This window comes from Chionomys nivalis, chromosome 25 (assembly GCF_950005125.1).
Source record: "Chionomys nivalis chromosome 25, mChiNiv1.1, whole genome shotgun sequence".
Lineage (NCBI taxonomy): Eukaryota > Metazoa > Chordata > Mammalia > Rodentia > Cricetidae > Chionomys > Chionomys nivalis.
In genome coordinates, this window is record NC_080110.1 from 4,781,971 (window position 1) to 4,926,149 (window position 144,179).

General features: G+C 44.1%; 2 protein-coding genes across 6 annotated transcripts; both read right to left on the reverse strand.

Annotated features, from left to right (window-relative positions):
- Window positions 1–2,281: 2,281 nt before the first annotated feature.
- Mybpc1 (myosin binding protein C1) lies at window positions 2,282–80,568 on the reverse strand. 5 transcript variants are annotated; one of them, XM_057757572.1, is made up of 32 exons: window positions 80,451–80,568; window positions 63,076–63,111; window positions 59,880–59,921; window positions 52,960–52,998; window positions 52,423–52,458; window positions 50,775–50,888; window positions 48,872–49,020; window positions 47,998–48,115; window positions 46,175–46,226; window positions 44,261–44,317; window positions 38,092–38,258; window positions 36,966–37,098; window positions 34,928–35,052; window positions 33,982–34,087; window positions 32,454–32,620; window positions 30,251–30,413; window positions 28,128–28,234; window positions 27,605–27,738; window positions 24,984–25,143; window positions 23,175–23,279; window positions 21,861–22,049; window positions 20,813–20,947; window positions 16,612–16,779; window positions 14,904–14,992; window positions 13,353–13,548; window positions 11,419–11,558; window positions 9,629–9,788; window positions 8,882–9,018; window positions 6,596–6,782; window positions 4,929–4,987; window positions 3,541–3,583; window positions 2,282–2,473 (listed from the first exon to the last, which is right to left on the reverse strand). In XM_057757572.1, the coding sequence occupies exons 1-31, from the start codon at window positions 80,473–80,475 to the stop codon at window positions 3,578–3,580; spliced, it is 3,501 nt and encodes a 1,166-aa protein (XP_057613555.1). In that variant the 5' UTR covers window positions 80,476–80,568; the 3' UTR covers window positions 2,282–2,473; window positions 3,541–3,577. The 5 variants fall into 5 exon arrangements, with proteins under 5 accessions (XP_057613555.1, XP_057613556.1, XP_057613557.1 ...); XM_057757573.1 differs by lacking the exon at window positions 59,880–59,921; XM_057757574.1 differs by lacking the exon at window positions 4,929–4,987.
- A 44,841-nt stretch (window positions 80,569–125,409) lies between these two features.
- On the reverse strand, window positions 125,410–135,237 carry Spic (Spi-C transcription factor). Its single transcript, XM_057757411.1, has 6 exons — window positions 135,212–135,237; window positions 135,086–135,110; window positions 130,976–131,099; window positions 129,342–129,454; window positions 127,341–127,449; window positions 125,410–125,816 (listed from the first exon to the last, which is right to left on the reverse strand). The coding sequence occupies exons 1-6, from the start codon at window positions 135,235–135,237 to the stop codon at window positions 125,410–125,412; spliced, it is 804 nt and encodes a 267-aa protein (XP_057613394.1).
- Window positions 135,238–144,179: the final 8,942 nt, after the last annotated feature.

Genomic DNA, 144,179 nt, shown 5'->3' on the forward strand with positions numbered 1-144,179 from the left:
TTCCAATCAATCTGTCTGTGTGTCTACCTATACCTATGTCTATACAGTTCTCTGGATAGAGGAAAGAGTGTTAATGCTTTTAATCCAGAATCATTTTTTGAGCCCCCACTCTTTCACTATGACTCAAAGGCGCTGGTCTACTGCTTTTCAACAATTTGGATTTCTGTAATCTTACTAATAGTGGTAATGCTATAATATCTAAAGCGCTTATCTCTTTTTGTAAATTTTAAGCTCAAACGTAAGCTTCAGGGAATTGCGATGTGGTCGGATGGACTCCAGAGAAGCTCCTCTGTCAGTCAACAGCCTGAGCTGCCCCACCTACTCCTTATTCTAAATGTAAGGTTTTCCTAAACTTTAATTTCTGTCCCCAGTCTATATCTGTCCCAGGATAGTTCCACCTGACAGACACCATCCAGAGATCAGTGAAATTGGACTTCCAAATGTTGAGGGATGCTAAGGGTTAATTTTTGTGATCGTTTGGTCTCGTACAACTTTAACAAAACCCTTTCTGCTTATGTGAGCAAAAATGTGCTTTGCACAAGATGATTTGCTTGTGCATAGACAGAATGTCACTGTGTTCTTTGCTCTTAAAAGCCCCTGACTGAGCAGGCGGGGTGCTGCAGTTGGGAGTCCTGGGTGTAGACCTGTATAGGAGTAAAAGCCTCTCCTCTGTTAAAATGTATCCATGGTCAGACTGGTGAATCTCTGAAAGAGCCCAGATGCTTAACACTAATGAGCCCAGATGTTTGCATAAGAACTGTACATTATGACAGTCAGCTCTTCATATCCGTGATTCAGCTGCTAGCATAGTGAAATTATTCAAAGGAAAATTATGTTTGTGTTGAACATTTGGGGGTGGTGACTTCTGCCCCGCCTTGTCATAATTCCCTGAACAATAGTGTAACAACTATTTACTTGGCGCTTGCATAATCTTTTTGGCTTATTTTGTACTGTAGAAGTCCAGAGGTGATTTGAAGTACACAGGAAGAATCGTGTAGATTAACATGAATACCATGATTTTGAATATAGAGAACTTGAACACCTGAAAGTTTTGGTACCCACAAGGAGTCCAGAGACACCCCCTGGAGCCTAAGAGAATGAGAGACAACTATTATTTTGGAGTGACTGGAGGTATAAGAGCAAGGCTAGTAACAAATATTAATACCCAGGAAGGCAACATCACCAAGTAGCCAGGACAGAAAAAGAGGGAAGCCATCATAGTTTGACCATAAAACAGTTTTCTCTTGACATGTCCAGATGTACTACAGCCGCCCAGACATCCATTCGTCCCTCCCTTGCTGAGCCTAGAGGACGGCTCTCACACTCACCGTCATCTGGAAGGGAGAGGAGGAAGTGTCTGAAAACATCCTTACAAGATGCTGTGGGGGCATCTGCAAACAACAATCTACTCAGCTTTGGGGAAACGTGTGTGTGTGTGTATTGGCAGGGGGCATGTTAAGAGAACAAACAATAAAGATGGGGTACCGCACACTTCTACCCCCTTCACCAAAACTCAGTAAGAGTGAGGAAGTTGCTAACAGGACTATGGAATCATTATATAAAAGTTTATAAACAGGTAGATTTTTAAAAATGGTTGACTATCACTAGGACTGGCTGCTTGGGCAAATAGAGTGGACGTTATGGGAAAGTTTGGTATCCTCGCCCCGAGACTTCTGCCTCAGCTCTGTCCGAGAACCCGACTCCAAACTTATCAGCGAATACTGTGCTATTTCAGCACACCTACTGCAGATTCATTGGGCCACTTATTAGGTACAGTTTCCTTCTCCTTCTTCTTCTTCTTTTTTTTTTTTTTTAACTGAAAAAAGGAAAGCCTGGAATGTAAAGTGAAGACACCTTTTATCAACTTTAAATGGGGAAAGAGGATCTAGGTTCTCGTGTCAAGTCGGCCTGTATGAAACAAGTTTGATTTAGAAAAATTTATTAAAGCCATTTTATTGTTTCCCACCTGTGTCTCCTGCACTCAGGGGGCTGTGGCAGGAGGCTAGCCGCGAGTTTGAGGCTAACCTGGAGCACACAGTGAAAAGTCAATTAAGAAAGATGGGTTTTCAGGATTCCATTAATGGTGTGTTACGTGGTGATTTTTTCTCACTCTGGGAAAGAAGGGCATTTAGAGGCGCTGTTATCAACTGAGATGACGGCCTTCCCTTATTCTACAGTAAATGGCGACGAACTGAGCAGGACTCTAGTGAGCAAAGTGTGACAGCAAAAGGGATTTTGTTCGCTATTTTTAATCAGGCAATCTGGGCAAACGATCAATGACCACACTTGGGGGCCTACGAGAAAACCAGAAAATGCTTTCCTTCTCAACCAAATTTCAAAGCAGTGGTGTGTACAGAGGCCGTGCCCAGCCCTCAGCACTCCTCAGGATTGCTTGATTGCAAGTCCCGCAGGTAGGAATCGACTATGTTTGGAGGCACGCCTTGCAGGAGGAGCCTGCAGAAGGACAGCCCGCCTAGAGAAGACAGAACAGAGAAAGGAGAAGTTAAAGACGTCCACGCGGAAGATGACCGAGAGAACTCTCCTGGACTAGCTGCCTGCTGATGGGGCCAATTTTGCTCTTACTCCAGTCACTCAGTCCCTACTGGAAACCTTCTCCTGGCTTCGGCACATTTAGATTTAAAGTGCTGGCATCTCAACAACAGGAACAAACCAAGTCCCTGGCGGACCCATAGCAATTTATCCCCTCTACTGTTGTGCAGCCTTGGCTTAAATTCTAATGGTTTGAGAGCGCATTGCTCTTGGAGAGGGTTTATGAGTCCCCCACAAAGGATGCGCAGCTTCTGACTGAATGGCTGCAGGTCATCCGGAGAGCCACTTCCCAATTCATTAATGCTCAGTTTGTTAAGCACAGAACATTCTGATTCAAGCACATTGGAGAAGAAAAACGTTTGCTTTAACTTTGGCCGTCAATACACTGTGCCAAAACTAGAGCCCATACCTTCTGAAAGCGAGAGAAATGCCAACTAGTTTCTTTTACCTACCTTTTGAACTCCTGTTATATATTTTTAAAAACCGAAGTATCACTTAAGAGAAAACCCACGAAACCAGAAGCCTGTACTACCCTTTAAATGGATGCTTCACTCCTTGACCAAACAAAAGCAGCATGCTGTTGGAACAATCTTAAAACTTCTTTAATGCAAATTTGAGAAACTCATTCTCCTCAATAAAAAAGAAAACAACCAACCACATCACATAGTGGCAGCAATGATGCCACTTATAGACACGTCCATTCCTTGATGCAAAGCAGTCAGAATGCATGGGTACCACTCATCCCATCGGCACCACACCCTGGGGTCATGCTTTACCACACTCCACAGCTTGCTGCATGTCGAGGAGAAACGGGGCGAGGGATCAGTGTTAGACGTTAATTCCATGACCCAGGCATACAAATTAAAACTACCAAATTAGTAGGTCCTGATTTCATTGGATTATGAAATGAAAATCATGCCATACTCCACAGGCCTGGTATGGCTTATGACATTCATAAGCTTCATATGCTAAGACCATATGAAAGCTTACCTTAGGTGACAACAGACATTCAAAAATCCTTACTGTGCTACAACTAAGGAAGAGAGAGAAAGAGAAAGAGAAGACGTGAGCATTAATACAGGGCTAACAACAAAGGTGAGCGTGGTGGAGGTGGAATTATGGCCACGATTATGATCAGGTGATCTCATTAATCCTTAGTTGGGTAAATGACAAAGGAAAAACCGAGGGGAGGGTGTCACTTCAAGAGGATCATTAATACATATAAAATTAATAATACGCATAACCACTTGGCTAGAATAGGTGGCAAAGCTAATCTGACTTGTGAATATTTATGGTAAGAGCTTCCAAACTGTTAGCTTAAAAATGCCCTACAACATATATATATCGTGTTTTTCAACAAAAGAAAAACATAGACCATATTTAAAAATGTTAGTGTTCATATATATATGTTGAAATTCCAAAAGGCAATTATCAGGTATAAATATGAAGCTAGTGTATTTTATAATACTCTGTTTGGGACCGGTTGTATGGAACTGGTCTAAGCAAGTCTTCACCTCAAGCTCCAGTGACTTCGCTATAACCTACAACAGTTCAAAGGCAGAATGCTGGTATTTTATTTTCTCTTTAGTGCTGATAGTAATCTAAATTCAGAAAGCAAATACTATACATTCAGCATAGGCCTACATCGGAGTTTAGTTCAGGTTGTGTGCCAGAGAACTCTTAATTAGCTCTTCCAAGTGAGAGTGGGAAATACAATAGGACTTTTATATGTGATGCATTTTTCATAAGATCCTAGACTTTTCCTTCCTTTTAAGTTCATACGCATATGGAATAATTTGGCTACCACAAGATATCCAAACTGTCCAGTATATGAATAGGTTAGATACTCTACCAGTGAATTTGCAATAGGAAAGTCTTACATAGGAGAGTCTCCGGTTATGCCCGTCTTTGTATCCTCCATCAAAAATATACAGAGCTTGCTCCCTTCACAACTTAGCAGGTGGGAGGAGCTCAGTTTCTGAATTCCATCATGAATATAAGTTCCCTAGGCTGAAAATTATCTTCAAGGACCAACCTATCATTATACACTTGAAAAACAAAGTCATTAAGTAAATGTCCTTATTTCCAAAGAGCTTTTGGATAGCCATATATAAAATGAAGGTTTCCTCAAGTGCTGCTTTCTGATGCTGTGTTTGGGGCCAGCTGGTCTGTCTGCTGATCAAAGGTATTGGCTCTGCATTAGTTAATATCCTCGGATAATTTGCCTTCCTCGCTCATGGCATAAACACGGTATGCCATGAGCGTCTAAGAGTCACAAAAGCGAACGAGAAGCTCAGGCTTTACATGCAAAGTGCGTTTTCATGTAAGAGGAATGGAACGGAAAATCAAAATATCCAGGGGGTGGGGACGTCGTGAACCTGTTGCTGCCCCTCCAGGGAGACTGGCTGTCCAGGGGTATTTACTCCTTGATATATCACTGCAGAATTAGAATATTTGGACCGTGTTTATTTATGCTTAGTTGACATTCTTACCCTTTAATACGCAGCTTAACTCACTTTAAGTAACCCCTTAGCAGATAACAATCTGACGACAAATAGTCTCAGCTATGCTTTTAGGACCAAAAGCTTTTATCAAGCGAGAAATCACAGTTGATAGATACCTCATCGTGATTTGTTTACAAGAGAATACATTTTCCTCATTGTTAAGTTTAGTCCACTCAATTGACTATAAAACTACTAAAAACTGTAACATTCACATGCATGATATCACGTACTTGTGTGGAAGGCTCCAAATATTGAACCACGTAACAACATTATCGTTTTATGCCCTTATCATTGTCACTTTCAGGGCATGACTGTATGACAATTCTTTATTTTGCTTTTTGGATGATGTTAGAAATTTACCAATAATACCTTGAAACATTAAAACTAGAGGTTTAGAAACCTGACGAGTTGTACGTGTGACCTAAATCATCACTTAAAGCTAAGTGTGGCGGTTAAATTTGTAAGGGCGGTCTTGATAGTAAGCGGTGGAGGTTTTTTAATGAATATCATTGGCCCCATGTTTAACATAGAAGTATTTCTCTGATCACTCAATTCTGGATTGCCGTATAACTGAGGGCTGGCTTTTTTTTTTCGTAAGAGAAAGAGAAGTTAAGAGCAGGTTCTTGATCAAGACGTGTCTTATGTGCTATTAAACTAAACAGGAGGAAAAGGGTCTTTTAAAAATACCTTAGACATTTATCATGACTATAAAATACATATTTTACAAAGCCAACATTTCTACTTTTAGGTTCTAACTGCTTCATCATAGACAGACAGGAAAAATAAAGCGCTTTGGTTATCAGAGGATAGAAATAAAATAACGAGAGGAAACACATCAGGGTCATATCTGGTAGCTCATATCCCAAGGTAGGTTTTGGTTGTTAAGAAAAACTTTAAAATAAACTACTGTCAGTTCGTAAGAAATGTCATTAAAATGACAATCTATGCTAAGATTTTTTTTCTCCTAAATAAATCCTTATGTGTCTTTCTTGGTTTGCATTCGTTGTGACATTTCTTAAATGGAATATAAGCCTATAGAGGAAACCTCTTTAGTAAAGGTATACTGTAGGTAAGCTGTATCCGACACATGCCAACACTAAAGAAACAGTACTGCTATATATGCGTATGCGTGTATATATGTATACACATGTGTGAAGTTTCACAGATGACTACAACAGTGTGACCTGCTTAGCTGCAGTTTCAGTACAGAAGCGCTTACATGAGGCTTCCGTTTACAGGACTCTGTCACCAAAGCAACAACGCCTTCACTTCCCTCATTCCCACAGCACCGCCCACCTCCATTTCACTGAAATCCATGTCCCTTTCATTAACAAGAATTTTTAAAAATGCCAGAACAAGTTAGCCCAAATAGTCACGTATCCTAACAAAGGGCACAAGTGAGCAAGTAGACGGGTCCCTTCCCCGTCGATCCTGCCCAGCTACAGCATCCTGCCAAGTGCTGAGATTTGCGGTCAGAGTTTCTGCAAGCTGCACCCGCGCCCTTTACCGCAAGCCTACAGAAGAGATCTTAGGTGTTGTACCTTTCACCTCCAGTTTGCACTCGATCTCCACGGTCCCCAGGTCGTTGACTGCTTTGCAGCAGTAAGTGCCTCCGTCATAGGGGCTAGGCTTGCGGATCTCCAGGGTACACACTCCTTGGTTGCTGAACATCCTGTATCTTGGGTCATCCACGATAGCCACTTTGTTTTTCATCCAGGTGATTTTGGGCTGAAGGCCAGATTGAAGAAACTCAAGTCAAAACCTGTTTGTATGTGGCATAGGAAGAGCCCCTCCGACCCAGTGTTTATATTAGCAAATTAAGAGCCCCTCTGACCCAGCGTTTGTATTAGCAAATTAAGAGCCCCTCTGACCCAGCATTTGTATTAGCAAATTAAGAGCCCCTCTGACCCAGTAATGGGATTTGAAGTATGGATTAGAAAGAAAGGACTTCTAAGAAGTGTAGTGGGTCCTGTTTGCCTCAACTTCTATTCCATTAGCAAGAAAGCAATGTGCACATCAAATCATATTGTGTGCCTCGACTATACACGTTCTTTATTCCGTTATTTCTGGATATTAAAAATTGATCTATAGGTTTGTGATATGAGTCCCTAGCAGAGTGTATATACTGGGTATTTTTCAGAGAATTCCCAACTGGTGCCGTGATCATCTGATTGTCTCCTCTTTCCCCAAAGAGTCTCCAGTTCTTTGCAGGTTGCATGGGCCTTCTCAACACGTCCCCTCCCCTCTGACTTCAGTAGTCCTCATCCAGGGGTAGGAGCGCTGCTCCAACCGAGTAACACAAGATCAGCAAAGACCTAGCCACCCAGGACGGTGGTTCCATGCTCCTTGACCCTTGACCTACATTTGCAGTCCCTGGCCTCCGCCACTTTCCTGCCTACTCCTCCCCTCTGGAGACATACTCACCCTGGACATGCTCTCTCCTTCTCTGCAGTTATTGCTTTGTCTCCCTCAGAGCGGGAGTCTGAGCACCTGCTGTCTGCTTTGCCCAGGTCTCTCCCTCCCTCTTTCCACCTTTCAAACGAGACCACCCCGAGGCTCACATTGCTACCATCCTTCCCCAATGCTATTGATTTCCAGAACATGAGCTCTAAAGGGCGGGGTAGCACCTCTGTGCTGAGACTCCCCGGCTGAAAGCGGCAGCCTGGGTCTTCCTTCTAAACTCGGGGTTGACATTTCCTCATGCCCATGTGGAAGTGCCCACATCACATCTAGTTACTCGTGAATTCGGTATCTTCCCCCATGCCCCTGCTGGATCGTCCCTTTGACTTCCCCGTCCTGCCCAGGACATGTGCCACTGTTACTGCATTTCATCCTATCAGAGTTCCCATAATTTGAGAGGGCTTTCTCTCCGTGCCACCTAGGGACGGAGGCCACCATGGACCACATTTGTTACTGTTGTGTTTAAACACCAGCAACGTGAAACCTGAGAACCTTTCCAATTGTCCTGAGTTGACTGGGATCACCTGGTTCTAGCACCCTGCGCCCTTAGCAGAGCACATTTGATATTCTGCCCTGAGTGTCGCAGGATTTGGTCACACCGTGAACCCCCAAAAAACCGGTTTCTAGTTGTGGTGTGGCTCAGTCCTGGCACACACCTGTAATCTAAGAGCTTGCTGCTGGAATATTGTAAACAGGAGTAGATGCAGTCAACCATAAATCAAGAGGCGGAGCAAGCAACCACTTGACAGGAAGAGAACATGGGATTATTAAGAAAAAGAGTAAGAGGAGTCAGAAGGACAGATAGACAGACAGGAAGTGGGAAAGAGGGGCAGGAGTTTGAAGAGAGTTATTTGAAAAGGCAGTGGAAGAAGGGGGTTTCTGGGACATTGATTGGCTGAGGAGAAGCGTCAGCTGGGTGCTTTCTCGGCCTCTCTGAACTAGCAGGTTTTTACCCTGGTATCTGGCTCCTAAGTCTTTTTGGGATTTTGTTAAAAAGAACACCCAAAGTATTCTGTGACTATTAGGCATGTTAGAGACCTCTTGATGAGTCAATATTACCACCTCATTTTTCCAGGTAAAACAACATCCCATCTTCTTACCTCTTTTTTTCCCCCTGTGGTTTTGTTTCTTTAGCGGTTATCCTTTAGTTAATAAAGACACATACCATGTTCGCTTCTGCTAATTTAAATATTGTAATTATTACCCACAATCCCCACCTTTCTTCATTCCTCCCACCCTTGGAAGACACAAGTAGAAGTTGGAAGGCCGCTTTATCTTTTTACTTTCCATTATAACATGGCAAATATAAAAGAGAAGTTTTGAAATCAATTCTTAAATTTAGGTAATTTGATAGTAAAACACAGTACCTTAGGGTTTCCTCGGACGCTGCAGTTCAGGGTGGCATTGTAACCAGCAATGGCATAGGTGTTGACCAGAGGCTGAGTAAACATGGGGGCCTCTGTGAAGTCAAAGTCTTCATATACGGGATTTTTGTAAATTTTACCTTAAAAATGAACATTGAAAGATGTTTAAAAATAGAAGTTGGCTTGAGATCTATTATTCATGAGTAAAACTTCCCTCAACTCCGAAGATTACAAGCAAATGCCACATGGCATTTAGTCTCAGGGAACACATGAGACAGTCCCATGAGGTGCAAGGCCAAAGTGGTCAGGGGATACTAAACCTAGTCCCGAATGGATGTAGTTGTCATTCTGAGTGTCTTGATCAGACGTGTGTCCTACTGTGAAAACGGCAGTGAAGAACTTGAGAGAAAGTAACTGAAGGAAAAGGTAGGATTTAGCTCCCCGTTTCTTTAGAGCAAGACTCGGGTAATGCTACATTGAAGGTGTCAACAATAAAAGAGACCCAAGAAACATTCCCTCTCAGTGTGACATCCTCCATGTGTAGACCCAGTGACCAGAAACTGGGATGAATTGAATTTGTAAAATCTATACTAGTGTAATTCCCCTAGGAAACACCTACAGAATTGAAACTTCACTCGACTGCCATTGCCATGACTTTCCGGGGATGCTCACTGTCACCTCCTTCCTCCACATCTCTCATCCTTTTCCATTGGGCCAAGGTGTCCAGGCATCGGCCCACCCCCAACTCACCGTCCTTGGCGATCACGGCACTCTCCTTTGTCATCGTGGCGTCCTCGCTGAGGCCACACATGTTTTCGGCGAAGACCCGGAAGTAGTATTCATTCCCTATGACCAGCTCGGTGATGGTGGCATTGGTACAGTGGTAATGCTCGATGACTGTGAACCACTCCTGAGGGGGGAAAGTGATGATTATTCGATGAAAATTGCCTATCGATCGGAATAAAGAGAATGTGTCATTAATGAAAAACAGCACTAATTTCTAGGCTGAAGGCAATGACAATATACATTTGATATTATATGACTTATCTACGGTTATCTGCAATTTAGTCTTCATTTACACTTTAGATTCATATCACCTACTACTGCCATCTTGATATTTTTCATAACGGCATCATGTCTGGTATCTATTTATCTGCCCATTGATCTATCAGTCTTTTGTGGGACAAAATATAATTGATATAATTGTTAAATGTAAGCTTTAATTAATTAAGAGTAATAGTTGAAGGTAGATCACTAGAGAACAATTAATAGTATCCAATAAATTTGCCTTGCTTATTAATTTAGGTTATTCTAGCTATCACTTTATCCCTGCCTGCTTCTCTTGCTATACTTTCTGCACCATTCTGAACAGTTTATGACTTTAACAGGAATGCCTTTCCCTCATACCCCTTGTTAAACCACACACACACACACACACACACACACACACACACACACACACACACTTTACTTGTTTGCTCTCCCAACTGCAGTGAATATACCCTTGACATAAAGCCTGCTTTCTCTTCCCCCCTGCACAGAGCCTATGGCAGTCCCTGGCACCTAGTAGGTTCAATACACAAAGCAAATACTAAATATTTAAAAGACAAGTAAATGAATAAGTTAAGACACTTTTAAAATTTCTGAATTCACCATGCTACAAACTAGAATTTCAAAGCTTCCTTGTTTCAAAAGGAAAAGCATTTCCCTTGGAATTTTAAGGCTATTATTATCTATAAACTTTGAATAATTTAATACAAAAACATAGTTGTGTGTTCATTTATTCCCCAAAACTCTTTATGTAAATCTTTATCCTAACTTTTTTATATTGGCTTATCATTTGTTTTTTATGTCTTTTATTTTGCCTTGACTGTGAGTGCCCTCAACATGGGAATTATCCTTTCTTTCCTCCTTCCTTCTTTCCTTCCTTCCTTCCTTCCTTCCTTCCTTCCTTCCTTCCTTCCTTCCTTCTTTCCTTCCTTTTATTCAGCTGCTACAACAGTGCTTAACACACAGTAAGAGAACAAAAAAGTGAGTGTTTGGGCCCACAGACTAGAAACAACACAGATGGGAGGCCATGGGGACTTGGTGAAGACTGGCATCTCTAGGCATGAGGAGACAAGAGTGACCTTGTCCCCTTGAGGAAGCATTGGTAGAATTAACACCTTCTTGTCCCTGGTTCTGTTGTTGCTGAAACTGAAGAGAAACACAGGGGTGTGTCAGAGGTCACCAGGCAGACTTGGTTACGTGGATCGGCAGGAAAGTCCTGGCCCAGCTGGACTTGACTCTTGACTATCTTTTTTTTGTGGGGGGGGGTTCAAGATAAGGTTTTTCTGGCTTTGGAGCCTGTACTGGAACTGCGTAAGAGGCAGTTCTGGGGGTTAATTCAGCTCTGTGGCTTGCAAGGCCCCACCTTGCTGGCTCAGCTGCATGGCTCCTCCACACACCCCACAGGCTCCTCCAGAGAGACCTCATGGCATCCCCATTACCTCTGATGGGTGTGACTTGGCTCCTGATGTTGAATCCGAAGCCAGACTCACCATGCTCTTCTTGTCGGCCTTCTGGATGGTGTAGCCTGTGATGGCGGCATTGCCGTCGTCCTTGGGTGGGGTCCACGTGAGAGCGACATTCTCTCCCCACACATCTTCAATAGTCACAGCTTGGGGTGGCCCTGGGCGGTCTGTAGGATGGATTCATGCCGTGACTGTAAGCTCTACGGCGGTTACAAGAGGATATCTTAACATGTCCCTTTCCTCTTACAGTCTCGGTCACAGGGTCCGCACAGGGCCTGTGCTTCCTTCATCCCAGACAGGAAAACAGTGCTTGGTTTAGAGAGCTCCAGGTTTCCCAGAGGAAGGGTTGCCTTTAGTTCCATGGTTCTCAACCTGTGGGTCATGACCCCTTTGTGGGTGGAATGACCTTTTGACAGGGGTCACATATCAGATATTTACATCCCAATTCATTACAGTAGCAAAGTTACAGTTATGAAGTAGCAATAAAATTTTATGGTTTGTGAGGGGTCACCTCAACATGAGGAACTGTATCAAAGGTCACAGCATTTGGAAGGTTGAGACGTCACTGCTTTAATTACAGAACCTCAAGTCCCAGCAAAAAAATGACTGGGAACAAGGCTTCTCTTAGCACTGAAAATTAACTCATTTTTATTGTTTGGTGTTTTAATTAGACCTTAAACTCAGAATTCTCCTGCCTTAGACTTCTGCAGACTGGAATCACAGGCATGTATCACTCTGATGGACTCTTAAATTCTTTCCGTGTACGTGTGTGAGTGGCACATGTGTGTATGTACATGTCAGGGGTGGGAGATATACACAGTGGTGAGGAGGGTGTCACGTGTTCTCTCTCATTCTCCACCTTACCTCTTCGAGGTAGAGACTAACCCTGAACTTGGAGCTACCGGTTTTCAGCTAGCCAGGCAGGTAGTAGTCACAGCACATAGCAATCCTGGGATCGCCTTTAGACAGGCAGGTAGTAGCCATAGCACATAGTAATCCCGGGATCGCCTTTAAACCCAGTGCTGGGGTATAGGCATGTGCGGGACCACACTTGGCTTGCGGTGTGGGTGCTGGAATCCGGCGTCAGGTCCCCATGCCCGTAAGCAAACGCTCTTGCCCTCTGAGCCATCTCTTCAGTCTCCTAACTTTATTTACTGACAAGACAAACATTACACAAAGTTTACGTTGGCAGGCAGAGAGCTGTGCATAAGGATGCCCACTCTGTCACCTAATTCTGAACAAAAACTAGAACTAACCTACTGATTACTTTTCTGTGGGCACTGACTCGCACAAGTGATCGCCTCCTGTGTTTAACCGTTTGCTGATGTTTCTTTACCTTATGAAGACATCGTCTCCATTTAGACTGTATAGCTGGTAAATTTTGGGTGTGGTGAGGAGCATTTTATACGGTCTAGAAGCTGCTATGGCTTTTCAGCATAAACCATACTTTATCATCAGGAAATCAGAGAGTGGAAGCAGAGAGAAGTGGATATAAAGCGATGTAGACGGAGCTCACCAAAAAGTGTGCCGTTAATTCTCTGGCCCACACGTCCCTAGTTCTCCCAAGGTTAGTACACTTGTCAGCGAGAGTTATTTCGAAATACTAACAAATCGTACTGTTCTTACTGCTTATTTCTTTTTTTCAAATTGTTTATTTGCTTATTTATTTTTGGTTGGTTGGTTTTTGAGACAGGGTCTCTCGATGTAGCCCTGGCTGTCCCGGAACTTGTTCTGTAGTGGGTGACAGGCTGGCCGCGAACGCACAGAGATCCTCCTGCCTTTGCCGGCTGAGTCCTGGGATTAAAGGCGTGTACCACCACTGCCTGGCATCTCTGTTTTAATCTTAAGAACATGTTTGAGTAGAACAAGCCTCGCACATTCCTATCTCTTCCTTAATGACAAAGACCAGTAGTCTCCACCCTCCTTTGACAGAATGTTCTAGTTCCTTCCCCAAAACCTACCTACGATCTGGATGTCGATGGAGGCGTTTTCCTCGTACTTGTCCACTTTGACCTGCAGGTCGTACTTGCCCGAGTGGCTCCTCTCTGCTTTCCTAATGAAGATGATGGTATCAGTCTCGGAGTTGCGAATGTTTATTTGATTCTTATCGATTTCCTGACCATCCTTCTTCCAGGTCAGTTCTGGTCTTGGTTTGCCCTAAAATGAAAGACAGAAAGGTTGAAGGGGAGAAATGACATGGTCTTGAGGTTGGTTTTTTTTTTTTTTCCCCATAACATCAAGAGAATGACGATGACCTAACTTATCCTAGGCAATGATGGGAAATGCCACACCCTGACCTGGTGGTGGGTGAACCTAGGCAAGCAAGACCACTTCCAACTGCTTGCCTTCTGTGTGCCGGCTATATGACCTTCATTATCCCCGCAATCTACACATGGGTAAGTATCATTACCCCCACTGATTTGGAAAGAGAGGTTCATCTATTTGCCCAAAACCTTGCTTGAAGTTAAGAAATCTCTAGAACAAGTTCTCAAAGACAGATCTGTCAGATGCCAGCAGGGCAGCGCTCAAGAGCATGTGCTCCGGGACCCTGAAACCTGTGCTGCACTAAGGTGTGACCTTGGGAAAGTTGTCAAGATCTCCACGCCCCAGTTTCTCAATCTGTAAGACAGGGACAATAGTAGTGTCCACTTCACAGAGCGGTTATAAAGACTAAAGTCTTCTGCCGTCAGCATGCGTGTTTAGCAGTATCAGCTGAAAGGTAATGATTTTCTTCTGCACTGTGGCCCCCTCTCAGTCAAGTCTAGAGTCTCTCTAGCTGCTTACACAATAAATTATAACATTATAATCTTATCCATAGGCGTAAGTTTCAGGGTTTTTAACTTTTGAGACAGGGTCTCATGTAGCCCAAGTTAGCTTCAAGCTCCCTGAGTAGCCTAGGATAGCCTTGGACTCCTGAACATTTCCCTCCTAAGTACGAAGATCACAGGCATGCATCTCCATGCCTGACACAGCTGCTCATTTGACATAGGTCTTGTGATGTGGACCAGCTGTCTTGTTATTTGCCTTAAACTCATAGCAGTTCCCCTGCCTCAGCCTCCTGAGTGCTGGAAATACAGGCATGAGCAAGGTGTGTAGGGGCCAGGGGGGAAGAGGGAAAGGGAGAGAGAGAGGGAGGAGAGACCAAAGGTGATTATTGCTTCTTTTTTTTTTTTTTTAAAGCAAGAATAATCTCATAGACAGTAGACTCTTGCTGGAATGATTATTTTACAATGGACTTGTAAATCAGTTAGTGACATCATGATTTCAAAGTAGAATTCTGTTTGGGAGCCATTGTGGAAACAAAGAAAACACTGTTTGGATATAGGAACCTGACTGCAGACACTCAGTGTCACAGATTCTTCCAGCATTCCTTTGTCTCCTCTCTCAGAAACTCCTGCCCCACCTCACCCAGTCTCTGTCCTGCAGAATTTAAATCCGACAGGTTTATGGCATTCTCTGTGGTTGAACACGCCAGCCCCGGGAAGACACGGTGAGAGGTTTCTGCCCGTTACCTGGAAAGGGATAACCAGATTGACAGCTTCTCCCACCCTGCGGATGTACGTCTGCTTCAGGTGCCTTGGGATGCGGATCTTCGGCGGCTCTGGGGAAGGGTGGAGAAGCGTGGGTGAGCAACCAGTCTCTGAAAATGCCCTTGCCCCAGTGGAATGGCACGGGCTCACACCACTTTCACACAATTCTGATGTTTCTCTAACAGTGTATTTAGCAAATTTGGTCCAAACTATTTACTTTAAGTACAGATATCTTTTATTTATTTTCATTTATTTGTGAGTTTTTTTCTATGCAGGATTTCTCCATGTAGTTCTTTATTTTTAAGATGTATATTTAGGGAGATATCCAGTTACAGGAGATCCAATGCCCTCTTCTGGCCTCTTCGGATACCAGGCACAAGCATGGCATCCTGGCATACATGCAGGCAAAACCCTCATAAGCATTGGATAAAGTTATAGAAAAGAAAGCACTTAAGTGTTCAGAGAATTAGAAGGCAAGCAATACCCCTGCCTCAGCCTTTCAAGCAGCTGAGATTAAGGGCATAGAAAAGGATGATCACCTTCCATACATGTTTTTTTTTTAATATGCATTGATCATAGGGAAACAATTACTATATAGAATTGTGAGATCTTCTAGATGCTGATGTTTTATTGTATAATATTTTATATTTATTTCTTTGTTGATAGGACCACGATATCGATCAATATTTGTAAGTATTCAGAAGCTGTTGACACAAGGAGGCAAGCCTGATGACCTCAGTTCAACCCCTGAAACCCACGTGATGGAAAGAGAAAAACCAAGCTTTAAAAGTTGTCCTCCAGTCTAGAAAAAAAAAAAGCTATGAACTCAAAGACCAAGATTAATACAGTTAACATTTTTTATGTTAGATCAACAACACTATACGGCAAAACTGAGCCTTCTCGTTAACTATGAGCACACGGCAGGGTAGCTGTTATAGCTCTGTGGATATGACTTGATTCACGTAAACACACTGATGCCTTCATTTACACTATCAGGGCAGACATTAGTGTATTGAAAAGGCCCAAATGTATCTATGTCACCATGAAAATGGTTGGGACCTTGCAGATCCACTTGAGCTAGAGGGCAGTCCTACTAGAGTTGGTCAAGAGAATCTGACCAAGTCATTTAGCTGGTCTTCTGAGTGCCAAATTATAAAACCCAAAGCTGACCCCCTAAACTGCCTAGAAATCAATCAAAGGAATGGCAGCAAAATAAATTTTAAGTCGGAGATGTGTGTATGTGTGTGTATGTGTATGTATGTGTGTGTGTGTGTATGTGTGTGTGTATGTGTGTATGTGTGTGTGTGCCATGCAGAGGTCACCCTTGGGTGTCATTCTTCAGGACAATCACCTTGACCTTTTGTTGTTTCCTTGTTTTTTGAGGTGGGAATCTCACTGGCCTGGAGCTGGCTGATTGGCTACACTGGCTGGCCAGCGTGCCCCTAGGATCTTCCTGTGTCTGTCTCCCCAGCATTGGGAGTACAACATATCACTTTGCCTGGCTTTCTTACATTGGTTCTGATGATCAAACTCAAATTCTCATACCTACAGGAGGGCTTTATGGTCTGAGCCATCTCCCCCGCTCTCGAAAGAGATTTTAAAAGGTAAAAGCAAACAGAGGAAAAGGCAGACTGGACGTGAGAGCCGTCCCACCCACCGGCAGACTGGACGTAAGAGCCGTCCCACCCACCTATGACTTCCTTCACGAGGATGGGCTGAGAGTAGTACTTGGGCTCACTCGCCCCAGCCGCGTTAATGGCCTTCACACGCACGAAGATCTTCGCATCCGTGGGCAGACCATTGATGGTGAACTTCGTCTTGTCGATCAGGTCCGTGTTTGCGACAATCCAGTCCTCGGCTAAAACCAGTTAAAGAAAAAGAAAAGGAGCAGGAACAGTGTTTAGCGAGAGAAGCCATCCCAGGCTATCACCACCAACTCCAGCTTAGCATTTTATTTGTACTTAAATCCTTCAGAAGGAAGTGATTTGGACTAGACTCAGGTTATGACTATTTAAATACCTAAAAAAAATGCCCCCAGATGACTAACATAAACAACAGGAAGAATTAAATTAGCCTCTGTTGTTTCTGAAAAAATAAAATAAAAACCTCTTGCTCAGGAACAAAGTGCCTCGAGTAAGAGAAAGCGTTCCCAATAATCTTGTAGTAGCCTTATTCCAAACTTGGCTCCATACTGTTTGATTTAATCCTGATAGTTAATCCTTGATAAACTTTAGAGTTTAGAAAGACAGGACACTGCCCTTCTCATGAAGGAAAGGCAGTATTCTTGCCACGTGGCCTCTGTTTTATTTCAGCTGGCTTATTATCATGGAACCTTGGTGTGAGCATAAAGACTCCGAACACTTGCATTCATGAAGAAAAGCCAATTCCGTTTACACAGAGGAAAGGAGGCTCATGACCTGATATCGCATGAGTTGGCACAACCCTTTCCTTCAACCAAAAATTGGGTTTTCTTTTCCAGCAGTTGGCATCTTTGTCTACGCTCTTATAAATCAAAAGACTTTAAACCCAGCATCTAGGATATACAAGTATTTCAGCTTCTAAAAGTCTGAAACGACCACTGGGAAAAGAGAAGCCTGGGACCCCCAATGAGAAAGTCACCCCTTCCCCCACAACCCTATGGACTTCTGTGTGGAGGTGGTGGGGGAGGTCCTTCGTGTAAATGTCAGGTCATGGAACATTCCCAGATACGGGTCAGAGAGTTAGAAAGTCCAAGAGCGCCACAGATACTTTACCTGGTAGATCAATCGCAGCCTCCCCATTCTCATTAGACTGTTTGGCTGATGTACCTTTGAGAGTCCGTCAATACATTAATTAAAGACACCCACTTACACACCAGGAGACTATCGTTATCGGTAATCAGCATTCTCTGTTAGTAAAGTATGCAGAGACAAAGAGACCTGTCTTCAGGGTAGTGACGCAAGAGACCAAACGTGTTAAGGGGAGGCACAGCTTCCTCTCTAGAGCCTGTGGGTTTTGTCTACAGGCACCTGCCCCAGAGAAGAAAGGGGTGAAGAGAAGAAGAGGAGAAAGGCTGGGATACCTCCACAGGCGGGAAGAAGAGCTAGAGAGCGAAACGAGACCTTGAAGGAAAAGGAAGAGTCAGTTCTGGAATCCAGGAGGAGCAGCCTGTTCCTCTCCAGTTCCCCAGGAAATGAGATGCTCCCATGGTGGGGCTCCCTCCCCAGACCTAGGAGGACCCTTTATCACTGTCTTACCAGGACTCAGCTGTGCCTTAACACAGTAGAAATGGAGTCAGCCCCGGCAGCTCAGGGAGCAGCCCTGGTTATCATGGCAATGAACGCTGCATCAAGAAAACAAACTGGACATTCCTATGTCCCTATATTCCATGTGAGGGGCTCACAGGATGGTTTGGGGCTTGTTCCAGTGGTTTGAAACAATGTACCTATTTTTTGGTACCAAGGAGATGAGCTGGGGTAAAGGGTCCAGAATGGTTGCCTCTGGGAGCCTTGGCCTCCCTCTCTCTTTTTCCAACCCTATCCGGACTTGTAGGAAAGTTTGATATCTTGACGGCTGAGGGGGCATATGGATGATAAAAATTACTCATGACTTTGAAAACAGATACGTCCTTCAGCGAATAGTCTGCTTGCTACTTATTGTGCTGGCTGCATGGGCAAGACTCAGTGGATGGGAAAGTGAAAGCGAGAGATGAGGAAAAAAAAATAAAAACAAAAAACAGATAAGAGAGAAAACAAGATAAAAAAGACGAGAGAGGACCAAAAATCGCCCATCTCTTCACATCTGAGCTGCTTGAACTGAGGGGCACAGAAAGAAAACAATGCATGAGGGGCAGGGGAGGGCGTGGGTAAGTTGTTTAATCATGAGGTCTATATTCTAAGAAAAGGGTGAACTTGAATGAAGACAACAAGAATAAAATGCTTCAGGCATTAAAAATAAAATAGAAGATGCAGAGTAATAAAAATAAACATACACAATCTTATAGAAGAAAGACTTTTACAGACTAAACCTGGCATATCCAAAAGCATCAAACACTTCAGAAATTAGTCTAGAAGAAGCAGCCATTAAAAGAGAATGAAGAATCAGGCAACCACACTAAGAAAACCAGAAAAGACTGCGAAGGGAGAGATACGCGTTACGAAAGAGTTTCCATAGAAAGCTAACCCCGACATGTTATATGGCAAAATATATACATAATGACCATGTACACGTGGACACATACATATGTATATCCTCATATACATATATATCTACACAGATCACACACAAAACTATGTAAAATACACTTCGTTGTATTTTATCTAAGGCGGGTAACATCAAAATGACAGCCATCTATCATTTTGCTGTATCTTCTCACGTTTTAAACCTATCAGAAAGAAAAAGAGTAAAGGATTGGCTCCGTTTCATACACATACAGAAGAGTCTTGCTCAGAAGTCACATCACCCATAAGTTAGGGAAGTCTGCTGGCCGGGCCATATGAAAAGCAGAACGGAGGGCTCGGGGCAACCGAACGGAAAGAAACCATACTCGGAAATGCTGGCGGATGCTCTCGTTGAATTGGCCACAGTACCCGCTTCCCTCCCTCTGTTAACCCTGGGCCTTTTTTCTTTTAAGATCCCCCACACTGGTTTTGGATCAAGGACCTTCAAAGGCTTGAAGAAAGCATATCAGTTGGACTGAGGGCTGGGTAAGAAAAAAATCAGTGGCCCTGGGTGCTTCAGCCCCATCTCCTTTTCTTCCTGAGTGGCAGCTGTCACTTCTGCCAGGGCCCCAGTGCAGGCTGGGACGTCAACAGTGGCTCTTCGTTAAGCGTCTTCTCCGCAGTGACTTTCCTCCAGGGACACGTATCAGTGTTTACATTCTTGATACCCAAATGCATTGCTGCTTCTCGTCCTTCACGGGGAGCTCCAGTGTTAAAGTTTGGGGTCCAGAAGGTGATTTTAGAGGTTGACTCTTGGTCTTGCTTGGTGAGATCTCTGTAAACTTCTTGGGGGGACTGTTTGCCTGCTGCCAACCAGAGAGAAGCCCAACTCCAGAGCCAGGGCTGTTCCTGTCTCATTCACCTATTGCCTGGTCTTCTCTCTCTCTTCCTTTCTTCCTTCCGTCTTCCTTCTTTCTTCCTTCCCCCTTTCTCTCTTTTTTTCCCTTTCTTTTTCCTATTTGGGATCAAACCCAGGGCTTACCACACTCCAGGAAAATCTTTATCACTAAGCTACACCCCATTCCATTTTCAAATGCCATTTTCTTCTGGCCATGACAAGCAGGAAGAAACACCAGGCAATGAGTGAATATCACACCCTTTCGGCTTTGGTTTCCTGGGACATTTTATTTCCCCTCTCTTTGACTTTAATCAGCAGAGTTCTTTGGACTCTTTCCTTTTCCCTCCAAAATTTAATTTTCACATACAGACGATAAGTTATTGCCATATGTTGAATGCATCGCTCACGTTCTCTGGGATTAAATCCTAGCTTCTTAAAATTAAGAGTTGCTTTCAAATCTTCCTCTCTTTAAGAAGGAGAGGCATGCTTACTGGATTGCCAGATGCATAGTCTATCCCCCTGTGCTTGCCCGTAAGTAGACGTTCAGTGCTTAGTGGACACTGCAGCTGCAAGCGTAGGAATGGCTGTCCCCAAAGCTTCGCCGAAAGACCATCCTCCTATGCCAGCCCAGTGGTGACACCCACCTCACAGCCCAATGCAGATGTTTTTAGCCTCTCTCTATATAGCATTAAATATCAGAGGATGTCTACATTCACCTCCATCTTAGAAAGATGACCTTTGGCTTGGTATCGTTTTCAGGAAGAAAGCGATGGTTCCCCAAGAAAGGCAAAAGAAAGCAAGGCATAGCTCACCTAGCGCTGAAGGTATTCACCGTAACTGCTAGGAGTACTTACTTCCTTCCATGCAATACTCTAGCACATAGCCATCTAAACCTGCTGCACCAATCTGGTCCGGGGGCCTCCACTTCATGGTCACCGACGAGTCGGTAACAGAGTCAACAGCCAGAAGAGTAGGAGGGCTGGTCACAGCTGAAGAGATGAAAGTGGGAAAAGAAGAAACCGTGAAAATGGAGCCAGGGCGGAGCATCCGCAATAAAGTAAGCCGGGATGCAACTAGAAATACATGCAGAAGCTCCAGGCATTGCTAGCATTCAGTGAGGGCTCCCAGAGCCTGGCTATGGGTGAGCCAACCAGAGCGTGGCCATGTGTGAGCCAACCAGAGCATGGTCTGTTCTTAATCGCTGAACCATTTCTCCAGCTCTGAGATTTGTCATTTTAAACAAATTGAATCTTCCATTTCTTAAGGAATACTTAAATACAATAAAATTGTGGAGACAGCCTATCTTTCATTTGCCTTTACTGGACTTTCTGTTGTTGCTTCATAGATAAATTTAAGACGCAGTTGTAAACTGAGGTAGAATTACGAGGCAAAGAGGTTCACTAGCAAGTGTAGCTATGGTCTATGGCACTTTAAGAAGACAATGGAGAGGAGTCACATGGTCTCAGTTTCATGCTTACAGTCAGGAATGGCAATGGGAACCACCCACAGCTCTCACTGGAGTCCTGGAAATGAATTCCAAAACCTATCTTCTGAAGACAGTCAACGTCTCCCAAGTCTGTATTGATTTGTTTTGTTTTAGTTTTGGTTTTGGTTTTTCAAGACAGGGTTTCTCTTGTGTTGCTTTGGAGCCTGTCCTGGAATGAGCTCATGTAGACCAGCCTGGCCTCAAACTCACAGAGATCCACCTGCCTCTGCCTCCCGAGTGCTGATATTAAAGGCATGTGCCACCATTGCCAGGCTGTATTGAATTTCTTTCAGTATTGCCCTTAGCCCTGTCTGGCTGGTCCAGGTCATCCCAGTTTAGAAGTGAGAGGGAAAGCAGTAGTAATAACGGGGTGGGGGGCAGTGATTTCCACAACAGAGCCGCTTCCCTGGACTCACCCAAAGGAACAAAGGGCTTGGACGGCATACTGGGCTTGGAGATACCAATGGCATTGACCGCAAAGATGCGGACCTCGTAGGCCACGCCTTCAATCATCTTCTTGGGCTCGAAAGTTGTTTCTTTGCAGAGATCAAAGTTCAGTCGCATCCACCGAGAGCTCTGCTTCTTTTTCCTCTCAATGAAGTAGCCTGTAGTGTACGAAGTAGAGACTCCAATTGTTTATCTTGCCCCCAAAATTAAACTTTAGTAAACAACAGTTCTTAAAATTTTGCACATTGTGAACAGACGGAGCGAAGCAGACAAATATATTTCTGTATCAATACGCCTTATTCCAGATCAGATAACAGAAATGTGAACTCTGTAAGGGACAGGCGAAAGGAAATAGCAGGACTAGAAAAAAATAAAGCTGTACTAGAAAAGAAGAAATGAATCAGAGATGTATAATTCCCAGCAACTTAGTCCCTGTGGCTGAGCAGCCCAAAGCCAAGAATCCAGAAGGTGGCAGCAATGGAATAAGGTGGGGGTGGGGGCAGGAAAGATCAGTTTTGTAAACTTTATTACTACCAATAGAAAAAATTACTTCTCTGTTGAGCAGGCAAATTCTCCTAAGAATTTTATGCTGAGAAATTCCTTCATGGCACAACCTGTGGCGGTTCGAATGAGACTGACCCCCATTCAGAAGCTCCCATCAGGCCCAACTCCCTGCCTGGTGGTTGCAGATCAGGATATAATGTTCTGAGCTACTGTTCTAGTGCCACGTCTGTCTGCTTCCCACCACGATGATCGAGGACTGCCCCCCTAAGGCTGTAAGCAAGGCCTGACTAAATGTGTTCTTGTCTAAGAGTTGCCTTGGCCAGGGTGTCTCTTCAGAGGATGAGACCAGTGGCTAAGACACAACCCTATGGTACTCACTGGCCGGAGCAATGGGAATTAGACTTGGAGCTGTCTTGGAATTAGTTGTTGAGTGAAAAGAGCAAACAAGTGAGAGAGAGAGAGAAAGAGAGAGAGAAAGAGAGAGAGAGAGAGAGCGCAGGTGGTCAGAGGGCGTGCATCAGAACCACTCAAATCCCAAGGAGCCGTAGAACATCACAATAGAAACTTCAATTTCAACAGATACTTGAAGTCATAGCATATATCACAACAAGCCACTGTCTCCTCCTTTCCCTGAACAGTCAGGGAGACTAGGCCAGGACTCTGCCTACTCAACAGGCTTCTTTTCTAGACTCATTTTCCAGAACATATTCTATTCTAATATGTATTGAGAGAATGCCAACCACACAGGCTATCACATGGATGGATCCGTCTGTGATTACCCAAGATTGGTGACCCTCCATCATAGGCAGGGGGCTCCCAGTTCATGATGCACCAGTCATCTCCCACTTCTGTCACGTTGGGTGCCACGGGAGGGTCCGGGATGTCTGCGGTAGACAAGACCGAAAACTGTTAATGATAAAGTATGGGTTCTCTGGTGGCAGAACCTGGTACCGTGGTGATTTGTTGTTGTTGTTGTTGTTTTTCCTTTTCTGAAATTCATCTAAAAATTAACTTGGACAAAATGTCAACACAGGGTAAGGGGAAAGAACTCAGTGGAAATAAACACAGCGATGTCTAAAATCCTTGAGAACTGCCACGTTAGAAGGCATGTTCCTCGTGGAGACCAAGATGCTTGTTCTTTACTCTGAAAATGGCAACAAGAAGTTATTACCTAAATGATGGATATAGTTTTCTTTTTTAACTACAAAATGAACTTTCAGTGACGTGGAACCAAGGGCTAATTATTGTCAATTTTACATCAAATAGAAGATTCGAGATATTAATTGGAGGAATTCACTTCAGCATTGTCAAGATACCAAGTCTTATAGTTTAGCTTCTGATAAAGTGACTAATTTAAAGTCTATTTGAAATTTGGTTCCTCAAGGAAATCCGAAGTGGGAAGAGGCGCTCCAGAGCATCTGGGACGCTAGAGTCATGTTCCTGGGTTTCAGCTTAGGAAAAGTGGATTTAGAAAGCTAAGAACCAAAGTCACCATTCCTCAAAATGTTTGATGTGGGAAGTTAGCAACTGTGGGTCAGTGACCTTTAGTGGGTGCCCAAAAGCTACTACCCAGAGCTAGTGAGGTCACGGATCTCAGAGGAGAACCTATGACTGGTGTGTTACTAAACTACCATGATTCCTAACTGCATTCTAAATACTTACCTTTCACCCACAAATAAGTGTTCACCCCTCATCAAAGAAAGCTTCTCTTTGCAACAGACTATTACAGAATACCACAACCGTTCATAATGCATATGCCAACAGTCACGGGGTGCCCACACCAGCTGATATGTCTACAACACAAGCTCAAAATCCTAGACTTGGGGAACACTGCAGAAGAGGGGATGGGAAGATGGTAAGAGCCAGAGGAGCGAGACGTCTGCGACTGCCTGTCCTAGACAACGGGTGGCTTCACCCATGACTGACCAGTATGCTGTCTAAACAAGACCCTAACAAGGACAGCATCAACGGATGTGCTAATGTGGAAGGGGAGATCTCATAGGGCTCCCCCGTACATAAAGAACTGCACAGGCAACGAAGGAATGCTGGAGCTGGGAGGAGCCATGGGTGAGCCCCTAGTTGGTTACCCAATACCAAAGAGTCAGTCCTGAAAACACACACGTGCAAGTAACACTGACTGGACTGGGCAGGTTGTGTTTCTACATGTGCATTTGGTATGTGCGTGTGTACATGCATATGTGCATGTGCGTGTGTGTGTGTGTGTGTGTGTGTGTGTGAATAAGAATTGAAAGTGGCCATGGATTTGTGAGAGAATTGGGGAGTATGAGAGGAGTTGGATGGAGAAAAAGGAAAAGGTAAAATAATGTAATTATCTCCTCATTGTAAAAACAACTTAAAAAACTTTAAAGGTTATCCAAAGGGATGACAACCTTGAAAATCTAAGAAGCAGTAGCCCCAAATGCCCCTGACTATTCAGCTATTCAGTCCCTCCAGTTAAAATTCCTCTAGGCAAGAAAACAGGAGACAAAGAAGAGGAAGGAAGAAAAGTAACAGAGACAGACATGGAGAGAGACGCCGGCTTCCTCCTGTCAGCTCTGGGATGGAGGCTGGCTCCGTGGAGGACTTACCCACAACTTTGATCTTGATGCTCGCATGTGCTTCCCCGGCTTCATTTTTCAGGTTGATGTTGTACACGCCGGAGTCATCTCTCTCCGCCACGTCAATGACCAGCGTGCTGCTGTCAGGGTACGACTCTGCCCTGATCCGGCCACTGCCCTCCATGATAGCCTGACGAGGAAGAGGCAGACTTGGTATGACGGACTGCCAGGAGCTTCTGCAGAGCCCCCGAGGACCCCGGGCAGGCAGGCCCGAGAGCCTAACAGACATATCGTCGGGTCGGTCCGTGTCCTACTCCAGTCTACACATGGGAAACCCGGACTTCATGTGCTCAAAGCCCACACAGCTGAAAGAGATCTGGGTCTCTAACAAAAGCTTGTTAACTACAAGTTTTACCAAGAGAAAGTCGGGGGACAGAAGAATTCAAGGGTGGGGTGTCCTTTTAGGACGTAAGCCTTCTGACGTATAAAATCAGGAATATCCGAACTCATATTAGGGTTCTCGTGATTTTCATTTGCATGGGTGTCCTGAGAGTCTGAAAACATTGAGAAGGCCCAGAGTGTGGCACATTTAGTCCCAGAGCTCTGGAAGTGGATCTCTGTGAGTTCGAGGTCGGCCTGGTCTACTTAGCAAGTCCCAAGCCAGCCATATCTACATAACGAGATCTTACCTCAACAAGCAAACAACCCACAAAGAACTACCGGAAACCAGTCAGGGGCGTGCAGTGTTGAAGAATATGGTGCGAGAATCATTCTCTACTCCAGTTACTACTGTTTGCATTTCGTTTCTCTTAAGAGTTATTTTTATTTTACGTGTATGACTGTTTTTTCCTGTACCATGTGCCCCTAGTGGTCAGAAGAGGGCGTCAGATCTCCTGGAGCTGGAGTTACAGGTGGTTGTGAGCTGCCATGTGGGTGCTGGGAACTGATCCCTGGGTCCTCTGCAAGAGCAACCAATGCTCTTAACCACTGAGCCATCTTCCCAGCCCTCAGTTTCCACTTCAGATGAGGACCAATTTCCAGCTGGCCGAGGACAGCTGAGCCTATTGTACTCTTCTACTTCTTCTGGTTTAAAACCGCAAACCATTGAGCTACACTCCAGCTTCTGATTTACTGAACCAGAGCGTCACTACATGCCCTGACTGGCCTGGAACTTGCTGTAGTAGACCAGGCTGACCTTGAATTCACAAAAATCCTCCTGCCTCTGCCTCCAACATGCTGGGGTTAAAGGCCACCACACTGGTCGGAGAGCCCCAGGGCTGGATTTGTGCAGCTTTCTACTCTGGCACATGCCCGATGGTTTCTGCCATCTTGAACTTCTTGAATGAAAATTCCTAAAGAGTCTGTAGGCTCCGACTGGGTGTCTCCTCCTGTACATTCCCTGAAACTGAAATATGTCCTCTCCCCGTCCCCTCCTCTGCTAGGAATCAAATCCAGGGCCTTGCACATGCCAGGGCAAAGGCTCAACCCCTAAGCACATCCCCCACCAGGGGAGAACTCGCTCAGCAAGGCAGTTGTAGGCCTCCCTCACTCTCTGGTCATATTTGGAGTTGTTCCGTTTCAGAATTCAATGCCAATGTCGAGAAAATAACTGTTCACACAATTTTGTCAATTTGGGGATTACCTATGTGAGAATATAAATCAGTTCCTGCTGTTCTATTTTGGCAGGAAGTCTCCTGTTCTGCTTTTCAAATGTAATTTTTTTTTGGTGGCAGGAAGCCAGGAGTAGTTTAAACCGAGATTCTTTCCCCACCCATTTCTTGTGTTTTTCTCTTCCTGGCCATGGTGCCCCAGCAGACTTTCTAGGCCTCCCCCACAGTGAACTCTTTCTCTGTCCTTGACCATGGCATGTGCCGGGCCTTCACTGGGCATCTTTTCCCTTCGGAGTTCCAGGCTGCAGTGACTATACAACTGCTTTCTGTCACAATAGGCTCTTGAGTTTTTGTTGTTGTTATATTTATTTATTAATATATTATTATTATACTAATGATTATTAGGGATTTTAAAGACAGGGTCTTTTTTAGGTGGCCTTTGCTGTCCTCGAACGCTCTTGTCTTACCCTACCCAGTCTAGCACGTTCTCCGTTATTATTTCCACAGCACTGCCTCCTATGCACAGTGATTTTATTCCTTAATTTCTTCACTTATTCACTACTTTTCCACTTTTCTTCCTGCCTGCCCCATGACATCCATGGGGTATAAGGTGGACCCTGCCCATAACTCGTAAAATCATGCTTGGCAGAAAAAGTGGGTGGCTAGAAATGGGAAAATAAATATATGATTAATAGGCTTATCTGAAAACCAGCCCCCATTCTCTTTTCAAAGGAATTATACCCATAACGTGCTCCATGCGTGTGTGTGTGTGTGTGTGTGTAGGTTTGAGTTCAGGTCTCATTTTGTAGCTATCCTGGAACTCATTATGTAGACCAGTCTAGCTTCAAACTCACAGAAATCTGCCCGCGTCTGTCTCCAGTGTTGGGATTAAAGGCATGCACCACACCAGCACACCCGGCTTTAGCATACAAGCTAAAGCTTTGATTTGTACCTTTTTCCTTCACCTGAATCATGCGGGAAAGGGCCAAGGAGTAGGTTGGGCCAGGTGCGTGTATGCGTGCACGCATGTCGGAGACAAACCTTGTCTGCTCGGCTCCAGATGGCCTTGGGAGGTGGCTCCCCTGTGACTGGGATCTCCAGACGAAGCTTGCTTCCAGCAATGACTGTAACTGTGTTGTCAGCATCAAGGCCGTCCAGGATGATCTTGGGTGGATCTGGAATTTATTCAGCACAGCGTTTGTCACCACACAGCATTTCCATGTGTTTTGGCTAGTGACCGGCTACTGATAAACATCAGTAACCATCAATTTTTAACCCGGCTAAAAGCATGTATGTATGTATTATATGTGTATATACTTATATACATATATACTCATATATACATACAGACATACACACATGCATATATACATAAATATATGAGTCATCACAACAGTTGGTGCTTGGCACCCTTAACTGCTTCTTGTTAGACTTATAAATCAGCTACTTATATGGATGAGTAATATCGAGTTGATGGACTTTTGAATCATATAGCTTTCGATGCATTAAGTCCAAGGTGAGCAAGCAAGTGGAAGCTGTACGATACTGTCTTTGAGCGACTCACCAATGACATGAACTTTGGCAGACATAGGAATGTTGTATGCATCTGGAGTAAACACATATTCCCCTTCATCTTCTGTGAGAGCGTTGGCGATGACTAACTTGTGGATTCTAAAGAAATAGGAGAAGCAGATTCTGACACTGTGCAAGGCTGGAGCGTACCCATGACCCACGCCAAAGAGACCTGTCCTTCACTTAATGTACTTACTTCATATAGGAGAGGGAGAAAGAGGAGGAGAAAGAGAGGGACACGGAGAGATGGGGGGCATTTATTCTATTTACTGACCAAGTCAGCTCTGGTTTGGAGTATATGAAAGTATCTCTGCACATGCAATCTGCTTATTACGTATGTGTCTATTATTCTTTTTTTCATAACTTCAAAAAGAACAAAACACAGTATCTTAATAACGCTACACTTAAACATACAAGAAATGACAAAGGGTAACACTGACTTTGGCTACATGTATCAAAGAATAATAGCTCCTAAATTCACGGGTCACGAATCGGCGAGGACTGGATGGAACGTATGGATGTTCCACTGTAAAATGTGTGTAGCTCGGGACAGAGGCCCTGGACTCAATCCTCAGCACCGCACGCATGTAACACTGATGTAGACAGATGCAGTGACATATGAAGGACAATCTGTGATGTTATGGATGTGTGTATTCTCGTACACATAAAACTTTAAAGACTATTTTTAAGCTCCATAAAGCCACTTGTGATTGGGTGAGAGTTTGTGAATCAAGGTTCAATTTCTTGCCTTAAATCTTTGCTAGAGCCGGGCGGTGGTGGCGCACGCCTTTAATCCTAGCACTCGGGAGGCAGAGGCAGGTGGATCTCTGTGAGTTCGAGGCCAGCTTGGTCTACAAGAGCTAGTTCCAGGACAGGAACCAAAAAGCTACGGAGAAACCCTGTCTCGAAAATAAAAAAAAAAAAAAAAAAATCTTTGCTAGATTCTAGGCAATTATGCTTCCTCCAAGAAAATGAAAATAGAAGGAAGGTCATATGATAGCTATTATTATTTAATATGACTTAATTAAATGACTGATATAATTATTGTGTAAAGTTTTTTTTTTTAAGATTAGCCTGGTGGTGGTGGTGGCACACACCTTTAATCCCACTCAGGAGGCAGAATCAGAAAGATTTCTGTGAATCAAAGGCCAGCTTGGTCTACTTAGAGAGTTCCAGAATACCCAGGACTACACAGAGAAATCCTGTCTCAAAAAAAAAAAAAAAAAAAAAGCCAAACAAACAAGAAAAGATTTATTTTTATTTTATGTGTATGGGTGTTTTGCTTGCAAGTATATATATGTACTGAGTGCATGCAGGGCCTGTGAAGGTCAGAAGAGATCTTGAAACTAGAATTAAGACGTTGTGAGCTACCATGTAGGTGCTGGGAATTGAACTCTGGTCCTCTAAAAGAGCAGCCAGTGCTCTTAACCATGGAAGCATCTCTCCAGTCCCATGGTATAAGGATCTTAATTGACATTTATTTGCATTTTGGAATTAGGCAATAAACTCCATAAAGCAGAATGAGTGCTCCAAGAAACTGAAGAGAGGAAGCTGATATTATAGACAAAGGGTGGGGGAGCAGCATCAGATAGCACAGCACAGGTTCTTCCCAAGCAGAGGGAACTCCCTCCTCATGCCAACTCCACGAGTCCAGTTCTAGGGTTTGGTATCAGTCCTCGTTATCTCAATTTCTGCAAACTCAGATAAACAAGTTGGTTTGGGCAAGGCAGGGTGGAACTTCCGCATGGGTACCTCCATGCTTATTTGGTCTGCCGGGCCCGGGGCAGAAATTCAACCCAAACCAGTGGTCTCCTATCTGTCTTAAGGAACATTAGAGCCAGCTGATAATTGGTCAGGTCCTCAGTCATTCCTCTAGCCACACGTTCAGATGGTGCCGTTGGCAGGTTTGGGATGGTATGCCATAGCATGAGGTACAGGCAGAGGATCTCAAGCAGGATGGGGTGGGTATACAGCAAAGCAGTCGCCGGTTCTTACCAGACCATGAATAAGTCGTCTCCCTACTCCCCAAAGAAAGAGCCCACGAATATGGAACTTGGGGAGTAGGAAAAGTGAATGTGGCCAACTCCTGACGGACGGCCCAACCGGCTTGCTCACCTTCCTTTGTGCATGACCTTCACACGGTCGCTCTCCTGGACAGGCAGCCCATTTTTCGTCCATTTTCCCGGCACGTTTTCGGAGATTTCACACTTCAAGCACACCTCTTTCCCAAGTTTGACAGTCTGATCGGTCAGCGGCGTTGTGATTTTGAGGGGCCTCACTGCAGAAATAGAGAGCGTGATGGACCCACAACCGGGCTCCAGACCAGCCCGCGTGGCGGTATTTCACAGGGTCTTGTCAGATCTGGCTGCCACCCACGCTCTGGAGAGGACACGTTTTCCCAGTGTCGTTGATGGAACTGGACAGAACCGAGCGTAGCACAAGTCCATCACCTCAGATAGCCATCATGATGGTTGTTCGCCCATAAGATAGGAGCCACATCCATTCACACCTAAGTTTACAACTGTTTACTTGATTTCAGATAATCCTCATGCTACTTCGCGAGGCATTCCAGGGCCACACCCACAAGGAAATCTCTGGTCCCTTTCAAGGTTAAGGCTAAGTACTGTATTGACCAACAACTTAATGGGAGAAAAACTGTGACACTTTTTTTTCCTTTGGAATGAGATCTTTATCTTTTATTGTTTGAGACAGTGTTTCTGTGTGCAGCTTTGGGGCCTATCCTGGCACTCGCTCTTTAGACCAGGCTGGCCTCGAACTCACAGATCTACCTGCCTCTGCCTCCCAAGGCGTGTACCACCACCGCCCAGCTTATCTTTTTATTTTCTAAAGACTTGTTTGCCTTTATTTTATGAGTGTTCACTTGAATGTATGTATATACACACTTTGTATGCATGCCTGGTGCTCAAGTAGACCAGAGAGGGCACTGAATCCCTTGGAACTGGAGCTACACACATAGTGAGGAGCCATGTAGGCTCTGAGAACTGAACTTGGAGCCTCTGCAAGAGCAGCGCATGCTTCTAACCACAGAACTGTCTCTCTGCCCTTCACTGTATTTAACAGGTCACTAGTGGAATGCCTCAAATCTTACTTATTCCATAAACCTCGTGGTTATTATCACATGAATTTGCATAGTGTAATGATTTTTAAAAATAATACACAAAGGCAGAACTGACTATAATTACTTTGAGTGGATACAAAGGTCAGGTCAAAGTCTGCCCGTGGTCAACACACATTGTGATATTAACCTAAAATGGCCACAATTCCATGAATCATATGGAGATGTTGAGATTGTTTCTTCTGGACCAGCAGAGGAGTAAGGAAGAAAGATGTCTGCTCTTTGCGTGCGATTGACCATCGGGACATTCGGCTATTTTAATTTTTGTGGAGCTGGAACTAGATTGCTATTGAGAAATGGCTACTTTAAAAGAGTCTTTGGGCATGATCAAGAGAGCTCTCTGATGCTGTGCGAGCCCAGCAGGAGCACATGACGCTCCTCAGCTGAGAGCCCTCAATGGCTCCCTTGGTTTAAGCAACTTTCTTCTCACACCAAGTGCAATTACAAGTTGTGTGCTAAGTGTTGAATATTTAATGACCAGATAGCAAGAAATAGTAATGCCAACGGCATCAGCATTGGGCATATTTACTGTCTGCCTTTATAGTCTGGCACTGAAGACTTTCTAGGTAAGTTTTCTGGTAGGTGATTTTATTCTTTCTTCCCAGAATTGGTACACTACTATTAAATCAAGTAGTTGATCCCTTTCTAAGAGACTTGATAGGACACGCAACAAGAGTCCAATTCTGCGTATCTTAAAATGCCATGAGTAAAAGGTCAAATAGTGTAGCAGCATTCCATCCGTAGTTTAATAAATAAAGCTTGCTGAAGATCAGAGAGTAAAACAGCCGCCCTGATCAGCTGTACAGACCAGGCAGTGGTGACGCACACCTTTAATCCCAGTAGCCACGCTAGTTTGCCATAGAAACCGTGTAGTGTAGGCCTTTAAACCCAGTGGTGCACACCTTTAATCCCAGCCCTAGAGAGGATTATAAATGGGAGGAGACAGCCCTCAGACACAGTCTCATTCTAAAATGCCTGGAGGCAGGATCGCCATTTTGGACTGAGGTAGAGGTAAGAGCCAGTGACTGGCTGTTTTACTTTTCTGACCTTCAGGGTGAACCCCAATATCTGCCTCTGGGTTTTCATTAAACGTGCTACAGAGCAGATTGAAACTTTCCTAAAGCTGAGTTAATAAACACAATCTCGCATTGATTTAGGAGACATCCGAGAAGTCTTACTTACAGTCAACACTTAGTTTGGCAGATGATTGTCCCCCGGTCGTCATGGCTGAGTACTCTGCGGTGTCCACCTTTGTCGCACCTTCTATGATCAAAGTGTGTTTCTTGCCCTCAACTTTAACTTTGTATCTTGACTTTGGACCCGGGAAGATTTCTTCACCATTCTTAAACCTGAGTGTGCATGGAGGTAAAGGGAGGAAGAGAGGTTCAGTGGGAAGAAGAAGGGAATAAGGGAGGGTAATGGGAGATATGATCAAACTAATTATACATATGTATATTATATATATGTAAAAAATGAAAAAAATAAATTTCTGGAAATGTTTGCTTATTGTTTTATCCCACTGTCTTCCGAGGTTCCTAACCTATCCCAGACACACAGGAAGGATTCACTAAAGAACAAAAATTAGGTCCACTAGTCAAGTATTTTGTACAAAATCACATTAAAAGAACATGCGCACTGGGTGGTGGTGCTGCACACCCTTAATTCCAGCACTCAGGGAGGCAGAGGCAGGCAGATCCCTGTGAATTCAAGGCCAGCCTGGTTTACAGAGTGAGTTTCAGGACAGGACAGGATCCAAAGCTACACAGAGAAACACTGCCTCCAAAAAAACCAAAAACAACGAGTAGACAAACAAAAGAGCATGGAGCATCTCTTCTCATTCAGTCAGAGGTGGGTGCTGAGAATAAATTCAGCCTCACTTTCGGACTCACAACACATTTTTAAGTTATCCATATTCCAGATCAGTACTAACAATCTTTTCCACGCTCGTGACTGCTGATTCCTGTGCTGTAATTTACTGTATTCCTCTCAACATCACATTTCATCCTACAATCTTCAATCTTCTAGTTTTTAATTTTGCGCTAATAACTCTCGGGGAACATACACTAAAAGACCCTTCCTTCCCCGTCACCTCACATTTTTGTTTTTATTTGTTTGTTCATGTATGTGTTGCAAATGGTCAAACTGAGGACCTGGAACCAGGTTAACTATGCATCACCATTAAAACCACATCCCCTGGCTCTTTTAAATTATCGAAAGGAGTTGGTGATTTTCATCCTACCGTATTTTTCTAAGGAAGAGAAAACATAAAGTGGTGAAAAATGAATTCTTGGGCGATAGGGCTGGGGTCTGGGGCCTTGAGCGTGCTAGGTGAATGCTGTCCTCCTGGGTTACCTTTCCAGAGACAGTGAGGATTGAAATGGAAGATAGGCACATTATATTTTTCATGTAAGTTGCTGGTTAGGATGGCTACAAAGTTGAAGAACACCCACGCTATTTCCAGTCAAAACTCTTGGGTAACCTGCGTGATCCATTTCCCAGTAAGTACCCGCCTCCCTTCGTCTCTGCTCAGACAGATCTCTAGGAGTTGGCTTTTCAGCTCATGGTAGGGTTTGGGTTATCATCTCTGCCCATACAGAAGAGGCTGAGATTGTTCTCATGTTTAGGAGAAGACGGTCCCATGTTGCATTCTATTGGTCATGAAGCTACTTGGTCTATCAGACACAGGCAGGCATCCACAAAGCGATTTTACCATTTGACATTGGCGTCATCTTCCGAAACCTCAACTTCCAGCTCCACTGTCTCCCCACAGTAGGCGTTCGTGTCTTCCAGCTGCTTAGTCAGCATAATCGGAGGCTCTGGTTGGAAGAGGGGAAATCAAAATCATTAAACAGCCAGAGCCTGTGTCTTGAGCCACAGTCTGTTCACAGGGGAAAACCCAGCATGGGAAAGAAATATCAATTGTGGGGCGTAAATCGGAGGTGAGAATCTCTGTCTGTCTGTCTGTCTGTCTGTCTGTCTGTGGCAAAGCAAACAGCTGTCACCGCTGGATCAGCTCCCCCCAGTTGTTTCAGAACCATTCAAATCCAATGGATTATTGTTCTGAAAAGCACATAAAATGCACAGCAAACTTCCTGCCTTCATCAAGTAAGGTACCAGATGGCAGATACAGCAGTTGACAGAGTGTATAATCAGGTTTGGATTCTGGCTCTCGACCAAGGATAGAGAATAGAGTTATATGTAGCCAGAGGGCTTCAGAGAGAAAATAAGGTCAACCTGACATTCTTTGCCTCCCACAGCTTTTCACCAGGGTTACCAAATGCTGCTCTTTGGACACCAGTGGGCGATGCCCTCCTCCTAACCTAGCTGCCTTCATGTATTCAGCGCAGGGGCCAAGATGGTGGGTTTCAGAGGCTGCCCCTGAAATATCCATCTAGCTGAACAGTGCTGGGCTTACGTTGAAAGCACGAGGTAGTTTCACCTTACAGCTTTTCTCTCCCCTCAGCTGCTCTTCAACAAATCAGTGGGTGAATTAGGACTCAGTACTGAGCTAACCGAATAGGCAAGCTGCACGTTCCTGCAGGAGTCACTGCTTCTGCTCTGGGCTATAGCGGCCACCTTGCCTGTCGCTCGGATCAGTGTCCCTGGGAGGAGAACCCTTGCCCCTGGTTAATGCAGGAAGACCATTCTCCCTTTACCTCTCACGAAGAGCTCGGTGGAACACTTCTCGTCCCCAGCTGTCACGTAGTATTCCGAATCATCTGTCAGCGAGCAGTTATTAATAAACATGATTCTCTCGTTTCCTTTGTGTTCAAAGATGTATCTGTTTCAAACAGGAGGGAGGCAGGGTTTGTGACCTGGATTTTCTTTACTTTATTAGCAGATTTGGCTTATCATTTGTTAATACTTGAGAGTCGAGAATAAAGCTATGATTTACATGTCCAATTAATGTCAAACAAAAGCTCATTTTCTATGTTTATGATACATGGAAAACATGTGTGCTTATACATACTATTGAATTTATTCTCTTCTTTCATATAAGTCTTTATTACAAATATAAACAAATTCTCATACAGTTAATTTGTTAACCCACTCTTGGAAGATAGAGTTGGTTGAGTGTGTTAGTGAGATTTTTAACTGTACATCCTTCAAATGATTCTGTATTAATTATGTATGTTACAAAAGTGGCAGATCCTTTGCCTTGCTCATTGTTTAACCTGCAGACACAGGATATTTTTTCTTGGACGGATAAATGATTGTACAATGTAAGCAATAACTTATCTTACTTGATAAGATCAGCAGTAAATATAGTTTCTTAAGTGAGCTTAACCCCTGGGCCTATTGTACCACAGTTACTCTCTACTAAGAAATCATTTGCCAGGCTGGAGAGATGGCTCAGCAGTTAAGAGCACTGACTGTTCTTCCAGAGGACCTGGGTTTGAGTCCCAGTGCCCATGTGGCAGCTCACAACTGTCTGTAACTCAGCCTCTGGCCTCCACAGACACAAATGGGACATGGACATACACGCGAGGTGAAACACCAATACACATCAAATCCATTTTCAAAAGAAAGTTCAGGAACAGAACACTAGAAGTCAGGAAGAGAAAACACTCTAATTGATTATGTTGACTATGAAGGAGCACACGAGCGTATTCTATAGCTGATCAAAAAAACAAAGTGAGGAAATACCTCAAATCGAAGACTTCAATAACAAAACATATCAATGTTTTCTAGTAACGCTGACCTAGGAAAACTACTTCTGGGTGAATCAAGGCTGTTTTCAAGAGACTTTTGCACCGGGTATAAATACTATCTCAAAGTCATTCTGTTAGGCATGAGCCCACAGAGAAGCTGGAAACCGTGTCATTGTACTTCAGACATGACAGGTTTCTGGGATTAAAGTCTGTGTCGATTTACATGAGGCACTTATTAAAACAATATGCAAGGGCTGAAAATCTCCCAGGCCGAGGAAGATTGCTATGAAGTGGTTTCATGGCAGACTCGAGATACCATCAGAGATCAGTTCAACTACTCCTTCCCTGGAAGAGGGATGACACATAATAAAACACGGGCTTAGGTCCGAGTTTCATGATCTTTTTGTTTTGTTTTGTTTTTCAAGACAGGGTTTCTCTGTAGCTTTGGTTCCTGTCCTGGAACTAGCTCTTGTAGACCAGGCTGGCCTCGAACTCACAGAGATCTGCCTGCCTCTCCCGAGTGCTGGGATTAAAGGCATGCGCCACCACCATCTGGCCTGAGTTTTATTACTTTAACATCACACTTTTTTGTTTAGATAATGCTGTGGCTGCTCCCGGCAGCACCCAAATAGAAGATGTTTGACCACTATCAAATACTCATGTTATTTTGGGGAAAAAAAAAAAAACAAACCCCAAAACTTCTGGTTATGAGATGCGATTTTCATCTGGCATCTCAACTGTATATTTCAAATATTTCTAAGTTTCATTATAGAGAGAAGTTAGATAATGACATTTAATGTGTAGTGACACAAAATAATTGTGACTTGCTTGAAATAGCCTCAGAAAACATGAGTTTATTTTACACAGTGCCATGACTTTCAGAACTTGAAACTCAACGAAAAGCGACTCTTCTCCCTCTGTACAATTTTACATTATAGAACATATAGAAAAACAGACGCTTAAAAGATCCCTTCAGTCTCTCAAAGTTAAGCCAAACTGCTGTTCATTTATATTTTCATCGAGTCCTTTGAAGCCCACTTACTTGGTGCTGGGTCGAATTTCCTGACCGTTTTTAAACCACTTCACCTCCAGCTTTGGATCTGCCAGCTCTACCACAAACCTCACTCTGCCTCCCTTATCCACCTGATAGGCAGGATCGAGAATCTTTGCAAAGGCTGTAGATAGAAACGAACAAACAAACAAAATGACCATGTGCATGCACGCAGGGAATCGATTTAAATAGTTAATGGGTCCATGAGAAATCTAAGAACATGTTTAAAAAAAAGTCTCAGGGAAGAATAATTTGGAAGCTGACCCATTACCCCTTGTATTTCAGAGTTATGCTAGCATGTATACAATAAGATGGCTTAAAATTGAAAGACAATTCATGTGTTTTTTAAAAAGGCATCAGGGAAAAAATAGCGCTACTACTAATTTTAAATTACATTAGTTTATTTTGTATGCGCCTGCATGCATATGGAGGGTTGGTGTCAGAAGACACAGTGAGGAGTCTGTTCTTGCCTCCCACCATGTGCGTGCCTGGTTAAAGTGGTTAGATTTGGCAGCAAACATCATTACTCGCTGAGCCATCTCACTGGCCTATGCTGGCTCACTTTCCCTTATTTTAAAAAGATAAAAAACGACTATCAGATTTCCAGCTGGTTCCCTAGCACATGGATTTAGAACTCAGCGTTTAGAAAGGCCAGCCTTTCGAAAGGGGTCGCAGGGGTTCTATGTAGGGTCACCTGAACATGAAGGGAAACAATATTCCACAACTGGAACCTGACAATAGTCCAGAGCAGAAAAACTGGAGGCGCTAGGGCCAACTTGAAATGCATGCCTTCTCCGTCCCAACTTTATGTCTCGAACCATAGCCGAGTAAACCCACCCGGGAAACCTTACTGGATGTGAGGGGCGAACTCTGAGGAAGAATCAAGAGCTGCAGAGAGGGGAAGAAATGAGCCTGAATAAATGGGGACCTCAGAGAGGTTCCTGGAGGCCATGGGGTGTCCTCCGCTTCCTTGTGTGGCATCGGTGGTACTGCAAAGGTGCTGACCATAAGCCACGAGGAGCCACACCACTACCAAGGCACTCCTCCACCTGAAGCCAAAGTGAATTGAAAGAACTCTGAACCCCTGCAGGCCCTGCCGCAGACCTGGTGTGCTCACCTGCGCTCTTCTTCTCCACCCTACGCATGCGCTTGAGCCGCTTGAGCATGCCACGCAGGTCAGTGATGCCGTACTGGAAAGCGATCTTCTCGTACTCATTGGGGTTGGCATTCTTCAGCAGCTCCCACACATCTATCTCTGGCTCTTCCTCCTGCTGCTTCACCTCCCTAGCCCGGAAGAATGGTCGCCTAGGTTAGAACCTGTCCTGCCCCCAAAGACCCGGAATGTGGGGTACGATCCCACTTAGTGACGCTCGGGGTCAAATATGTACGCTTTGAACTTTTCTTTTCCAACTTCAAATCACAAATGGAGGCTGGTAGAGATGTCAGAACAAACCCTGAGATATTTTTCTTTCAGTTTTTAAGTCTGATCGCATCTAATCTTGGCCAAAAGGCCGAGAAGCGGTGGAAGGTGAGACTTGCAAAACCTTAAAAACAGATTCCACCTCACACGCAGGTAGTAGATTCAGTTTGAAAAGCAGATGAAGAATTAATATTTTAAATTGGTCTGTGAGTGAAAAAAAATGCCTTTCTACATATATTGATGTAAACATAATCCAGACAGTATTTCAAACCTGTGGATTTTTCCAGACTTTGTTTTTGTCATGTTAATAAACATGTGCATTATTTTATTATTTTTTACATTAAAAAACTGAAAAAATCATAAAGGGTTTTTCCTTGTTTTTCATATTAGTGTGGATTAAGATGCATTTTAAAAGAAAATTGTTTTTCTAAGCTGAGAGGAAAAAGAACAATGAGGCAAAAAAATATTCTGTTGCACCTCATCTTAACACATCATCTTGAATTTTTTTTAAGAGCGAGAATAGGCTTGGGTTATAGACAGCTTAATGGTAAGCTGTCAAAGAAATGGCTTAAGATTCCATGAACAAGCAACAGGGTACTATGACCCCACATCCTGATCACGGACAAAGCACGTGTGGAACACATGAAGCAGTATATGACAACACCGCCCTTATAATGATGACACAGCCGTTGGCGCAGCCATGAACTCCTCTGTGTGTCATATGTTATATGTGTCAGCACTCGGGAGGCAGAGGCAGGCGGGGCTTGGTGAGTTTGAGGCCAGCCTGGTCTTCACAGGCTAAGCTGTGATACAAGTAAGATCCTGTCTCAAAAAAAAGAAAAAAAAAAAAGAGAGAGAGATTAAAATATATGTCTTGCCCTTATTTCAAACTCACAAAATGAAACCAAAACTGACACATGAACTTTTTAGTGAGTGAGTTTAGTATAAATGAAAGACATAATTTAAACTGATTTTCTCCCCTGGCTAATAGTCCTGGTTATTTTGTTTAAGGTTAACTAGCTTTTTATTAGGTTAGTTTTAAAAAGTTACAGGGATTCTTACTGTGAATAGCACAGGTTTGAATGTGGTTTTATGGGAAATTGGTCACTAATTGGAGAGATTACGGTGAAAATAGTGACTCGAACAATGGGTCACATGGCTTTGCCGTGGCAATCACACCTATCTCAGAATTTCCTCGTTAAAGTCGTATGTGTCCTGAGACGAAATGACAACAGCCATGTAGAGCTTGGGGGAGCCCAGGTGAGGATAATGTCTAAAGATCTTTCCATCTCACACTGTCGTGTCTTCCTGCCCAATGTAGAGAGTGAAGCTACTCTAGAGAGCAGAAGAGCAGAAGTCTTTGGTCTGCCATCTTAAGGGCACCGCCTAGCCAGTCCCATTAAGGAATCTGTGTAGGGGATGGAGAGACCGCTCTGCACTCAAGAGCACACAGTGCTCTTGCATAAAAGCTAAGTCCGGTTCCCAAGCATCTAAACTGAAAAACTCACAACTGCCCGTCACCCTGGCTCTAAGGAATCCAGCACCCTCTTCTAGCCTCTGCAAGCCGCCATACTCACATACCAAATTCTTTAAAAATCTCTTTTAACAAAGGAAAAAGAAAATATATCTAGTTGGGCAGGGTGCCACACACTTTTAATCTCAGCACTCAGGGAGGCAGGTGGATCTCTGCGTTTAAGAACAGCCTGGTCTACACAGCAAACTTCGGGTCACCCAGGGCTACACAGTGAGACGGTGCCTCAAAAAAAAAAAAACAACAACAAAAACAAACAAACATCATTTTCATCTCCCAGAGTGAAAATATGACTCGTGTTCACATACAGAAGTTGAAATTATCCTTAAATCAGAACATTGCTAATGATTTGCCAGATTTACTAAACCTGCAGCCTGAAAGCGGTCTTCATTTTCAGTCCATGTTTTAGTGTTTTAGACTGGGAGCTGTAGAGAGGATGGGGTCATTAAGACTCCTTGCTACTCTTCCGGAAGACCTGAGTTTGATCTCAGGACCCATGTGGAGTAGCTCATAATGGCTTGTAGCTCCAGACCCAAGGGACCTGATACCTCTTTTGGCTTCCATGGCCAGCCCCCACACACCTGGCACTCAATCACAGAGACACAGATACACATGATTAAAGGTAATAAAAACTCATTTTCTAAATATTTTAAATTTGAATAATTGCGGCTAAAACGTGTAAGTACACATGTGTGCATGTTTTCTGTGGAGTGTCCCCTCAATCTACTGAAGATTTTCATTACATTTAAACCTAAATAGAGCCACTTAAGAATTATTTCATACTTTGATCATGTTAAATCTGGAGATTTTGTTACCTCTGGTATTTTAACCAAGAAGAATTATGTCATACCTATTTCAAGTTACATATTTCATATTACACATGGTGGAAATATTGAAAGATATAAAAGCCTATATACTTTATTCTGTTTTCTGTTTGCTTCTAAGACGACTTATGTAGCCCAGGCTGGCTCTTACTTTATGATGTAGTTAAGGATGACCTTAAACTTCTGATCCTCTTGTGCCCTCCTCCTGAGTGCCAGATTACAGCTGTGTACTACCAGGACCAGTCCATCAAGCCCACAGCCTTGCTCCTGCCAGATGAATAAGTACTCTTCCAACTGAGCCACACACCCAATGTTTAATTTAAATTGCTACAAGAGACACAAGAAAAGAAAAAAAAAGTGAGACACACTAGGTGTCTCAGGAGGTGAACGCTTCCAGAAGAAGCCAGTAAGAACGCTCACCGTTTCCCAGAGACTCACAGCCAATCAACCTCTGCATCCTCTGTTGGCATATATATGATGAGCTATGCCTTTCCGGCGTGTTCCTTATCAAACTGTATGTGAGCATCAATTATCTTTTTTCTTCTTTTCCTGTCACTTCAGTGAGGCCCTGAGTTCAAACAGAAGCATTTATCTTGTGCTGGGCTGTGAGGTCACAGCTCTGTTCTGTACTGTCAATCCTCCTGGAACCCATCTTTATGGACCATGGTGGCTGCTCACTGCGTCTGTGTGGCTAACTGAAGGCCAGAGAGGGGAGAAATCTAGATTTTTAGATTCCTCTGCATCACTGCGTTATACCCGTAGAGGGTCCACCGTGCTTTTATCTACAGCAAAAATTTCTATAAATCGATGGTCCCAGGGACCCATAAATCATTTATAGAAATTTTATGTAGAACAAGACTTCTAAATATAAAGGTCTAATCCAATAGTGAAATACTGAACCAAAGATTAGCCTTGATTCATCTAGTGTATATTGACATGAGCTGGTTTTCATACGCAAAGGGAGACTTTTCTCTACCTGGACACTGGTTCTGACATGTATTCCGATAGAGATTTTGACACACACTTCTGGAGGAGTAGAAAGGGTGAACCATGTGTCATTACCACAATGAAAACACATGCAACCCATGGTTTAGTAGGAAACACACGCCTTCTCCAGTTATATGGTGGGTTAGTACCGTATGTTACACGAACGCAGTCTTATGTGAACAGTCCCGCGGGGCTAAGCCTTAATTAAGGGTGCAAGGAAATGAGAACTGGAGACATAGTCGCTGCCCTCTTCCCTGAGATCTTTTTTCTCCTGTCATTTGAGCTACGTAATAAGATTCCTCTTTCTTCCCCATGCAAATGGTTGGTAGAAACAGCCTGTTATTTTTTCTTCCCCTTTCATCCATATGAATTTACCATGTCATATTCTGGTTGTGCTCATGTGAGTGAGTGTGTGTATGTGTGTGAGTGTTTGTGTGTGTGTACATGTGCATCTATGTACATGTGTGCGTGTGTGGTCTTTGTGTGAAGATTAATGCATTAAAAGAAAATGTTCCATTCTTCCAAAATGCATTTCTGCTACCTACCGTGATCCAGGTCTTTATATTTAATTTTTACAGTTCTATTAGCTTTTATTTTTCACAAGTACACATGTGAAAAGCACACCTCAGAGGGGACATACATTTTCACCAAAGTCACAGGATGAAATCCCACACTGTCAAGAAAGTGTGATCGAGCTGGGCAGTGGTGGCGCACGCCTTTAATCCCAGCATTCGGGAGGCAGAGGCAAGTGGATCACTGTGAGTTTGAGGCCAGCCTGGTCTACAAGAGCTAGTTCCAGGACAGGAACCAAAAACTACGGAGAAACCCTGTCTCGAAAAATCCAAAAAAAAAAAAAAAAAGTGTGATCGTTGATATTAAACATTTATTTCTGTTTTACTACCTTATTTTACTTCTTTACGTCTGTCCCATTCTCATATCAATATCTTTTCATCCTTTTCTAGGGGTCAGACCCCGCTTTATTTCCCTGGATGTCGTCTAGCTTTATTTTCTACAGACAAAGCGGCTGGTGTTTCCCAGTGGTGCCTCCTGTGCTGCAGGAAGAGAAACTCCCTTGTCATCTGCAGCGTGATGGACTTTGTAAATGACACTGTTAGCTCTAGGGCAGACTTGCAGCTCTGTAACCTGGGGTCACGGGGATGGCACTGACCCAGAAAGGAAAAACGGAGAGATTTGGCGTGACTTTGTGTAAACAATGTGTTGTCTCTGGACGTTGATTCTCACCTGAGAATGAGGTTCACTGAAGGACACTTCATGTACTGTTCCCTTAAATGTACTCTGGGAAATTATTAATATTACTTAAGCGAATGATGGGGATATTAAACAGATGTGTTTGATGTTGCCACATGTCTTGATTAACACTTATCACTAATTAATAAATCACACCTATTACTATTTCTGTTTTTAACCTTAAGGTTTAGGGCTCTGATTGAAATCTTCACTCCATTAACTGGAGAAAAATCCATCCAACCAAACTAAGAAAATAAACACAAGTCTGGTTTCTTTCAAGAATTTACAATTCTTGAGGAGCCCTTGTACTAATGTTTCTTTAATATCACCAGGGGGACTCAAATTGTTTTTAAAATGAATCTGAAATGCTAAATGAAAAACTGATGCTAAAATTATAAGTTATTAAGACTAATAGGTTTACTGTTTCTTCACAAATTTGTTAGATAAAGTATAGTTCTGGCAAATAACACTTTCTTTTCATTGATTTTTCTGCTATAGAAAATGTCTTGAAAAAATTTATATAGGTATAAATAACACATATGTAATATAGTCTATTGTATTATTTTATACTTGTATATATATGGACAGAAATCCTGAAGCATGGTTGTATGCTGACAGAAGTGTGAGTTATGATTGTTTATCTCTGTTTACTACTGTGTTTCGTTATTTCTAAAACATGCATCTTGGGGATGGCATTTTAAACATCTCTGGAATAAGTTTGTATCTTATAATCAACGCTGTGTCATAATAAAACATTTAGGAAAAATATTTCATCATTAGCACTTTATGAAATAGCTGCATGTCTTCAAATCAATGTCTTAAATTTGAGTCATAAATAGCATATCAGAGTGAATCTGTCGATTGCAAAGACCGCTACCAAAAATGTGAAGTTGATATTTTCAGTCAAAATATCAAAGGTAGAACAAAAGTTGTATTTACCCAATCACAGAAGAGGATCATATGTAGCCTTGGCTGTTTCCAGGTATTTACATCTTATGTCTCAGTTATCAAATTTCCTCACCCTCAACTAAGAAAATACGTGAAAACTCATAAAACACATAAGTAGAGAGTTTAGGAAGCATCAGCAACTGCCTTCAACAGATTAGTGTGTGATTGTTGCCTTCTTGATCTCGTTTAGTTGGCTGTTATGTTCTATGAGCAAAACGTATTGTAAGAAATGACAACTCTTTGAAAAGCATTCAGCTTAAACTTGACTTCTCTGGGTGGATCTGAAAGATCCAGGCCACGGTGCCTCATGGCATCTCTTGGTTCTCACCTACGTTTCAGGAGACCACTAAAGTCAAGTTCCCCTGCATCTTCTTGACCTTCTCCACTGTCATTAACAAAAGAAAAGCAAATTTGGGTTTAATGCAGACAACAATGAGCTTCCCCAAACGAACACTCTACACAGGATGTATATGCAATTTTGTACCGGCACGCAAGGGCTAAATTTCTTTTCACACAAGTGACATTGTAAGCTTTCGGGGCATGTACTTGTGGAAAAGTAGACATAAGGACCTGTGCTACCATATGGCTGCAGAAGACACAGTGTAGACTGCATAGGTGAAGCTGCTTGGATTTGTGTTAAAACTAATAACACAAATGCGCTTAAGCCAAGCAACACAAAGTGCTTTGTTTTTGCTGGTTGGGGGCTCTGGAAAGGAACCTGTGTGAAAAGCAAAGGACTTTTGCTGATCTCTGTTATCCACGGAAGGCAGAGATTGGCTTGAAGGACAAAGTGTAGCCAGTCACACATGTAAGTGCACGCATGGCCTTATGTCCAAAGGTAACCTCTATGCCCACAAATAGATGAATCAGATAAGTGCTACCAACAGGGCATAAAAATGGAACTACTCCCTGTAGAGCTTTCTGGAAGATGCATTTCTCTCTGTTTTAAAGAGACTGCTGCTCTTTGTAGCACAGTCCTTTGGTTTTCTTGTTAGCACCTTTTAAATGTGCAGTTTTCATCTTGAGTTGTTCATTAACTCTTAGTAAGCTTCTCGGGAGTTCCCCGAGTAGAGAAATGCATCTTTAACTCAGGCATGCAGCCGCCGTCTTGATTCTCTACTACCCTGAGTAGAAGCTGCAGCGCTGGTGTGTAAGCAGCACTACGGATTTACTTACATGCTTATTCTCTAGTGGAGATTTTTGTCTCCTGAGCTTTACGGGTGTTACTTGTAGTTTCTAAGAAAAGAGTATGTGGATTTAAAAACAGGGTGCCTAAGATGGAAGTCCTAAGAAATGAAACCCGACTAACGTGTTCTCACATTTTCTGTGAGCAGGTGGCCTGGGACTTTTTAAAGTCAACACATGTCTATTCTTTCAAAATACGAACGGGAGCTTCTGTCCCCCCATGCTAAGATATCCCTGCGTGTGCCATGCACACATTTAGGTCGCTTTATTGCTAAATTGCTAAGTATGAGATTGGGGGGGGGAGTGATGGGATTTGACACTTGGAGGTTTCTTTTCAAGATAAAAATTATCATTGGCGATTTGGATAATATCTAATATGTTTCAAAAGCCACTAAACATTGTATTTCTTGAAAGTTTACGCAGGAAGTTGTGTCTGTGTAATCAGTCAAAAACCATTGCTGTACGCTAAAGGGATCACATATTTTATACTCATGGGCAACTTTCCTTACTCAACAAAAATGGTCTGTGGAGTCTGGTTACATCGTTCCTTTCTACAGCTCAATGACAGCAGATTCGGCGGCTGTTCGTTTAGGACCATCCCACAGGACGTGGGGTTCACTTTACTAAGTAGCTATCTGTGTTTCGGGTGGGGCACATGGTTTAGTAGCTCCACACATCACGAAAAGAGATAGAATGAGACTTTCCAGCTCCGGCTATGCTGGTGTGGTATCAGGTGTGTTCTTTCCGCTTCTCTTTTGGGCATTCGGAGGAAAACAACACAATTAAGGATGAAGCCGCTCCCCAAAATGGATAATCTAAGGCAATCACGAGACCTCAAAAACGGAGGCTCCGCTCTAACAAGAATGCTCTAAGAAATTTTCAGCATAAGGTTGGCTGGGTATTAAGCCTATGGCGTTTCTAGAATGGCAACTTTTAAATACATGATACGTTTGACGGCAGTGGAATGGGCCGTGCCTTTTTGGAATATGGAGCACAGAGGGGAAATGGTCCGCCTCCAGGTTATACGCAAGCCTTCTGGATTCCCACTTGAAATTACCTTCTCTTGAAGGCAGATCTGATGTCAATGTTTGGAGTAGTCCCAGTGGATTCTTTGGAAAGAAAGAACAACACAATGAGTGGCTGTTAAGAAGGCAGTCTCTAATGGACTGTGGAAATCTCCCCAGATGGAAAGGCGTGAGATGGAGGGACATGGCTACCCTCCTGGGCTGAGCTCCTGAGGCAGCCTCTCTTATTCTCTAAATGAAGAGCCAGCAGAAAGACCTCAAAGGCAAATTGTCATTCTACCTGCCTGTTCACTGGTTCACAAGGAACTTTTTAACACATTAACTTGATATTTCCTGATAGGGATTTTGAACTGCTAGATCATGGAGGGAAGTCCAAAGATCAGAATTCAGAAAAGGTTTCCCAGGAGACTCTTAGACATGCCTGGCTCGGGTAATGCAGCTTTGTTGGGTACCAAAATCCTTACAGTGAAGGGACCATGATCATTCCACATCTGCTTTACATCTCTTGGAATAAGAACTTCATGTCCTTTCCAGGCTGTCCGCATTGCTCTCCTCCCCTCTCCTCCCTCCCTCCCTCCCTCCCTCCCTTCCTCCCTCCCTCCCTCCCTTCATCCCTCCCTCCCTCCTTCCCTCTCTCTCTCTCTGTTTGTCTTCCTCTCCTGCCTCCCTCCCTTTCTTTCATTTTCACTTTTTTAGAGACAGAGTTTTATTATGTAGCACCGTCTGGTCTGAAATTTATTCTATAAACCAGGCTGGCCTCAATTGCCATAGTCTTCTTGTCGCTGTCTCTTGAGTGGTTGAGGCATGCACCACACATAGCTTATCTACACGGCTTCCTGGAAGAGCTCACCCTAATGTAAGAACAAGGTTCACCTCCTCATAGTCTCTGACTCGCCTAACACTGCTTGAGTACAGGAAGGGAGTTCCCTGGCATGGCTGTCCTTCCCTGTGCATCGAGCCACGACTGTTTCCCTTCACTCACACGCTCAAGTGGTTTCTGGAGCCTTTGTGATCCTGGCTACCTTGCTCCAGAGGGACCCACGTCGATGTGCAGGGCACATGACACAATGACATCACTCCAGATGCAGAACAAACAGCAGGTTGCAGACAAAAGCTTCCTAAGACTCAATTTCATTCCATGTCAATAATTACGTTTAAAACAATATTGGCTTTTAAAAATTTTTTTGTGGCCATATCACATTTGGATGAACTCATCTTAAGGTAATGACTGCTGCTGGCAAGTTGGCTTTCTATCTGCACTCCTACAAAAATGGAGAGTTCACCCATCCTCAATGTACCCTAAGATCTATCCGTATTGTATTTTCTCTGGGCTGTACATGGACGCATGGGCGGGGAATTTCCATTTGGGGACTTAGTTACTATAAGAGAGCATCTCCCTTCAATCCCTGCTTCCTGCCGTCCTTGGAGTCTTATTCCCAATCCTCAGAGGAAAAGCAGCCTCATGCAACAGATAAAATCATTATAAAAATAATATCATTCTCTGGGAGACAGAGGGAATATGATAGCAAGAGATAATACTGGTTCATTGGGCTCACTGAATCCTCCACAATCAGAAAAACAGAGTCTTAAAAGCAAATCAAGCCAGGCGGTGGTGGCACACGTCTTTAATGCCTGTACTCTGGAGGCAGAGGCAGAGGCATCGCTGTGAGTTTGAGGTCAGCCTGGTCTACAGAGTGAGTTTCAGGACAGTCAGACTACACAGAGAAACCCTGTCTCGAAAACAAAGCAAAACGCAAATTAAATCACACAAATCTGATAGCCTTACACAAATTTCTTCTCCACCCCTTTCTACCCGTACAAATCCACATTTATCCAGGGGAGATGGTTCTCTTACCATGCACTTCGAGATCAAAGGAACAGCTGTCAAATTTATCCTTGTAGGTGACCTCACACCGGTAATTTCCTGCATAGTTCTCCTTGGCCTTGATAATCTGCATCTCGAATGTGTATATCTGCAACGAAAAGCATCCAGACGTTCTGTGGACTGACCTTTGTGACAGAGACAGGTGCTCACTTTTCAATTACTTAACAGATTTCTCAGTATTGGTGTAAAGAGAAAACAGACTCTATATCCACTAGGTCTCGGTCTAGAAGGGTCTAGACACAGCGAAATAATTGCAACAGAGGGCAGACGTAGGAACGATAACCCAGAGGGACTAAAATCTCTCAAAACAAACTTGTGTCGTGTGGGCTATTTCCTCTGGGCTGGATCTGATCATTGCCATTGCGAACCAGACTAACTGCCAATCACCAGCATAAGACAATCACAAGATGAAGCCTTCTTAACCTTCCCTCGTGGAGGGAGTGTGGAGACTCGCAAGGCCCCTCCCCGTGGTTACACAAACAGTAAAGAATTACTGAAGGAGAGGACGATCTTCAGGCCTAGCTGTCAGTTAAGTTGCACTGAAGATGGGTGATCCAGCTTCCGGAAACCATCACCCACGCTGGGGTGAGGCTTTTCTTGCTGTAGCCCCTGATTTTCCCATGCTGCTGTAGGAATACACCTTACACAGGCTCCTAGAGATAACCCCAGTGGATTTGTTGGTTCACCAAGCTGGACTTGGAGGGGATGCTTTCTTTGATGTCATTGTCTCAGTTATCTGGGATGAACAGACTCCCTAGGGAGGGATAAATGTGCAGCAGTCTGGAGCAGCCTGGATCAGTTTTCTGCTCCCCACAGGAGGGGTGAGCCAGGGTTCAGGCCGTACCCGAGTTTGCCTCTCGAAGGTCTCCTTTAGCTGCAGGTGCTTCCCAGCTTTGCTGGCCAGGTCCATCCATTTCCCCTTGAACCATTTGATCGTGGGCTTTCGGAGAAGATCTTCCGCCTTGACTTTGGCTATGAAGGTGATGTTGGCGCCTAGGAAAAGCACAAAGGGTTTAACCTGGGATTTAGAAACTGTCGTTTGTCTTGTTTTGGGCAGAAGGGAGTCGGTGCAGGTCTGTACAGTGTAGAACCTGGCTTACCATGTCGTGATGGCACAATGGATGGGGCCCTGCTTTGTGATAAGTATCCTTGAAGTCTTAGGGACGTCCATCTGATCTGCTTTGGAAGTTTCTGTGTAGCATGTATATGTGTATGTATGTCTGTATGGATCTCTCTCTCTATATATATATATATATCTTTTACTTAGTAACATATATTTATATATTATATATAATACACTATTGTATATTATATGGTTATATACACATATTTAGATAACACACACACACACACACATATATATATATATTTATTTATCTGAACCCTGGGGACTTGTGCATTCTAAATAAGTACTCTGCCATTGAACCACATCCCAGCCCATTTGGAAACTATGAATCAGAAAAAAAAAAAGCAATGAAAATATTGGTGGAAAGAAATATGTATGTGTGAACTTACATTTATGTGGAATAAAAGACCCACAAAAGAAATATATATCTTTATTATTCAATATGATGGGATGCCTATAATTACAGGGCTATGAGTATGTTAAACTGCTCTCTTTGAAGTGACTTGAAATGACTATGTAGTCACTGATTAGGCCCTGGGGACATCAGAAGCAGTCTGGCCACTGGCCCAGTGTCTCGGTGTCTTACAAGAACATACAAGGAGCCAACATTTCTACTTATACGCTAAACCTGAAAGAAGAAAGTCTAGGAGATAGTTAGGCATGTGTTTGTTTGTATAATATCTGGTCAACACTCAAGTCTGATTCTGATCATGAGAATTTGCTGACTTAATACCCCGGAGGTCCAAAGTTCTTCTCTGTCTTGGCTCTCTTTTTAGTTCCTTCGTAGCTTTTGTGGTTATCTGGTTAACTTCTCTTGTCTGGTCCTGTCTTCAGACTATCACTTATATGCATTCGTATGGTATACTGTATCCAGCACAACCAAGTAGCATGTAATGAAGATTTTTGAAACAATTATTTTCAAATCTTTTCCATCTGTCTGATCAGTTGCCCCTGCGACACACGACATAGTTTATCTATCACACGTACAGACTTGTGAGTCTCCTAAGCCCCTGATGGGGCGAGTCCTTTAACAGCGGCAGCAGGCCCCCGTCTTCAGAGCTGGGTCAGAGTACTTCGCAGGCAGGCCTCATGATTTATTCTCATTCCACACAAGAAGAACCGAGGTGGAAAGAGGCTAAAGAGTCTGTCCTATTAGCAAGAGGCAGAACCAACCTTTTAGACCCAATCAAATTGGCTCTCGGGTTCCGACGCTGGACTCCTGTTCACTAACAGCTACTAAAATAACCGTCATCCATCTTTGGGGTTATAAAATCCATGGTGTAGCATTTGGGTACAATATATCATTGCTCACTCATAAAAAGGATTACCGATACTACAAGAGTGGACCTCAAACATGTTATGCTGATCACGAGACTCCTAACGCAACAGACCGTGCGTTGTATAATTATTCCATGTGTATAAATAAACAGGGGGGCTAGATCCATAGAAACAAAGATCAGGATTAGGGAACGGAGAAATGGGGTACAAGATCTCCTGCAATAAAAGTATTGTGGAAGGACATGGATGTGATGAATGTTTTCGTGGCTACTGAAAATCTCAATTTAAAATGATTTATTTTGTGATCTGTACAAAGGGGGAGGATTCCTGGGCCGATACTCACCAACTTTCACTGATCCTGTCTGAGGTTTCTCAACAAACAGGGTGGACAGCTGCGAGTTGGCATTCTGTTTGTCCTGCTCCTCTCCGCCAGCAGGTGACTCGCCCAGAGACCATTCTGGAAGCGGAAAGGAGGACACGGATCATCTCAGGGCCAAGCTCTCCACAGGCTGGCTTACCTGTGTTTGCTGTTCTCCTCCTCCTGATTCTTGCTCTCGCCTAATAAACCTAGATCAAAATGACGGCATTCTCTTGTCCCACCTACCACCAGAAGGGAGGGAGAGATCTCCATCCTTACAGGGACAGATCTTCCACGGCCGGGCCAAGGGACATTGTCTAATTACTGGAACAGTGAAGCTTGTGGGATGAGTTAGCTGTTTTGGTATTCTGCCATCATCTATACAGCGGCCGTTAGAGATTCACACAGCAGTCTTGGTGTCTTTCCAGGAGACTGACTCTAAGGCCAAATCCATACAACAGAATCGGGAGAAGCTAAAAAGGAGGGTCTCTTTGAGGGTAAACTGCCCAGCGTGGGTCACAGAGCCAAGCCTGGCTCTGTACTTTTAGGTTCCTTGCTGTGTTCAGTGGGAAAGTCTACAGAGAGGTAAGTAAAAGGGTCATGACCTGCAGGTACAAATTTAAGGAATAGTGCGATTGTCCTGCAAGGAAGGAAAACAAAAAACAAAAACAGAGAGAAGACTGATCGAAGCTTTCCCATAAAGAGAGACAAGCTGAAAAGGAAGCACTTCTGTATTTCCTAGTCTGAAAAGGGGTGCAGGGTTAACACCAATCAGCAGTCAACTGCAGTGAAGGAGGGGGCGGGCGGGGGCAGGGGGAGCGGACTCCGAGCCCTCTCTGAACCAAGTGCGGAGTTCAATTGTCCGCCCTTGATCACTGGGGGAAAAGGCACGGGTCAACAACTCTGCTTGTTAACGCTCATGAAAAGAAGGAAGGGGAACATTTAATCATTTTAGTTTTCGAGTGTCAGTCATGCTCAGTGGTAAAAATTCTGCCCGCCACGAAGCTAAGCCGAGTACTCTCTTGAATGCGCATTCTTAACTCCCAAGTTAATAGGTGAAAGGTGCACGTTGTGTCCATGCCATCAACGATAGTCGGGATTGGCGACTGCTTGCGTAGAGGGTACGAGGACAAGAATTTTTATTGTTTTGTTCATTCCTATGCCCGCAGTGCCTATGTCACTGATTGGCCCTTAAGTAGTGAGTGATGGACCAGGTTAGGCCCACGGCATAGAGATGTTGAATGAATGAGTCATCAAATAGCTTCAGAATTGCTGATACAGCTGACAGTGTCTGGAAATGTGTCTAGCAATTGTGTTTTAAATTATGTACGGACGTGAATTATAACTTGGGCATATCCCAGGAGTGGAGACTGATCTCTGTTTGCTGAATGTTAAAAAATGATATTAGGAAGTAAAGCAAGTAAGTCTACGGTGTGTGTGCCTGGATTCTTGGATGTGTGCCTTTGTATCATGCAAAATTGTTTCTCAATGCGTTAGTTTCTTTGTACTGGGAAATGGAACGAAAGGTTGCTGTCAAAGCTGCGAACCAAATAAAACAAGGCTTAGGATGAACAGGGCTTCAGGAGACAGTCATTAGTGCTGTGAAGCTTGGGGTCCCGTTGCATTCGCTCACCTGAATCTTTTCTCTCCAGGGCCCGACTACCCAAACCTGCAAGGAAAGCATGATTTGGGGAATGCAGGCAAGCATAGGAAGGAGGGAAGTGGGGTGACAACCTTCTTGGGGTACCCCAAACCCTATCTCTTTTTGTTATGAAGGAAGAAAACTATAAGGGTGGGAGTAGCAGTATACATAGATGAAAATGGATGACAAACATTTTCATCCCTGAACTCATCCATGTCCAGGATTTTTCTTTTCCTTTATTTTCTTTTTTTAAGACAATGCCTCATCAAGTAACTCAGGCTGGCCTTGAACTTACTCTGTAGCCCAAGATAGCCTGGTCTTGAGATTCCTCCTGCTTCAGCCTCCCCACTACTGGGAGAGTGGGTGTGTACCACCACACCTGGCTAGGAAATCTTCCTTTTCAGAAGTTTCTCTTGGAAATCATCATTTAAGACAATGATTCCCCTCTCGCTTCCCCGACTCTTTGCTTCTACAGAGGGACAATGGAGTGATGAGGAGGCAGAAGCTGGGCCAGGGAATGGTCCTAACCTGGAGGCAGGGCACTCGGCGGAGAGGCCTCATCTTCCTCTGAAACAAGAAACAGGAGGAAAAAGTCAAGGAAGAAAGAACTTCGTCCAGGTAACCTGGGGGAGAGGGATCTGGAAAAGAGGAGAGAGGCTTCACAGCCTTTTCAGCCGCTGAGTGAAGCCGTAGGAGACCTTGCACCTGCAGGCAAACTTTAAGAGAACAGGCAAAACCCCAAACCAAACAGAAGGAGAATACTGGCGGGCGCTGGGTAATTCAAATAAAAACATAGTTTTGAAAAAAATGAAACCATGTCAGAGTTTCTGTGACCGTAAGTCGGTGGGAAAATGATGGAGGGGGTTTCCAGGTTTGTTTGTCATAGCTGGGATCAGCGTCGGAAGTTATCCATATGCCATATTCAGTGAGACACTACACACAGCTTCCAGAGACTGTGTGAGAACTTGTTTCCACCCGGCTAACCCCCAAGTTTCCCTTCCGTATTTAAGAAGCCAGAACTCAAGTTGATGACTATGAATTGGTCCGTTTTGTTAAGCTCAGCGATAATCACTGTCAGAACTTTACAGCTATTTCCCCGAGATTGTATTGGAACTTCCAGTGTTACATCATTTAAGATTTACTCATGCAAATTTATGAGTTCCACAATATGTGGTGGAGGGCTTATGCTCAGAGGCACGGAAGGGCCCCTTCCCGACCCCACCTGTGTAGCAACGTGTGTGCTCTACATGCTTAAAGAGGCAGCAGATAGTGCTGGAAACCCCGACCCTTCCTTCACAAAGCATGCAGCCTAAGGTTTGAGTGAATAAGACACATTTTACACTTATCAAAATAGGCCCTTATGTGACCTCACATGTATGATACAGAAGGTCCGTGTGCATAGCATGTTTAGTAAAAGTAGTTTAAAAATTACGGAAATGGTAGGTTTTCATATGATCTATTTGAATATTTACAACAAATATTATTCCAGTAACTTTATGCTTCTTTCAACCAGAGATATTTTGTACCACTTCTTCAAACAAAATATTGTAACATGGAGCATAGAGACCCCCGGTGTTATTATTTCAAAGTCAGATTACAAAAATCGGGATTGCTCAGTGGAAATTTTTAGTGATCAAAGGTTAGGAAATGTTAGGCTCAAGCAAACGTTTCTATTTTATTGTGTTGTGTGTGCACGTTCACCGGTGCACAGGTCAGTGCCCTTGGTGAGTTTGTGTGCACCAGGAATGGACTAGAGGTGATGCCCTTCTTAACTCGCTTCCCTTTGGAGTTCTCCTCTCCTGGAGCACTCATTAACATTCCAAAAAGATGGACACCTATAGCTACTTCTGAAATAGAAGGAGAAAGCCAGCCTGGAACTCATGAGCCTCAAATTCGAAATCCCCCTGCCTCGGCGGTCTCCTGAGAGCTGAGGTTGCTGGTGTTCATCTCTGTGATAGACCTTGGGTGTTGAAAATCTGACCTCAAACTCTCCAACACTGGCCTAGTTAAATTCAATTGAATTGGGTGAAGAAGAAGAAAAGTTTAAATTTTTCTTATCTACCATGAAAGGCAGATTCTGTTGCCAGGAGGAAACTATGTGAACCTTTTAGGTTCTGTGACATTTAATACCGAAAAAAAGAAAGAAAGAAAGAAAGAAAGAAAGAAAGAAAGAAAGAAAGAAAGAAAGAAAGAAAGAAAGAATCTCAAAAGTAAAGAAACAAAACAGTCAGTGTAGTATGGGCGTCACACTACCCCTCTCTCTGCTTCGAAGGGGCTACAGCACTGATGAAGAGTCTACCATTTCCATTTGGGATTACTAGAATACAAGACACTCGGAGACAGCATCTGTGGGCAGCAGGCTACATCCCCTAACTGCACAGAAGGGCAATTTAGCAAAACACACTGTTACAGGATATTTGGTCGCTCTGTGAAACTCTGAGACTCCGTTAATAAAATTAACCTTGCATGGGGGAAGAACCAGTGACTAGTTGACAGAAATTAGTTATAGAGGGGACAGAGAAGCTAGGAATATGGATAGAGAAGCACATAGGAAGGAGGAGGCAGGGACTTAGAGATTCCTGGGGGATTTTTTTTTTTTTTGGTCTGGAACATGTGGAGAAACGTTGCTCTTGCTGTGGCTCTAGGAAAAAAATCCTCAAGACCCAGCAATACCACTTTTGGGTACATACCCAAACGATGCTCAATCGTGCCACAAGGACATATGCTCAACTATGTTCATAGCAGCATTGTTTGTCATAGCCAGAACCTGGAAACAACCTAAATGCCCCTTGACTGAAGAATGGATAAGGAAAATGTGGTACATTTACACGATGGAGTGCCACACAGCAGGGAAAAAAAGACATCTTAAATTTTTCAAGCAAATGGATGGATCTAGAAAACATCATACTGAGTGAGGTAACTCAGACCCAGAAAGACAATTATCACATGTACTCACTCATAAGTGGTTTTTAAACATAGAGCAAAGAAAACCAGCCTACAGACCACAATCCCAAAGAACTTAGACAACAATGAAGACACTAAGAGAGACATGTATAGATCTAATCTACATGGGAAGTAGAAAAAGAGAAGATCTCCTGAGTAAATTGGGAGCGTGGGGACCTTGGGAGAGGGTTTAAGGGAAGGGGAGAAGAAGGGAGGGGAGCAGAGAAAAATGTATAGCTCAATAAAATCAATAAAAAATGAAAAAAAAGCAAAAAAAAATCAACTGGCCACTTCTTTCATCTTATTGGGTTTTCAACTCATTATCAATACCCAACTTCCGAGTCTTTATTGGTAATAGAACAACTTAGATAAAAACAACAGCAAATCTTGCTTGTTTCTAGGCCATGGAAAAACAGCCATGAAAATTATGGCTAAAAATCTTTAGTTTTCAGGGAGGAAGTCAGAAGAGTGAGAGAATGCAGCCACGCTCGCGGCCTGGAATCTCAGTGAGGTGCACAAGTCCTCTGGGTTGCATGTGAGCCCTGATCACAACCACTGCAGAACCTATATGGAGGGTTCAGCCTTCTAGGCTCTATTGGGTATGCAATTATTTCTACCTAGCTGGCTTTGAACTCAAAATGTTCCACCTGCCCCTGCCTCCTACGCACCAGGATTAAAGATGAGGGCCACTTTGCTTGGCTTTCCCATAGTTGATTTTTAATTGGCCTGTTAATATAAAGATTAATAATTTTAAGCAATGTAAACCTCAGACAAATGCTGAGACTTTAGAAAGGAGACAAAAAGCATATGAGATATACCTGGTTCACAACAAACACCAGTTAAATACTGATATAATATCTTTTCTGATTTGGGCAAATTAATGAAGATCTCAAGCAGGGCAATGATGTAAAAAATTATTAAAATATCCAAAGCATAACAGCAACAACAAAATATCAGAAGACAGCAACAACAGCTAACATTAATTCATCATTTTTGTGTCATTTTTATTAACTTAACACTTTTTAAAAATGACACATGCCTTCATGTTTTGATGTTTACAAAAATCAATATTCATTTTATTTTAAATATGTATATTTAATGAGTTTCTTCCTCTCCTCCGAACCTGTTAAGCCAACGTTCTATCTTCTAGCGCTATCTCAGAACTGGAAAATACAATGATGTGAATTTTCAGCTAAGTTCATTACTGTAAAGCAGGGACACTAGAACACACAGCAAAAGAAAAGGAAAAGTCTGCGAGAGGCATCTCAGCAGGTGACTGATTGATTGGCATCTAAAGGCAAACGGCTGAAACTCGTTTAAGATGCTCCGGATAGCATCACTGCAGGGACAAAGGGACCTAAGTGAAGAAAATGAGTTAATGACTCTTTAAAGACAGGTCGGAAGGTCTGCTGATGATGATGTACTTCCTCATCCGCCAGCCACAGCCAGGTCAGGAGGAGGAGACTCCAGCTTAGGTTCTGTGAGACATTTGAGAAGCGTGGGTGGTTTCATGTGAGATGGTTTATGTGGTGATGCGAAACCCTGGGAAGAGTAAATAAGTTTTTATTTTCCTTGCAGCAACCACAAAAATCAATTATTTCTCTGAAAAAAAAAACAACCAAAAGGCACAGTAATTCTTTCAACTAAGCCTATCACACACACACACACACACACACACACACATATATGCAATAAATATATTTACACATATAGGTGTACATATATACACATATATATACATATATGTGTATACATATGTGTGTAAATATATACACATATATATGTAAGCACACACACACACATTGAACTAACAGGGTACTTAAAAATAATTTTTTTTAAAAATAAGGTCTTGTTTTGTAGCCTTGGCTGGCTTCAAACTCGTTCTTCCTGCCTCAACTCCTCAGGTGTGAGGATTGTAGGTGTGCACTACCATAAATGACTCAGAAGCTCCTAACATGTCTGAAGAAGTTGGCAGATATAGCCAACGTCCTAATTACAAGGTTGATACCTGAACCGAATAACTCTCCTTGGCTACAAAAACGAAGTTTTTTTTCCCCAGAAAATATCGAGGCCATCCCAGAGTAAATCCAGTTAAGATATTTTTTCTTAAAACATTTTTCTCTGTTTTTAAATTTATCTGTGTGGACGTTACGCTTGAACCACATGTGGGCAGTGTCACCGAGACGGAAGAGCCTGCAGTGACACATGGCTCTGAGCTGCCACCCGGGCACTAAGTGTTTCACCTGGGTCCTCCTGGAAGAGCAGTCAGTGCTCTAACCTATTGGGCCGTCTCTCCAGCACAGCAATGCACTGTTCACAGTGATAGCCTAAGCGCTTATCTATTGAAGATACTTTAACTAGACAGAGGACTAGAGTGCACAGTAGTAAAAGATGCCAGAACTAATTTCCAGGTGTGGTCACGTTCAAAGGCTTCGGGCAAGCTGTTCTACGCTACCCTCACTAACTCTGAGTACGCATCTTGCCCAGCGAGTGAGGAGAATGTAGGGATAAAACTACCCGTATCGTCACTGTCGCTAGGGTCAGCAGGCAAGACTGCACGGAAATTCAATTGTTGATTCCTCCTGCAAGCATTCATTGGAAGGTTGTCCTGTGAGGTTCTGTGCCAGATGGTGGAGGGAACAAGATGAGGAGACCAATGAGGTGCTAAGACCCTGTGCCTGATCATGGAAAAGCAAAGGAGTCAGTCATTAATGCGTGACTAAGTGGAGACAACCGTAAATGACAGGGACAATAGGTCCAAGAAAACTCAGGGGAAGAAGGGGAGGTGGAAGTGAGCCAGATGGCCACGGTAAGCTGTCAAAAGTCTGAAACCAGAATCGGAGAGTTAAAAAAAAATTAAAAAGAGTGAGCAGAAGAAGACTTCTAGTTAATCCTAGGAGAAAGTGTGGCAACCATTAACACCGTTCAGCCCACACGGTAATTCTTTCTTATTGTACCTTTTTGCTTAGCTATATTCTTTGAAATCTCCCTGTCTTGGATGAGAATGGATGGTCATTGAAAAGGACTACACAGATAGAAACCAAAATAGATCATTTACCTAGCTTCCTTATATAGGGATATCACTTTTTATACTTAAATCAACTTGTTTGCCAAGTATGAAGAATGACTCAAAACCAACATGCCCAGCAGGTTCTGAACCCAGGCATGTGACTGTATGTAGCTGTGTCTACAAATAGAAGAGGGGAGAAAAGCTACTAATTTTAGGGGATCCCACCCCCTGGTCTTATTCTCTCACCACGTTTGTTTTCTATAAGGAAGTATTGGCGATTGGCTGCTTTTAGTTTATAGAAAACTTACTTAAGCATAGAAATGGAGTAGGGTGACCTTTGCAGACTGAGGGTCAAGCCCGGGCTTTGTTGAAAGCATGACAGCTTGCCTTCTGGGATTACATCACCTGTCCTGTTGGTTAAGCCCCGCAGGTCAGCTCAAGCCCCTTTCCAAACTTGGAAGCAGAGGTATTATACTCCACTGGTCTTGTTGAGAATAATGTTACAATGACCGCGGCCAGGATGTTCAAGCCTCCTTGAACCCGTATCATGGAAAGAAGTTTAGGCGTTTGCACTGTCTGCATTCTGTAAGAAAATAGCCTTGAACGATGGCCACGTAGCCAGGATTAGCATCTGCGGTACTGTCCATGGGCACTCCTGAAGGTCAGGACAAAGTGTGATATGCTAACACCGTGCCTTCATTTACAAGAGAGTAAGTGCAAGTTATCTGAGGAAAGTCCAGTATACAGAAGGACAGAAATAAAGATTTTACTGGTGTGTAGGAGACAGTAACACAGGAATTAAGGAATCATGTATGACATACAAGGAACAAATAGAAAATTAACGTGCTTTGAGCTGTGTCCAGGAATGAAAGCATCTTTTTATTGTAATAAGAAAATAATTACTCTGAAATTTAAACTAGATGATTCATGACTCAAATAAATGATCACATCAACGTGTAATGCAAAGCTGTCCGTCAGCTCCCATGAAAACTTTTCTCTTTTAGGCCAAGGCTCTTACTCCTTAGCCTAAGAAGAGATGGGCAGTGACGACAACACCTTCAGCCGTGGTGACACACACAATAATGATTACATCTTTTCCAAAACTGTAATATTTCCCCCAAGGGCAAAACATAGCTCACTATTACACCAGTGAGTGAGTGTCCAATTTAGTAAGCAGCTGCATGATGTCTGCAGTGTCTACAAATCAGTGGATCTACAGACTGTGTACTGTGCTGTACCGTGAGGGGCTGGTCTTCATGGGTCTACAGACTGTGTCCTCTGTTGTACCGTGAGTTACGAAACAAGTCAAAACTGGCAAATTTTTGAAACCTCTGGATAAGTCAGCTGATTTTCCCAGCTGAAGCAAACTAGATCAAACAGCTTTACTCAGCTTCCTCCGTTGGCCTCAATCAATCCCTGCCAGCTCACCGACTCCAGGCTGGTTCCTGTCCTAACCTTGTTGAACTCAGTCTCGCTTTCCCTCCCTCCAACTCACCTTTTGCTGGCGTAGTTCCCGCCTCTTTCTCTTTATTTGGTTCTGTGTGGAAAGTACAAGCACATTTTTACAAGTGTCTTACAGCACTTTATTGGGCGATGAGCAGAGGGAGAGGAAGGACATAGATGATGTTAATGACGCTACAAACTCATTATCTGCATATTAATTAGGGATTTGGGAATATAGTTTAGAGTCGCTTTAACTTTTAATCAAAGCAGTTAATAAATGTGATTGTTTAAAAAGTATATCTACATGCAATACACATTTTGTTAAAATACAGTTAACACAGGGCTGGGTATGGTGGCACATTTTTTTTGTTTGTTTGTTTTTTGTTTTTTTGAGACAGGGTTTCTCTGGAGCTTTGGAGCCTGTCCTGGAACTCACTCTGTAGACCAGGCTGGTCTCGAACTCACAGAGATCCGTCTGTCTCTGCCTCCCGAGTGCTGGGATTAAAGGCGTGCGCCACCACCGATTGGCTATGGCACACTCTTTTCATCCTAGCACTCGGGAGGCAGAGGGTCTGGGAATTTACAGACAGCCTGCTCTATATATCAAGCTTCAGGGCTGCTAGGACTACACAGAGAAACCCTTTCTCAATAAACAAACCAAAAATAAAATAAAATAAAGATAAGAAGAAAGAACAAGAGAAAGAAAAAAATCCACCTACCTCCACCATGTCATATTATGTACTGTAGTGGAACTGAGTATACTATGTTTTAAAAATAAATTTGAATATATTTTAAAATATATTTAAAATAAGTCTACTTTATTTTAGAGTTCACCCAGGGACATTTGAAGGAACTTTGACCCATGTAAAGGGTTTCAATAGCTTAGCTTCTGTCGGTTACAAGGAGGTATAAAATAATTGTGTCACGTACGTAGTTTGAAAATGTTCTTGTTTGCACAGAAATCTTCTGGATTGGCTTGGGTAACAATGAATGTGTTATGAGGACAGTGGGATCAAATTTTATCAGTCAATGTCATCCACCTTGTATTTCTTCCTGTTCCGAATCATATTAGAGAGGAGAAGACATTATGTGTACGGTAATAACGGTCAGGGCTGGAGGGATGGCTCAGCAGTGAAGAGAACTTGCTGTTCAAACACAAAGACCTAAGATTGGATCCCATCACCCACGTCGGGTGGCTGAAATTACCTGTAACTCTATTCCTCTTCTGGTCTCTGCCCACACGTGTGCCTAGACCCGTGTGCACATACATTCACACAGATACCCACACAAATACACCCTAAAACAGTCGAGTAACTTTCATCCATGCCTGCGTGTGCTGATACACACTGTAATCCCATGGAAGCAAAACAATCATGAGTTCAAGACCAGCCTGAGGTACGTGAGACCCTGAGCCAGACAAACAAGAAAAAAAAATTAAATATTATTTCAAGCATGAGTTCTGCCATCCACCCTCTCTCTTTCTGTCTGTCTGTCTGTCTGTCTGTTTCTTTCTATAACTAACGAGTCAGATCTCAGCTGGCTAAGGACTATTTCAGCCAAGTCTGAGAGGAGCCCCAGGAGCTCAACATTGTCTAATAAATATGAAATATGGCAGGCGAGGGAAAGCATAGTTTATAGTGGCCTAGCCCAGCATCTGACCTGCAGGCAGAAGGGGAAGGCTTATCTAGGTTCTCAGTGTGCTCAGTGAAGGCCAAAATAAGTCTCACATACAAGAAGAAAGCATAGCAAGGAAGACGATCCTAACAAGAATGTCACAGTCTCCAATGGCTTCAAGATAGACATCTACAAAAATACTAGACCCGAGTTTACCCATATGACCTCATAGGGCTTTGACCCTGTTTCGTTCATTTGGAAATTCGGCAGTATTCCTTACTGTTTCAGTTTGCAGTGAGACTGGAAACCTAGTTAGAGGAAGAGGCTTGTCTGAAGAGCTCGAGTCCCGGATCTGCCTTCATAAACACTATCCCCAGGACAGAAAAGCTGCAGAATTCTCTCATAGATTGCCAGCAAAACAAACAGAAGGGAGGAGCGCTAGAAATTGAAGTCTTCTGCAGTTTTACGTGAACTTGGCAGGACCAGTCCGCTGGTGCTCTCCCACCCCTTGGCTCTGCACCACATTGCCAGCTCAGTTAACTGGCATACAAGGGAGGCCTTCTTACAACCTTGTGAGTCTGTCGGTACAGTAGCTAAGTTCATCTCATGGTTCTGCTGGCTGTTTTTATTTTCAATTTGACTGTACACCAGTAACACGGGAAACAGTTTTCTATTTAGAACTTCAGGCTGCGTTGGGTACAGTGTGGGTTTTATCTTTCCAGTGTTTGGAAGGAAACCCTGCATCCTTCTTCAGGGTTAGGGAGACACCTGGAGTTCTGCCTGTGGTAGACCCAAGTGACCCCCCAGTTGCCTCTTGAAGGAGGAAGGGTGGCAAGAAGGAGGTTTGGGGGTTTTTTTGGAGGGGTGGTGGTGGTTTTGACCTGGGTTGAGGGCTTTGGGGACAATTTGCATGATTTTGGTTTCTTTGTCTTGGCAGGAACAGACACAGCAATGATTCCTGAGGTCCACACTAAGTTTTGAGCCATCATTTGGGCTTGTTTAGATCTTCTCAGCTCCCTTTTCTTCCCTAAGCCATAGGTCTCTACTGTGTAAGTCAGACTCTGTGTGTCTCTGGCTGTAGTAGACCTACCAAGAATTTTGCTGCAGTTTTAGTTATTTCCCTCCCCCCCGCCCCGCCCAATCTGGGAGTCCAGAAAATACTAACGATTTAAAACATTAGATCTGATGCTGTACCTCTGTGGTCCCAAACCTTTCAAGCTTCCCAAAGAGCTTGTAAAGGGGCCAGATGGCGACATAGAAAAAGTTGAGAAGCTAATGGCGTCGGGATGAGATGGGATCCATTTTCCACAGTCACAAGAAAGATGCAAACACAGGATTCTACTAGACCCGGGAAAGCTTCGTAAATACTCTGCCTCCACCGAGACAAAACGTGGGCCCGGCGGCAACTTGCACAGAATGGAAGGACTTGGAAATGATCCCACCATACATAGGAAGCGCTGTTCGAATTACGTTAATGCACTGTATTATTTTTGTTATCAGCTTAGCACACCCACCATCATCCAGTGTCTCAGTCAGAAACAGGTTAGAGCTCTCGGCACCCACGGAGGCCAAATCATGCTGGGATGGACTTCAGCGTTTGGTGCTCAAATACGTGAGGGGATGGTTTTACTTACCTTCTGGGGGAGGGGCTGGGGTTGACACTTCATTTTCTGGAAATGGAAAAGATAATGGAAATGTTAGGCTCATATCTCAGAGGTAAGGGCTTGTCCACTCTGGCGGCCGTATTTCCCGTGCTTGCTGACCGAGGATCAGTGATGGTGTCAACAGGCCTGGGCACACTGCTTCACGGGTATGATGTGCAAGTCGAGGGAGTACATGACCTGATAGAGGTAGTGCACTCTGATGCCGGAGAAAGCACAGGAGAGATGGGGTTCCAGGCTATGTGCATCACTTAGGCGTTCATTCAAGGCTGGGAGGGGCGGTACGCCCCTCCAATCCCACCATTTTCCAGGCAGAGGCAGGACAATAAGAGTTTGGTGTCATCTTAGCTATAAATGGAGTTCTCAGATAACCAGGGATATACAAAATCCTTTCTCAGAGCGTAAAAACAAACAAAACCTCAGCCAAGCCAAGTGCAGACCTGGAATTTAATTATTACCACTAAGTTTGTTTCCCTCACTCTGGAAAAGTGGCCATGGCATTGATTTGATATCAAAGGGCTGTGTGAGGATAAAATAAGACTCATCAGGTGACGAACAGCCTGTGGAGCTTGAAAGGAAGTCCATTTAAGAGATTCCCTTGCTACCACAGAAAGGGCACCCAGATGACTCCAGGATGGTCCTTCCTCAAGAAGACACTTCCCGAAAGGTGATGACCACAAGGCCCTCTGGTTCTGTAGCTTCTCCATTTCATTACAGAACAAAGCCCAGGTCTCTGGGAAACAGAACAAACCCTTCCTCATGATGGTTTCTTTGCCTGTACATGCCCAGATTTCCACCTATACTTACTAAGGAGTTCCAAAGCTCAGGGTTGGAGACTTTTTTACACCTGGCTTTGCATATGCAGTGGTGTGGAGCAGTGCGGCTGTGCAGTCTGCTGGGACTGTCTGTTAGAGGGAAGCTACAGGCATACCCCAGGGTGTAAGAGCGTAAGGATGGCCCGTGGGATTCCCACGGGCACAAGAACTGAGTGCTATTGGCTCTGTGTGACTGAAGCGGGTGCTTAAATTCTACAACAGGAAGAAGCTGCTGATGAAGACTTCTGCCTTTAAAAACATTTCCCACTTGATCATTGAATAAAACCCAAAGATGAGATGGTCATATTTTAGGCAGATAATGAGATCCTAGGAGCATTGTGTTTCTCCATGTCTAGGGTGCCTCCCAGCAGCTCGGCTGTGGGGATGCACAGGACTTTAGCATATGCAAAATGGAATGGGTTTAGGAAAAAAACAAAACAAAACAAATGAATTATACCATGGCAGAAATCAGAAAATGAGCAATGCAAGAATGTGGGGTGCCACAATGTCTTTTTAAACATCATATTTGTACCTGATATAAACTTCAATTTATTAACTTACTTGTCTGAAAATTTTTTCAAATATTCTGGAGACCAGTAAGTATTTTATAGTTGTTAATGAGGGAGAAGATGATAGATAGATAGATAGATAGATAGATAGATAGATAGATAGATAGAAAGACAGATAGATGATAGGTAGGTAGATAGATAGATGCATGGATGGATGGAGGTATGAATGGATGGATAGACAGACAGATCAATGGATGGATAGATAGATAGATAGATAGATAGATAGATAGATAGATAGATAGATAGATAGCAAAGGAGAAGAGGTGTATAGCATTACATGCTAGCAGAATTAACATGGCGGGATGTGAGGTCATTCACAGGCACAGTGAAGACTTATGTCCCTTTAGATGACATTGACAGGATGCTTCCACATCTCACCACACCATGGAAAGGATCACTAACGCTGCTGTCGTCCACAGGGAGATGAAAGCCTCGGCCTTTTTATTTCCAGAGATCTGAGTGTGGGAATGGAAACCTAGTATTGGCTCTGGGCGAGGCACACAGAGGAGTATCAGAGGACCAGAGTGAGAAGAAGCCAGTTTCTCTGACACATTATCTTTTGGTCGGAGCCATGGCTGTACCATGCCCAAGGAAGCTCTTCCTGACTCTACAGCCCGTGCTCGCTGTCTCCCAGTCCTTCCTCCCCACGGTTGCAGGAGCTGTTTCTTGTACTCCTGCGTCCCATCCCACTATTCTACCCGAGAAGGTCTCTTCCCCATTGGCTCAGGGCTGACACTTAGGACTGCTCTCTCCAGGTTGGCTCACGTTGGCCACTGTTACATTTTCTCATTCTTCCTTGTACTGTGCAACTGTAACCATCCTATTCCAGAGTTCTAGTCTCTGTCCATCCTCTGGCCTTCCTGTCTCTGAAGGTCACTGTCTTGTTCTTTTCCCCAGTGAGCCTTCGGCTGTTCCTGTGACTACAAAAACAGAACTAGGTGGGATCTGACTTGGTCTACCCTACCTCATTCTTTTACTTGCATAGGCTTTGCTGGTCTTTCTGGCTCCTTTGCCAGCCCTCTGGGCTGTGACATCCTGTTCTTCCCTATCCCCCCATCCCCCGGCGTTCTGTGACCACATCATAGTATCCTACTTATCAACTATGATTTAATTATTTTCTAGCAGTCTTGGTGTTCTTGTATCTACTGTCCCCAATTAAATATAAACAGGGATGCTGTTTACCTCCCTGGCGTCTCCACTTATCGCTGAAAACACATTAAATATATAGGAAACTAAGTAGTGAAAGAATGAAGAAAGGCTTCGTGGGCAGCTGTGTAAAAGCTTTTAAGCTGTATCAGCCTGACAGTGTGCTCCCAGCTTTGTGGCTGAGAACAGATCTTTCTCTGTAGCTCTGGCTAGCTTCAGACTTTCTGTGTAGCCCAGGCCAGTCTCGAACACATTGCAATCCTTCTGCCTCAGCCTTCGGAGTGCTGGGACCCCAAGCACGCACTACCACACACAGCACAAGGTGCGTTTCCTAAGGACAGCTAGAGTTCTTTCAGATCCCAAGTGGGGCCTCATCTTGGATGCTGGAGCCGTAAATGCACTCTGAATATAAATTGTCCATCTCCATTGTGTCTGAAGGATCCATGCCCAATGCCACAGGACAAAACACATACACACACACAAAACTCCTAACAGAGTTTAAAAATGATTTGACTTTTACCTACATGATTTTTTGTTTTGTTTTATGTTATCTAATTGAATTTTTAAAATTTGTATGAAATATCTATTTTTAATTAATAAAAAGCTTACTTTATAATATTTAAAAAAATGAGAATTTAAGAACTTTAATTCAACCGCCTCTAATCTGGAGGCCACTGTTTGAGCAGCCAGCTGTAGCCGATTGTCCAAACCATGGAGACGTTTCAGGACACGAGTGCTAAGACATTCCCATGAAGTGGAAACGAAAGTTGTTTGCCTGTTTGGGGAGGAAATGCGCCCTCTAAAGAACACAGAAAGCCCGTCACTTTGCAGTCAACACGTAAACAGCAACTTGCTGACTCCTGTTGCATTTAGGACTAACTTATGTCGACATTTTTAACACTAGCAAGCCCCTACCTACGATTACCCCCTTTCGACATGGGAACTGAAACCCTGTCAGGCTCCGCAGTTCATGCAGAGAAGCTGGGCTCCGTGCTTTCTCCCCTCTAGGATCTAGAAGGAAGCAAGGCTCCATCCATACCTCCTTTCCCATCAGGCTAACCAAGAGTCCATGCTCTGTGGCAGGGCTGGCTCTTCCTTTCTTGGGTGCTCTGAAGGAGGCAGAAGAAATAAGCTGACGGACTTGTCCAATATTATCACTTCACCTTCCCTCCTGTCAGTCACTGTCAAGGTCACGCAACTTCTTAGGAACGTGCCTCAGTTTCCTCAGGAGGAACTGGGACTAACAGCAGAGTCTCCACCTCAGGGAGGACGGCAGGAAGGGGTGAGGTAGCGGACTACACGTCAACACTTCCTGGTCTTCATTACCATTGTTTGTCCTCGGCTGCACCTGAACAAGAAACAGGTGTCTACACGTGCCACCTGCTGAGGAGTTGTTTAATTTTCTGGACTGTGGGCTGCCCGCTGTTTGGAATAGGGGTAGGGAGTGAGGAGCAGCATGGACGTGCTTGCCTGCTGCACCCTAACTGTAAAATGGAAACTACTATTGAATTGAGTACAATTCACATGGTTAGCATTGCAGTCCACAAGTCTGATAAGTGGATCAATCAGCAACCAGCCACCGATTATGCTGAAACAGGAAGGGGAAGCGGGGGGAAGGGAGGGGAGGGGGGGCGGGGAACCTCCCTGTCATTTCTGGGGCCATGTGTAACTTGGAGGTAACAGGTGACCAGGAATGGTGATAGCCAAGCTGGCTTGATTTGGAAAGTGAATCATTCCCGAAGTTCCAGCACCCCTGTGGGGTGTCCTTTAACATTACCTAGAATGATGCCTCTCTCTCTCTCTCTCTCTCTCTCTCTCATGTCTTTGTCTCAGACAGACCCTGTCATGCTCAGTCTTGCCACTAAAATCATTTGCACACACCCCAAAGTCACTGACTGCTTTTATGGCAATCATTCATGAATAACAATAATAAAATAAATAATAATAATAATAATAAAAGGCTTAAGAAAGTGGCTGAGGGAGGAGAGTCCCCCTTAAGGAACCCCTAGGTAAATGATTTATCTGTTAGTATTGCAGTGTTTGCTCCTGGTCTTTCTGTTCTTCTACAACACCGAGGTCTGGCTGCTTCCATGGACTCCGGAGCTTTAGAAACTGCCGTGTGCACAGGATCCAACCAAACCACGGACCCTGACTGGAGGTCAGTGCCAAGTTCATTTCTAACAGGCTTGTAGGCATGGCTGCTCCTGAGGGCCCAAAGCCCACAGTTTTGAGCATCAGGGCTCAGCTCGGACCCTAAAGGTCACCCGTTTCTCTCCCATTTCAAAGATGGTTGCAAATGCTAAAGCATTTACAGTAGCTGGGGACCTTTCTTCCCTCTTTGGTCCTAAGCTTCTTGAGGACAAGGCCTGTCTTCTCTTCCTTTCCAAGTTCCACGCGGCAGGTGCTCCGTAAATATAGCTGACTGGCAGGCAGCTCCTGCCCGCACAAAAGCCCCTTCTCCTCCCTGCCAAGAAATCCAGAACTGTCCCCTGGCGCTCTGTGGGCAGCTTTCTTCGGCTGCATTACCCACAGGGAACACTATGTCTTCCATAGCTGGCCCTCCTGCTGGCCCAGACTCCCAGGCATCCGCCCAAACCCATCTTTTAGATTTCATCTTACTGTCAGCACACATCTTGCGTTTCTTAACAAGGGCAGGAGAGCAAGCGCGGCTGGGGTTTTGGCTCTCGGGAACAACGCACCCCTTCCCTTTCTAAGGAATCTGCCCCCTTTCAAATCCAGGCTGGAAAGGCCACTAGAACCAAGGAACCTGCCCCATCAATGTCTAGGCAAATACCCCTCGGTCTGCCCCGGTAGGTTTGTTGATATCTGGTTCCCTGTGTAGTAATGGCCAAGTGACTAGTCCTTTGGTAAACTCTAAATCTTAAACAAGCAAACAGATACAGACTAGTGATGCCACTAAATGTCTGTGTACTTAAAAGTCAAAAGATGAAGTCTGAACTTTGTGGACCAGCTGGATAAAGGCAGATTTTTGTCCCCTCTCTCTGTATCCATCCATTACCAGAAAACGTGCTTACAAGGTTGTATGGAAAAGCAGGGTTATGCAGAGGCAGGTGGATCTCTGTGAGTTCGAGACCAGCCTGGTCTACAAGAGCTAGTTCCAGGACAGGCTCCAAAACCACAGAGAAACCCTGTCTCGAAAAACAAACAAACAAACAAACAAAAAAGCAGGGTTATGTACTTGGCTAAAGAAAGAGAAGGAGGAGGAGAAAGGAGTGAGGAGGAAGGGGATGAGGAAGAGGAGGAGGAGGAGAAGGAGGAGGAGGAGAAGGAGAAGGAGAAGGAGAAGGAGAAGGAGAAGGAGAAGGAGAAGAAGAAGAAGAAGAAGAAGAAGAAGAAGAAGAAGAAGAAGAAGAAGAAGAAGAAGAAGAAGAAGAAGAAGAAGAAGAAGAAGAAGAAAGTATAGGAATAGCTGGGGGGAGCACAGATATTTTAGTGAACAACATGAAAACGAGCAGGATTCTGCAGCAGCAACAAAACTAACTTCTGGTTTCCTATGCCAGGGCGACTGGCCTTTGATCTTTTCTGATTCCTAACAGCCCTCCCTTCCTCTGCAGTGCTGAAATGCTTTCAAAAGCTTGATCTATTTCTGGTGGATTTTTCCTATGGTCACCTACTGTAAAAAGCACAGGTATGCCACCAATGCATGCCTGCACAGCTTGTGCCCGGGCATTCTAACTGACGGGCACCGGTGGCAGCAATGAGATGGCCTGGTACGTGGCCCTCAGCTGCTGAAGAAACACCGGGAACAGAGACTCCATAAATGGTACGACTTTCTCCAGTGGAAGCCCTTTCCGCTTTCAGTGCCAAGGGTTCTGTGGTCAGTAACGTGGGAGATGGGGGATCTTAACTCTTGGTGGTATCAAGCGCTCTGTCCGTATGTGTCTGTCCACTAACGTGACCTAACTCAGCCAAGTTCTCTCTTTGAAAAGCTGTCATACTAGCTTCATGTCATAAAACTATTATTACATCATTATACTTTATATTCTCATATACTTAAACAATACATTATCATCAGAAGTATTCTGTGGTGCCTCAGCTAGAATTTCACTTCATTTTTTATATTAAGGAAGGCATAATTAATTACACCATATGGGTGCAGAGAAGGCAGAAAGAACACATAAGAAGTTGCTCTCCTTGATTACTGTGACTACATGTCTTTTCTGGCTTCTATTCTGTACCCCACCGGGGACACTTTTGAAAAACGAATCCTCCAAAGCCATCCTCTGGTAATATGACTTTGAGGACAAATGGCATGGCTTATTGTTTATTTTTGCGACAGAGCCTCACTGTGTAGACCAAGCTAGCCTTGACCTCCTTCCGTTTTCCACCTCATGAATGCTGGGATTACAAGAGGGGCCCACCGTGTTCAGATTTAATTATCATTTGTACTATTTAAACACACATTGTATGTGTGTGTGCACAGGTACCACAGTGTGCATGTGGAGGTCAGAGGGCAGCAGCCCACCACACGGGCCCCAGGTATTAAACTCAGGTTCCCAAGCTTGGTAGCAAGTACCTTTACCTGCTGAGCAACCTTGCTGGCCTGTATTTCTTATTCTTGAGGTAACATTCTGCATTCAAAATGGAAAAAAAAAAAGCACGTCTATTTTGTAAATTGTAAACATCCAAGATGTTGCGTTTACCTAGCCCACTATAATAAGGTCACTTGTGGCATAGCAAATCCTCTTTATTTTCCCATTAAAAAGGTACCAGGCATTTATTGACAGTGGGCTCTGGCACTGTGTCCTTGCTCCACTTGGAACCTCATCCCCCTGGACAGCAGCCTCAATATAAAAGATGGTTTGCACGGAGACATTCGCCTTACCATCCTGAGAAATACTGACTATGTTAGTTATGGTCACCAAAAAATGAACAAGCATTGATTTATAGTAATAGTTCTCAAAGTATGGGCTGGGATTCCTGAGCCCCCAAGCCTCTTCTAGAGAGTCTAGAATATCTGTTTTTTTCCTGTAATTTTAAGACACTGTTTGCATCTTTTTCATTCACATCCTCTCACAAGTAGTGAAGTTTTCCAAAGGACACACAAGATGTGATGACATCAGCATTCTGACAGCTTATAACACGGGTGTTTATGTATTTACATGTTTGAAACATCTTTTGATTTTTTTCATTTGTTCAAAAATAATAATCAAAAATCAGCCAGTGCCTTCAATAACTAAGAGAGTGTGCCTGCTGCCCTAGTCACTTCTGAGGTTGAGGGTGGGGGATTGCCTGAGCCTTGGCAACATAGCAAGATACAAGCATAAGTAAATATATATTTGAATATATATGCCAAATATGTATCTGAGAATAAAAATATTTTGGGTAAGGTCTTTTTAAAGTGAATAAATTCATGTTATATACTTCATTTGGAGCTTTGATTGATAAAACTGTGAAGCTGGCCTTACAGAGGACCTGGTTGCACATGGTGGCTCACAACTGTCTGTAACTCCAGTTCTCAGGAATCTGACAACCCTCTTCTGCTTGCCTGTGGTGCACAGACAAAATACTCAGACACGTAAAATAAAAAATAAATATTTTCAAAAAAGTAGTCAAACACGGTGGCACACTCTTTTAAGCCCAGTACTCAAGAGGCAGAGGCAGGTCAATCTCTGTGAGTTCAAGGCCAGCCTGGTTTATATAGCAAGTTCCAGCGGAGTCAATGCTATGTAGGGAGACCCTGTCTCAAAAGAACAAAACTATAAATTGAATTTGGGGGTAGTAACTTGCTTTAATGAGCACCGTGACAGATACAAAAGGATAATATGGTCCAATGGATAATATGGTTCAATACGGCCGCTTCTAAAATTCATCTGCTGGCCATTCTCTTAGCCAGATAACAGCTGCTAGCTGTAAAGGACCCGGATCCCTGGGGAGGAAACACATTGCATCAAGCTCCCCGAGCATCCTTCGCTGAGCCCCTGAACCGTACACAGTCTAGTGTGAGCACAGAAGAGACCAAAGCCGGTGCTCACCCTCAGGTGCCTACTCTGTGTTTACATGGCTTGAAAGTAAATGCTTTCTTAAAGGCTGGCCATTCCCAAGGTGGTACTAAACCTTTGGCATCGAGATCCATTGCCCTGTATGCCTAACAGCAGGAGGCGGGGGGGGGGGGTTCTTCCAGTGACTGGCAGGACGATCAACGGCAACCTTCTAGCTAAGAACGATGGGAAAGCTGCTAATGACTCGGTATTGATTCCATAAAGACAGTCGTTTGGATTCTTGGGACAACATGTTCTACAGCGTCTGTAACACAAGGCTAAATTCCATCCACTCTGTTCTATGTTTTCATCGTGTTTTCTGAGATGGACTCTCATGTAACCCAGGCTGACCCTACACCCACTGCGTAGCCAAGGTTGGCCCTGCCTCTACCTCAGAATTATAGCACCACACCGAGATCCCACTGATTCACTTGTAAAATGCAGAGATTTGTTTTGAAGCACAGATGTGTTACATTTTAGAAATGTTTCCCGCCAGTATTAATCGAAGTGGTAAAGATTACCAGGTTCTAGAACAAAGCGAACCCCTTAGCACTGCAGACAGAGCCACTCTTTAAAATAACGTACGTAGCCCGTGCAATCCAGATTTGTCTGCTGTGGCCACATGTTGCTGAGGACTGCACTCCAAGAGTCTATAGATGAAGTAAGTGCCTGGATGCTGAAGATCTCAGTGACTCATACTTCAGCTTGATGGAAGATCCCTAAATGCACAGGGCTTTTTTTTTTTAACCCCTCAGTTAGCTTGTGGTTTTTGTCTGAATTATATTTGTTTCAACTCATGATGCCATTCCACAATGAAAGGAGAATGAAGATACGGGCATTTTTATATTTACAACAACTGCAAGATTTTACATAGCAACGAGTACAAGATGTTTCACCCAGGACAATGTCTTGTTTCTTTATCTCCTGTTTCCAAAGACAAAGAAATGAGGGTCAGAATGACCCAGATAGAGGCAGCCATTGGCTAAAGCTGGACTCAACTTGAAGAAATTAAAAGAGTTGAGCACACATCAAAAGATAATTTCACAAGAGATTTGTATTGCTAATATTTTTCTTTTTAGGTTCCCTTTCTGCGCCTTTCCCTGGGGCCTGCATTATTGACTCCCTCTGTAGTCAGACGTGATGGGATAAACCTTTTCAAGACCTTTTCCCAAGTTCCTTCTGGGGCTCACTCTGGGTGACTTTTTTAGAGGAAAGAGAGTCCTGATGCCAGATTGGGGGAGGGCGGTCATAAAAAGAAGATTCCAGGACAACAAGCACAGTGGCTCTCGATTTGCTGCCTATCACATACACATGCAGTCAAGACTATCTCTGTATGTAATTACCTGAGAAAAATCGGAGTCAGGAAGGCAGCTCTGTACAGAGAAGTCCTCCACCGCCACACACACGCACGCACACACACACGCACACACACACAATGGAGCAATAAAGTAACAGCTCGGTGTCCTTTTCTTTCTGACAGCCGGAGACCCCTCCACACCATACATTTCAGTGGGAACACAACAGAGACCCTGGAGTGTAGACCTTCTTTTAAAAAAAAAAAAAAAATCTGAATTGAGTTACAACTAAGATGCTTCATTTCACTAGGGCGTACTCCTGGTGACAGCAAATGATCATTCTAACGATTCCTGCTCTCAGGTGAAAGTGGCGTCATCACATGCTTGTCTTCCCTGTCAACCTAGCTCTCAAGAGACAAAGACCAGAGGGCTACCAAGGTCAAGGCCGTCCAGGGCTCTACCAGGGGAAAAAAAAAAAACAGGCTAGCTAAAGTTACCTAGCAAGACTCGGTTTCAAAAACAAAAACAAACAAAAGCAAAACGCACCTAAAACAAAACCAAACGGCAGCCTGTATCTGATCACGTGTTATAAATCAGGTCACGTGTTATAAATCTGGTCATGTGTTATAAATATTGACAAAGGCTGGGGAAGCTGTGGCTCACAGCCTACGCTGTTGGGACTACAAAGCTTTGATCACATGCTTGGTGTTTAATGTCTTAGCCGGTTCTGGGCTCACTGCTTGCTGGCCTGCTATGTGGTGGGTCTTTCTCCAACACTTTACCTGATTTATTTCCATTTTTGCAAAGACCCTGTGAGCCCACTATGATTTTAATCACATTTTAGACAGGAGAGAACCGAGGCGTAGAAAGTATATGGAACTCAGTACGTGGGTCAGGAGGAATTTAAGCTCTCATGTCCCGTGGGTATCATGCAGTAATGTTTAGTAAGAATATTATTTAAGATGTATTTTAAAAGACTGAATTTTTACAGGACAATCTTAAAGACATCCAGCTACAAACATAATAAACTAAAATACTATAAATAAGTGAACTTTGGATAAAAATAGAACATCAACTTCTGTGTGAGTTTTATAAAAGGCAACAATATAAGTAAAAAAAAATTCCTAGGGAGTTTTAATTAAGAAGAGGTTTAATGCTATGTTTAGCCTACATAGATAAACACAAGTCAAAAAAGATTGATAAATGCAATATAACTTTGGATATTACATTTGAGTGCCAAACTGGCCTACAAAAGGATTCTTGGGAGCATAAAAGGGCAAAAGTCTCATCAAAGCGGATTTAAACTTGAAAGGCACAGAGTAAGTAGGATTACTGTCAGTTTCTTGTGAGCGCATTTGAAAAGAGAGAAACAAGCTTGGAACGTGTGAGCCTCCTCTACTCTCTGCCAAGTTCAGCCAGCTGTGCAAATGTAGTCTCTGTAAGTTAAAGCTGACCCTGTCCACCCAGAACAGACCTGGGCGGGACAAGACAGTATTATCACTTTGATTTAGGGGGGCTGTCTGTTAAAAATAAAAAAGTAAAAAGTCTATGGGGACAGGGGTCATATTCTCTTTCTGTTTATGAAATAATTTGCTGCCTCTGGGAAATTAAATGGCAACGTCTTGGTTCTTTCTCATAGTTTGATCTTTGTTAATCACTGTGTTCTCAATTTTGAGGAAATGGCTCTTTAAAAAAACTAAACTCTTCACAATTTACTGTCTTCCCGGGGAGTTACTGAACTTCTCCAGGACGCAGAACTCTGAACCAATCAAAGGTCTCAGAAAAACAGAACAAACTCATCTAACACACACAAGTATACCTGGAGATGTGGCCTAGAGTTAGCACAGAAGTCACCGATGGTCAAGAGTACTTGGTGTCACTTAATGGATGCTTCACAGAAGTACTTAGAAAGGAATTTAGGAAAAAATGGGAACGTTTTGTAATTCTAAAGTCTTCTTTATAGGTCCCAAAAGACTAAATTGACATTCTTAAAATAAACCGGTCATAAGAAATTTAAGGAAAAAGAACAAGCAATGCTTCCTACGTCTGCAAAAGAACAGCAATATTTTAATTTCAGTTGCCGCTTCTCATAGATCCCTAAGACTTAAAAGAATAGATTTGAGAGTATTGCAGAAGACTGTTTCATTCAGATTTTTACAGAAACTATTTATTTGAAAGTGACTTCAGTTTGGGTAGCTTATTCCAGCACGGACGGACTTTAAAATTGCTATCGGTAAGAAGCCACTGTAAGCTATATGTGTCTAGGGACCCTGAAAATAAATGTCTGAAACCCAGAAAAGATGATGCAGGCCTGTACTTCTAATACTGGAGAGACTGAGGGGAGAGGGCGGTGGATTCAAGGCCAGCATGAGCTACCTAGAGAGACACTGTTCAAACGAAAACGAAAGCGTTTCAAGGCCAGAGTCACATCTCAGGCCACAAATAAAGCAAGCCACCAAGAAAACCCAAATCCTTGACAGCCTCCCTTTCCCAAGCTTGCCAGACGAGCAGGGCGTTTGACTGTTCTACCAAACCCTGCTCTTGACTTCCCTGCTATTTGAAATGCCTTGGAAGCAAGAGGGAGGCTTCTTCGGGCTCAGTGGATGAGAAACAAGGATGCAGTTTGTTTTCCTATAGTTTTTTTTAAAGCGTTTTATTTAGAGAGCTTGAGAGGAAAGAATCGCCCGGTCCTTTATTCTTTTCCCCACAGGTGCAGTATGACGGTCATAAAAGCAGGCACGGAGGGGAAGAATTCTGCCGGGCATTAAGCCTCTCCAGGGTGCATGTCCCCAGTGCGTTTCCCCTGGTGCGTTTCACCAGAGTACCCATTCATACACAGATAGCCCGAGCCTGTTGTGTGAAAGTTCCCGTACATCTTTTCTGAGCGGACTGGGTGTGGGTAATACTACGGTACTCTTGATATGTCTTCTTCTTGTCATTCATATATCATCTTCTTCGAGACAGCATCTTACTCAGAAGCCCGAGCTGCCTTAATGTCTTCATTTTCCTGTTTCAGTCTCCTGAACGCGGGGAGCATAGGCCCGCGCCATCCCAACACACCTTACAGAACAGCTTGTACCCTCCTCGTTCATTTGACCTACATGATCATGCAGAGATGGACAAAAACTTGATTTAAAAAAAAAAAAAAAAACCTGCCTCCTTTCTCCCCTATTCTTCTAGCTTGTTTGCTATAAATCATTAGCTTCCCCCTAACTTAAGATATATATGATTTCACCAATCAAGTTTATTTGGGGACTTCAAATAAGACACCCAGTGGCCCGTGGGAACTGAAGGTTAGTGAGTAAACACGAGAGGGTAGCGACCCGTCAGTGTGCTCCTTTTCTGGTGGTGACTAAGCCCAGCGTCATGCTTAGAATCAGGCCAGAGGTGAAGGATGCCCGTTTAGGTTCAGATAGGTTGTTATGCTCCGCAGAACTTTAACGCCTTCTAGGGACCAGAAAAGAGAAGTAGAGGAGGTAAGGAAGGCTTCCGGGCTGAAAAAGTGTCTCTGCAACCATGTTTCCTCCTGTTCCCACCGAAAAAGACCCAAGTAGACCCAGCAGATGCTTTACAATGTTGACACAGCGGAGAAGTCGTCTGTGGCTTTGATTCCGGAAGTCATCAGAATCCACCTTTACCATTGCAGTCCTAAATGACTGTGTTTGTCCCGTGTCTTGAGTGTTCCAGAAAGGATGCACCATGAACGTGACTCCAACAGGTGTTACGATCTACACATAGGACCCAAAGGAACTATTGATTTCTTCTGATGAGTTATGCATGCAAAATACAATAACCCCATATATGACAAGATAAAAGTGAAATTCATGTTGAGGCCTCAACTCAATGAGTGAGAAAATAATTTTTCAGGGTTGCAGGGAGTCTAACGGTTAGCTGCTACATGCAGATTCTAAAGAGCCAGGCTTAGTGGCTTCCATTATTACATGCTGCACAGGTATAATAATTTGTATGTGTTTAAGGGTCATTTTATTATTTTTACATTTTTATTGCATTTTATTTAGTGTGTGTGTGTCTGTATGTGTGTGTCTGTATGTGTGTGTCTGTGTATCTGTGTGTGTGTCTGTGTGTGTCTATGTGTCTGTGTGTCTTTGTCTATGTATCTATGTGTATGTGTGTGTGTGTCTGTGTATGTGTCTGTGTGTGTATCTGTGTGTGTCTATATGTCTGTGTGCCTATGTGTCTGCATGTGTGTCTGTGTGTCTATGTGTCTCTGTGTGTGTGTGTATGTGTGTCTGTGTCTATGTGTGCCACTGTGAGTATGTGCAGGTCAGAGGACAGCTTGAAGGAGTCGGGTCTCTCCTTTCACCATGTGGGTCTCACAGTTGGAACTAAGGTTGTCAGGCTTGCAAGTGCCTTTGCCTGCTGAGTCACCTCGCCAACCCCGAATTATCATAAATAGAGATTCTATTCCAAGAAGAAGCATTATTGACTTTTCGTAATTTCAGGTTGATAGTTTCTTTCTGACAGGAAGAAGAAAATTTTCCAGCACCAGACTAATTTCTTTACATGCTAGGACCCAGCGCAGAATTACCCTTGAATGCCTGGAGCCACCTTATGTATCTGTCTGAGATGGGGCACAGAGGTGCTTAAGAGTTGATACTAAATAAATCCACTAGCAAGGCACCCTGGGAGATTCCTAACAACTGAAGCCTCCGTTCAGCATCTTCTCTCACTGTCGGATGAGAGAAACATAATGACCTCAGGCTCTGTATGAACGCATAGTGTAAGAGAGGTCCGTGGGATGAATAATCCAGTTGTCGGAATGCATACACGACTGGTGAAATGCCAAGAAGACCGTGCAAAGGAGCCACTCCTGTGCAGTGCAGAGACGTAGCTCAACAGCAGAGCACACACCCAGAATGCCCGAGGCCCTGGATTTGACCCCCAGGGCACCCGCGGAAAAAGATGCTTTCTGTTTTCAAATGGAGTCCTTGAGATAGCCCAAATATTTTCATATAGACTAATTCTTGGCCCTAGGCTTCCTCCTTGAGGTCGAGAGCTGCACCTGTCTTCCTCTTCCTTAGAAAGGCCTGCTCCCTGATGAACTGACATGAGAGTCCCAGAATTAGGCCACTGTAGGTTGGAGGCCTAAGTGAGATGTCCTCTGCACTGTTAGGTGCTGAAAACTCGGTCCCTTTGCCAGATCCTATCAAGGTTCAGAGCGGTAGTCCAGCCCTTCCGGGCATGGTGTCCCCAGAAGGAAGGAAAAGGAAGATCCCCAAGGCTGGAGGCCTGCTCCTTTGGGTGAATATCTACAAGTCATTCTGAAGTGTGGTGTGCTTTATTCTTGGTACTGTCTTTCAGAGGGCGGCTTCGATGGAACACAGACAAGCGTAGTTAATGTGGAATCATTGGCAGGTGTAGCTGCATCAGAGGCGGTACAGGAATTACCACATTCTCTCGGATGTGGTTGTCAAAAGCAGCACATTCACGGAGACAAAGTCGGGACATGTTTCCTTTAGCAATCAGTTCTGCTGGTAAGGGAATTCAAAAGAGGAAATCTCTGGACTTCCTCGACGGGTTTTAAATATATCAGTGATGCTTTTGGGGGATGTCACTTCCCACCATCCAAATCTAAACTAAGCAAAGAATCTACGGGTATAAAATTACTGTCTTGGGCGGAGGGGCTCCTACACAGACTGTCAAAAGGACTTTGATAGCAAAAGACACTCGTGGAGACTTTAGTATTCATGCAGATTTATTTCTCAAATGTTTAAAATATATAGTATAAATATATATGAGAAGAAGAAATATACTGTCGTCTTCCTAGGTCCTATAATTTCATTCCCTCTAAATGTAGAATAGATTTGATCAAGTTGCCAAACCAAACACGACACTTAACTGCTCCCAGCCAATGGAATCACTGAATTCACTTTATTGGTCCTGCAGCCTAGAACCTTACTTATTAACCTTCCAGCTTCCTTGCCATTCTCAGCTGGGATGGCAAACAGCAAATGAACTCAGAATAATTAAAATAATCTTCTGTTTTCACTTCGGAATCATAAAAGGCGTTTCACCCAAGGAAGCCTCCCAAAGAGTCAAGTGACCCATGGTATAAAAGGGACATTTATTTTTTATTTTATATTTTTTAAATTAAAAGGGACATTTAATACACATGTAAATCATTTGCATGGCAAATAAGACACTTTAGCAGGAGGTAGACACACGTCCCCACCATTGGGATTAAGTTCCCATATTAATGCATGCATTTGCTGTGGTTATTTCGGGAGGAAGACTTCATCCATCAATGCTCTTTGCCACTAAGTAGAGCCGACCTGTAACTGATCACCCCGACCTGTCAGCACCCACTACCTAATTACATAAAGAAAAATACTTAAAAGCCTCTTTGTCGTTTGCTTAGTATCTCGACTTCATGTTCAACGTGTGTCATCTTTTGCAAAGTTCTTCAAAGTAACGGTAACAAGAACTTTTAAGAATTAAAAATGAAAAATATTTTTTTATGTTCTCTGCTAATCTTGTGTGCATGTATCTGGGCATGCGTGCGAGTGTGCTTTTATCTGCAGAGAAGAAAAAAGTAAGAGTAAACAGCCCCAATGCAACTGATTTGATTTAAATATTTATATTTTGCATTAGTCCCAAAGAAGCAAAACATCAAAATCTTGGCTAGTCAAAATCTTGGCTTGAAACTCAAAGGTATTCTTCTCTCTAATCCTCAGTAAAGGATGAAAGATTTATATCATCCAAAGAGAAACCAGAGAATGAGGTAATATTTATAAAAGATGCTTGTATTAAAAACTAGTTAATATATTTGTGCAATGAACATACATTTTCACAATCACTAACACCAGTTTGTTTGCATTATTAATTAGCAATTTAAAATATTGATATTTTATAGAGAGGAGACAATTTTCTTCTAATAAAAACTATTCCTTGCTTTTCTTTTCTTATTTTTAATTGTTTTTCTTTTAAGGCTACATGTTTTGAAACTGAATATAGCAGCACTCAGAGAGTACAATCTACCAATCATAATCATAGAGATTTTCTTTTCAAGCAAGAATTTCAAAGCTGAGCTCCCTAGGCAGCAATCAAATCCATCTGTTTATTTTAAATGCCTTCCTGTGGGGGGAAAAATAGTAAGCCTACAAATAACATCACACATTCTCATTCGAAGACTTGACCAAAGTTATGAAGTGTTTGCGAGGGCAGCCCACGCCCCCAGGCCTGCACACTGCAGAAACAAAGCAAAAAACTAAGCTTGGAAATGCAACCTCCTCACAAGCAGTCAGTATCTTTGATTTATAAGCATTTTAAGGACCTCTTAAAATCGAAGAATAGAATTTTCATGTACTTATTGGAATCAATATTGCTTTATAAACTTTATCAGGTATTTCTCGGGCGATTATACAGTTTTATATTTTTCTTCTGGCCTGTTCACACTCAAGAACTTTATCTTTGCTATTGTTTTAGAGTTTGCTTTTTAAAAAGTCAGATAACTCTTTGAAAATAAACAACAAAATAAACAAGATTTATGGGTGTTCTTACCCTCTTTCTTAGTGGGTTCTGGCATGACCGCAATAAAAGGTTACTCTCCAGAGAGTTTTCTCCCTCCAGCACCAGTTGACAGAAACTCCAAGAGCAGAGAGACCGTGCGGGTCTGCGGGTCGGGTCGGTGTGACAAGCAGCTGCAGGGATCGCGAAGGCTTTTATACAGCCGCCGGACATCAATCACGTTGGCGCCTCCCTTCTTCGGCACAAGGATGCTGAAACCTGACAGCTCTGGGACCTTTCTCCCATCTGTTGTCTGCGCTCTGCTCCCTCGCCTGCTGGAAGGAATCTCCTGTCCATCTCGTGTGGCAGATGCGAGCACCTCTAACTTTCTAAATTCGGCTGCAGCCTCGTGGGCTTTCCTGTTCTTTTCTGTCCATCGGACAGATGCCTGTGCCGACTCAGCAGCGCACGGGGTTTTCTGGGTGATAAAATAAATAAATGAAAATTATACCGTGTGAACCTGGCTTCTCTCTTAATTTTCACTAAGACTTGAAAGGGAAAATATATACTAAGATGATCATTTTTATTCCCATCTTAGCTGTTCATTTTCCTTATTTCTTAATTACTGAGATTAAAATTTTTCATATAGAATTTCTACACCAGTGTTAGTCGGTCAAACTGAATTCCAGATTAAATACCTCGTTTCATTTTTCTCTACCGAGACTAGCAAAGGTGTCTATTAAGGATACATTGTATTTGCAATTTTTCAAGAAAAAGTTTTTTTTTAAAAAAAAAAAAAAAAGATTGCAAGCATATACAAGAACAAAGCCAGGAGAACTGCTACAACGTGGGTCGGACTGGCACTCAGGAAAGAAACTGACCGTAAAATCATGCCATTCAATCCCATTTCCGTGGAATGTCCAGACTAGACCAATGCAGAGTGTGGCAAATGGGCTTAGGGATTGCGCTGGTCAGGAGAAGTAGAATTAGGACTAGACACCCATGAACACGGGACTCCTGCTGGCAAGGATGAAAATGTTCTGGAACTGGACTGTGGAAATGTTTGCACAGCTTTGTGGATGTGTATGTGTGTGTGTGTGTGTGTGTGTAATATACGTATATATGAACTGTGTATATATGTATGTGTAATGTCTACACACACACACATACACACACACACACAAATGAACTGTACCTGTGGGGCAAGGGTCAAGAAAGTCAGATAAACCAGAACACCATGGACAAACAAAAAGGTGATAATTAAGAAAGGAAATGGGCCAGGTAGTGGTGGCGCTCGCCTTTAATCCCAGAACTCAGGAGGCAGAGGCAAGAGGATCTCAGTGAGTTCGAGGCCAGCCTGGACTACAGAGCAGATTCCAGGACAGTCAGGGATATGCACAAAGAAACCCTTTCTCTAATTAAAAAAATAAATAAATAAAACTAATAAATAAATAAAGATGGCAAACGGGCACAGAAGACCTAACCTAAAACAGTCACAAGCGGTGGCAGACTTGATTACATTGTCCTGAAGCTCTAGAGGAGCTGCCGAGAAGCCTGACCCACCACAGGGCTACACGTTGAGTAGTCATTCCGTGCATCCATTGTCCATAAGCATGGTGCTTCAGACCAGGGGCTAAAATCTGCTTAGACTAGGCACCTGGACGCCTTCAATGGCCTGTGTTTTCGATACAGTTTGTCCCAAAGCAGCCACATTGTCTTGGTTAATCTCCCTGTGGCCCAGACACAGCTGGTCGGACTTAGTTCTGACAAGCACTGTGCCAAGTTAAATTTTCATATATGGATGGGAACTCGGCTGGGCACTCAATAGCATCATGAGTTAGCTATGCGGGAAGAGGGGGAGGCAGGCTAGGCAGCACTCTCAGTGAGTGTAGTCTGTAAAACAGACTCTTTGCTTTTAGGAGACAGCCCGTTAACATCAGCCACAGAACAGAGTATTCTGAACGCTAAGTCAGACATGGCTTGAAGAAAAACGAGGGGAAAGGGGCATCTCCGTGTCTACTACGGGGATGCCAGGCACACGTTCAGCTGGTTAAAACCTCCAGAATCTAAAGTAAGATCCTTAGGTTCTGTTTATATGCCCGATGTAATCCGGTCAAGTTGCTATATGGAAGTCTAGTGAACAATCTGTGCCTCAGTTTCCTCTTGTGTAAAATAAGGGATTTAGGGGCTGGAGAAATAAATGGCTCAGCGGTTAAGAGCACTGGTTGCTCTTCCAAAGGACCCAGGTTCAATTCTCAGCACCCACATGACAGCTCATGGCTGTCTGTGACTCCAGATTCAGGGGATCTAACATCTTCACACCAAGGCAAACAAAATAAACTTAAATAAGTTATTTAAAAAAAAAGTAAGGGATTTAAAAACTAATCTCAGAGGTCCACTATGCCTCTCCTATGGTAATGTCTCGTGTGCTGGAAGGCCCTGAAAAAGAAGCCCTGTCCCAGCATTCCCAGCACGCTGGGCAGAGAGGCAGAGTGCTGTGTTGCAGGGGAGTGTGTATGTGATGGGCAGATTTCACACATGCCACAGAGGAGCTTCAGTACCACGGCTGGCTCCCGCAGAGGCCCCGTAGGCTTTTAGCACACTGATCATTTTACTGAAGCCAACACATGCCAGGAAAGACCGCAGTCCTCAGAGAAAGTGTTAGGTGACCTGAGTAACTTTTTGGTAACAAGGGACTTCACTACAAAGATAAAAATGTTCTTGGAGGGGTTTAAAGGATAGACAAGTTCCAAGATAAACAGCCACGCCATTTCCCAGATGGTTAATATGAAATTTTAAATTAGGGTAGTGGGGGTTTGCAGACTCTCACAGGGAAGGGAAAATGGCCAGCGGGGCTCTCCCCCTTCCTTTGGTTAAATGCTTTGTTGAATTTGTGTGTGTGTGTGTGTGTGTCTGTATGTTTGTGTGTGAGTGTGTGTGTGTGTTTGTGTGTGAATGTGTGTGTTATTGAGGGAGAAGTTGGATAGCCATAATACACACACACACAACAATAGCTGAATCAGGAAACACTTATTTCCCACATAAAGCGAGGCCAAAATCAAATAGTTCAGAATAGTCAGGAAGTCAGGCAATGTCACAGCTAAAAGAAAAAATGCCTTTCACCCAGGCACCATGGCCTGGCTCATATGTAGTGATGTGGAGGCTGAGGCAGGGGGATCACTTTGAGAGCAGTTAGAACAACATAGTAAGAACTATTTCAAAACTCCTTAGGGGTCTCAAGAGATGTTTTGTCAGTGAGAAGCCCTTGTTGCCCTTGTGGAAACCCATGTTCGTTTCCCAGTGCCCACATGGTGACCCATAGCTCTAGTTCTAGGGGATCTGACACTCTCTTCTGACCTCCATGGTCACCAGGTGTACATGGGGCATACATAAATACCTGCAGGCAAAACATTCAATACACATAACATAAAATAAATAAGTCCAAATAATTAAAATATTTCAAATTAATTTAAATAAAAAGACTTCTAGTACACAAGTTATCATGGTGACGCCTAGGGCAAGGAAGGAGAAGAAAGGAAGAAAGAAAAACGAATTCAGAACCTCGTTTAAAACTTGCTTTTTTAAATTAATATACAAAGCACCACGTTTGGAATGGGAAAGACATCTCAGCAGTTAAGCATACTGACTGCTCTTGCAGAGGATCCAGGTTCAATTCCCCGCACCCACAGGGCAGCTAACTACTGCCTGTAACTTCACCTCCAGAGGAACCAAAGCCCTGTTCTGAACTCTGCAGGCAGTAGGCATGCATAGGGTGCTCAGACATACATGCAGGAGAAACACACCAGCATTGAGTTCTCTCTCTCTCTCTCTCTCTCTCTCTCTCTCTCTCTCTCTCTCTCTCTCTCTCTCTCTGTGTGTGTGTGTGTGTGTGAATGTATATATAATGTGTACCTGTGTGGAGGTCAGAGGACAACCTTGGGTCCTCGTCATAACATACGCCAGGCTCTCATTGGCCCGTGAACTTCCAGGGATCCTCTGGATCTCTGCCTTCCACCTTGCAGAAGCACCGAGAACACAGAGGCCCACTCCAGAGTCTCACTTTATGTGAATTCTGGGAATCTGAATTCCGGTCCTCACACCTGTACGGCGGATGTGTTCCACACTGACCCATCGCCTCAGCCTGTGATTACATCATCTTCAAATGCAATGTCTTTCTGTTGGCCCGCGCCCCACCCCCACCCCCGCTTCTCTGCCCCCCTGCTCCCTCGTGACACCCCACTCCCAGCAGTCTCCTTTCTACCTTAATGTCGCCTGTGTTTTGCTGCCCTTCCTCCCATAACTCTTTCTCCTCTCTCAGGGTCCTCCCTCAGCTTTCATAGCTTAGGCCGGTCTCAGCCTTCCTAACGCCGTGACCTTTGATACAGTCTCTCATGCTGTGGCGACCCCCAACCACAAAATTATTTTCACTGCTGTCTTATAACTGTGATTCTGTTACTGTTAGGAATCATAATGTAGGTACCTGATGTGCAGGATATCTGATGCGCGACTCCCGGGAAAGGGCCCTTGGTCCCCCAGGTTGAGAAGCGCTGGCCTATACCCACAGTAACACCCACCGGTGTGTGTGTGTGTGTGTGTGTGTGTGTGTGTGTGTGTGTACCGACAGGAAAGACTAGGAGCCACATTTGAGAGAGAAGCTGGTATTCATCTCTCTGGGTCCAGTTTACCTGCTTTATATAATGCTTCCCAGATCCACCCCTTCTACTGAATATTTCATTTTTCTTTACAGCTGAATAAAATCCATTGTGTATCACAGATTCATCGTCTATTCTCTCCCAAGTGGACGTCTGGGTTGATTCCATTTCCTGGCTATTATGAACAATAAACATGGCTATACACGTAACTCTTTGACAGCTCACTGGGTTCTTTAAGAGTCTTCCCAGGAGTGATTATATCTGGGTCATAGGGTAATTACAGGGTTAAGCTTGATGTTGTTTGCCTTTTGTTTGTTTGTTTGCTTGGTTTTTAATTTTGCTTTTTTTCAAGACAGGGTTTCTCTGTGTAGCCCCAGCTGTCTTGGAATTCACTTTGTAGACCAAGCTGGCTTCCAGCTTAGAGTTCTGCCTGCCTTTGCCTCCCCAGTGCTGGGATTAAAGGTGTGTGCCACCATGCACGGATCCAGTTTTAAGATATTAAGAAATCTCCATCATGGTTTTATAATGGCTATATACTAGTTCACACTCTCACCAGCAGTAAACAAGGCTTCTTTGCCATCCAGCACCCACATGGCAGTTCATAACTGTCTGTAACTCCATTTCCTGGGAATCTGACACTTCACATTAATGTACATAAAATAAAGTTAAATAAATATTTTTAAAAATGTCAGATTATGTGTGAAATAATTACTATGTTCTGACATTCAAGGTTACTCTGATCCTCATCTAACTTTGATGTAAATTATAGCCTATATGAGTTTTGCCTTTAAAACCTCTCTACCTCTAAACTTGGGCACCAAGAGATTTATTAGAGGCATCAGCCTGCTGTTGGCCTAGCCATCAATAAAGGAGGACACAAAACATTTAATTGGCTTAATCAGTGTGGTTGTCAATAACTCTCTCATGTGGATCACTTCAGTGTATCCTTGGTATTAACCCTCTGAGTGAAATATATCTGGCTATCCTGTAGCACTCTCTCTACTTAAAGCTAAATAATTCTTTTTGAAAAAATAAAAAAATACTTTTTTTTATTTATTATGTACACACACCAGAAGAGGGCACCAGATCTCATTACAGATGGTTGTGAGCCACCAGGTGGTTGCTGGGAATTGCACTCAAGACCTCTGGAAGGGTATCCACCTGCTCTTAACCTCTGAGCCGTCTCTCCAGCCCCAAAGCTAATTAATTCTACATGGTATGGATGTGCCATGTTTTCCTGACTAGATCCCTTTTGATGAACAGTCACTCAATGTCAGTGTGTGCTATTCATAATTAATGCTGTGATCAACAACTGTGGTAAAATAGCAACACTGTCCATATTCCCTGTTAAACCAGAGGGAGAACCGTCAGGTTCGGAGCCCCGCTTCACACAGTAAATATAAACATAAATGCCAGAAAGATTATTTGAAATTGTAATAGCAAAACATTAAAATATTTAAGAAAATTTATTGGAATAAATTTCTCTCTGAGTAAAGAGTCTCTTTTTAAACAAGAAAAAGAGGGGCTGGCGAGATGGCTCAGTGGGTAAAGGTGCCTGCTGCCTGCCACACCTAGTGACATGGATTTGATCCTTGGGTCCCACTTGGTGAGGGAGAGAACCCATTTGTATTTATTTAAAGAAACACAGGTGTTATTTAATTTTGACTTAATTATAATTTTTGCAGCTTCCCCTGTTTATTCATTCCGCTGGAGCCGAAAAGACATGCAGAATTTAAACCTTAAGGCCATTCTTCAATCGGCTTTCTCAGCTAACATGTGGTTCACTCCAGAAGAGCTCTCCGTGTTACCGAGAAAAGTGTGCATTCGTGGCCGTTGACGGCGCAATCTGCTTAAATTAACCTATAATTCTTATCTACATTTAGCTGTGGCTTGGTACCTTTTCTCAGTAAAACATTCTCATCTTGCTTCCTCTGTGTCTGGCTGACGACTGTGTCTCTGCCTTTTCTCTTCCCAGAATTCTCAGAGTCTGGTTGCCCCTCCTATACTTCCTGCCTAGCTACTGGCCAATCAGCATTTTATTAAATCAATACAGTGACAAATCTTTACAGTGTACAAGGCCATTATCCCACAGCAATTCCCCTTTTTTTCTTTTCAAAACAAGATCCTGAATCTAATATCATTTGTTTAGCTTTTTTCCTGACCATTATTCATAGCAACTTATAACCAACACACTAAGACAAATATCCATAATTTGTTTTTGTTTTTTGTTGTTTTTTTTTTAGGAAAGTGGGCATAGTTTTCTAGGCTATTTTCTGTTGATTTGGGGGCACTGATAATCTTATGAGGACCCAAAGAAAATTTAAGATTATGGTCAAGTCCTGACTGGAGTATTCTGTGAAGCTGGATTATCTCAACCAGAAGTCTTAGCAGTCTTAAAAGTGTCCTGGATGTAGAACTCAGAGAAAACTGCAACAGATAACATGAGCAATTTTTCTTTAAATTTTCATAAATGATATAAAAACTGAATATTTTTCCCTTAAAAGATTTATGTAAAGAGATTTCATTTAGGAAACTTTAACCCCCTCCCTTTTGCTTATCAGGTCCTGGGCTCATTGTGTTTGAAAGAAAAAAAGAAAGGAAACGGTTTTCTTGCAATCCTTACTGTGGCTTTGAGTTTTCTCTCATGCCAAGTACAAGTTCATACTGACGGCTCGCTGGCTATCAATAGAACTCCGCTCACCCACCTTATTTTAAAACTGAAGCATGTTAAGCCTCCTAAACCTCTCCTCAGAAGACATACCCTTCACCTCCCAAATTAGTCTGGTGTCTCTGCTGGATCCCTTCCAAGACTCAGACGTTCTTTTAAGCTCCATGTCCTACCACACACCACGAAGTGAGCCCCAAGTAGGGACAGTTCCTCTGCCTTAAAGTTTTAGCCCTAACAAGTTTTCACCTCCATGTCTTCTGCTTCTTGCTAATAGCGTCCCTTGGAAAAATACAAACGTTGTCCCAGTTCTGATGGATAGAGATATGTTGCAGCAGTTTTTAATGTTTAACGTGTATATTTATTTACTTTCTTGCCATTTCCATTTTGACTAATTCATATGTGTGCGATACATTTTAGCCATTTTTTTTGATTATTTTTTGTTTTTTGTTTTTATTTCTTGTTTTGAGACAAGGGCTCTCTATATAGTCCTGTCTGGCTGGAACTTGCTATGTAGATCAGACTGGCTCGAACTCAGAGATCCAGCTGTCTTTGCCTCTAAGCATGGGGATTAAAGGCATGTGACACAAGGCCTACACAAGGCCTAGTCCACATTTTGATCAATTTCATTTCCTTTTTTCCATTCCTGTTGAAATCCTTCTTTTTTTACTTTCAAGTCGTGTGTGTGTGTGTGTGTACTCTAAATTCAATTAGGGTTTCTTAAGTTGAAGGTTATTTACTAGAGCATGGGCGTCAATCATTACCAAAGAAATATTTGAACATTTTAAACAAATAATTTAAATAAGGACACCCTCTTTCCAACACCATTAACTGCCAATAGTCCTTCAGGGAGGGGTGTGGCCTCATGCACCCCTTCTCTATCCAGGGTGGAATGCTGACGGGCCCAGTCTTGTGCAGGTCTTAAATAGGTAACTGCAGCTGCTCTAGATCCCAGAATATGGTGACTTTGCTACATCCTGAAGACATGTTCTCTAGCTCCTCTCCCATCCTCTGCTTCTGACGTGTACCCTGCTTCTCCTCCATGATGGTCCCTGAGCCTTGGAAGGATAGAATAGACTTATTGGCATTAGAAGCCAAAAACACACAACACAGCAAAGCCTGTGATCTTCTATCTCCAAGTCTCTGCTCTGACCATCTCCTGCAGCCAAAGGAGAGGTTCATCCAGTTAGACCAGATCCAAAGCTGTTCCCCTGTAGAAGAAGAAAACGGCAACAACAAACACCTCAAGGTAATGCCTGTCACAAAATCTTCTCAGATCCTCCTGCTGGGTAGAAACTTGTTTCTCTAAAGATGTCATATACGTTCTTTCTATAGTAGCCACACTCTAGTTATGTGTGTGCCTTCTTACTTATACCAGAATCACAGTCTGGAAACCCATGACCTAAATCCTTTATACAAATGTTGCAACAGACCCATGCCCTGTTTTATATCAAAGCATGAGAACCACACAAAATATGATGTCTGTTTTCCCTTGGTGACAGTCGATTTTCTTGGTGACAATTGGTCCATTGGTTTCTCTTGATGACAGCAGGTCCATCAGTTTATCTTGGTGACAATAGACCCATCATGAAGCAATCAGCGGCAAGGCATGTCATTTTTCCCCTTTAGTCATTCATATTCCTTTTCATGGGCTGCTGAGCCCAAGTGAGCATTGGAATTTGAAACACTTAGGCTAGACCATAAGACTCTCGGAGAAGGATAGGTTCTCATTGACTGTCCACATAGGTGAGCAATAATCTGTAGCTGAATAAAGTGTATGTGGAAATTTTAAATTAAGCAAATATCTAACTGTGTGTGTGCATGCGCCCATGTGTGTGTGTGTGTGTGTGTGTGTGTGTGTACATGCACGCGTGTGCGCGCGCTAAGAGACAAGGCTTTGGCTTTGCTTTCTTTTGTGCTCCCATCACCAGCCTGGGGCTGTAAACCCATCCGGCAGAGCAGAGCCCTCTCCACCTGTGAGAGGTAAGCGAATGGAATAGTGTGGGTGTTAGCTATCGCCCAGAGGAAGTGGGCCAGAGGGGCTTGGGTATATATAAATGTTGGCTTTACACTTAGGATTCTGTGAGTTGGGTAAATATTTAATCTCGTTGTTTCTTTATCTTCTGTTGGCCTTTTTCCCTCCTGAACTCTAGGTTGGGATAATAATCCTATCTGCCCCACAGAGGTGTGGGAGGATGAAGGAGGCTAACGTTGGATGTCCTTGGTCCAGTGCCTGGGCATGGCTAATTATTCTACAGATGGAATGGGTTATTATTGGCAGCTCCATAATCCAGAATCATCTATGGTACTAAGCAAGGACATCTAATCTCTGAATTCACCGTGCTTTATATCTACACCATTCGTATTACCAGGCAGATTGCTATACTCTACTAAAAATGGCTCCTTCCTATGCAGAGTTGACTCCGTGAGTGATTGCTGAGCCCATGTGGGTGTGACAGCGAAGATCAGCTTGTCACTGGGAGTCCCTGTGCACGCTGGACATGTAAAGGCCAGCCTTGGGCCTGCAGCTGCAGCTTCTATTTGTAGCCTGTGCCATGAGATTCTGGGGCTCTGATTTATTTTCTGCCACGGGCCTTTGTTTGAAAGGACCCTAGTCCTGCTCAGTAGCCCAAAGCATCGCTGCTGTCTCACTCAGGGCACCCATTTTCCTCACTGTTTGGAGGTGGACTTCCTCGGGTATCTCCTAAAGGAAAATCACTGTCATCATCTAGACATCTACAGGGTTCAAGGCAGCCTGCTAAGCATTTTCCTGGGTTACGTCATTCTGCCCTCATAAAAACGCCATGAGGGGTCACTGCTATTATATTCATCTTAAAAAGAGGAGATATGGAAACTGAGGCACAAACAGAAAGTTGAATTATTCTCAAAGCTCCCCATTAAAGGTAAAACCAGTATTTGAAAATGTTTTTCAGAATATATGGTTTTAGTTATTAAACTACGCCCCTTGAACATGGCACGGAGTATGTCAAGCTCACCCACGTGATCTTCATAGCGTCTGTATCACACAACAAGAAGGATGCTGGGATATAGTCGAGCTAAGTGAGGAAAACGGACTGATCAATTAGCAAAGCCTGCCATTGATTTTCAAGCCATGTTCATTAGTTCTGAAGGGGGAGCTGCACAAATAGAAGTCTTGCTGTCTTCATTTTCAAGGATGTATCAGCAGAATGTTTTCATTTAGGATCATAAGACAAAATCATAGATATCATTTAAACTATTTCCGAGGGTCAAAGAGACGGCCCAGCAGGTAAAAGCTCAGTTGTCAGAATCGACATGAGGGAAGAGAGCCGACACTCCCAAGTTTTCCTTCTGATCTCCATGGCACAAACATGCTTGTGTGTATGTGTACACACAACACTCACACACACATAAGCTCACACACCAGCGCATATACAATTATTTATAGAAATTATAAAAGCTATATTGTGAGCCGGCGGTGGTGGCGCACGCCTTTAATCCCAGCACTCGGGAGGCAGAGGCAGGCGGATTTCTGTGAGTTCGAGACCAGTCTGGTCTACAAGAGCTAGTTCCAGGACAGGCTCCAAACCCACAGAGAAACCCTGTCTCGAAAAACCAAAAAAAATAAAATAAAATAAAATAAAAGCTATATTGTCTGTGATATCTGACAAGCAAACTGAAGGAAAATTTCCAATCCTGGCATCCCATCATGCTCCAGGGCTTTTAGATGTAAGGAAGCTGTGTACGCCACATGGGCCAAGTCTATGTCTTTGACGGAAGAGAGAGACACCTATCTTATGAGACGAAGAAGCACAAAATGCAAGCCAGCACTAAGTTGGAGTCAGTCTGACGTTTGAGAACAGACAGAAAGTAAGTTCATGTGAGCTGAACAAACTTGCAAATTTCAAAGCCCAAACCACAGTGGCTCAAAGAAAGAGCTCAGAATGCCATGAGGGCTGGAGAAGAACTGTTAACTGATGTGTGGACCCTCAGGCTATGCGACATCTCTGGTCTTGAATAACCCCCAACCATCAGAACGTTTTATTGAGAAGCAGCGGTCTCCGTCAAGCATGCACGGAGTTCGTCATTGAACTAGAGGCATGTGCATTTTTTAGAACTAAGTGTAGAAAGGTTTGAGAACAGCAAAGTCAATATGTTCATTTTTGTCATTAGCATTTGGTGGACAAGGGGTAGAGCATTTGGCCAGTGTGTGCAAAGCCGTGGTGCTTCAAATCCCCAGTGCTAAATATAGAAGAGAAATCCTCCACCTAGGACACTCTTGCAATTCTACTTTAAAATACCCAGTTGGGGCTGGAGAGGTGGCTCGGTGGTTAAGGGCACAGGGTACTTGCTCTTCCAGGGGACCTGGATTCAATTCTTAGAACCTACATGGTTCCTTATAACATTTGTAGCTCCAGTTCCGGGAGGCCAGGTGCCCTCTTCTCCACGGGCTCTAAGAGTGTACACAGTGCACGTACATACGTGCAGCCCGAACAGTCATACACACAAAGTAAAATAATCTTAAAAGTTAATAAGAAAAATACCTGATCAAGAGATTTAGCCTTGCGGTTTTGTGGTGAAATACGTTTTGTGGGCCACGCTTGCCCATATAAGAAGCTTTGCACCCACGAGCTATGTAAGTACTCCAGGGTTTAGTTTATGGGGCTGGTGTACATTTTGTGTGCATTTATCACATCAACTCTACACACTGAAGGAGATTTATTGGGGCGCTTTCCATGAGTGACTAACATCGCGGTCAACATGACCCTTTACTGTCCCGTTGACTGTTCCTGCCTATTATGTGAGTACATGCCGAAAACGTTGATATTTTCTAAGAGAGAACGGAGCACACTTCTGCAGATTTAGAAACCCATTTATCCTCCAGAGCTCTCCAGTGGAGGGGGCGGGAAGGGGGAGGGAAGAGAGATGGGGAAGGGTGGGAGGGAGGAGAGGGGAGAGGGAGAGAAACTGATCAAGAGAAGCCTGTCTCTAGGGGGAGATTCCTCATCCCAAAATAAACTCTTCCTGCTCAAGTTAGAGCCTCCGGCTTAAAGTCTCAGCGATCTGGAACCAGAACAATACAAACACGGGATAAGGTTGATGAGACAGGAGCATTTGTAGGTGATGTGGTCATCCCTGTTGGTGCAGGCTCAGTGACGTGCGCGCGCGCGAACGCCCTGGGGTGGGGGTGGGGCCCTAGTCAGCTGCGAAGGAAGGGGCAGTACCATCTGCCGGCGGCGAGGAGATGGCAAGTCACACAGCTCCCAAGTCCTAACAGGACTATGAGACCCCGTCAATTTCAGCGGTGTGTGGTGGGAAGTTCCAATCTGCATCTCGTGGGCGTGGTGATTTGCCAAGATCGACTAACCCACACCCAGGCTGGCTTTGGGAATTCAGATTCCCACGTCTGGAAATGAGCTCTACCAAACTCAACGTGCAAGACGGCAAACTTTACAGGAAAGGGACATTCCCTGATGAAGCGCTGTGTCAAGTCTCCAAGATGAGCCACAGAGCCTGGTGGCTTGCAGCCTTTCGGGGCAGCACTCAGGAGGCTGCAGGGAGAAGACACACAAAGCTGGGAAATAGGCCATTTAATAGGTCAAGACCAGTTTGGGTTACATAGGAAGTACCTGGCTGAAAAATAAATAGAAAATAGACAAGTAAATAAACTAAGCAAGCAAATAGAAAATATGCCTTATGTTTAATAATGGGACTCTAACTAATTATTGTATATTAGCTAACAGGTATTATTTATAAATTTCACATAATCAAATGGCAATATGCAAAAAAGATAAAAGCCATAAAAAATGACGGAGAGGTCCCAGCACTCAGGGAGCAGAAGCAGGACCAGCTACCCAAATCCAAGGCCAACCTTGTTGACGTGGTGCATTCCAGACCAGCCAGGGCTACAGGGTGAGGAGACCCATCTCAATACTTCCAAAATATAATTTTTTTAAAGTATAGTTATACATATTAATATGGAGCAATATCTTTGACTCATGTTGAGAGAAAGATGTGCTGCTGAATGGTTGCATGAAATATTATATATTTCATGTTTCCTGCCATATGCTATTTGTAACCAGGATAAAAAAAGAAAATACTAAACACTAATTTTCATAAGGTTTGCTTTTATTTATGTGTGTGCGTGTGTATGCATTTAGCTGTGGGGCCAGAAGAGGGTGTCAGAGCCCCGCGAGCTGGTGTGACAGGTGGTCCGTGAGCCATCCAAGGTGGAAAGGAAGCCAGGTGTGATGACGGTACATCTAGCTTGATGCAGACAAAGATGACATACACCTGTAATGTCATTGGGGGAAGTTGTGACAAAGGGGGGGGGGGTCTTAAGTTTGAAGAGTGCCCGGTCTGCACAATGAGTCCAAAGCTAGAACGGAGCCAGCATGGTGGCGCTTGCTTCTGATCTCAGCACTCAGGAGGCAGAGACAAGTGGAACTCTGTGGTCTGAGGTCAGCCTGGTCTGCACCGTGAGTTCCAGGGCAGCCTGGTCTACATGGGAGACCCTGTCTCAAAATAAATAACAAATAAACAAACAAGTGCAAGCTAGTATGGGCAACATAGCGAGACCAGACCTCAAACAAAAACAAATAGGATGAAATAGGTTTTACTCTAAAAAGACAGCAAAGCAAAAATAGACAAAACGTGAGCAAAACAAAATCTTTTTGCTTTATTTGGTGCTCCTAGGGCTCCTAGAAAGGCATTCTACACGATAGATCCTGGAGGGAGACGGATAAGAGGCCATGAGACCATGTAGCACTAGGTCAGGTGTCGAAAAGTGATAGAAAATTAAAAATTCTATTCAATATAGAAAAGAAAAAGAATCAAACAATCCCAAACTCCAGAGCTCCTTTCTTTTTATTTCCACACTGTCCTGAGCACCCACAGCTTGTACACAGCTTTTCTCCAGATGCCGCCCCGCTTTTATTATTTTTAAAAGCACCGAGGACTGGAGAGATGGCTCCTCAGTTAAGAGCACTGGCTGCTCTTCCAGAGGACCTGAGGCTCACAACCCTCTCTCTGTAGCACCAGCTCTAAAGGATCCAACACCTGCTTCTGGTCTTCATGTGAACCAGGCATGCATATGGTGCACAGACATACATGCAGACAAATTTTTTGATTAAAAAAAATCCTTATTGCTGGGCAGTGGTGGCGCACACCTTTAATCCCAGCACTTGGGAGGCAGAAGCAGGTGGGTCTCTGTGAGTTCGAGGTCAGCCTGGTCTCCAAGAGCTAGTTCCAGGACAGGCACTAAAGCTGCAGAGAAACTTTGTCTCAAAAACCAAACAAAATCATTATTTTATGTATATAGGTGTTTTACATATACATAAAAGAATGGTTTTTTTAATCAAAAGAAAGGAAGTAAAAAAAGAAAAGAAAGAGAAGGAAGGAAAAAAGGAAGAAAAGAAGAAAGAAAGGAAGCAAGCAAGCAAGCAAGCAAGCATTTGGTTCCCAAACAAGAAACCACTGCGAGGTCTACTGAGAACTCAAGAACAATGGCACTGGATTTTTGATCCCACTGCACGTACTGGCTTTGTGGGAGCCTAGGCAGTTTGGATGCTCACCTTCCTAGACCTGGATGGAGGTGGGAGGTCCTTGGACTTCCCACAAGGCAGGGAACCCTGATTGCTCTTAGGGATGACGAGGGAGGGGGGCTTGATTGTGGGAGGAGGAGGGAAATGAGAGGCGGTGGCGGGGAGAAGGCAGAAATCTTTAATAAATAAATTAATTAATAAAAAAATAAATAAAACTAAATCCTAAAAGGAAAAAAAAAGAAACCACTTTGCCTTAACTTGTTGCACATTCAATATTATTTATTCTTTGAAAATTTCATACATGTATTCAGCGTATTTGAATCATAATCACCGCCCACAGAATTCCTTTTTCATTTCCCACGCTGCATCTTGGTGTAATTTTAAACAAGACGTTTGAAGTTTTCCCTTCCCATCAGAACTCTTCCTCTTCGTGAGCCTCATTTAAATCTTGCTGCATGCTGTCAGGAGGGAAAAGTTCGCATATCTTCCAAAATAGAGACCAAGGAGACTATCAGATTTCTTTAATGCCCAACTAGGCATCATAGTAACTTGGCTGATGGAATACATACACGCTGAATGGCTGTGCGCCTGGCTGCACGAATAAAAGCCTATGTAAAAAAATGTTTATAATTCTTGCAAAAGAAGTCGACGAATCACAAAAGTAGACTCTTCTGTGAAAGGAAGCCAAATGGGAAGGTTGTCTTGACCAGGCTAGAAACGTCTGGGAGAGAGGACAGTGGAAAGCCCAGCTGATGGGCTTTACTTTGGAACTGTGGGAGATGCTAGTGGAACAGGAAGTACAGAAGCAGAAGGGTTCTGCCACTCCGAGCGATAATGGAAAATTTGATTCAGCAGCTCCACTTGTTTGGGAAGGGAAACACCACGGTGGGGTGACGAGGCCAGGTTGAGAGCCTGCGCACTTAGCTACGTGAAGCTCTACTGTATCGCTCTCGGGGTTATTTTAGGACAGTCACGAGAGCACTTGAACCCTGAACAAGGAACTTCTCTTTGCCTTATCCTGTTGCACACGGGAATAAAGTGGTTCAAGTGCTCAGACTCAGAGGCAACTATAAAAAAAAAAAAACTCCAACCAAAACGCTAGCGAGCACTGCCTCCATCCACCCTCGCTGGTTGCCTTTTTCCTCAAGAGCCACTCCAAGCCTACAATGGCCTTCAGCCTCACTTCCCCTGGTCCTGGGGGGAGCATTTGGAAGAATTGGTGTCACACACAGAGTGGGTGTCTGATTTAGTTGATGACATGGACAGTAAGCAAAGCATCCTCATAATTTCAGTTACACTGAGTTTTTCTGGCTGTCTGTGTGGTGCTGTTCTGGGCTCTTCTGGTAGGAGCTGGATTTGAGGAGGGAGGTGGGGTTGGGCAGATCTCATTACCAAGGTACCAAGTACTACATGCCCAATGCCAGTTTTCCTCGCAGTAAGCAGTTCGAGTCTATACTATGGCAAATACAGAAGAAAGCTTTTAAAATCATAAAAGCTGGGCAGTAGTGGTGCACACCTTTAATCCCAGTACAGGGGAGGCAGAGGCAGGTGGATCTCTGTGAGTTCGAGGCCAGCCTGGTCTACAGAGCTAGTTCCAGGACAACCAGGGCTACACAGAGAAACCCTGTCTCGAAAAACAAGTAACAAATCATAAGTAAGAGGATGATTTTTTTAAGATAAATAAATGAAAGGCATGGTGGGCTACACTAGAGAGCTGTGAGCTTGGAGGCTAGCCTGATCTACTTTGTGTAAGTGACCCTACCAAAGAAGAGGAGGAACAGGGGAAGAAGCGGTGGGGGTTAGGCACATGAATGTTTGTTGTTGGGCCAGATTCCACAGCTAGCTGGACAATACTAAGATTCCTCCAAATTCCACGTCACTCGGTAGCCACTGTGGAAAATACCCCACGGCCCATTAGGACGTTGATTCAGAGCCCTACCTTGGGTTATCGCCAATGAGAGGAGTCTTTTCCTCCCCCCTACTTCCACAGCTTGAACTTGACTATGTTCCCAAGTGAATAAGTATCTTTCACATCAGCTGCAGACATCCAGAGGAGCTATAAATATAGGCTCGAACTGCCTCCCTCGAGAGTTTGAGTCTTGGCTTCAGATACTTGACGTGCTAACGGTAGCCGTGAATGGCTGGCCAATAGTCTGTGGTGCTCTATTTGCAAGTAATTTATTGCCATAGTATCTGAAGCAGTAAGGCAGTCTTCCCCAGCCCCTTTCCTTTCTCCTTTACTCCATTCGTGTTTCAGTTCCATCACTGAGAGACTTAATATGAGAAGGAAGTCGGACTTGGTGGTGCACGCCTTTAGTTCCAGCCCCCAGGAAGCAGAGGCAACTAGAGTTCTGTGAGTTCAAGGTCAGCCTGGTCTACAGAGCAAGTCCCAGGGCAGCCAGAGCTACATAGTGAGATCCTGTCTCAAATAAATAGGAGGAGGAGGAGAAGAGGAGGAGGAGGAGGAGGAGGAAGAGGAGGAGGAGGAGGAGGAGGAGGAGGAGGAGGAGAAGAAGAAGAAGAAGAAGAAGAAGAAGAAGAAGAAGAAGAAGAAGAAGAAGAAGAAGAAGAAGAAGAAGAAGAAGAAGAAGAAGAAGAAGTTGTTGTTGTGTTCCTGGGCTACCATAGAGTGGGTTTTTTTCTTCTGGTACAACAATTTATCAAATACAACAGCCTTGTGTGTTAGAATCATTATTTCACACATGGAAACACAGGAATAATAGGTTCTGCACTGTGTGCGCCGGTGGGTTGTGGCGATGTGACTTCAGATTGCCTGCCTCCACCCATCCTGAAGGCTGGAGAAAATGCAAGCTCATTTGCGGACTGGGCCTCTGGCCTTACCTTCATCTCCCAACAGTAACAACTTCATTTCAGCAATCTGGTGACAGGCTTATTCCTGGCTTGAGTTTTCAACAATTTGCTGTCACACACCTGACCCTCAACCTTTTTCTGTGTTACTTCTTCTTCTGTTCCCAGAGACACCGCTGAGCAGATTGCATAAATTCCCCCACAACGGCGGCGGCAGCAGCTTCCAGCAGTCGCACCAACAGAGATGGCATTTTAAGACACACTGAGGTTTCTCTGTCATCTCTCCCTTCTCTCCACTCTAGCAAACCCACCCGCTGTGCCCGATTCACTTGGTGTCTCCTCTTACGTTTGATCCGACACATTTTTTCCTACTGTCGCCAAACATCCTTGTGATGAGGAAAAAAAGCGGAGGGGGCCGGGGGGAGCATGTGAGTACCAACTATTTTATTTTCCTCCCTTGTCTGCCAAAGGGCATTCTCCCTCCTCTTGAAGCCCTAAGAAGGGAGGTTTCTTGTCTTAGGAAGAAAAGCTAGGTGACGGAAGAGGCTGGAAGTTAGGAGGAGCAAGCTTTTGGGGACTGGAGAGCAGAGAGCTCTCTGTCTGGACACTGTGAAAGCCTTGCAGCTGGAGACAGCAGAGGAGGTGAGTTAAACAGGGGGAGGGGGTCAGGGGTGAGGGTAGGGGCTTGTGGGTAGGGGTGAAGTCAATAATTGTTGCTAAGATAAGTACTTTGGGGTTCCCTTGGAAACCCTTTGCAAGAGTGTGGGAATTGGGGGGCCTTGACTTTTGCTTTTTTAAATACAACTCCATGAAGAAATCAGTACGGAGGGACCCCACCCTCTTCTCTACATATTGGCATTGTATCCTTAGGCACAGATCAGGAAGACCTTACGGGGGGATTCAGGGGACAAACAATGTTCCCTCATTGAAACAAGACTTGGAGTATAAAAGAAAGCCAGTGTGGTTGGTGCCGAACAGCGCTGTAACGGGGTGTTTGTGAACCCTCTCCTCAGGGCTCACCAACGGTGCGAGATCTCTCCTTCTCTGCTCTCTGCCAGGTGGAGACACAGCACCAGAAGATGGCTTGGTGTAAACTCCTCAGCAGACATGAGACCTGCTTGCACCTCGACCTCTGCCCTCCCAACCACCAGAACTAGGAAAAACAGATCATTTCAACTCTCCAGTCTAAAGTGTTTGTCTTACAAGTCCAAATCAAGCCAAACAAATGGGCCAACTTATTTTTAAGACTTTCAATTTGCTGTCAGGAGCCTTGATTTTGGGATGCAAGTGGTAGAACTGTGGGCTCAGTGAAGGCTCTGTTCACCTAGTTGGCTGGCATGCAGCCCTAGGGAGGCATACCTTCACTGGACTGAGGTGCACAGCCACAGCCTCCTTCAGCTAGAGAAACTCTGGCAGCTCTAGGCTAGACTCAAGAACACTGAGTACAAGACAGTGGTCCATGGACGTGGCTGTAGTGTGGGGAGACAGGACTCTTACTGCCAGGCCGAAGGCCATGAGATACTCCAGCAGGTGCAGAGTTAGCCCCTGACTGAGGGGATGGGTCTCTAGCTACCAGAATGAATAAGACTGTCTCTCGGAAGCCCCTCAAGGTATCCTTGTTGTTTATTTGGTGGGTTGGAACTCCATTGGCGTTCTCTCTATATATAAAGAGATTATCCCCAGCCCTGGGGAACTAGGGCATGGGGGAAAGGCTTCATCAGCCTTTGAGAAATATGCGAAAGTCACTGGAGGAAGCTGTCACTCTCAGGCGTGTGTTTGAGAGAAGTTTCCCAACTATAAAACTGTTCTTCTGGCGGAGATATACGACAAAACGCTTCATCCAATTGATTAAAAAAAAATTTAAAAAGGACATATTTTTTAAATATGTTGTATTATTTAGGGTTCTCTAGAGTAACAGAACTTAAAGAATAAAGCTCTCTCTCTCTCTCTCTCTCTAGATAGATAGATAGATAGATAGATAGATAGATAGATAGATAGATAGATAGAATCAAACAATGGTTGGCTAATAACAGAAAGTCCAAGAACCAGCAGTTGCTCGGTCCACAAGGATGAATGTCTCAGCGGGTCTTCTGCATTTGTTGGAATCCTGAAGGAGTTGGCTCTGATGCCAGTGAAGGAATGGATTTGCTCCAAGAGACCAAGGACAGGCAGGCAAAGAACAAACACTTCCTTCTTCCATGTCCTTATTTAAGCTTCCAGAAGAAGGCGTGGCCCAGATTAGAGGTGGGTTTTCCCAGCTCAAATGATCTGCATCAAAAGTGGGTCTTGCCGGGCGGTGGTGGCGCACGCCTTTAATCCCAGCACTTGGGAGGCAGAGGCAGGCGGATCTCTGTGAGTTCGAGACCAGCCTGGTCTACAAGAGCTAGTTCCAGGACAGGGTCCAAAACCACAGAGAAACCCTGTCTCGAAAAACCAAAAAAAAAACCAAACAAACAAAAAAAAAAAAAAACAAAAAAAAGTGGGTCTTTCTACCTCAAAGATCTGGATTAGAAGTGAATCTTCCTACTTCAAATTAAGTAGAAGTCTCTCACAGGTTTGCTCTCCATTTGGGAGTTCCAGGCAATGCAAGAGGTGCTCACGTTGAGACCCAAGAGTAACTCTCACATAGATTATGTTCTGCTCTTTTTACTAATTCGGGAGTGTGCCTGTCCCTTTCGTCAACCTGGAAAGAGTGATTCCCATCTGAGGAACGGTTTCCCTTGGATTGGCCTGTGGGTACATCTGTAGGGTATTTTCTTGATTCGTGGTTGATGTGGAAGGGCTCAGACCACTATGGGTGAGTCCATCCCTGACTAGGTGGTCCTGGTTGTATAAGAAAGCAGGGTGAGTAAGCCGTGAAGAGCAAGCCAGTAAGTAGCACACCTTCACAGTTCCTGCCTTGGCTTCCTTTAATGATGGACTAACCTGTAAGCCAAACCAACCCTTTCCTTTGCAAACCACTTTTAGTCAGTGTTTTACCACAGCAAAAGAAAATCAATCAGAATAAAGAGAGAAACAAATTCCTGGGTAAGAGAATGTTGTGTTTTAAATCTTAATGAACACTCAAACTTTTTTTTTTTTTTTTTTTGGGTCGGAGGGCTTTTTGAGAGAGGGTTTCTCTGGTAACGGCCCTGGTTGTCTTGGCGCTGGCTTAGAACTCAGAGAGGTGAGTTCTACCTACCTTTGCCTGCTGATTGCTGGGATTAAAGGCATGCACCACCCAGCTGGCATTCAGACATTTCTTTTCCCCAAAGTTATAGTAACTGAAATTTACAATGGCCAGATGTTTTCATCATATTCTTGTAGGCACCAGACAGTAATAATCTTAATGCTTTTTGGAATTTCTCCCTCTGAATGGTGAGGAGGGCAACATGGTGGTTGGGCCCAGGTGGCTTTCTAGAAATTTGACATCATTTTGCCATGGGTTTCCCTAGTTCCTGATGAGAATGAATATTGAATAACTTGTTAACTTTATTGTATTTATTAAACTTTGGGGGGATTTTTCTACCTGAAGAATGTACTTTATTTCTAAAATAGTTATTTAGAAAACTATATAAGTGATAATAATTTACAGGAGATGAAGTAATTTTTATGAATTTGTCAGTCCTATTTCAGACGGAAAGGGGTGTATTGTGAGGTTGTTCTGTTTGTCATTTGATTTTGTCCTTGCTAAACCCCATCAGTCTACCCCCACACACACACCTACAATGAACTCCATTCTCTTCTCCTGCTGTGTTGCTCTTAGATTTGCTTTTCTCTTCCTTGGTAGCTAACTCTTCTGGCCCTCATCCCTGGCTACCAGTCAGTTCAATCTGAGCCTCCAGACTATTACTGACTGTGGTAGTTTGCATGCACTTGACCCCATAATCCCAAAGAGAGTGGCATTATTAGGAGGTATGGCCTGGTTGAGGTAGGTGTCGCCTTATTGGAAAAAGTGTGTCACTGTGGAGGCTGGCTTTGAGATTTCTTTTGCTCAAGCTTCCCTTTGTATGGCACTGAGATCACTTCCTGTTGCCTACAAGATGTAGGACTCTCAGCTCCTTCTCCAGCACCATGTCTGTCTGTACACCACTGTGTCCCACCTTGATGATAATGGACTGAACCTCTGAACTGTAAGTTGCCACCCCAATTAATGTTTTCTGTTATAAGAGTTGCTGTGGTCATGGTGTCTCTTCACAGCAATAGTCCCTAACTGTGACACTGACCGTCCATCTAGGGACCTTCTCTTGCCCCTTGAGGGACAGGCCAGGGGAAGGGAGTTGGGAGATGAGCAGTCTTGCTTCACCCCATCTAAAACATTCCTACCTGCCCTCTGCCTCTTCTCCTCCCTCCCTCTCTCTCTCTCTCTGTCTCTCTCTCTGTCTCTCTCTCTCTTTCATATTTTTGTTATTGGTGATCTGTAGATGTTGGATAAACATATCAAGAAAAGAACAGGCTGTAAGAATGATGACATTCTGTATTCATTGCTTGTTTGCATAAGATATTTGGGTAATAAAAAAAACAGATCATCTACTTTGGTTTGTGGTGGCATTTCTTCAAGGGAATAAGTTAAAGTGAGATATGAAGAAAGTGTAAGAGAAAGAAAAGAAGGAAGGAAGGAAGGAAGAAAGAAAAGAAAGAAAGAAAGAAAGAAAGAAAGAAAGAAAGAAAGAAAGAAAGAAAGAAAGAAAAAAGAAGAACGGCCACACTTGTTGCTGAGAATGGAGCACAGCATTCGAGGCAGAGAGAACAGCATTGTGAAGACCAGGAAAGACTTGCTACAACAGACAGAATGGCTGTGTGGGGAATATCTCAGTATCTCTTTCTTTCTCCTTCTCCCCCTTCCCTTATCCCATGTGTGTGTGTGTTGGAAATGGGCAGCCTGACAGTCAGGCCTACGTGCCCCCAATGTGTATTCACACATCTGTTTGCAAAGGTGATTACCTCATTCCTAGAAGAGACCTTAGCGCTGGCGTCCTCTTTGCCCTAACATCCCTCTCAGAAATAAGTTGCAAGACTGAGAGCTGGATCGTCTGTCTGGGTAAAGATGAACTAAGTTCCGGGTAGAAGAAATTCTTAGGAAGGAACATAGGTAGTCTGTGCACACGCCTGGCATTCCACTGGCTATCTGGAAGTGCAGTCATCTGTGCCGACGTGAGATTACTTGTCGGGCCAGCCGTGGATCCTTTGTGCTGTCCCCTAACACTGCCTCACTGGGCTCCAGGCCCCTGAGCACTCCTGGTTTTCTTCCTATACAGATATGCTTGTTGCCTTTCCTAGAGGGAATGTGTATTGAGTGCATGTCATGTATTTTAATGAATAAAGTCTGCCTGACAATCAGAGAATAAAACAGCCACCCTGGTCAGCCTCACAGACCAGGCAGTGGTGACACACACTCTTAATCCCAGTAGCCACACTAGTTTGCCATAGAAACTGGGCGGTAGTGGTGCACACCTTTAATCCCAGCCCTAGAGAGGAATATAAAACGGGAGGAGACAGCTCTTAGACACAGTCTCATTCTGAGATTCCTGGAGGCAGGATCGCCATTTCAGACTGAGGTTGAGGGAAGAGACAGTGGCTGGCTATTTTGCTTTCCTGTCCTTCATGTTGAATCCCAGTTTCTGTCTCTGGGTTTTTATTCATCGTGCTACAGGAATGTGAACACAGGGCACAGCCTCCAGACCAAAGAAACAATCCTACACAAATTTAACTTGGCAAACAGCGCATTAATTGAGGTTACTTAGGGAAGCACGGGTCAGAGGTTCCTTACAAGAACATGGGTGATAGGTAGCTGGGTCCCTGCAAACCCCGCCCCGGCGTGGGTGAGGATTCCTGATAGCTGCCACTCCTAGAACAGATCCATTACAGAAGTGTGCTACCTCCTCTCCACCAGCGCTTGTTATAAAACCCTGGGTAGATGGATGAGTTGAGCAACATTCCCGAGAGCTTCATGAGCCTCCCGCTGCCTGCAGGAGAAACTCAACAGACACACGAGAAGAAGTGCTTTCCTTCTCTGCCTGGCAGGCTCATCTCTGACCATGGACTTTGACGTGATGGAGCACTTCCACACACAGCATCTGTCCACGTCTGCCTAGTTCGCTCCTACTTGCCCTCCTCACCCAAAGCACCACCTCCCAGGGCAATCCTTCCAGTCTCCTTGACTGAGCCCCTCCATTTTGGCATCCACGGGCGTTCACAGCCCCGTGCTAGACTTCTCTGACAGCCCTTGTCATGGCCATGATTCTGGATTAGTGTGCAGGGTCTGTGAATTTCTCCCCAGAAACCCAGCACTCTGAGAACAAGACCTCTTGGCACCCGAGGTCAGCAGCAAAAACATCTTCATTTTCACAGAGTCCGGCAGGGCAGGGTCAGCCTCACCGGGCTGTATTCCTCGAATCCTCTGCCTTCACCATCTTGAAATTCCTAATCATTTTGCAAAGGGGGCCCTGCATATTTTTCCACTTGCCCCGCAAACAGTCTTGATAATTAGTCTGTATTTCTCTAGCACCTAGAAGAACATAGCCAGCTCACGATTGACAATAAGTCGTGGTTGAGACAATGATTAGGGAAGTTAACTGAGTGCCTGCTCGCTATGGTGGCTGGGCCTGACTCTGCAGCCCCTGTGTCCCACCTTGTTGACAGCAACACTCAGCTATCAGGGTCTGAATATGACTCTCTCCGTCCAAGGACTTTCCTTCCCTACTCTTTCCTCCAAATTGTTTTCTCCTGGGACATCTCTGGGATAGGGTTGCATCTGGCAGCATTCTCTGGCATAAGCAGACCTCTGAGTCATAGAAGCAATCCCATCGGGAGGGCTGGGACAGCTGCAGCTGTCGGGCATCTGTCACTTTGAGGTGGCATGAAAAACATCTCCTGATTGGTTAATTCTCTTATGTCCCACCCCCGGATTTGTAGGATTGACATTTCTGCAGAATACTTTTATGTACATATGAAAAAACAATATCAGCTGCCGAAGGGAATGGGCCAGGCCCGCCTCAAATTCAGCTGGGATAATCCCTTACTTCAAAATTAATTTCAGTTTGGTCTGAGCCGCCTCTGCTCACTGTTGACTTAGGGTAGTAACAAGAAAGGATTAGACCCCGAGTCAGGAACCTGAGGCAGGAATAGAGAATTGATTCAGAAGGAGTAAAAGGAATTTGTGAATTGGCTTGCCTTCCTGAAGCTCAGGAGCCTGTCTCCATGATGAAGGGGGCAGCAAATGGATTTGTAAAATCCTACCTTGAAGCAACCATCAAAGCAAAGAACTCAGAGCCGCCTTTGGTGTGCTGGCAGCTGGGCGCATATTTGGGTCTTAAAGCATGGCAGAGGCAAAGTCTGTGCCCGTGAACCACCTTCAAATGGCACGCTGGGAAGAGACTTAGGTTGGGTGCTTTGGCCAAGTCTCAGTTGCATTCTAGATAAGGGACAAGGAATGGGAGGTGTCACAAAGTTGGGCTATCTCTGAGCAAAACACGACAAGCTGTTCTTTGACTAAAAAGCTGAGCTGGGCAGTGGCGGCGCAGACCTTTAATCCCAGCACTTGGGAGGCAGAAGCAGGCTCATCTCTGAGGCTCGTCTACAGAGTTCCAGGACAGTCAGGACTACACAAAGAAACCCTGTCTCAGGGGGAAAAAAAAATACAAGACTAGCATGCAAAACAGGTTTCAGGCCAGCCTGGGCTACATAGTAAGACCTTGTCTCAAGGCAAACAAACAAACAAATAAAAAATGTTCTTGTCTTTCTTGTTTTATACAGAGTCCACAGAGTCCTTCAGAGTCATGCTACTTACCAATCAAACCTTTAAAGGATCCCATAAGCACCCAACATTTCATATCCACAACTATAATACCAAGAGGACAAACGGAGAAGCAGGTTGAGTAGTGGCGGCAGGCAAAGGATCCAATTGAGGTGGCAAATGACATTGACAAAAATGGCCCTTGTAGTGATATTTCATTTGTATTTTAATAAATAAAGCTGGCCTGAAGATCAGAGAACAAAACAGGTACACTTGTCAGCCTTACAGACCAGGCAGTGGTGACACACACCTTTAATCCCAGTAGCCATGCTAGTTTGCTGGGGTTAAGGGCATGAGCCATGACCGCCCTGCCCTAGTCTGGTCTTGAATTTACAGTCCTCTTCTGCCTGATTCCCATGTGCTAGGACGACAGGGACAGCTACGTGCCTCTAGGTCCAGTGGCAATCACGGACAGATTTCGAGTGGTTACTATGTACAGAGACTGTTGTGGTTATTTTACTTATATTAGGTTATCCCATGCAGTGACTTTCTGGAGGAGGTCACTATCTATGGTCATTGTCTTGACAGGATGGCCAGGATGACATAGGGTCGCTCTCCCTGGAGAAGGAACCACCACAGTTACCATGGAGACGTTTTTTTAATCCCAGTGGCCACACTAGTTTGTCATAGAAACCAGGCAGTGGTGGTGCACACCTTTGATACCAGCGCTAGAGAGGAATATAAATGAGAGGAGCCAGGACACAGTCTCATTCTAAGATTCCTGGAGGCAGGATCGCCATTTTGGACTGAGGTAGAGGCAAGAGCCAGTGGCTGGCTGCTTTGTGTTTCTGACCTTCAGGTTGAACCCCAGTTTCTGTCTCTGGGTTTTTATTAATTGTGCTACATCACTTATCAAGCCTACAACGATTTTCAGTGCCCCCCATGAGGACAGGCTCACATTGATTTCCTTTACATCGAAAATTAAAAATTGTTGTGAGATAACAAATTTGAAGGACTCTTTTAGAAAATACAGTTTAAAGCCGGGCGGTGGTGGCGCACGCCTTTAATCCCAGCACTTGGGAGGCAGAGGCAGGTGGATCTCTGTGAGTTCGAGACCAGCCTGGTCTACAAGAGCTAGTTCCAGGACAGGCTCCAAAACCACAGAGAAACCCTGTCTCGAAAAACAAAGACAAAAACAAAAACAAAAAAAAAAAAAGAAAATACAGTTTAAAAAACCTGGATGGGAAAAAAAAATTAAAAAAAAAAAAAAAAAAAAAACCTGGATGGAAATGAGGGGAAAAAATACCTTTATTCTTTTTATCCCCCTTTGAAACTGTGGCTTTGTTTCCTTGATAATTGTTAAGTTATTATACGTTTAAAAAAAAAAAAGAGAGACGGCTTAAAAAATGAGAGCGCAAAAGTAGATTGGTGAGCATTCGCCATGAGTCAAAATCATGAGTCATTTGCGGTTTCTACTAGGCTGGTTAGCCTCGAGCCCCTGGGATCACCTAGCTCCATTCCCTGGCACTGGGGTTAGAGATGCATGCATGCCTTTTGTAAAGGTGCTGGGGACAGAGTCTTGAGTCCCTATACTTACATAAACACATTACTCACAGAACCGTACAGCCCAAACGTACTAATTTAATAAGTTAGTAATTACATGCATAAATGAAATAGAGATCTGGGAATTTCCAAGATACATTTTTTTAATATTTTTTAAGTTATCATTTTCTTTGATATGTTCAGGTGTTTTGCTTGCATGTATGTATGTGCATGCCTGCTGCCTGCAGAAGCAAAGAGAGTATCAAATCCCTGGAGCTGGAGTTACAGATAATTGTGAGCCGCCGTGTGGGCACTTGGAATAAACTCGGGTCCTCTGGAAGAGCAGCCAGTGAGCATTCTTAACCCTGAGCCATCTCTCCAGCTCCCAAGATATGTATTTTAAGAGGATTCCCACAATGAGTTATAGCACTGTTTGTTCAAAAGCTGTTGCGCAAGTTCCCTGGGTAACAACTTATATAGCCTAGCTCCTGAGCCATCACATAGACCTTATGACAGTAACGTGGGCTTGTGGCTGTGAGCCACTGTTGGAAGACAAATGCTCTTTTCTTACCCTAACAAAATAGGATTTTAGTCTCTTCAGAGATCACCAAAAAAAAACAAGCTGAGAAAATTAATAGCTGTGAACCTAATTTTATATCCTAATAAAAATATGATACTGCTTGTCTGGAAAATTCAAGAAGAATCTATTTACAGACCTATTAGTGTAGAGGAGTTTGTCGGGTTACAGAGAGGTTGCCCAGCTTTGAAAGAGGAAGGCGCAAGACCCAGCCCTCCCTGGTGAGCTGGAAGGGAGGTGGGAAAGCTGATGTGGGAAACGAATGCGCTGAGCTGTGCGTGTGTCGTGTGGAGAGCCCAGATTAGAAGCTAACTGGAAAGCAGCTCCGCTCGCAATAAAGATGGCATTAAACGCCCAGTGATGATAGCAACCGCTAACACTGAGCGTCAGCCCGACAGCAGGCGACGCTCTCCATACCCGCTGAATCCCATCACAGCTCTGAAGGAGGTTGATCAGGTTTATAGTCGTGAAATCCGAAACACAGAGAAGTGATGTAATTTCCCTCGGGGCTTCTGGTTGCAGGAATCACACCTGTACAGACCAGCATACTAACCTGTGATGATGGTGAACACTCCAACTGTGGCCAGTCCCTGTGGACATGTGTTATATTTCAAACCAGATTTTAAAAAAGCATGGCGTAAAATAAATAAAATATGTCATTGATATTTTTGTATTCCTTACAGTGGTAGTATAACTTTTCCTTCCAGGCATTGCATGACTATTCCACTGCAACACAGAACATGGATAGGTCATGACAACGAAATAAACAGTGCGGTGACAGCCAGGTCTGCCATAACGACGGTGACATTGTTAACACTCTATAGTAGATAGAAGTGGGGGGTCATTATAGCCTCATCTGGGATCCTACCTATCACCCCTCCCTACTCCCTAGGTGCATATGGTCTTGATGGGGGCAGGAACTGTTGGATATAGGACATGGCAGTTAACTGAAGGGGGGGACCCCGTGATGCAGCTTCCATTGGGTCATTGTGCAGAACAGGGTGTGATTCTTCCATGGTGGGACTGTTTCCCAGTATCCTAACTCCTTTAAGTAAATTGCCACTTATGCTCCTATAAGCCTAAAAACATCATTGCTCCACTGACCGGAACTGAAAGAGAATTATTTCTTTGGTGTGTCATTGATACGCTCCCTAGGTAGAGAGGACTTCATTCACATTGCCCTGTGACGATCTGTCCAGGAAGCCGGCTGTTTCTGTCATTTCTCACAGTTTTGGAAGTTGCTTGCTTGCATTTCCTGCTTACTCAGTTGGCATTATTTCCATCTTGGGTCTCTGGGGGAAGACCGCCATAATTGGGCTGCCCACACATGCCTAAGCATTGCCGGGTCATCAAGGATGTTGAGATGCTGTGGGTTCAGTACCTAGTTCCCAGGCAGTGATGTCCTCACTGAATGAATTAAGTGGACAGATCTTTCTAGATAAGTGGTTCTCAACCTTCCTAACGCTGCAACCCTTTAATACAGTCCCTCATGCTGAGGGGACCGCCAGCCTAAGTTATTTTCATTGCTACTTCATAACTGCAATTTGGGTACTATTATGAATTGTAATTTAAATATTTGTGTTTTCTGGTGATCTTAGGTGACCCCCATGAAAGGGTCGTTCAACCCTCAAAGGGGTTGTGACCCACAGGTTGAGAACCACTGTTCTAACTTGTGACCCTGGGTAATATCTTACTCAAAGTGTTTCTTCAGTAATTACCACAGTACCCATTTAATGTTTATTTATTAAACAGAGAAATCTGGCAAGGGGTTGGTAAAATTCAGTTATACTAAGAAACACTGTAAGGGCTCTATCCTTCCTGAAGAAAAATAAAATGTGGCTGCTCTAACTTAGATATCTTTAGGATGCTAATTGTCTTCACAACAACCCTCTCTGGACTACAAATGCAGACATTCGATGCATTTATTCTGCGAGTGTCTGAGAGTCTCGTGCGAGGCCTCATGGATTTAAGTGTTAGGGTGAGAATTAGCTCCAGTTTGGCGGCTTCTGGGGCACAGCCACTATCACTAGGTTATACCATCTGGTAAACGCCAGAGAAACTGAAAATGCTGTACCCTCCCGAAACCTAAGTGCAAACAAACAAAAAAACAGAAGGGGGCAAGGCTGGTTTTGCAGACCCACAAAAACCATAGTCTTGACCTTCTACCCCTAACAGAATGCTCCTACATATGACACCCGGATCTCCTGCCCCGGGTGGAGACAGGGAGTTGGCTGGTTCCCTGTGTCTGCATTCCCACTTGCTATCCCATGGGTCCAGCTGCCTGCAGCTCCCTGATGCTATGCCTTGATGGCTAAGTCTGGCCTGGCACAGGGGTGGAGATCCTCCAAGGCTCCTGGAGCTGAGAATTCTCGCTGGCCTCTCGGGAGGGACCAGATAGCACCGGAGAGATTCTGGCATGCCCCAGAGGGGGAGCGCTATTTTGAGAATCTGGTCCCAGTAATGTTTCACAGTGGAAAAACAGTGGCACTCAGCAGCAGGATGTGCCCTGAGTTATGGCTCAGGCGTCAGTGGCCTGGGTTTCTATTTTTGTTGCTGAACTTGCAGTTGGGATTTTAAAAGAGCTGGCCCCCCTAGGAAGAGCGAAAATTCTGAAAGGTTTCCTGGAAATGCGGGCACTTTGTAGACCGAGCCATCTCCCTGTCTATGATGACCCTCTTTCAAATCTGTCAGTGGTCTTCACATTTTTCTTTAAATTCTTCTGATAAAATCATGCTCCTAGAATAGCCATGGTGATACACATCTGCAATCTTAGCACTCGGAAGTCACGGAAGGCAGGAAGATGGGGAGTGAAGGTTTCTTGGACTATGTAGTAAGAACTTTCCTCAAGATACCAATGCAGGGCCAGAGAGACCCTCAGGAGTAAAAGCTCTCATCGCTCACCATGCCTGTGCCCTGGAGCTTGTTCCCTGGGACCCACAAGGTAGAAGCAGAGAACTGACTTCCACGGCTATCCTCTGACTTCCACTTGAGGGTTGCAGCACGCACGCACGCACACACACACACACACACACACACAGAGATTAAATAAATAAAAATGTAATTTTGAAAGAACGAAAAGCAAGTCATACTTCCGGCCGCAGCCTCCACAGGCCCCCTGCTCAGTATCACCTCGATCTCTCACTGTCTCACCCTCTTTCCCTTTTCCTTTCTCCACCAGATCCTTCCTGACCTGTGCACTGGCCCAGCCTTCCCTGTTGTGGGACCTCTTCTTCAGATCTCAGTGCAGAGGCCGTATTCCCTGGCCAGTTTATACGAAACAGATCTCGGGGTACCATCCCGCGTTCCTATCCCCAGTTTTAATTCTCTGCAGGACACTTAAGATTTGTTTGTTTGCTTGCTTGTTTAATTCCTCGTTTCCTTTTCATGTCCCTCCTCTTGTGTCTGACTATATCTTCACCTAGGACAGGGCCAGGAGCAGGACAACTTCAATATCCATGTGTTCAACAAGCAGCAATTTTCACTTCAGATACTAAAGGACATTTTATTCAAATGGCATTGGAGTGATTCTCTATAATAGCATGATGGTTCCATTTGACAAAAGTGGGTGTTTCGCACACTTCCAAGGTCCTTCCTGGGTCAACCATCCAAGCTAGCTTTTCTCAGTATAAAATGCAGGGTAGGGTCCAGTCAGTCTCATCAGACAGCCTGGTCTTGGACCTCGGGCTGGCCTCTTCCTAGCTGAAGGCTCCTTGGGCAGCTTACATAATCTCCCAGGCCCTGGCTTCCCTAATGTGTGCACTGTGGGGGATAAATGCTGCTCACCAGGGATTTCCGTACAGTGAGGGCTTACGGGCAGCAGTGGTTGGAGAGAGATGTGAGGAGCCGTGTTTGAACCCGGGTTTGCTCTTTACTTAGAATGTTTATTTTAAGGTCCTGGTGGAGATTTGGTGGGCACAAAAAATCCCCCAAGATATCTTTGGGTGCCACACTGAGAAGCCGTGGGCTTTAGTAAGGTGAGACCTAAGAGCCCCCAGCAGGGTGCCTGGCACACAGTAAGAGCTCCACAAATGTGCCCTGCAGCATCAGCAGCACAAAGAGGGTCCTCAGAATGGCATCCTCTCACATCCTAAACAAACCATCAGAATGAACTTTCCAAGCTGGCAGCAGGGAGGACGATGGATGTCTCAACCAGTCCCGGGGAGGACAAGTGTCCCGAGAAGAGAGGGCCAAGCCATAGGTATTTAAGGATCCCAGTTGCATGGTCTCTCCTTCCTTGTTTTTTATGAAAACTTTTGCTATGGAATATTCTTGCAATTATTTTGTTTTGAACAAGATGATTAAAAATTACATTGTGTTGCCAGTCAGTGTTAGCCCATGCCTTAATACCAGCACTTGGGTGGCAGAGGCAGGTGGATCTCTGTGAATTTGAGGCCAGCCTGGTCTACAGAGCAAGTTCCAGGACGGGCTCCAAAAAAGAAACACAGAGAAATCCTATCTCAAAAAACCACAACAAAAAAAAAAAAAAAAAAAAAAAAAAAAAAAAAAAAAGAAAGGAAAAAAGGAAAAAAAAGGAAGAAAAGAAAAAAAGAAAAGGAAAGAAAAGCATTGTGTTTTGGAGAATTCAAGGTACCTGTCCAAGAATTAGGTTTTTGTTTGTTTGTTTGTTTTTGAGACAGGGATTTTCTGTGTAGTTTTTGGAACCTGTCCTGGAACTCACTCTGTAGACCAGGCTGACCTCAAACTCAGAGATATCCTGCCTCTGACTGTCTCATGAGTGCTGGAATTAAAGGCGTAAGCCACAACTACCCAGCCAAACTTATTTTTACTTATTTAGAGAAGAAATTTAATACTCTCTCCAATCACACAGTCATACACACACACTAAAGATTATATATTACATATTATTATATTATATACTTTATATATATATTAGTATGTGTGTGGTGTGGTGTGGCCCAGGCAGGCTTTGAACCTGTAATCCTCATCCTCCTGACTGATGAACTGTAACCTGCACCACCAGGCCCAGCTATAGACATAATTAAAGCCTAAAGCCGGCCACACTGCTGAAAAACTGTATTGTAGTCTCAGCTACTTGGGATGCCGAGGCGGGAGGGTCACTTGATCTCACAAGGATGGAGACAGTCTGGGTAACGTGGAAAATCCATTAATAAAAACTGAGTACGTAGTTTAGTGGCAGGACACTGGTCTAGCTCACGTGACATCTTGGGTTTAATCCTCACCCACACACATCACATCATACTCTGTCAGTAACATTTCATGCCACGGCCTCTAGATCACGCCTTTTCCCTGTGTCCTTCATTAACCAGGTCTTTCCTCCTACCACTCCTACAGATGCCCCCAGAGAAGCACAGCTATTCCATCAGAAGCCACACACACTTCCAAATTTTAAAGTTCTCTCCTTTATAAGCGTCAACCAAAATAAGAGTGTTCCCACTCACACCGCCGAAGTCAAATGAGCTGAATACTGAATACGACCTTCGGTTTGGAGGAAATAAGAGACAGAAACATTTTTATGAGGCGGATTGACACGTCCCATCTGCCGTTCAGAGGACATGAGAGGACGCGGTTGCTCTACCAAAAATGCTTTGACATCATCCTGCTACCACGCAGTCCTTCCATAGAAATGCTTCTAAAAATACTCATAACTGTGGAGCTGGGTTTTGCCTTTGGAAATAAATCACATAGGGAATTTTAAAAGAGAAAACTGAAAACTGTTTCCTGTTTCTACAAGCACACAGAAACCATGATCTTTGTTGTACTTTCGGCTGCCTGTGGGCTTAGGAGCACGGCAATACCATGTCTTTCAAATAGTCTATTATCCATTTCCTCTCCTTCTAGTGCATCAGGTTGCCCTCACAGTGATTTAATAAGTGCGACAAAGAAATATTTTAAAAAGTGCCACGTGGAATTAATAGATCAAGCTACTGGTTTTGAGTAAACCTAGGCAATTTACATAAGCAGGCAAAGAAATGAGTGTTTTGGTAGACAAAAAATACAGACATAGATACAGTTTACACCCCTAACTATAAAGAACTACAAAGCAGAAAGTAATAAATGAACACAGAGGGGCTGGAGAGATGGCTCAGCGGTTAAGAGCACTTGCTGCTCTTCCAGAGGACTTGGGTTCAATTCCCAGCACCTACATGACAGCTCACAGCTGTCTGTAACTCCAATTCCAGGGGATCTGACACCTTCACACCAATGCAGATAAATAAATTTGAATACATTATTTTAAAATAAAAAAAATGAACATAGAAGTGTACCTAATAGATAGAAAAGGCCAGAAATAAAGCATGGACAAAAGAGATATAATTAACTCATAAGTCCTAAAGTGCTGGCGCCTGCTGAGGGCACCAGGACACGGCTCTTATCCAGCACGGGGAAGGCAGAAGCAGGAAGATCAGCTTCAAGAACAGCTTTGGCTATAAAAAGAGTTCAAGGTGAGCCTCAGCAACGTGAGGCCCTGACTCAAAAAACAATGTACGGGCTAATTCTAAATGTCTGTCACGTGATGATATGGAAGGAAAAGAAAACAAAACTATATACGCTTGGTGCTTCCAAAACATTCCCCTAAATCCCAAAGACAGTGACTCCTGGGAAACATCTCACGGAAGTCATGTGACCAGTTAGAGAATTCGTTAATTTTAACTCCTATAATCAATGCATTGGGAGGTAAGGGCATAGCTCAGAAGTAAAAGAAGCAAATGCATGAGGCCTTAGATTAGGCCTTCAACACTCAAAAAAACAAAAAAAGACCTCAATTTCTTTGTCTGCATGTTATAAAATTTGATTTTAAGACTAAAGAACCATATTAGTTCTATAGCTTAATGTCATGTTTAAAAAGTGTAAGTTTATAAAGGCCTCCTCCCACGAGTCTCTCTCCTTCTCCTCTTCCATTAGAGCAGTGGTTCTCAACCTATGGGTTGTGACCCCTTGAGGTCACACCAGAACCAGATATCCTGCATATCAGATGTTTATATTACAGTTCACAACAGTGGCAAAATTATATTTATGAAGTAAAACAAAATAATTTTATGGTTGGGGTCACCACAGCATGAGGAACTGTGTTAAGGGTCGCAGCGTTAGAAAGGTTGAGAACCCCTGCTTTAGGATTTCTTTCTTTTAGTCCTCCTGCCTCGGTCTCACAGATATGTGCCCACGCATGTGGCTTGATTCAATTTTCTTTTTCTTTTTTTTACCCCTAGACAGGGTTTCTTTGCATGACCCTGAATGTCTTAGAACTCACTCTGTAGACCAGGCTGGCCTCAAACTCACAGAGATCCACCTGCCTCAGCCTCCCGAGTGCTGGGATTAAAGGTACGCGCCACTACCACCCCTTGATTCAATTTTTAAATCATGACTTTTAAGTATTTAAATATATACATGGTACACATGCTGGTAGACCATGAGACCGTTTTACAAAGATGTAGGCCATACCTTGTAAAGACTGAAACCCAGTCTTGAATTAACTGTCTCTGGTTGGATCAAAGTGATTGGTTCCTAATTTATCCTTTAGTGGAAGTGAAGATAAATCCTTTTGGAAGAAATACCACTGCCCAGAATTGCTATTTTACATATGCAGTGCCTGGCAAAAATAATTTAAAATTATCAGATGTCGTGATTTCATTTGTATTTTAATAAATAAAGCTTGCCTGAAGATCAGAGGATAAAACAGCCACACTGGTCAGCCTTACTTACAGACCAGGCAGTGGTGGCACACACCTTTAATCCCAATAGCCATGCTAGATGCCATAGAAATCGGGTGGTGCACGCCAGTAATCCCAGCCCTAGAGAGGAATATAAAACAGGAGGAGACAGCTCTCAGACACAGTCTCATTCTGAGATTCCTGGAGGCAGGATCGCCATTTCGGACTAAGGCAGACGTAAGAGTCAGGGTCTGGCTGTTTTGCTTTTCTGACCTTTGGTTTGGACCCCAGTTTCTGTCTCTGGATTTTTACTAATCATGCTATAATCAGACACATCAAGAAATGAGATCAAGAGGAAAAACGGACATTATAAACAGAACCACAGATGCTCAATAGAAGGACAGTGGTTATCTTGACTTGGAAGAGAAAACTTGGACAATCTGTGGACAGAAAGGAAAACTCAAGAGCCAAGTTGGCTTTCCTCTCTTGAGAAGTTCAGAATTTCGAGGCACAGGTGCCAATATAGGTGTCACGGGTCAATGTAGGCTTGAGAACAAGACAGTGGTCCAGCAATTTCTAAATGAAACAATCACATCCATAGGCCCTCTGTCTAGAGAGGTAACTACTGACGTCATTGCAGAGTCCATGTGACATAGAGTGTTGGGTTTAGCCACTCCAGTTTAGAGTGTGGTACCAGGGAAGCAGAGCTGAGCGTGGACATTGTGAGCATCTGTTCAGGAAACAGTGTGGTCCCTTGGCACTTAATTGACCTCCTCTGAGAACGTAGGAGCCAGGCATGGGATCTTCAATTCTGGAGTGTTCTCCTGAGGAAGAGCCTTCGCCAGGTGATATTATTTGCCCTGTTCCCAACAGCCAATTTACAGCCATATAAAGCGAAACTCACCTTCAGTTTGACTGGCTATTTAGAGGATTTAAGTACCATGCTGAAATTGCCTTCTTGGGAAGACAAGGAACAGTTAAGGGACCATTCAAATTCCTATAATCACAGAAGTATTTAGAACAAAGAGAATTTTTGAACATTAGCCAGACATAAAACAAAGGTCTTTAAAATTAACGCCGCATGCCCTGATCCTCATTGCTGTCGTTAAAATTCCGGTTAAGTTTTACCATTCTTTCGGCTCTTCCCAGCATCTTCAGATTTCCTACATTTGGGGGATTTTTGATCTTGTGAGTTTGGGTAGGAGACAAAAACAGTTTCCAAGTCTCCTCCAATCAGAAGCCCTCTTCCTCGCCTCTGAATGGGGAGTTAGTGACATCTCCAGACCAGGGACAGTAGCAAACCATCGCTGGGTGCTGTTCCATTGCCCTGGGATCAGTAGCAATGCTGTAAAGACTCTCTATTCAGTGACATCTGAGGTGAGAGTCGTGTAGGAGCGACAGTGTGACGTAATGTCTCAACCACATTTTTGATGGGCTTTAGGCCTGCAGCTGGCTCCAGTCGCCTCAGAAATTCTTCAAGCAGTCTTTCCAAATTTTTCCTTTTATACTAAGTCAAGCCGAAGCTGACGAGAAAATTTATTGTTTCAGAGTTCAGTGTCAGGCACGAAATTTTACTCAACTTAAAGAAAATAAAGATGAAACCAGGAGGCTCAAGTCGTGGTATTCACACCTTTAATCTCGGCACTCGGGAGGCAGAGGCAGGGGGATGTCTGAGTTTGAGGCCAGCCTGGTCTACAGATAGTTCTAGGACTACACACAGAGCCCTGTCTCAAAAACAAAAACAAAAAACAAGAAAACAAAACAAAATGAAATTAGGGAATTTTCAGGAAAAAAAATTATGGTTGAACCTGAATATCTGTCCTTTTTTTTTTTTTTTGAGACAGGGTTTTTCCATACATCTTTGGCTGGCTAACTCATGGAGATCTGTCTGCCTCTGCCTCTGCCTCTGCCTCCAGTGTGCTGAAATTAAAGGCATGTACCACCATGACCGGCTGACCACAACTCTTATAAAGGAAGGCTAAATGCTGGGGCTGGCTTACAGGTTCCAGGTTTAGTTTATTGTCTTCATGGCAGAACACACGGTGGCATGCACACAGACATGGTGCTGGAGAGGAGGCTGAAAGTTCATTGGCAGCAAGAAGAGAGACTGGCACTGGACCTGGCTTGAGCATGTGAAACCTCAAAGCCCACCCCCGGGGACACACTTCCTCCTACAAGACCACACCTACTCCAAAGGCCACAATTCCTAATAGTGCCACTCCTTAAGAGCCTATGGGGCCGTTTTTATTCAAACCACCTCAAAAGATGACTTTTTAATAAAGGGTATGTGAGGTGAATGTGATCGAAATAGATTTTATACAGCTATGACGTTGTCGAAGAATAACCTTTAAAGAAATGGAAAAATTAAATGTATGTCAAAGAATTGTTTTAAAATACATTTCTTCATGAGTTATCTTTAGAAAAGAAAGGAAATAGGGAAGAAAGGAAAAGAAAGAATCAGAAAGTGGGTGCTGTCAAGAGCAAATGCTAAAGTCTAAAGTCTGGATTCAGTAATCCCTTTTCCCTAAATGCATTATTGTCAACATAACACAGCAAGTTCTAAGAGAGAGAAAAAAAAGTCGAATTCTCCTTTCAAATAATGCTGTAGAGAAAACTTAACATGGGGATGATTCCATAAGGCAGAGCCGTAATATGATAATAAGCAGAACCAATATGAACAGGGATGTTATAGTCTGATGTGCCATAAAAGGCCTATGATCCCAGGACTTGGGAGGTAGGGGCAAGATCAGGAGTTCAAAGCCAGCAGTTGCTACTCAGGAAGGTGGAGGCCAGCCTGGGTTAAGTGAGGACAACGGATGCTTACGAAAGACAATAAACACGGCCAGCAGAAAACTCGCTGCTTTCCTGGGCAGGAAATACACCATTTCCACAGTTAACAGAGGCTGCCTCCGAGGGGCTGGGGCTGTTTGCGACTCTCATCTTTTCCAAATCAGACTTCATATTGTGGTCCTTCAGTGGACCATCACGGACAAACACAGCCATAGACCGGGGAGACGAGAGAGCGTTGCTCCGGAATCCTGGAGGTTGAATGGAGCTGCCTTGGGGCAGTCAGTCACAGGTGCCTCCCCTTAGGGAGCCAGTGACTTCTGCAGAAGCACGGGCATTTTTGAAATGCATGTAAAAACGTTGGCCAGCCAATGGCTGGACTGGGCTCTTTTTGGTTTCTTTCCCAGCATCCACGACTGTCGCCTTTGGGGCAGTCCGTGCTCTTTCTGCCTCTCTCTGGAACAGTGAGTAACCCTTTCCTCCTTCAGAAAGGGTTCCTATCGTGTCTGGACTCTAAGGCCTGAGATGCTCTCAGGAATCCTGGAAAGTTTTCTTATGGGCACAAAGGAAAAGTAAAGTCAGAATTCCAGACGCAGGTGCGCGATGCCACCGGTTCTCAATGTGTGGGTCGCAACCCCTTTGGGCGGCATATCAGAGGTTTTACATTATGATTCCTAACAGTAGCAAAATTGCAGTTAAAGTGGCCACGAAAATAATTTTACATTGGGGGGGGTCACCTCAAAATGAGCAACTGTACTAAAGGGTCGCACCTTTAGGAAGGTTGAGAACCGTGCGTAGCCTGACCTGCGTAGGAGGGACGATGGAGCAGCCAGCCAAAGGGGATAAGAAGCAAATCGTTTCCTTCCAGGGTTCCTCATGCTACGTGGAGCCAGAACTTTCGTTCCATATTGCCCCTATTCAGTTTCTTCCCTCAACATAGTGTTTGCCAATCTCTAGTCGTCGCCAGAGCAAGGAAAAGAGAATCTGGGTCACGGATTTGGCTAAAGCGATAAGCGGGTCAGCAGCGCCTCCCTGTGGCTAAACTGTAGAATAGCCGGAAACATTGAACTTTAAAATAATTGGTGGTAGTTGGGGCCTTCAAAAGATTATCACCGTGAGGTCATTTTCCTTAGACCACCATCTCTTAGCACCCCAGGATTTCAGCCCATGAGAGTAAGTGCAGGGGTAATCCAGGTTGATGAAAACCATGCAAATGTTTATGTGTACTTAATAATTGTACGTCTGGGTATGTTTGTAGTGGTATTTCATTTATATTTTAATAAATAAAGCTTGCCTGAAGATCAGAGAGTAAAACAGCCACACTGGTCAGCCTTACAGTCCAGGCAGCAGTGACACACACCTTTAATCCCAGTAACCACACTAGATGCCATAGGAACCAGATGGTGCGTGCCTTTAATCCCAGTGATGCATGCCTTTAATCCCAGCACTAGAGAGGAGTATAAAATGGGGGAAGGCAGCTCTCAGTCTCAGTCTCATTCTGAGATTCCTGGAGGCAGGATCACCATTTCAGACTGAGGTAGAGTGGCTGACTGTTTTGCTTTTCTGACCTTCAGGTTGAACCTCAATATCTATCTCTGAGTTTTTATTAATCATGATACATATATTTGAGCGTTTGACCATCTCAGAGTGGTCAATTTTGGGTAGCTATTGGAGGGACATTAGCCCACTTAAATGTGTGGCTCTGGCAGGCCTTGCCCTTCTTCTCTATTCCCTCTGCCTTGCTAAAACCCTAAATATTGCCAGGCAGTAGTGGTGCACACCTTTAATCCCAGCACTTGAGAGACAGAGACAGGTGGATCTCTGTGAGTTCGAGACCAGCCTGGTCTACAAGAGCTAGTTCCAGGACAGGCTCCAAAGCTACAGAGAAACCTTGTCTTAAAAAACAAAACAAAACGAAAACCTAAATATTATATCCCTAAAACTGGCCACCAAGGTATATTTTCTTATTTGGCCATTTCCTCCTCCTGAGGCTGACTACCAAGATCCAGCAATCAAAAGCCTCTTTTGTTGACAGAGGTTTCTGTCCTACCCAATCCCACAGCCATTCAGCCCCACAGAAACACACAGAAGTCTACATTAATTATAAACTGGTTGGCCTATTAGCTCAGGCTTCTTATTAACTCTTATATCCTACATTAACCCATAATTCTTGTCTGTGTTAGCCACGTGGCTTGGTACCTTATACCAGTGAGGTATCCTCATCTTGCTTCCTCTGTGTCTGGGTGATGACTGCAGACTGACTTTTTCTCTTCCCAGAATTCTCCTGTTCTCTTTGCCCCACCTAATCTTCCCGCCTGGCTACTTGCCAATCAGCATTTTATTAAAGCAATACAACTGACAATCCTTATAGGGTACAAGATCATTGTCCCACAGTATGCTCCATTAAAACAACGTCTCATCCGAATATGGGTTTTGCATCTCACCTCTATAAACCATTTTCCTAGGCCGCGTCTGTCTCCCCTCTATCCAGAGCAGTCCTTAGTCCCCCTTCAGGACAAATGTCCCTGCATCCTTTCCCTTGTCCCCTTGCCCTTCTCCCTCATCCCCTCTCTCCTTCCCCACCACACCCTAGCCTGTTCTAACAGAGACCTTCCCTTCTTCTCCTCTTAAAAAATTACATCTGCAAGGTCATTTGCTGCTGTTTCTCTGAATCAGGAAGAAGCCACTTGCCTTTTCCTCCCCCACTTAATAAAGGATCTCTGTGAAAACGGGTGTTTGGGTGTGGTTTGTGTCTAATTCGGGGTCTGGGAAGGAGCCCCCCCGTCATATCTCCAACACCTCAAATATCATTGTTTTATGAATATTTAAAATATCTATTCTGAAATATATAAAGGTATTTCTATTTTCAGGATTTATCGACTTTTTTGTACATACACAGGTGTGTCTTTTGACTATAGACCGTGTGTGTGTGTGTGTGTGTGTGTGTGTGTGTGTGTGTTTTACGGGCAGTTGGTGAGCTATGTGGGTGCTGAGAAGCCAAGCGCTTCCTCTGGCAGAGCTGAGTTATCTCACATATAAAAGGTCACTATTAACTGTCACCTGACGGAGCAGTAGAGTATCAGGACTTTCCTAATTACAACTCTACTCGCCAGCCAACACCTGCCCAAACCCTGGTCCAGACCCCTGGACTATCATCTTTCTCTGCTGCCGGGATTTCAATGTTTGTCTCCACTACCCAGAGTCCCCTGCTTCCCCGTGCTCCTCATTTCCCTTACATGAGGCCGCACAGCTGTGTTGCTTGTGCTGGCGAGGCAGAAGCAGGCAGACCAGCGTGAGTTTCAGACTACCATGGTCTAAATAGTTCTAGGCCAGGCAAGGCTATCTAATGCAACCCTGTTGAAATTTTTCTGTTCCAGGCCAGCCAGGTCTACACAGAGGAAACCTATCTGGGGAAAAAACAAAACCGTAACAAGAAAAACCAACCACTTCAAGTTTTTTTCTAATGTTTACCCATGTTGTTGCAAATGTTATTAGCATTTGCTAATTGCGCAAAGCAATGGGATTCATTATTGCAGTTTTGTAGAAGTGTGTATTGGAGCACTCTGGAGACGCAGAGCTGATAGAACGAGTGTCTGTTCTAAAGCTGTTTGTTAGATTGTCTTACCCTGTATGAGTTGAGGAGCCCAACGGTGGCTGTCTACGTGCGCTCTAGCAGCTGCCTGGCTCGTGAGGCTGGAGGCTGACGATCCAATCCGTCCTGATCCGAGAGTCTTGAGGGCTAGTCTTTAGTCCCCATTGGAACACCAGAGTCGGGTCTGACGGCAAGAAAAGCTCTAGGGTGGGCACACGTGCTCCAGCAAGGGTAAACGCTGCTTGTTCTCCAGACAGATTTCTATCTGGAGAAGTATCTTCATACACACGCGTGCGCGCACACACACATGCGCGTGCGCATACAACACACACAAACACACAGCAGATGATTCTTCCTAGAAATGCCCTCACAGACATGCCCAGAGGCGTGTCTCCTAGTTGACTCCAGATTAAATCAACACTAATCGCAGCTGGGTGATGATCAGCATTGACCAGCACAGCCAGGCAGTGATGGTACATACCCCCAATCCCAGCCTTTCAGGGGCAGAGACAGGTGGATTTCCATGATTGGAGAAGCCAGCCTGGTGTATGAATCAGCTGGGCAGCGGTGGTGCACACCTTTAATCCCATCACTCAGGAGGTAAAGGCAGGCGAATCTCTGTGAGTTGGAGGCCAGCCTGGTCTACAGAGTGAGTTCTAAGAAAGGCTCCAAAACGACAGTGAAACCCTGTCTTGGGGAGTAAAAATGATTCTAAGAGCCTAGCAGCAGCAGCAAAAGCCTAGTTATTGCTGATGATACAAAATGAGCTTTGAGTGCACATTCACGCACACATATCAGTTGATTTCTGAAAGAGAAATTAAATGAAAATATCTCTGGGCCGGGCGGTGGTGGCGCACGCCTTTAATCCCAGCACTCGGGAGGCAGAGGCAGGCGGATCTCTGTGAGTTCGAGACCAGCCTGGTCTACAAGAGCTAGTTCCAGGACAGGAACCAAAAGCTACGGAGAAACCCTGTCTCAAAAAACCAAAAAAAAAAAAAAAAAAAAAAAGAAATTAAATGAAAATCTCTCTTAATGGACTAATAGAATACTTGACTGTGTCTAACCACCCACTTACTTCTATACGGGATCTATCTACTAGAAAACCGTGGAACTATGACTAATTAAAGCTTATACAAATAAATGGAAAAGGCCTGTTGATTTCCTCTGAATTGAAATACTCCCTTCAGATTAGAGGCTCCTTTTTCTTGTTTGTTTTGTAAAAATTTCAAGACAGGGTTTGGTTTTCTGAGACAGGGTTTCTCCATAGCTTTGGAGCCTGTCCTGGAACTAGCTCTTGTAGACCGGGCTGGCCTCGAACTCACAGAGATCTGCCTGCCTCTGCCTCCTGACTGCTGGGATTAAAGGTGTGCGCCACCACTGCCCGGCTCAAGACAGGGCTTAAGATCTAGATTTTGCAAGATGACCCCTCCACAAGGATAGCAGTTGGCACAGCCAAGCCACCTGCATGCCATCTAGGGAGCTTCATGGATACAGCTCTGGGATGCTGTCCCCTGTGAGGTGGACTTTTGAGTCAATCATCCTTGGTTGCTAGCTTTCCTCACTTTTACAGTTCAGGGTTCAACCTAGAGAATGGCACCACTCACAGTGGGCTGGGCCAAGTTGCAATCAAGACAACCCCGACTGAAATGCTCCAGAACTAACCTGATCTACAGAATTCCTCAGCTAAGACTCTCTCCCAGCTGACTCTAGGTGTGGATGTTAACATTAACCCCTTCCTTCTGGAATGTCCTGACAGGCCTGGCTCAAGCCCAGCTCCGTAGGAATTCCTTAATCCAATCATTGTTGAATTATCATCAAAACTAACCAACCCAGTACACAGAGAAAAGCTGATTAAATTCTTAAATGGAAGGCCGAAAACTAGCCACGTGTTTAATCCCAGCACTCCCAGCACTCAGGAGGTAAAGGCAGGAAGGTGGATCTGAGTTCGAGGTCAGCATTGTGTGCTCCAGGCCAGTCAACATTACAAAGTGAGACTGTCTCAAACAATAAACAAACCTAACTTACTAGAACAGGCAAATTTTCATGGCAGTGGGTTGAAAAGAAATGTCCTCAATACGGCCCCTCAAATACAAGCACACACCTTTAACACCAGCACTTGCAGATCTGTGAGGTCCAAGCCAGACAGGGCTATATATAATATATATTATATTGTTATAATATAATATTAAATATATTATCATAAAGATCCTGTCTTAAAACAAAATACTCGATATCTATCATCCCAAAAATGCAAATTAAAATCATAGTGTTTGTATAACATTTATTAGCTCATTCTCTGTGTCACAGTACATGCTGAGTGACTTTTCACCTGAATACACAATAAAAAAAGTGCTTAAATCAATACATGAGCCTCACGTGGTAGCACACACCTGTCATCCCATTAACTCAAGGACAGTCTGGCTTAGTTAGCAAGACTATCTCCAAACAAGCAAGCAAGCCAGCCAACAACAAAATCATTCTTTAAAACAATCATCCTCGCTGGGCGGTGGTGGCCTTTAATCCCAGCACTTGGGAGGCAGAGGCAGGCGGATCTCTGTGAGTTCGAGACCAGTCTGGTCTACAAGAGCTAGTTCCAGGACAGGCTCCAAAACCACAGAGAAACCCTGTCTCAAAAAAACCAAAAAAAAAAAATTCAATTAGAACAATTATTCTATAAAATCATCCAAGCTGGCACACTCTAGAAGGAAAAGTATTCGCATAGCAAAAAGCATTCAGTCTATAATTTCAATTGATTGAAATTTAATTAATAAATTCATTAATAAAATAACTACAAGGCACAGTGCACTTCTACTCAGAAGACTGGTTCCAGGGTGTTCTTGGATACCCAGTCCATAGACACGCAGTCTAAACAGCAAAGTTTATGCAGCCAAATTATGAGCATCTTTCTGAAATATCTTCATCTTCCTTTTTGAACACCAACCCAATGCAAACACTACCTAAAAAAGTTGTCGGGACCAAGACAAAAAGTCTGAACATGCTCTGTGCGGTGTTCTCCCTAGATGTGTGTGTCATGGGTGTGGGGTCTGTGAACAGGGAGAGCACCAGTGTGCTATGGAATTCCAAAGTTCAGGCTTTCCCAGAGATGCTAGCAAGTCAAGGAACAGAATGCAGTTAGGAGCTGCAGAGGCAACAGGCGGTGGTGGCACACACCTTTAATCCCAGCACCCTGAGCTCAAGGCCAGCCTGGTCTACAGACAAGACAGCCAGAGCTACACAGAGCAATCCTGTCTCAAAAAACAGAGGTCTCAGTGGTTAAGAGCACTAACCGCTCTTCCAAAGGTCCTGAGTTCAATTCCCAGCAATCACATGATGGTTCACGACCATCTGTAATGAGATCTAGTTCCCTCTTCTGGCGTGCAGGCATACTTGCAGACAAAACACTGTTTGTGTAATAAAAAATAAAGCTTTTTTTTAAAAAAATTGATTAATCCAAAGCTCTGAAAACATAGCAATGTTTTCTTCTCTTTTAAAAAAACAAAAAAACAAAGAAGTAGCTGGAGTGGTTTAGCTCGGGTAACCCGCATAGGTATAATGGTTTACATTCCAGGGGTTCAGGCTGAGATATTCCTGATCATACTGGCCATACTGTGAGCAGAAGATGTCTCTCCCCAGGAGGTAAGATGGAGACAGTTTCTGGAGAACAGCTTCACTGAACTGGTAGGTTAGTTTCCTGCGGATTTTCGTGATCTCCCCTGTCCTGGCATAGTTTCTCAGGGCTCTGGCCATCTTCTGGTAAGTCATGGGTTTTCGGTTGCCTTTTCGCTTCCCCCAAAGCTCAGCCAGCTTTTCTTTGTTTTTTGAGATAAACTGAAAGACACCTTTGGTTTTGTCGACCCACTGGATGCAAGACGCCATCTCCGAGTCACACAGAGATTCGAAAAGGTATTCGAACAGCCGGAGCTTCCTCCTGCCTGCAATGGAGGGAAAGAAAGGAGACATCAAACCCTTTGTGTCTGGCCCTAGAAGGTCCCAGGGAAGGACTTCTCAGATACGGAAGCTTCAATGAGCCAACTTCACTCACTGCCTTACAAAGGCAGTTACCACCAGACCAGAAAGATCCGTGGGCCTCTTAAAGTTTGCGCCGGACCTAAATGTGGAAATGGTTAAAAGTTCTTTACTGTCCTCTGGGGAAAAAAAGCCTGGGGCGCCTCATCTAAAGATTCACTTGAAGGCAGTCTTTCTTCCCAGTTACATTTCGACCACCGGTTTCCCATTATGACGCATACAAGGGGTTAGAGTTGGTCCAGCTGTTAGAACACATGTTGACTTGCAGAAAAGACTCAGGTTCGAGTCCCAGCACCCACATAGCAGCTCACAGCCATCTTTAACTGGTCCCAGTGCTCTTAAATGCCATCATCTCTCGGCCCTCAAAGTAATATTTAGGGAATTATTAGCCCTGACATGGAGGCTAGCACTGGAGGAACTGAAATGTCCTGAAAATTTTGCAAAAAATAAAATAATAATAATAACTGGAGTAGAAATGCCCCCCCAAAATGTTCATGCCATTGTTTATGAGCAATGGCTAAGGACATTTTCAATTATAAAGTCAAGTGTTAGTGGTGTCTCAAAACGACTAGGTAGGGAAATTTAGAGGATTTCTGTAGATTGTGTGATGCAATAGAATTCTTCAAATTCAAGTGACAGCCACTTCATGACATCCGAATTAGCTTTTGCAGGCCGTATCCACTGGATCCACCAGCAGTTAAAAAACAAAACAAAACAAAAACCAACTCTTGACTACATACTATGTTCCCCTTGAGAAATCAGCATAGTTTATTCCCAAACTGCTCGTATTATATTATATTGGGTCTATGAACTGCGAAACTGTTGTCTGAACGTGACATGGCCATTGAACATCAACTCGCCGGAGCTGTGGCTACCTGCACAAGACCCGCACAAAACTGAGACTATGCTCTAGCACAGTTAGGGAGAGACACGTGGCGATCCACACTGGTAGTCATGGCTACTGGGTGTGGGGTGGCAGCGCTGTTTTTCTTCTAGAGTGTAACCATCAGTAAAGTTCCTATGATCCAATTAATAACCCAGCACCCTTGGAGTGGTTCACTTCTTGCTGTTTCAGCAGATTTTTTCTTGAAATAGTCTAACGTGTAGCCCTGGCTTGCTTCAAACTTGCAATCATTCTGCCTCCGTGCTGAACCTACAAGTGTGTGTTACCATGTTCGGCTACAAGATATAATACAAGATATAAGATAATATATATATATTATTTCTGAACTCCTTCTATAGCTATATGCCTATAATCTTTAATCTTAGCACTCAGGACACAGAGGTAGGATCACAAGTTTAAAGACATCTTGGTCTACTAGTAAGTTCCAGGCCAGCCTGGACTACATGATGAAAGAAAGGAAAACTCCAAACCCATGTGTAACAGCATCCCTTGTACCATGTAAGGGGGGGGGATCATGGTCATGTACCTTTTCCTCCCTTTTGCTGGAAAATGGAGGCTTGTACCAGTTGGCTTTCAGTTATGTTCTGCAGAGACTGATGAAAACTTTCTTCTGGATACAAGTCCGCAGAACCATTCTGCACACACAAAACAGCAGGATGTTAAGTGGGAGTTTGTCCCGTGTCCCTCACTCCATCCCCTCATCAGTGGTCACAGACCAATGTGTAAAGCAAAAGGTTCTAAACATCTGGATTCTCTGAGTGCCGTCTCTGCTGCAGCCAGATAGCTCCGAGGGATGAGCAAAGGATTCGGAGAGGACCAAGGGATAGATGTTAACTTTTGACTCCTCCCACCACAAGAAAGATTGCTCCTCTTCTAACAGTGCCCAGGACCAAGAAGCCTAAGGCCGGAGCAGTGCTGGTAAGTGACGACGGAAGCAGGAGGACCGCTTTGAGTTTAAGGAGATTCTGGGCTCACCTTGCCCCCAATGAAACAGTCTAAAGATTAGGGTGTCAGCACGAAGAGAAGTTGGGCTTTCTTTCCTGGGTTGAAGGGGACCCTGGGCAAGGGGACCAAGAGGCAAGAGGAAGGCGTTCCTACCATTCCATGTGGCAAAGATGTGTGTGTGTCCCTTGGTTAATTGGACACAATGGAAGGGCTGGGCTTGAGCCCTCTCGTCCCTCCACTGTCCGGCCAGACAACCCCAACTAGAAGCTATGCTCTGCAGGCGGGGCATTAAGTAGGGTTGCCAGACTGAGCCCCAGACAGCCCATATGTTTACCAGGCAATCCTAAGAGAATAAGAGATTAAGTTGGAACCCCTCTTGAAAGAAATGAATGGCTTATGGGGCTGGAGACTGGGCAATTAGTAAAAGTGCTCGCCTCGAGCCTTGGGTTTGACTCCCAGCATCAAATAGATAGGGAGTGGTGAGTGGTTGCACATAGAAGAAAATAAACGGAGAGAAAGAAAAAGAAATCACAAGATGCAACAAGGCCCCATTTACACCCAGAGATAAAGGATGTCAGGCGTAACATATGTGACTGAAGATGAAGAACTTGGCTTTACAGTTAGACCCACCAGATTAAAGCTGCCTGTTGAAATACCTACATAAATAAATACCTACATAAATCAATACCTATATAAATAAATACCTATATAAACCTGACTACTATTCTCTTAAAAAATGAAATGACAAAATTGCAGGAAAATGGACGGACTTGGTATGTATAATATTAAGGTCACACAATCTCAGAAAGAAAAACCTACACATTCTCCCTCATACATTGATTCTAGCGTGAGTATATACAGATACATGTGTCTACATATGTAAAGAGTGATGCAGGTACTGGATGACTCATAAAAGAGGATTTTTTAAAAAGATTATATACATACGGTGTTCTGTCTACATGTATCCCTGCACACCAGAAGAGGGCACCAGACCTCATTACAGATGGTTGTGAGCCACCATGTGGTTGCTGGGAATTAAACTCAGGACCTCTGGAAGAGAGGGCAGTGCTCTTAACCTCTGAGCCACCTCTCCAGCCCCATGAAATAGGTAATTGCTTTTCTAGTTCTAACTCTGCTGTGGATTTTAAATGTCCCCTAAGATGACATTGTCCAGGGCTGGGCCAGGGCCTCCGGGCCCTGTGAGAGGAGAAAGGAAAACAGCAAAACACAAACAAAGACAAAAAGTGCCGCAGCCTTGAGAACAGGAATGAGTTATTCCCAGGCACTGCCATAAAATAAGACTCCGCCACCAGTTGACCCCACAATGTACAGATGTCTATGGTGGAAGTCTCGCCCAGGAGAACACGTTCTGTTTGTCTCTTCCGTCTAGCAGGGGCACCGGGTGACTGTGCTAGCCTTTTCAGGACTTTTTAGGACTGGCTTCCTCTGCTCTCAGCATCTGATCTGAGGTTCTCCTAGCTCTCTGCTGCTGGCGAGCTCACTCTTCCGTTCGTGCTTGCTTTAAACGTAATAAGCCCAAAGCACAGCTGTGCCGAGCAGTTGGTTCCATGAACGTACTCACCATTACACTTCTCCAATTACAGGTGGGTTCTTCTGGGTGCACAAACCCGCAGCAACCGGAGCTGCCTCTGATGTGAGGATACTGGTTAACGAAAGTCATGTAATTTTTGTGATCTAAAAAAGCAGAACAGAAAGACATTTCATTTCACGAGTCCAAGTTTACAAGCACACATTTGGGTTTTGTTTTGGTTTGGTTTCTGTTTTTTTCGAGATAGGGTTTCTCTGTGGCTTTGGAGTCTGTCCTGGAACTAGCTCTTGTAGACCAGGCTGGCCTTGAACTCAGAGATCTGCCTGCCTCTGTCTCCCAAGTGCCAGGATTAAGGCGTGCGCCACCACTGCCCAGCTCAAGCACACATTTGTTTACATACACACACAAATGTGCACGAGCACGTGCGCGCGCACACACACACAGAGGTATGGAAGCGGCTCAAGGTGACATATATTCTATTGATTGCTGCTACGTAGCCCATTTGCCTTACGGAGATATATTCCATGTACCTACCTAAAGTACTACACTGTTCAACTGTTTTTTCAGTCTTGTAATTCCCTGTGATACTATATATAATAAACTCAATAGATGATATATTGCATCTTATGTAGGTCAAAGAAGACCGACTATAGAATAAATGAAGGATAAAAATCTGTATTCTTCCACACAGACTCTTGGGTGAGTGGAAGACCTGAGAGACATAGCAATGAAGAAGCTTTTTCTGGGCTGGGGAGGTGACCCAATGAACAAGGCACTTGTCACATAAATGTAAAGACCAGAGTTCAAGTCCCCAGAACCCAGGTCAAGCTGAATGCATAAAGACATGTATGTATGTTATCTTGCCTAGTGTTTCTGTGGCAAGATGAGAGATGGAGTCAGGAGAGTCCTCCAAAAGTTCTCAGGCCAGCTAGCCTGGCCTATGCATGCTATTGAGACTCTGATTCAAACACAGGGGAAGACAAGGATGGCTCCCAAGGTTGTTCCCCGACTCCTACACTCTAATGATGGCCCAGATAACATACATACATATACACATACACAATATACCATACACAATATGCCATACATATACACAGTACACCATACACATACACATTTACACATATATAATACACCATACACATATACATTTACACATATACAATACACCATACACACATATTTTAAAGAAAAAGCTTTACATGGGAAGGCAAGATGATATAAGCACATGGTGAGCCAACCTTATGCTTGTTCTTGGTCTTATTAAGACAGAGTTGAGCTATGATGATCAGGTTGCCCTCAAAACAATGAGCTCTTTGCTTCAGTTCCACGCCGCTTTAAGATTATTTCATGTATCCGAGTGTTTTACCTGTATGTATGTCTGCGGATCACGTGCAGGTGTACACGCGTGTGGGTACACGTGCGTGTGAGCCAATGTCAGCCTCAGATATCAGCCCTCAACCGCCTTGTTTTTTGACACAGGATCTCTCACTGGCCTAGAACTCAATAAGGGTATTCTGGCTGGCTAGGGAGCCCCAGGAAAAGCCCCCTTTTGCAAGTACCAAGATCATAAAAGTCCAGTAGGCTTCCTTCCATGCCTTTTTGCTTACATACACATGTGACCAACAAGCCATCGTTCCAAGAGAGGAGGAAATGACCGTTTTTACCTGGGGGATATTGAAGTTCTCCAACTGAATTCTGTGTCAATACTTCAATCGCATCTTCAAACACTTGACCCAGCCTATCTTGTTCAATGCAAGTCTGTGGAAACAATGGAGAAATTCGGGGGTTCTGAAATTATTAATAAAGTATCATTTTATGTTTTGCTAGGAGAACTCCAACCTCAGCATAACAGGCAGAGCAGACCGGCTACGTTTTCATCACAGAATGCTGCTCTTTGTGGTGTCAATGCTTCTTAGGCACTCCCTACAAACCGTCTATAGCCATAGACAATCAGTTGTGTCTCAGATGTGAGCCAGCTTCCCAGTTTGGTATTTGAAGCATTGGCCTTTCAGTCTGGTGCTTACCAACAATATTTATCTTATAGAATAAAATATTATATGGCAAGATTATGTAATTCCACATAGTATAAAGTTTTATAAAGCATAAATAAAAGATTATGGGTTCAATTCCAGGCACCACATAAACAGAGCATGGTAGCACATATTTATAATCCCAGCACTTAGGAAGCTGAGGCAGAATGATCAATACTTTAGGGTCATCCCTGGCAAAATATGGCCAACCTGGGATACATGAAACCCTGTCTCAAAAAGAAAGAAATCTTAAGTTTCAATACTGAAGAGTAAAGGCAAACAAACAAAACAGCTCACCATGGTTCACTAATTGTCTTGGGTTGAGGAAGCAGCCTTGGGTTGTCCAGGTGATAGAGTGGCCTGCCTGACAGCTTGTACAGCTCTGGGTTCAATAGCAAGTTCTAGCGAGGAAGAAAAAGACCGATTAAATCAAAGGACAGACAATTCCAAATAGGTTTACCATCCGTTAATTGTTTTTGTCTTTTGTCTTTTGCTTTTTTTTTTTTTTTTTTTTTGATACATGGTTCACAGTCTGTACTCCAGGCTGGCCTCCAATTCGTGGCAATCCTCCTGCCTCGGCCTCTTGAGTGCTGGGATTACAGGTTTGAGATTTTGAGAATTAAAAGTAATTTTTTTGACTTTTTCAAGACAGGGTTTCTCTGTAGCTTTTTGTGGGCCTGTCCCTAGGACTCGCTCTGTAGACCAGGCTAGCCTCAAACTCGCAGAGGTCCGTCTGTCTCCGCCTCCCAAGTGCTGGGGTTAAAGGCGTGCACCACCACTGCTCGGCCTAACAAAGCTTTTCGTTTGACTCTAAATGAACAGTGCAGAATGCCACCATCTGAACTCGTTCTTGGGAACAAATTTTCTCTCCACAAGATTTCCTATAAGTGCTTCACTTTTCTGTCATTACACTAGTGTGTACTGTATGTATGTGTGAACATGTATGCGTGTCTGCTCATGCATGCCTGCGTGTACAGAAGTTGATGCTAAGCGCCTCCCCTCCGCCATTCTTCACCTTACACGCTGAAGCAGGACCTCGCATTGGAGCCCCAGAACTTGCTGGCTGGGTCAAGTTGACCAGTTTGTGCTGACTCATCCTGCAAGTGCTAGGGTTACCAGGAAGCCACTACACCCAGGCCAACTGCCCTAGTCTGATTTCTATTGCTGTGATGGGAAAGGGTTCTGCTGTGTCACTGTCCATCACTGAGGGGTGTCAGGGCAGGGACTAAAGCAGAGGCTACTGAGAAATGCTGCGTACTACCTTGCTCGGCCAGCTTTCTTACACAACTCAGGATTGCCTGCCCAGGGGTGGCACTATCCAAAGGTCAGAGGCCTCCTAGCAATCATTTAGGAAAGTGCTCCACAGTAGTGGTGGCACACTCCTTCAGTCCCAGCACTTGGGAGGCAGAGGCAGGCAAGATCTGAGTTCGAGGCCAGCCTAGCCTACAGAGCAATTTCCAGGACAGCCAAGGCTAAACAGAGAAATCCTGTCTCAAAAAACAGAGAGCGAGAAAGAGAGAGAGAGACAGAGAGAGAGAGAGAGAGAGAGACAGAGAGAGAGAGAGAGAGAGAGAGACAGAGAGAGAGAGACAGAGAGAGAGAAGAAAAATGAAGAAATGCACCAACAAGGAACTAACTAACTAGTACAGTATTTCCAGTTTTCCAGTTCTGGTGACCCAAGCGCTGGTCCTCCTGTTCACAGTGCAAGCAGATTTCCCTGCAGAGCTCAGCTCAGCTCCAAGACGCCCTGCTCTGTGGAAAGAGCTAACTAAGGTGGTCACCTTCACTGCTTAACTGATGGAGAACACAGAAGGAACAGGAGCATATTGGAGAATCCCAAGTATTTAAATACTTCCAAAGCTACAGAGAAACCCTGTCCAAAAACCAAACCAAACAAACAAACACAAAAGCAATTATTTAAATTCTTAAATATTTAAATAAACTGGGCTTGGAGGGGCAAACCTGTTTCCCTACTGTAATCCTAGCACTGAAAAAGCCAAATCAGGGTGACTACCTCAATTTGGAGTTTGTTGCCAGCCTGGGCTATGAGAGACTGTCTGAACTCACCCCCAAATGCTTTCCATTTAAAAATTTTGTTTTTGTTTTTTTGTTTTTTCGAGACAGGGTTTCTCTGTGGCTTTGGAGCCTGTCCTGGAACTAGCTCTGTAGACCAGGCTGGTCTCGAACTCAGAGATCTGCCTGCCTCTGCCTCCCGAGTGCTGGGATTAAAGGCGTGCGCCACCATCGCCCGGCCCATTTATTCGCCGGGCGGTGGTGGCGCACGCCTTTAATCCCAGCACTTGGGAGGCAGAGGCAGGCGGATCTCTGTGAGTTCGAGACCAGCCTGGTCTACAAGAGCTAGTTCCAGGACAGGCTCCAAAACCACAGAGAAACCCTGTCTCGAAAAACCAAAAAAAAAAAAATTTTGAAATTCAATTTTTTTTTTTTACTTTAGCAACACCTCCCCTTTTTTTTCTTTAGAAAATAAATAGACCTCTTTGCCTTGAGATCATCTATTGGGCCAGCACAACAGCCAGTGTAGAATGCCCATGCTTAGAAGCCAGAGGACATCGGCTTCTGGGGGTTAGAAGTTGTGATTTTTTTTTCCTCGAGAATTCCCCAAAACCCTCATTGTCAGATGAATGCCTACTTGCGTGATTTGCCGAATGGTGTAACAGGCACAGAAGATAAAGGTGTGGAAATCTGGCACAGGGTTTCTCTGTGGTGTAGCCTTGGCTGTCAGGAGCTCACTCTCTAGACCAGGCTGACCTTGATCTCAGAGATCAGCCTGCCTCTGCCTCCCAAGGACTGAAATTAAAGGCATGTGCCACCACAGCCTGGCAATGTTTTAACTTAATAGTGATATAATAACAATACAATAGCAAGTAATACAGCGAGGTCATCGCACAACATTTTATCTTGGTATCAAGTCACTTAAAAGAAAACGTAAGGCCAAGTGGTGGTTGGTGGTGTACACTGCACACCTTCAATCCCAGCACTCAGGAGGCAGAGGCAGAGGCAGGGAGATCTCTGTGAGTTCGAGCCCAGCCTGGTCTACAGAGTGAGCTCCAGGAGAGCCAAGGATACCCAGAGAAATCCTGACTCAAAAAAACAAAAAAACAAGAAAGAAAACATAAGAGCATTCATAAATCCAGTCTGGGCTATTAATCAGTTTTGGTGGTCTGTCTGTTTGCTCTTTTGTGGCAGTGGCTAGGGAGCCTGGGCTAGCCTCACACTCACTCTGTAATCCACAGTAAGGATCCTGGGCTAGCCCCACACTGACTCTGTAATCCACAGTCTTCAACATGAGCCTTAAGCTAAAATCAGTCCTGTCAGCCCCAAATGAGATTTTAGCCATACGCTAACCCACCCACCAAGTGAACATTATCTCTTTAGGTATTTTTAAAAAGACATCCAAGACTTTTCGGCAATCGTGACCTCACGCATCAGTGCTAAGGCTTGCTGTATTTTTAACTAAATATTCAGAGGTACCTGGAGGAGAAACAGGCTCTACTCTAAGCCTCCAAAGCAAGGTTTCTCTGAACAGTAAGTAAAGGAGCTTAAGTGGTTGCACTGAAGTGTGTGTTGAAGATGCAGGTTCTGGGGCTGGATCCGGAGCCCCTCAAGCTTGGGTTTCCATTGCCAGAGCCAACGCCTGTCACAAATAGTGAACACAAAGGAAAGAAAGAAAAAGAAGAAAAAGAAGAAGAAAAGCTTTACCAGTCACAGAACTATAGCACTCACCTTAGTGGCCCAATACTTCTTGCAACTGAACAGACAAGAAGACAATTGCGCACGAAACACTCATCCGAAGGAGAAACTGCAGCAGTTAATGCAAAGGGCTTGGAGACACGTAAGCTGAACACTCACCCGAAAGACACGCTTCCACCCGTCATGAAGTTGCGACTCAATCATTAATGACACAATCAAGAACACACTGGCAGAGTTGCAATAAATACTTAGTTTTAAGGAAGTGCTGCAAAGGGGATTTTTTTTAAAAGATACAGTGCCCACATAATTCCATTTCTTGGTGTGGCCAGTAAGATGTCAGGGGCTATTATTTTGAAGGGACATGCAATAGCTTGGATTCTTTGGGTCAAAGCCTTAGAATCAAACTCAAGTCGCTCCCCCTCCCACCTTCTCCTACCCCTATCCCCATTCAACTTCTCTGTTCTGCTTAGCCTATCCAGAAACCTCTGACCTATATCTCCCATCCCCTCCACTTTAAAAGAAATGTATCTTCATCCCAGTTTGGGACTTCATGATCTCTTCTCTAGACTGAAGAGCCTGCCCTGGCCTCTCCTACTGTACCTCCCCCCCAAGCTAAGCCCCAGGAGCCCTGAGCCTTCATTGCAACCTCCCCTTAAGACTTAAAGCCCCAGCCCCAGCTTCCCAGCTTTTCCTGATCGGCCTAAGCCTTAGTTCCCACAGTTCATTCAAAAGGGGGTAAAATCTGGCAAAGACACTCGTTGGCAAGCCTGATGACCTGAATTCTATACCGGAACCAGAACAGGACTCCTCACACTTATCCAGCACTCAGTAAGCAGAGGCAGGAGGAGGATCACCGGGAGTTTAAGAACAGCTGTGGCTACATCACAAGACCCTGTCTAAAAAAGCAAAGTCGTAGGCTGCAAATGCAGAGATAGCTCAGAAGTTAAATACACCGGTGACTCCTAGTACCTACAGGGCTGCACACAATCTAATACCCTCCTCTGATCTCTGCGAGCACCAGATATTTCAGGGCTGCAGACATGCACGCAGACAAAGCAGAAACACATGAAAAAATGTGTGGTTGGGGAACGATGAAGGAGAAGGATCTAGAAATCTAGGCAGTTCTCAGCACTGAGATCACCCAAAGGTCACCTAAATAGTGAGCGTCTCTGGATGACCACTCCAGATGACCGACCAGTCCTCAGACACCACAACCCCTGATGCAGGGGAATTCTCTACTTAACCTGAATGTTAAGAATGGCTTTTGGTGGCTCTGATAGAAATTTGGGGGATGATCCAGGTCTCGCTTCCCACACCTATAATTCTCATACCTGTTCAGCACCTCCTCTGATAGCAGGCAAAACACAAACGGTAACAGGCTCCTCCTCACAGAAGGCTCTGAGAGAACAATCATCTGAGCAACCCACACAGGAACTTCTTATAAGCTATTCCATTTGGCCGGGGGCTATGGAGGTGGAGAACAAATCCAAACAAATTCTCAGTAAATCTCATGGGTGTGTGCACCTTCACCATTCACCTTTGATATGGAACCTGTTCTTGTACGAGATGGTTTGTGATGCAGATACAACAAACAGCCTCTCTTCTCAAATGCAGACCAAAAATAGTAACAAAAAATAGCTCTTGTAGACCAGTGTGACTTCAAACTCACAGAGTTCTGCCTGCCTTTGCCTCCTGAGTGCTAGGATTAAAGGCGTCCTGCTTTAACCTTACAGGCCTTTTGCTTAGATATGATGGCTTCCAAATTTGTTTCTTTATGGGATTTCTGTGTGTGTGGGAATGTGTGTCTCTCGATGTCTTTATATGTTTCTTCTGCTTTTTTTTGTTTTCTTTTTTCCAATGCCGCCTCTTCTCTCTCTCTCTCTCTCTCTCTCTCTCTCTCTCTCTCTCTCTCTCTCTCTCTTTCTTTGTTGTAATGTGTAGCCCAGGCTGGCCTTGAATTCATGATGCTCCTGCCTCTGCGTCCTTCAGCAAATCCTACCAACGTGTGCCACCACAACCGACCCGATGCCGGTTTTCTAATGAGAGAGAACATGAAAGTGTGTGGATTTGGGTGGGAAGGGAGTTGGGGAGAATATAGGAGGATTTGGGGGTGAGAAAAGCAGGTAATCAGAATTATACTGTATGAAAAAAATCTATTTTCAATTAAAAATAATGAAATATTTCTTTTTCTTTTTTGTTTTTGTTTGTTTGTTTCTTCTTTGAGACAGGGTTTCTCTGTAGCTTTGGAGCCTGTCCTAGAACTCACTCTGTAGGTCAGACTAGCCTCGAACTCACAGAGATCCCCCTGCCTGTGCCTCCCGAGTGCTGGGTTTAAAGGTGTATGCCACCACCGCCCAGAGAAATAAATATTTTCGAGATCTCACTGAAAGAAAGAAAAGCAAGAGAAATGCCTCTCTGGCGCTCTGTGGGTCTAAAGTCCTGGACGGTTTCAACAGCTAGAAAAGGCAATGTAATAATCCTTTCAGGGATTAGTGGCTAGATACATCAAAGAGTTTATTCTTCAAAACCAGCGGCAGTGGTGCACGCCTTGAATCCCAGTACTCGGGAGGCAGAGGCAGGCGGATCTCTGTGAGATTGGGGTTTAGCTGGTCTACAGAGCAAGCTCCAGGGCGGCCAGGGCTACACAGAGAAAACCAGTCTCGAAAAACCAGAAACAGCAAAATCTTTAATTTACTATTAATTTGTTTATTTTTCTAGCCCCATCAGTTTCTCCTCTCTCTGTCCTCTCTGCCCAGTTCATCTCCCTAACCTCCCCTTCCCTTCTTTTCAGAAAAGGGCAAATCTCCCATGCATATCAGCCAGCCAGGGCACGTTGATTAGGCTCCTCCTCTCCTATGAAGGCTGACCTAGGGAACCCAGTAGGACAGAAGGGTCCCAAAAGGAGAGTCAGAGACAGCGCTGCTCCCACTGCTAGGAGTCCCACGAGAAGACCAAGCTACACAGCTGTAACACATAAGGAGAGGGCCTAAGTAAGTTCCATTCAGGCGCTCGCTCTAGTTGGTGGATTAGTGCCTGTGAGCCCGTGAGTACAGTGAGTACAGGTTAGTTGATTCTGTTTCCTTCCTTCCTTCCTTCCTTCCTTCCTTCCTTCCTTCCTTCCTTCCTTCCTTCCTTCCTTCCTCTCCCCCCTCTCCCCTCCCTCCCTCCCTCTCTCTCTCTTTTTCTGTTTGTTTTTTTTGTTTTGTTTTGGTTTTTTTTGTGTGTGTGTGTGTGTATGTGTTTTCAAGACAGGTTTTTTTTTCTTTTTTTTTTTTTTTTTTATAGCTTTGGAGCTTATCCTGGAACTAGATCGTGTAGACCAGGCTGGCCTTGAACTCACAGAGATCCACCTGCATCTGTCTCCCTAAAGCTGGGGTTAAAGGTGTGCGCCACCGCCGCTGGGCTTGATCCCATCAGTTTTCTTGTGATGTCCTTGAACTCTCTGACTCCCACGATCTTTCCTCTGCCTCTTTCCTAAAGCAGGCCTAATGTTTGGCTGAGGGTCTCTGCATCAGTTTCCATCAGTCACTGGAGGAAACCTCTCTGATGACAGTCTAGACAACGATCTATGGGTTTGGGTACCAAATGCTCCACTGGAAGTCTCTCTTGGTTACAGGAGATGACTGGTTCAGACTCTGTATCCCCGATTACTAGGAATCTTAGGGTCATCTTCATAGATTTCTGGGATTGCACTAGGTTTCTAGCTAACCCCAGAGGTGCCCCCAGATTCCAGTTGTTCCTCCCAGTGCCCCTAGTCCTCCCAGTACTCTCTCTCCTCCATCCTCCCCCTGCCTGACCTCTAGCATGCCCACGCCCCCATTCACACCTTCCCATCCACCTGTGATGTCTGTTTTGTTATTTATTTTATTTTTTATATATGATATATTCAGTTTTATGGACATTGGTGTGAGGTTTCAGATCCCCTGGAACTGGAGTTGCAGACAGTTGTGAGCTGCCATGTGGGTGCTGGGAATTGAAACCCGGTCCTCTGGAAGAGTGGTCAGTGCTCTTAACCACTGAGCCATCGTTCCAGCCCCTGTGAGGTCTATTCTGTTTTCCTGTCACAGTCAGATTCACAGGGACCCCCTGGAGCCCTCCTTGTTGCTTAGCTTCTCTGTGTCTGTGGCTGTCACCTGGTTATCCTCTACTTTGTAGCTAATGTCCACTGAGGAGTGAGTTCATACCATATTTGTCTTCCGGGGTCTGGGTTACCTCACTCAGGATGATATTTTCTAGTTCCGTCCATTTGCTGGAAATTTTCATGATGGCATATTTTTTAACAACTGAGTAATTAATATTCCACTGTGTAAATGTACCACATTTTCCCACATTTTCTTTATCCATCCCCATTTTTCAGTTCAGGGACATCTGGGTTGCTTCCAAGTTCTGGTTATGACAAATAAGGCTGCTGTGAACATAGTTGAGCAAGTGTCCTTGTGGTATGATACTGATTTCTTTTTTCCTTTTTTTTTTTTTTTTTTTTTGGTTTGTTCAATACAGGGTTTCTCTGTAGCTTTGGAGCCTTTCTTGGAACTAGCTCTTGTAGACCAGGCTTATCTGCCTGCCTCTGCCTCCCAAGTGCTGGGATTAAAGGCGTGTGCCACCACCGCCCGGCCCGCCATACCGATTACCAAAGAGGCTGTACAAGTTTGCATTCCCACCAGCGATGGAGGAGTGTTCCCCTTGCTCCACATCCTTCCCAGCAAGAGCTGTCACTTGTGGTTTTGATCTTAGCCCTTCTGACAGGTGTGAGAATGAATCGCAGAGTCATTTTGATTTGTGTTTCATGGCTAAGGATGTTGAGCGTTTTTTTATGTGCTTCTCGGCCATTTGAGATTCTTCTGTTGAAAATTCTGCTTAGATCTGTACCCCATTTTCTAATTGGATTATTTGTATTTTGATGTCTAGTTTCTTGAGTTCTTTGTTTATTTTAGAGATCAGCCCTCTGTCAGATGTGAGGTTGGTGAAATCTCTTTCCATTCTGCAGGCTGCCGTTTTGTCCTATTGATGGTGACCTTTGCCTTACAAAAGCTTTTCAGTTTCATGAGGTCCTATTTGTTTGTTTGTTTGTTTATTATTTTTATTTTTTGGTTTTTTGAGACAGGGTTTCTCTGTGTAGCCCTGGCTGTCCTGGAACTCGCTCTTGTAGACCAGGCTGGTCTCGAACTCACAAAGATTTGCCTTGCCTCTGTCTCCGGAGTGCTGGGATTAAAGGCATGCGTGACCACTGCCCAGCTGAGGTCCCATTTATTAATCACTGATCTTAGCTCCTGTGCCATTGGTATTCTGTCCAGGGAGTTGTCTCCTGTGCCAAAGCATTCAAGGCTATTCCTTGAAAAGATCTTATTTTTATTTTTCCAGAATCTGGTGGAATCTTGGAGGTCTTCCCCAGGAAAACACTAGCCACTTACTACTTTCCTTTTTGTCTTTTCCTTATTTCTTTTCTTTCTTTTTTTATTTTTTTTCTTTCCCTTATTTCTTTTCTTTTTTTTTTGCTTTTTTTCTTTTTTTTTTTTTTTTTTTTTTTTGCTTTTTCGAGACAGGGTTTCTTTGTGGTTTTGAAGCCTGTCCTGGAACTAGCTCTTGTATACCAGGCTGGTCTCAAACTCACAGAGATCTGCCTGCCTCTGCCTCCCAAGTGCTGGGATTAAAGGCGTGCGCCACCACTGCCCGGCTCTTTCCCTTATTTCTAAGTTAAGGACATGCTGTGCTACCTTCTTCCTCAGGCTCCTGTGCAGTTGATCGCCAAACCTGGCTATGTTGTGTAAAATCCGCTAGGCCTGTCCCGAAAGGTGACTGCCTCTGAGACACGGCTGCCTGCTTTTTCTTTGGAATGAGTCTAGTACAGATGTCAGAATTGCGCTGACACTCCGAAGCAAGCCAAAGAAACTGGCAAGGACTGCACGGGGAGGCTCCCCGATCAACAGATTCTTTTGCAGAAGTTCACTGTCCGCAGTGGCAACAGAAATTATTTTGGAAAAGTCTTAAGCAACAGATGTGCTGGTGTCTGAAGCAGTCGGTGCCCATCTTCAGGTGGAAGACTGCATTTTCTGAGAATAGGGAACTGCAGACGCCAGAAGGAAGACTAAGTTCAAGTGCCAGTTTCTAGTTAAACAGAGAGCTAAAGAGCTGGTTCTTTTTAATCTTTGAAAGGAATGTAAATTTATTTTATTTTGAATTTTTTGTAATTTGAATATTTAGTTTATTATTTAACAATGTTTCTTCTGTACAGTCAGAAAATGCACATTTAGATGAGAACAAAAGTTAAGCAGAAATACAATAATATTGGTTCCAAGAAGCTATTTTAGAAGCAAAGTTAGATAGAGCATTTAGAAATGAATAGATTAAAAAGTACTTAGTGGCATTTTTCCTTTTTGTTTTTTTCTTTCTTTTTTTGAAACCTTTTAAATGATTTATTTTTATTTTGCATTCATTGGTGTTTTGTCTGCCTGTTTGGCATGTGTCTGTGTTTAGGTGTCAGATCCCCTAGACAGACAGTTGTGAGCCACCATGTGGTGATGGGAGTTGGATCCAGGTCCTCTGGTAGAGCAGTCAGTGCTCTTAATTTCTGAGCCATCTCTCCAGCCCCATTTTTTTTTTTATTTTGTATTTTCAAGATGGGGTTTCTCTAGAACTTGTTCTGTAGACCAGGCTGCCCTTGAACTGAGATCCACCTGCCTCTGCCTCCCCGATAGTGTAGAGATAGTGTAGAATTTTGTGCATGCAAAGCACAAAATTCTAGGATAAGTAGGACCGCATAAAAAAAAAAAATCTGGTCTCTAAACAACAACAGAGCTGGTTGGTGGCGCACGCCTTTAATCCTAGCACTCAGGAGGCAGAGGCAGGTAGATCTCTGTGAGTTCGAGGCCAGCCAGGTCTACTGAGTGAGATCCAGGACAGCCAGGGCTACAGAGAAACCCTGTAGCGGAAAAAATAAATAAATAAATAAATAAATAAATAAATAAATAAATAAATAAATAAATAAAAAAAAGCCGGGCGGTGGTGGCGCACGCCTTTAATCCCAGCATTTGGGAGGCAGAGGCAGGCGGATCTCTGTGAGTTCGAGGCCAGCCTGGTCTACAAGAGCTAGTTCCAGGACAGGCTCCAAAACCACAGAGAAACCCTGTCTCGAAAAACCAAAAAAAAAAAAATAAATAAAATAAAATAAAAAAATAAATAAAAATAAAAAATAAAAATAAATAAAAAAATAAAGCAAACAAAAAACCAGCCAGTAGTTCCATTGACCCTTCTCTCACTGCCGTGTAGCTCCTTCTATGTTTACTGCTTTTTAAGTGGTCAGCTAACCCTAACCTGAGGCGTTGTCTCTCTGTGCCCTTGTGGGTTCCCAGCTCCTAACAGCGCTTGAACAAGTACCTCACTCCGTATTTCTCCTTCTCCTTTTTCCCGTAGGGTTACTAAGCAGCTTACTCTCGAAAACATATTCATTGTGCTTGGGATTAACGTGACAAACATGCACCAAATACTGCCCCCCCCCCTTCAATTATTGCCATTTTTCTTTTTTTTTTTTTCTTTTTTTTTTTTTTGGTTTTTCGAGACAGGGTTTCTCTATGGCTTTGGAGCCTGTCCTGGAACTAGCTCTGTAGACCAGGCTGGTCTCGAACTCACAGAGATCCGCCTGCCTCTGCCTCCCAAGTGCTGGGATTAAAGGCGTGCGCCACCATCGCCCGGCTTGCCATTTTTCAAATAAGGAAACGGAGGTTGAGGAAATAAAGCCACACACTAAAGGTCCTCCAGCCAGAGGTAGGGGTTTCCAAACCACTCTAAACTGGAATCTTTTCACTGAGCCACCTGACTTGTGTCTTATCTCTAGAGAGAGAAGGACGGGACAACCCGGAGTCCTGGGGCTTTGTCGAAGGTTTGCTGAAATAGCGCTGGAGAGCAGCAAACACTTAGCACTAGGGCCTGAGGCTCAGGGTTAGCAGCAAGCCAAGCCCACAAGCAGCAAACCAGGCTCTTTCTTTACTACTCAGACTGGGCTTTGGTTCTCTACAGGCTCTAAATATTGCCATTATTATACTAGCTCCTCTCGACACCTACCTCCTTCGCAAGGTCAGCTGAAAGTCACCTGGCTTCGAAGAAGCGCGTCCTATAATTAGGGTCCCGCGGAGGTTGCAGAACCATGGTTCCCTGCGTTCCGATGTATTGTAAGCACCAGGAGCTCCGCCGCCTTCCTGGTCTCACTGCTCTCGAGGAGCGAAGCTGCAACTAAATCATTTTCAATGAATTGAAGCTGGGGCTGGAGAGATGGCTCAATGTTAAGAACAACTGTTCCTTGGAACGGTGGTGGCGCGTGCCCACAGGCGGATCCCTGTGAGTTAAAGGCCAGCCTGGTCTACAAAGAAACAGTTCCAGAGGACCAGAGAGAGTCTGATTCCTGGCACCCAAATCAAGTAGCTCTCAACCATCTGTAACTACAGCTTCGGGGGACCTGACATTTCTGGCGTGCAAGGGCCCCAGCGCTCACTCAAGCATACTCGCAGACGCACATGCCTATGCAAAACTGAAAATAATACAAGTAACTCTTTCAAACGTAAAAACATTGTGTAATGATTAGGTTACTGATTATGCTTTCATCCATAGATATTGTATGGTGAGCTCATGTGCCCCTGGTCCCCTCCTTCCTTTTTCTCAACCCTCCCTGCTCCAGTTAGGTTCCTTTGACCCCCTAAACAATTTACTTCTATTTTCATGTTATTGTGAGTGTGTGTGCATGTGCGCACTCGCACACATGCACGTTAACATGCTTGTGAGCAAAACTTAGAGGAGTTGATTCTTTTTTTTTTTTTGGTTTTTCGAGACAGGGTTTTTCTGTGGTTTGGAGCCTGTCCTGGAACTAGCTCTTGTACACCAGGCTGGTCTCGAACTCACAGAGATCCACCAGCCTCTGCCTCCCAAGTGCTGGGATTAAAGGTGTGCGCCACCACCGCCCGGCGAGGAGTTGATTCTTTTCCACCACACGGGGCCTAGGGATCAAACTCAGGTCTCAAGCACCTTGGCTTGTTGAGTCATCTCACCAACCTGAAGAAAACATTGTTCTAGTAATATGTGAGTGGCACCCTCTGTATTTCAAAAAATTAGATTAGTTGGGAAATAATGTTCTTTCTTT

Coding starts and splice junctions, on each gene's coding strand:
- Mybpc1 (XM_057757572.1), bottom strand. CDS start 80,475: ATGCCAGAACCCACTAAGAAAGAGG. Junction 32,621..33,981: donor GATGACGCCAATGTCAAATG/GTAAAATCGCTT, acceptor ATGCACACTCAG/GTTTAAGAATGGTGAAGAAA. Junction 20,948..21,860: donor CAAGCCCTTTGTTCCTTTGG/GTGAGTCCAGGG, acceptor TCATCTCTTCAG/CTGTGACCAGCCCTCCTACT.
- Spic (XM_057757411.1), bottom strand. CDS start 135,237: ATGACGGGTGGAAGCGTGTCTTTCGG. Junction 131,100..135,085: donor AGAAGTATTGGGCCACTAAG/GTGAGTGCTATA, acceptor TAATAATTTCAG/AACCCCCGAATTTCTCCATT. Junction 125,817..127,340: donor CCAGCAAAAGGGAGGAAAAG/GTACATGACCAT, acceptor CCTCCATTGCAG/GCAGGAGGAAGCTCCGGCTG.